The 115,544-nt window shown below is 31.7% G+C and overlaps 7 protein-coding genes across 12 annotated transcripts; 3 read left to right on the top strand and 4 right to left on the bottom strand.

The window, feature by feature from the left end:
- Positions 1-4,506: 4,506 nt before the first annotated feature.
- On the bottom strand, positions 4,507-23,407 carry LOC139524767 (uncharacterized protein YfbL-like). Of its 2 annotated transcripts, XM_071319831.1 has the most exons (8): positions 23,256-23,407; positions 21,728-21,921; positions 20,213-20,321; positions 15,942-16,073; positions 14,424-14,632; positions 10,153-10,462; positions 9,460-9,609; positions 4,507-5,329 (listed from the first exon to the last, which is right to left on the bottom strand). In XM_071319831.1, the coding sequence occupies exons 1-8, from the start codon at positions 23,302-23,304 to the stop codon at positions 5,145-5,147; spliced, it is 1,338 nt and encodes a 445-aa protein (XP_071175932.1). In that variant the 5' UTR covers positions 23,305-23,407; the 3' UTR covers positions 4,507-5,144. The 2 variants fall into 2 exon arrangements, with proteins under 2 accessions (XP_071175932.1, XP_071175933.1); XM_071319832.1 differs by lacking the exons at positions 21,728-21,921; positions 23,256-23,407 and adding an exon at positions 21,696-21,716.
- Positions 23,408-29,591: 6,184 nt separating this feature from the next.
- On the bottom strand, positions 29,592-44,157 carry LOC139524766 (uncharacterized protein YfbL-like). Its single transcript, XM_071319830.1, has 8 exons — positions 44,043-44,157; positions 39,888-40,081; positions 38,420-38,528; positions 36,558-36,689; positions 35,926-36,128; positions 35,097-35,391; positions 31,415-31,564; positions 29,592-30,688 (listed from the first exon to the last, which is right to left on the bottom strand). The coding sequence occupies exons 1-8, from the start codon at positions 44,089-44,091 to the stop codon at positions 30,537-30,539; spliced, it is 1,284 nt and encodes a 427-aa protein (XP_071175931.1). The 5' UTR covers positions 44,092-44,157; the 3' UTR covers positions 29,592-30,536.
- Positions 44,158-47,650: 3,493 nt separating this feature from the next.
- On the bottom strand, positions 47,651-61,193 carry LOC139524765 (uncharacterized protein YfbL-like). Its single transcript, XM_071319829.1, has 8 exons — positions 61,047-61,193; positions 60,116-60,309; positions 57,413-57,518; positions 54,841-54,972; positions 53,561-53,766; positions 51,034-51,331; positions 50,569-50,718; positions 47,651-48,822 (listed from the first exon to the last, which is right to left on the bottom strand). Exons 1-8 carry the CDS (start codon positions 61,153-61,155, stop codon positions 48,734-48,736), a joined length of 1,284 nt encoding a protein of 427 aa, XP_071175930.1. The 5' UTR covers positions 61,156-61,193; the 3' UTR covers positions 47,651-48,733.
- A 2,781-nt stretch (positions 61,194-63,974) lies between these two features.
- On the top strand, positions 63,975-76,019 carry LOC139524764 (uncharacterized protein YfbL-like). The gene is made up of 8 exons (XM_071319828.1): positions 63,975-64,140; positions 66,159-66,349; positions 70,945-71,053; positions 71,560-71,688; positions 72,209-72,381; positions 73,341-73,623; positions 74,770-74,916; positions 75,719-76,019. The coding sequence occupies exons 1-8, from the start codon at positions 64,092-64,094 to the stop codon at positions 75,805-75,807; spliced, it is 1,170 nt and encodes a 389-aa protein (XP_071175929.1). The 5' UTR covers positions 63,975-64,091; the 3' UTR covers positions 75,808-76,019.
- A 4,654-nt stretch (positions 76,020-80,673) lies between these two features.
- On the top strand, positions 80,674-84,555 carry LOC139525307 (uncharacterized). The gene has a single exon (XM_071320509.1). The coding sequence runs from the start codon at positions 80,674-80,676 to the stop codon at positions 84,553-84,555; it is 3,882 nt and encodes a 1,293-aa protein (XP_071176610.1).
- Positions 84,556-85,211: 656 nt separating this feature from the next.
- LOC139525306 (uncharacterized protein F54H12.2-like) lies at positions 85,212-86,351 on the bottom strand. The gene has a single exon (XM_071320508.1). The coding sequence runs from the start codon at positions 86,349-86,351 to the stop codon at positions 85,212-85,214; it is 1,140 nt and encodes a 379-aa protein (XP_071176609.1).
- Positions 86,352-99,235: 12,884 nt separating this feature from the next.
- On the top strand, positions 99,236-112,205 carry LOC139524763 (intraflagellar transport protein 46 homolog). Of its 5 annotated transcripts, XM_071319822.1 has the most exons (14): positions 99,236-99,341; positions 101,686-101,791; positions 102,221-102,253; positions 102,854-102,877; positions 105,589-105,686; positions 106,152-106,381; positions 106,712-106,786; positions 107,451-107,544; positions 108,523-108,657; positions 109,536-109,648; positions 110,430-110,496; positions 111,042-111,102; positions 111,391-111,494; positions 112,016-112,205. In XM_071319822.1, exons 1-14 carry the CDS (start codon positions 99,309-99,311, stop codon positions 112,115-112,117), a joined length of 1,275 nt encoding a protein of 424 aa, XP_071175923.1. In that variant the 5' UTR covers positions 99,236-99,308; the 3' UTR covers positions 112,118-112,205. The 5 variants fall into 5 exon arrangements, with proteins under 5 accessions (XP_071175923.1, XP_071175924.1, XP_071175926.1 ...); XM_071319823.1 differs by lacking the exon at positions 102,221-102,253; XM_071319827.1 differs by lacking the exon at positions 102,221-102,253 and having other exon boundaries at positions 99,284-99,372.
- The last annotated feature ends 3,339 nt before the right edge of the window (positions 112,206-115,544 follow it).

The raw sequence follows: 115,544 nt of genomic DNA, 5'->3' as shown, positions 1-115,544 counted from the left end.
AGTAATTTTTGGGGCCTTTTGTATCTTGCTGTTCGATGAAAGCCAAGGCTCCGTGTTGAAGGCCGTCTCTTGGCCTATAATTGTTACTTTTAAAAATTGTTACTTGGATTGAGAGTTGTCTCATTGGCACTCATACCACATCTTCCTATATCTATTGACACATCTGTTTCATATCTGCTATCGTTCACTAAAATATCGTCATTTCAGCTTTATGGACCAGCAACAGGTTGTAATTTAGGTCGGATTGTTCGGTCCGACATCTCTACTTGATCAAGATTCGTTACTATCAGAGCTCCATTTGCCTCTACATCAACCCTAACACCACGCCCACCTGTTCTAGTAGATTTTGGTGGCTTGATTGTATTTTTGTCGAGAAATCTACGTATTAATTAGAAATAGAACTGAAGGAATGATACCGTATTGATATGGAACATGATGTTGACGTTATTGCTGAGGGCGTAGTAAGATCGCGGTTTGAACGTAGTGTAATCGTGGTAAGAACGTGATATAATCGCAGTAGAAGCGTGGTAAGATCGTGTTGCAATCGGATAACTCGTGGTATGGTCGTAGTGAGAACGTGATGAGCGTAGAAAGATCTTGATAAGCGTAGTAAGGTCGCAGAATAAGCGCGGTGAGAACGTGTTATAATCGTAGCGGGATCGTTGTAGAAGCGTAATGAGGACGTAGTAGCATCGTGAAAGCAACGAAAATTTACATTTTCATGCCGCTCATACCGCGACCTCACCACGATCTGAATTTAATTTAGATCGCGATGAGCGTGGTGCGATCGTGGTCTAGTGGGACTGGGGCTTAAAGGGGTCAACTGACCATTTCGGTCATGTTGACTTATTTGTAAATCTTACTTTGCTGAACATTATTGCTTTTTACAGTTTATCTCTATCTATAATAATATTCAAGATAATAACCAAAAACAGTAAAATTTCCATAAAATTACCAATTCAGGGGCAGCAACCAAACAACGGGTTGTCCGATATATCTGACAATTTAAGGGCAGATTGATCTTGACCTGATGAACAATTTTACCTATGTTAGATTTGCTCTAAATGCTTTGGTTTTTGAGTTATAAGCCAAAAACTGCATTTTACCCCTATATTCTATTTTTAGCCATGACGGCCATCTTGGTTGGTTGACCTGGTCACCGGACACATTTTTCAAACTACATACCCTAATGATGATTGTGGCCAAGTTTGGGTTAATTTGGCCCAGTAGTTTCAGAGGAGAAGATTTTTGTAAAAGATTACTAAAATTTACGAAAAATGGTTAAAAATTGACTATAAAGGGCAATAACTCCTAAAGGGGTCAACTGACCATTTCGGTCATGTTGACTAATTTGTAAATCTTACTTTGCTGAACATTATTGCTTTTTACAGTTTATCTCTATCTATAATAATATTCAAGATAATAACGCAAAACAGTAAAATTTCCATAAAATTACCAATTCAGGGGCAGCAACCAAACAACGGGTTGTCCGATATATCTGAAAATTTAAGGGCAGATTGATCTTGACCTGATGAACAATTTTACCTATGTTAGATTTGCTCTAAATGCTTTGGTTTTTGAGTTATAAGCCAAAAACTGCATTTTACCTCTATGTTCTAATTTTAGCCATGACGGCCATCTTGGTTGGTTGACCTGGTCACCGGACACATTTTTCAAACTACATACCCCAATGATGATTGTGGCCAAGTTTGGATTAATTTGGCCCAGTAGTTTCAGAGGAGAAGATTTTTGTAAAAGATTACTAAAATTTACGAAAAATGGTTAAAAATTGACTATAAAGGGCAATAACTCCTAAAGGGGTCAACGGACCATTTCGGTCATGTTGACTTATTTGTAAATTTTACTTTGCTGAACATTATTGCTGTTTACAGTTTATCTCTATCTATAATAATATTCAAGATAATAAACCAAAACAGTAAAATTTCCATAAAATTACCAATTCAGGGGCAGCAACCCAACAACGGGTTGTCCGATTCATCTGAAAATTTTAGGGCAGATAGATCTTGACCTGATGAACAATTTAACCCTGGTGTACTCTAAATGCTTTGGTTTTTGAGTTATAAGCCAAAAACCGCATTTTACCCCTATGTTCTATTTATAGCCATGGCCTCCATCTTGGTTGGTTGACTGGGTCACCGGACACATTTTTTAAACTAGATTCCCCAATGATGATTGTGGCTAAGTTTGGTATAATTTGGCCTGGTAGTTTCAGAGGAGAAGATTTTTGTAAAAGTTAACGACGGACGCAGGACGACGACGGACGACGGATCTGGACGCCAAGTGATGGGAAAAGCTCACTTGGCCCTTTGGGCCAGGTGAGCTTAAAATAAACTGACAACGCAATGGCAAAAAAAGAAAAAGACAAACCGAAAAACAACAGTACACAAGACACAACATATAAAACTAAAGACTAAGCAATACGAACCCCACAATAATCTGGGGGTGATCTCATGTACTTAACTGAAACGATTCAGACAGTGCTTAAACATAATGATTTCCCACGTATATTTCCGATTTCAGGCTTATTTGATGATACACATTTCATTTAAATTACTTTGAACAATGTTACTTTCGTGCTATATAGATAAAGGTATGAGTGCCAATTTGACAATCTCCATCCAAGTCAAAATTTATAAATATAAACCATTATAGGTCAAGGTACGGTCTTCAACAGGGAGCATTGGAGCATTGGCTCACACCGAACAGCAAGATATAAAGGGCCCCAAAACATTACTAGTGTAAAACGTTCATACGGGAAAACCAACGATCTAATATATATATATAAACGAGAAACGAGAAACGAGAAACACTTAATTAAGAACCCCATAAACAAACGACAACTACTGAACATCTGATTCCTATAGACAATATAGTATAGTTTTAACTAGTAAACCAATTTTGAATTGAAATGGTCTTTTTGTTGTAAACTACTCTAAGCACACTGAATTACCTTATCCTTTTAAGTTTTTCAGTCGAGTGTTAGACTTAACCACAGCAATAGATTCAGTACCTTTCAGACAATATCCTTACAGGCAATCAAGATATATGTTAGTTTTTATTCAGCTTAAATGAAAACAGAACTATATAAATTTCATGCTTTTGAATTGCTATTTTGAAATTACATTCATCACAAACAGTAACATACATAATTCTCTAAACAGCTTCTTAATAGTACTGGATTGCCTGCAAGCCATATGTCTAAAAAGTACGGAATTTATAAACGAAAAAGTATCTAAAAATTCACCTAAACTCATAATAGACTCAAAGTTTTTGGTCCAGTCTCTTCTGCTGTTGTTAAGGTCATAATGACAGTTTAACATCTAAATCTGTTTACTAATTTTGATTAACAGATACATATATATATATATATGTATTAGTCTAATCTAGCTTAGAATATCTGTAATTGCAATTTGAATCTACATTTGTTCGAAGATATGCTGATACTTTGGTCTAGCTTGATGTTTGCTGACGTATACTTGGGTTTTCTTTGGTTCCATTAATAATTGATGAGGTAAAGAGATTTTTTGAAATACCAGTAAACATTTGAAATTCGTATCAAGTTTGAATATTTAGGTCGTTTGATAAAATTTTCTTTGTTCTATTGTTTATAAACTTATGTTGCTGATCTTTATACATTTAAAAAAGTTTAGCTCAAAACAAATAAATAAACTCAAAGATACCAGGATTTAAATTTTGTATTTGAGCCAGACGTGCGTTTCGTCTACCAAAGACTCATCAGTAAACTTGCAGAAGATACATAACCTTTCGGTGTACCTGTTTCTCCAGTCATGAAACCTTACACAGTATTTAGAGTACAACATTTCTGCTAGAAAGACCAAATTCAGTGTTTTGATTAGTTGATTTCTGAGTGATTTCGACAATGGCACTCGAAATGTTGAAGACTGTAAGGCCTAGTCTCACTTCCGGTTTTACGTAGTTCATTTTGTACGAGCTTTTTTGTTTTATTGCTTGTTAACTACCCGAGAGATAAAACTATTCATTAGAAAAGGTGCATACGTAACAACTATACTAATGACCAGTTTTAATCGCTGTTACGTGACAGTTTAGATCGATTCTCTTACATACTCCACCATAACAAGGACAATATTTGGGTGCATATGTATTTTTTTATTATAATGGTTTTTGTTATTGCTTGACCTTTTTTGGTTTAATTTTGCAGATTAAAGTATTATATAAGTGTAAAAAAAAAATCTTTGCAAATATCAAAGTTGAAACTTTATGAAGTAACATAAGTGTTAATCAAAACTTAAATCCAGCAACATTGACAAAAAGTTTGTCATTATTTCAAGTTACATATTGTTTTAATTGTTTACTTGCGAATGTTGCGCATTGCAAAATAACTATGAGTTAAGACATGATTGTCTTGTTGTTTTCCTTAACAATATTTTCTAATGATGAAATCCAGAAATCTTATGCCAAATATTCCACGTAGTATGCATATTTCAAAGAACCCAAGAATACGAATAACAGTTGATTGCACACACGCGCATAATCTTTTATTAGAAGTCAAAACTAATTTGCATAGTTTGTTTTATAATATACCAAGACACAATATTGAACACACACACACAATAACACAAGCAAGTTGAAATTGTTTCAAAAAGCAAAGAACCTTTATCTTTCTTTCATGACTCTCAATAATATGCTGTCGTTTTAAAAAAAAGTAAATCACAGATTAAACAAACTACTGTGAATTAATTTTTTTTTTCGTGAGTACCAGTTTTCGTAGATGGAGGAATAATCTTTTTTTCCGTTTATTTTTTTTTCGTGGTTTTGTGAAAGTCTGTACCTTTGCCTATAGAAGATGAATATTGAAATACGTGGTTAATCTTTACCAACGAAATCATCGAAAGTTGGTGTCCCACGAATAATATTTAATCCACAGTATTGCTCTCACATATAAAGGTAGTACAAACTTGTCCTCGGTAAAATGCATTATACACTTTATAGGATAAATCAATTATACCACACCTTGCCTTTCTGTAAACATAGATTTAGGGAGTTTGATATATGTTAAAAGTTAGTTAATAGGAACACTTTATCGTTGACAGCATTGTTAAGCAAAACAAAGCTATGCCCGGACACACGTTCCCCTAACTGTCTTATTGATTGTTTCCATAAGATGGGTTTTCAAATTCATTTGATCTCTTCTGTTCATTATTTGACTTATTTCTTCTCCACATTATGCATGCCACAATTAAAGGAATCTGTAGTACTATAACTGCTATTATTATTCCAAAAATGCCGCCTGCACTGATACTGTTATGGGAAGAATCATCTTTTATTCCTAAAAGTATATTTGAACATTTAACAATAGCAGCACGAATTAGACAATTCAACGAATTATTGTATATATTTCAATGGTTAGATTTAGAATATAATTTGCAAAGAACGTCTCGTCCTTTTAAATAAAAAAAAGTTCATCGGAAGGTATGCAAAGAACGTCTAGTCATTTTCTTAAAAAGTTCATCGGAACATACCAAGACCTTTTTGATAAATATTCCGTATCAATTTCACAAATAACACACGATGGTCTTGAAGTATAAATTCTAGTACTGAAGTTGTTTATCATCTTAATGGCGTGTTATAGTATTCTTTTTTTTTTTTATCTTTTGGAATATTACTCTTACAGTTTAGTCTATTTTTCGTGATATTCATTTGTCGTGGCTCGATACTTTGACATCCCGTGATTTTGTTATGGTGCTATGGTCAATTTTTGTATTCTTGTCTTTTATTTTAGTTTATGTGATTTTTCTATATGCCTTTTGAGTTTCTTTATTACATATTTTTATTTAGAGAAATTAAGAATATAACACAGTTTTGATTGTCGTCCCCTAGTTTGACATTATTTTTACCTACTACGTCTGTTTGTTTTGTTCAAACATCGTTGTCAATATAATGAAATAGTATACGAATAGCTTACAAGTGCGAGGTTAAGATAGCTATTAAAGCTAGTTTCATCAATCATTTTCTACATAAGAACATGCCTGTATTATGTCAGGAATATGACAGTTGCTATCTATTCGTTTGATGTGTTTGAGCTTTTGATTTTGCCATTTGATAAGCGAGTTTTATTTTCCTCTGAGTTCGGTATTTTTGTGATTTAACTTGTTCGAGTATCAATGATTTTGATTCATTTTGGAAAACATCTAAATCATTTGATTTGTTGATGTCAATTAGATATAAAAAAAAAAACATGTTTCTTTTTCAAGCGTTATTCATATTTCGTATCATTATACCAATTCTCTGTAAGGACCATACTATTTAAATAGGGGCTTGAAAATGCATGTTTTAGAATTCAGTCATACTTTGTCAAATGACTCATCTCATCATATAAGATCATATAACACTATTGAAAGAAAACAAATTCGAAAAAATTGGTGCGTTACCATGGTAACGAGAACCATTCAATTTCGGCTCTGTTTTCGGCCTTTTTTTTAAGTGAAAAAGAGGATTTTTCAGTCTCAAATAAAAACCAAAACAACTAAATATTGAAGGAAATAAAATTGAGAATGGAAATGGGGAATGTGTCGAAGAGACAACAACCCGACCAAATAAAAAACAACAGCAGAGGGTCACCAACAGGTCTTCAATGTAGCGAGAAATTCCCGCACCCGGAGGCGTCCTTCAGCTGGCCCCTAAACAAATATATACTAGTCCAGTGATAATGAACGCCATACTAATTTCCAAATTGTACACAAGAAACTAAAATTAAAATAACACAAGACTAACAAAGGCCAGAGGCTCCTGACTTGGGACAGGCGCAAAAATGCGGCGGGGTTAAACATGTTTGTGAGATCTCAACCCTCCCCCTATACCTCTAACCAATGTAGAAAAGTAAACGCATAACAATAGGCACATTAAAATTCAGTTCAAGAGAAGTCCGAGTCTGATGTCAGAAGATGTAACCAAAGAAAATAAACACAATGACAATAATACATAAATAACAACAGACTACTAGCAGTTAACTGACATGCCAGCTCCAGACTTCAATTAAACTGACTAAAAGATTATGATTTCATCATATGAACATCAGGCACAATCCTTCCCGTTAGGGGTATAGTATCATACCATCATAACATATATGAGAAGAACATAACCCGTGTCATGCCAACAACTGTTTTTAGAATAAATGTGTTTAGTTCCGATGCAAAGACCTTATCAGTGACTCAATATTAACGCCAAAATATGCAATCTTTAATGACTTGACAACAGTATCGTAATTATATCCCTTCTTAATAAGTCTATTCAAAGGTTTTGTAAGTTTCTGAGGTGAATACTGACACCTTTGTGCTTTATAAAGAATATTTCCATAAAAAATTGGATGTGAAATACCTGAACGTATTAGAAGTCTGCATGTTGAGCTATATTTACGAATGATGTCTTTATACCGATGATAAAATTTAGTAAATGTTTTGACTAGGAACTAATCATGCATTATACACTTTATTCGTTTTCGTGTTACTTATTCTTTAGGTTTCTATGTTGTGTCATGTGTACTATTGCTTGTCCTGTTCATTTTTAGCCATAGCGTTGTCAGTTTATTTTCGATTTATGAGTTTGACTGATCCTCTGGTATCTTTCGTGCCATTTTTTATTGGTAACATTATTACTTCATCTCAATCTTTCCAGTTTAACACATTCTCAAGAAAAAAATCGCACGAACATGTGCTAATTTCAGAAGTTTGCATTTTTTTCCATAATTTAATATAATTCTACTAAAACTAATCAACACAAGTTGGAATTGATCTTTCGTTCACCAAGTAGGTATATCATGAATAAATTCAGAAAAAAATCAAATAAGTGGGGTCTCGATGAATGACCCATTAAAAATCATGCTAAAATATATAAAGGTCAAATTGAGCCAATACAACCAACATTTTTATTTTTAATATTTTTTTCATAATTGCTCATATAATTGATCAGTAGTTATATGGATCGCTCTGAGGTATTCAAATTATAAAACAATAACAAATATATGTTCCGAAGTATTTGCACATCATTTGCCTTCGAATTTCCGGGCTTGAGAGTTTCAGATCAAGATGAATCCAAAACATTGCATCAAACAGACCAAAAAAGTTGTTCAAATGATGCTATGAGGACGACTAATTTGCGAAATTATGTGTGACGCAACGCAAATCTATATTTGTCATAACAATTGTATCAATGAAACTTTATCTACTTATAGTGAAAGCAGAGTTCTTTAAATCCAGTTTTCCATTTTGTTGGGTATTACTAACTTACTTATATGTAATTTTCATGTACTTTATGTATCTTTTCATAAAATTTCATTGTGGATTTCGTAATTCCCTTCTTTGTAACTGTGGAAAGGAGATCTATCACTTTTTTAAGATGTATTTTATCATTGCTGATTTTTCCTAATGTATGTTTTGTATCTGTATTGCTATGATCCCAATTGGTTTTTGGTTGTTGTACAATAACGGATTAATTTGATATAAAGATCATTGATGTATGGCTCAAATGACATTAAAAATAGTTAAATTTTTCATGGTAAACTGGCACATTTAACGATGTAGGTTGTGTTTATCTAAATACGACACAAAACATTCGTAATTCCTACTGATAAGCAGTTCCATATCTAAAAAGGCCCACGGATCATGTGTAAACGCGAAACTCAATAACAAAGTATAATACAATTTCAGATTTTATGAATTAGAATGAAATTATTTTCTTCTGAATTGTCTGCCCATAGATGGCGTTTAGGTTAAGTATTTTGTGTGATTTGGCGGTTAAATCATTCGTCACGACAGGGTCAACTCGATAGGTCACGTTAATTTTTACATCCATGCTATTTGATATTTTGTATCATGCATTAAGAGATTAATTGATTTACAAATGATTGTGTTTATTGAAATACTAGTATATATATGATGACATTTCGATCTGATTCGTAATTTGTATACGATCAATATTATTAAATGGTTGTTATTAAACCAGCCCTCGGCTCTGTCGTGTGGTATTGCACTTTACTCTTTTTTGTTATTTATTAGTATAATTATTATCAGCGGTTGTGATATATGGGTGTTGACGGAAGGAAAAGTAAATTTACAAACCAGATCCCGATGGTAACTTTTTAACATTTATCTACTTATTGCTTAGTTTTTCTTTGTTTTGTGTCTGTATTGCTATGATCAAAATTGGTTTTTGGTTGTTGTACAATTAAGAATTAATTTAAAATAAAAATCATTGATGTATGGCTCAAATGACATTACAAATAGTATAGATTTTTCATGATAAACTGGCACATTTAACGATGTAGATTGTGTTTATCTAAATACGGTATAAAACATTCTTAATTTCTACTAATAAGCAGTTCAAAATCCAAAAAGGCCCAAGTGATACACGGATCATGTGTAAACGCGAAACTCAATAATAAAGTATAGTAAATTTACAAACCGGATCCCGATGGTTCTGAAAGTTTATGCATCGTCGTAACGATAGCATCAGCAGTTTTCCCAAGGAAATTGATATTCTCATCGGTCAGCATAACTTGTAGATTGTCACATTCATGATGGTAACATTTTATCATATCACCCCGAAAATTTGCTACAAAAACAAATGAAACGGCAGTTAAAATTTTACATTATCATTTGTTTTTTGTTAACACAACTTTTCAACGTTTAATATCTACACTATAAGTCAAAAATAACGTCTCAAAATTTCTTAAGTTGACTTGATTGATAATTTGATATCTTAAAACATTACAATTGTCGAGTTGACTTGATTGATAATTTGATATCTTAAAACATTACAATTGTCGAGTTGACTTGATTGATAATTTGATATCTTAAAACATTACAATTGTCGAGTTGACTTGATTGATAATTTGATATCTTAAAACATTACAATTGTCGAGTTGACTTGATTGATGATTTGATATCTTAAAACATTACAATTGTTGAACTTTTTGTTCTTTATTCTATACATCATTGTGTATCTTGCACATTATGTGGATAACTAATAGGTGCCATAATTAAAACTTTATCAATAAAATAACAAAAATACCGGACTTCGTGGAAATTTGACATAGAACATATGTCTACAGCTGTAATGAAATAATTTTAAGATTTTAAAACATTTGAACATTACCTGAGTCCGTCAACCAGATGGCTGGTAAACCTTGCACATTTAAATCACTTTCCCAAAAATTACCATGATCACTACGCATGAAGTTAATCAGGACACTTTGTTCATCTGATGATTTTTCGCTAAATTTTATTAAATTTAGAGGAAGAGATTCAATTTCATATTTCGCTTTCCCCAGCTTTTTCCAAGACGTAAGAAATTCTGCAGCTAAGTATGCATCGTTTGTTGGTTTTCGATATATCAAATTAAGAAAGTCTCCCCGGAAGTTGTCAGAAGCTATACTTGCATAGGCATCTGGAAATGCTGTCTGAAACTGAAAAAAACCCAAACATTTACATTAATGAAGACTTTACACGATTGAACTTTTATTGTCATGGAAACAACAAAACCAGTCATATTTTGTTTTCGTTAATTGAATGATTATGTAGTTAGTTTTCTCGTTTGAAAGAAGAATGGCGGAAGATGCCAAAAAGACATTCAAACTCCTAAGTTAAAAATAATCTGACAACGCTATTGCTGACAAAGAAAAACCCCAGCAGAAAAACAATAATCTATAAAACACAACATAGAGAACTTTAAAAGAAGTTGTTTCAAATTTTTACTTATGTAGGGACCTTTTATGAGGGGGGGCAAGGGGGGTCCCAATAACAGCAAAACAGCAAATTGATTTGGCTTATAACAGATAACAAGGAATTGAAATGGACAAAAACAGATAACAGTAAATGAAATATTAAAATAAGACGAGTCCTTGACAAATCCAGTATTTCTTATTACGGGTATAATCCTTTGTAATGAATTCCATTTTCTATGAACATGGTTTTTAGAATTATGTATCTAGATATGTATTTGGTATATTTTTGTCCGTCTGTCGTTAACATGTCGGACATTAACTCAAACAATCTTTAAACAATTTACATAAAACTTTGGTAAATTGTTTATATCTATTGACGTGAGCTCCCTATCGTTTTTTATAAATTTTAGATTTTAAGTTTCTGAGTAATGGGGTTTTATTCAATAAAAATGGTGTTTTTTTTCAGTTTTCTGATAATATCTCAAAAATCCTTTCACAAAATTGCAAGGAATTTTGGTGAATTGTTTATATCTATTGACATGAGCTCTCTTTCAATTTTTATAAATTTTAGATTTTACGTTTCCGAGTTAAGGGGTTTTATTAATTAAAAAGGGGGGGATTTTTATAGTTTTCAGACATTAACACAAAAACGTTTCAGCAGTTCTCATGAAACTTTGCTGAATTGTTTATATCTATTTTTGTAAGCAACCTTTCAATTTTTTTTTTCGATTTTATGTTATTCCGTTAAGGGGTTGATTCATTAAAACAGTTGGTATTTTCCAGTTTTCGGACAATAACTCAAAAATGTTTTCAGCAGTTCTCATGAAACTTTGGTGTATTGTTTATATACATGATATATATTGACTGATTTTTATAAATATCTGATATGACATTGAGAAGTAATTGAATATTTCAAAAAGGTGACGGGCGTATCATGTGCTCATGGCGTGGCTATTTATTTGGTATAGTATACTTTTTTTCAGCATTTTCTTTTGTACAATTATAGAAACTCACACATTATAATTTAAATTGTGAGTAATAAAATTGAGAATGAATATGAGGAATATGTCAAAGAGACAAAAATGATATCTAGTAAAAATTCAAGGGCAGTTATGGTATCAAAGTAGGTTCAATTGACATAGTTCTTGTGTTTGTTGCTACTAAAAAATGACCTAAAAGAGTTTTAATATATATATTCGCATTCTGCCTTTTTTAAATGCCCATTTAATGAGGTGTGTGATTTTTTCTGAATAAGACTAATAGGCAAAGTTGTATATAGGGTAGAAAAATCAAAAGCCCCAATTATAAACATGCAATTTATCAAGTACCTCGAACCAATTTTGACACTCCAAAAGTAATTTATTCCACTATTTTCATAGGCCTTATTTTAACAATTTTGTATCAGGTTTTTGATTGTACAAAGTCTACTAATAAGTAGAATACAAAGTTTAGTAGGGGAACGATGGCTTGAAGACGAAATAAATCTTTGTTTGTAATGAGTTATGTGCAGCTTCGGCCTTGGACCAGTACATGGTGGGAACTTTCATTGTACAATGTATTTGGTTCTGCTATGAAAAGAGCTGAGTCTATGTACCATATAATACAAAAGGTTAACTGGTTGCAAGGACCTAGTCCTTAATTGAGATCCTTGTCAGATATTCCTGGCCATATGTTTTCCTTTTTGTCATATTAAGAATTGTTCTAATTTTATATGTTCGTTCGTGGCTGTCAAAAAAATGCTAACATTCCAATTTTCGATAACAGTTAACAGCAAATACATTATCACAATAACAGATAACAAAAAAAACCTAAAAGCCCAATAACAGCTAACAAAGAATAAGACAATAACAGCTAACAGCAAATATATTTTCAGAATAACAGATAACAAAGAATCAAAATGCCCCATAACAGCATAACAGCTAAACCCCTTGCCCCCTCTTTTATAGCTGACAATGCGAGATTTGTCTTATGATTGAAGGTCGTACGATGACTTATAATTGATAAAATCCACGTCATTTGAATTTTTGTTGAGAGTTGTTTCATTTTCCACATCATCTTATTTTATTATGCTACTATAAACGAATCAAATACTCGAAATAAAATACTGTTACAACTGGGTCATAATGGTACAACCTATGAAACTAGTACATTGAAGTATTGTTGATAAACAGCTTTTCTTAATTTCATTGCCAAATGATTTTGACACAGCTAGATACACTTTTATATAATCTACTTAGTATTAATATCAATAGATATATAAAAGCATAAAATATTCTAAAAGTTTTCAATTATAAATCTGTAGTTGATTGTCGGTATATCAACGCTTTGGGCATCACCATAACATTAAAGTCTAAATCTTCTTTTTGTCCTAAAATTTAATAACAGGTCTTTAACAATTTATGAAAGACGTCTCCATGTTTTGATAGGTTTTTGATAATAGAACTTTAACCTGCATGACAAATATGTTACTGTCCCCGCAGATAAAGACACAACTAGTATATAGTTTACATTACATGTGTATGATTGACTTAACAAACTAGATAGGTATCAGAATCTCTCGTTGAAACAAAAGATACACGCTTACTATCAGGTTCAATCCACCATTTTTTCTTAAAATGTCCTGTACCAAGTCCAGAATATGGCAGTTGTTATCTGATAGTTCGTTTATATGTATATTGCATTGTCTTTTGTTTTTGGTTGCACTTCAGTATTTCTGTTGTTTCGTTGTTTTCCTCTGATAGTTGATGTGTTCCGCTAGGTTTCAGTTTGTAACCCGCATTTGTTTTGTCTCTATCGATTTGTGACTTCTGAACAAAGGCATACTACTGTGGACCTTAATTACCACAGAGGAAATCATGGACAATTTAAGCATGAATGTTTGGTTTATTTTCCTGTTGCAAGTCAACAAAACATGACAAAATAAATCAGCCCTCAATTAACTGTACACCTACATACCTCATATTTCATAAAACAAACAAACATGTATTGCAAGATCTGCCAAGCGCTAAAAGAAACCACTTTCCGTTATTCACGAATAGCTGGATAAATCAGGCTTTTTAAAGACAAACCAAAAACACCTCGACTGAACAAAAAGTGTTCTGATTGTAGACAGTAAAATCAACTCCAAGGAAAATTCAAAACTGAAGACCCTAATCAAATGGCAAAATCAAAAGCTCAAACGCATCACACGAATGGATAAAAACTGTCATATTCCTGACTTAGTAAAGGCATTCTCATATGTAGAAAAGAGTGGATTAGACCCGATGTTCATAGCTAGCTAAACCTCTCACTTGTATGGCTGTCGCATAAATTTTTCCGTCCGTGTCACTTTTTTACATCCCGTTATTGAAATTAAGACCTCAGTACAAACACGTCATATCGAACCAAATATATAATCTGCTGTTAATAGGTAAAAAATAAAAAAAAAAACAACACTTCAACTGCTACTTGTAAATACTTGACAAGCAACAACGAAAGACACATGGTTCAGACAACCTGATCTGGTACAAGCACACCATGTGTTAACTTACAAGTCTTCAGATCATGTGTCAACGTGTCAGTTCATGTTTCTTTTTTGGAGCATTGGACGGACAAACAAATGAACAATAGTAATGGTAAATACTAAAAAGGTATCTCAAATTTTGAATGCTTGGAGCAATTAAATCGGATTTTATTTCCTATGTGAGTAATTAATATAGCATACCGCTGGTAATATTTGTGGTGGAATCATCTGAGACCTTGCCGAGGTATTATATTCCATCATTGTGTCCAATATAATTACACCATGCATCTCTGGTGGTATGGCATTGCCATAATTTATACTTAACCATACAGGTAGCCATTCCTTTAGAAAATGTCGACTTCCAGCCAGTGGGACATTAGGGAGCTTACAATCCCAAGTTTCGCGGCAGGCTATAGTAAAAAAAGAAAGGCAATTTGAATCAATCAATTACACAAAGCATTGCAGCAGATATATGTCATTTCGTTTTTTTACAAGATCAATTATCTGTATTTCTGCCTTTACAAACCACACGAAAGGGATATGTAAATATTAGACTTGCTTTTCTCAATGTAATAGCTTGCTATAGGCTGCACTTTACACAAACCACGCCTTTTGTTGGGAAATATGCAATACTCATAAACAGTTTGTTTTGTTTACGAAGGTATTTGTGTACTGTCGATAAAACTAAAGTAAGCCGTTACACCTAAATATATTTCTTTTTGTGACAGTGGCATAAAAAAGAAAGCTCGATTTACAGAAGTACATCAATAGAACTAAAATCAGTGTGTTAAATCCTGAATATGTGCTTACGATTCCATAATCATCAATCATAATCATATTCACAGAAACAGCAGAGTTAATTAGCACACTTGGATACTTTAACTTATAAAGGCTATGGTTTTATTATTATAAAGGTCTTATGTTTAAAAAAAAACTCAAATAGGTGTGCTTGAAAGTTATGCAAGTTATTTAATACATACTGATTTTTTCAACTATGGCTCTTTTCAAACACTCATCGATCATATATTAGGTAAATTATGACAGATATACGGTTAGAGATGATATTGTTGTAATACGATTTTTTAAATTGAACATCTGAACTTTACATTTATAGTATTCTGAAATGCTTTCAATTGGTTGTCAGAATAGTTTTAAACAGGTTCTATACATTTCATGATAGAAAACATGCACATAGAAGAAGCTAACAATAATTAAAGTCTTGTTTTCTAATCCTTTAAAAATTGAATCAGTAGTTGGCGGAGGGGTATAAAATTAACTGTAAAAAAATAGAGAATTTACAAAGATTTCTTTTGAGCTATCATTCTGATAAATAAGGATTGTGTTGAGAAATAGTGTTTAAAAAAAAAATATTTGAATTAATGTAAGTATAGGTTGAACTTTTAAATACAACTGTTTCACAAACCATGCCTCTTTTGAGGAGATATTTTGTTTTGTTTTGTTTACATACTTGTTCCCAGATATGATCTCTTTGTTTCATCTCAAAGAGACATAACTTGGGATTTTTACTAATATAAAATTATGCTGCACAACCCTATGTTTCGACCCTTGATAGTCTTGTGCATATGCACTTACCATTCAATAGTGAAAGTTGCACAGTTTTAAATTGTCCTGCTGAAGAATCAGGGAAATAACTCTTTGTGATTAGAAAGCTGACGCGGGTTTAAGTTTACATGGACTTAAAACAGAAAATAAACATACATCCATATTCTTCCAAATCAAATGCTACAAAAATCATTGTATTTTTCCTTTTGACACCATTTTTATTCCTATCAGTCAATTGTCTAACAACTTCTAACATGGCTGCAACTCCTGCTCCATTATCATCAACTCCTGTGAAAATATAATAGTAAAACATGATTTTGATTATTTGAATATTTGGTCGTTTGCCAAGTCGTCGTTTCAACTGTAAGCGTTTATTATCAGCGCACGAGATTATTGACTTGAATAGGAACTCCAAAGATAGAAGCCTGTAATTCAGTGGTTGACGTTTGTTGCTGTGTTTCAGATTTGTTTTTCTTTCAATTTTTGGGTACATACCTGAGACCGTTTGTTTTTTCGTTTGAATTGTTTTACATTTGTCATTTCGGGGCCTTTTATAGCTGACTATGCGGTATGGTTTTTGTTCATTGTTAAAGGTCTTACGTCAAGCTATAGTTGTTAGTTTCTGTGTCATTCGGTCTCTTGTGGTAGAGTTGGCTCATTGGCATTCATACCAGCTCTTCATGTTTATATTTACTTTCAAACATCGTTGTTAAACATTTTTTACGTGTTAATACAATCGGTGTAATCTTTATTTAAGAGAATAAAGAGGAAGGGCCACTTTCCCTTGAATTCATTTCACACCATTAAGAAACTGCAATTTTTGAAGGTTAACACAAATTTTAAGTATTATTGGTAGAACATTCTTTAGGGGAAATTAACTGTCAAATGCATTTCCACATCTGATTTATAACATACTAAAACATATATCCAAACAATAAAAACTCTGAAATAAAGATAAAAAATTACAACGCATGATATTAATCAAAATTGTATGTGTGTTTAAGTTTCGAGGCCATCTTAATAAATAACGAGGTCACCTATGAAGACCGCCGATTGTCATTTAACCCGATATCAAAATAAATATAGATATAAATAGATAGTGAACTCGTGCGATTTGAATTTTCTAAGTCTGTTTGATTTCATATTATATGTTAAATAAAGAAAACAGTGGTATACTTCTGTTCAATAGTTATAAATCGATTTGACTGAAACAAACCAGTGTCACAAATCAAAACCGAGGGGGAAAAAACAGCAGCAAAAACAATATATACGGCAATGCTAAGAATACAGCTAATACAATAAAATTACGTGACAGGAATACAGTACAAACAAGTGAAACTGCGAGCTACTGCTATCTGGTGATACCCCACCCAAATACGTGATTGTTATTAGGAAGTTGTTGAATAATGAATCTCAAAACGCACTGATATAAACCCTGAAACCAATTTTCACAAATCCTTGAAATTTAGTCACCGAAGAAAATGTAACGACAATTTTCAACTTGGATGTCACGTGTAACATGATGTCAGTGTTCGGCAAACAGGAAGTTGTTGAGTGATGAATCTGAAAACTTATCACACGGTATACCTGACTCTTATAAACCATAAAACCAAATTTCACAAATCCCTGTTATGTTGTTCCTGAGAACGATGATACGAAAAATATTCATTGGACGGACGGACGGAATAAAGGATGTATTGACGTATGAACTGACGGATTGACGGTTGGACGGATGGACTGACAGACAGAGGTAAAACAGTATCCCCCTTTGTTTGTTTTAAAGCGGGGATAAAATAATTGCAAGTTTTTTTGTTTATTGCTACTAAAAAATGACCTAAAAGAGTTTGAACATATATATTCACATTCTGACTTTTTAAATGCCCATTTAATTAGGTATGTGATTTTTTTCTTCATGAGAATGTGAAACAATGTGGTATATAGGGTAGAAAAATCTAAACTTTGAACAGATTCAAAATCACCAATATAAGCATGCAATTTATCAAGTACTTCCAACGAGTTTTTGGCCCTCCAAAAGTATTAATTCCACTATTTACGAAGGCCTTATTTGAACAATTTATTATCAGGTTTTTGATTGTACCACGTGTACTGGTAATAAGAATAGATAATTTAGTAATGGAACAATGGCTTGAAGACGAAACAAATCTATATTTGTAAGGTGTTTTGTGTAGCTTCGGAAGCCAATATATAGTTTGGACTTTCATTGTTTTTGGTTCTGCTTGTAAAGCGGTAGCTAAAAGTTTATGTTTGTTACAGATGTCGTTTTCTGAAAATGGAGTAAGTTGGAATGTTGGTGAATTGGCGATTTCTTTTTGTAGAACCTCAATGTAAAATGTACGTCAAACAATTATAATATTATTAGCAGCTTTATCGGCCGGGACAAAAACAAATTCCTTGGCTAGTTCTTTTAATTTATGTTTGATACGCGAAATAGGTTTATTGTGGTTATTGTTAAGAGTAAAATGTTCTTTAAAATGTTGAATACGTATATCAACTATGTTCATCACTGAATTAAAAAAAGAGTCCAAAGATTTTTTGTCAGCTTTTCCCGTTTTATCCATTTCAAACAGTAAGTACTGAGTGAGTCGTTGATGATATTACGACACTCATTCCAATTAATAATTGACGGGGGACGGTATTTAGGTCCTTTACTGAGGAATGATTTTAACTCTCGGTCTAGGACGATGTTAATATCTCCTGTTATAACATGGGAAATGGGTCCATAAATGTATTCGGAATTACTGCAATTACTTGAAGTAGGTGTATTTCACTGATATTAACATCTTTGGCTATAATTAAACACAAATTTCCGGGTAGATTTCTTGTGAATATAACAAATAAGATGGAGCTCAGTGTTATCAAACTATCTAGGTATTTGTTCTTAACAGAATGGTCGTTAAAAATACAGGCAATATTTACAAAATCAAAACCTTTATTGACATACTTTATTTTAATAAAATGTTTTTTATGATCTTCAGGGCGATCAATTTAGGGAAACAGTTTAGAATAACAATATGCCATTATAATTTGAACGATTTCATACTTAGGACTTCTATATGAAATTGTAATGCAATCCTCTATTAAAATTTTATTTAACTTATTAATCGGTAATGAACAGAGCTTTGTTAACAGATAATGTCTGCCGTTGTTTTTTGAAATAGAAATTAGGTCCGAAATATTGGTATGATTGGTCCGAAATTTTCTTTGATTGCGATTTTGTCTACGACCATTCGAACGTTTTTTTCGAACAGTTTTAGAAAATCTATCCAAAATGTTAACAGAATCGGCTCTTGATATATTGCATGTTTCAATGTACTTAAATATATGATGATTAAATGCCTATATACTTAAATATAGTTTACATTTAGTAATTAACACTGTAAACATACATTTACTGGTGTGCTCAAAAGTAGCATGTATGTTCCACTACTTTAGATATTTTTTAAATACAGTTGTTAATAATTGATTTTTACCTTGTAGATGTAACATGGAGAGAGCTTTTACAGGCTGTGCCTGTTGCTCAATCCTTTTCATATCTTAATGAATAAAATATGTTTAAAATCGGATACTGTTGGTCATTTAGGATAGCATATTTCGGTATTAATATTGATTCTCTCATAGGGGCTTTGGATTGGAAATCAACAAATTTATTCTAAAATCAGTTGTTGGCATGATACTGGTTATGTTCCTCTAGTATTCTTTATGGTGGTATGACACAAAACCCTTAATGGATGGGATTGTACTTGATTTTCATATGATGAAGACATACTATTTCTTTATGCCTGTAATTGAGGTCTGGAGCTGACATGTAAGTAACTGCTAGTAGTCCTTTGTTAATTTATGTATCATTGTCTATTTTCTTAGTTTCTTTTGTTACATATCCTGACATCGGACTAGGACTTTTTTAAACTGTGTTTCACTGTACGTATTGCTGTGTGTTTCGTTATTCTACATTAGCTAGATGTATAGGAAAGGGGGTGATATCTCACAAGACATGTTTAACCCCACTGCATGTTTGCGCCTGTCCCAAGTCTTGAGCCTCTAGTCTTTGCTTGTCATGTATGTTTTTTTTTATTTTAGTTCAGTTATATGTTTTGGAGTTTGATGTTTTTAGTGTGACGTCCAGTTTCACTGAACTAGTACACAGTTTCATTTATGGGCCAATTGAGAAAAGCTTCCGGACCGTTTTTTCTCATTGCGCTGAAGATTCTTTAGTTACTTTCGGCTACTGTCTGCTCTTTGGTCGGGTCGTTGACTCTTTGACATATTCCCCATATCCATTCTAAATCTTATAAACATAGGGATACCAAACGTGTAAGCTAAAATATGGATTGATGAAAAAGATCTAAGACATTGTCTGAAAAAATATGTATCGCGCTAATCACTTTTTGTCATTAAACAAATGTAACCTTTTGTTTCTTTAACTGTATCATAATGTGCACCTAGTCCAATTATCCGGTCATTTGCTGTTCCAAAGTTAGTGCCTCTTGCTATACCAATTACTGATTGGAAATAATCCTAGAAAGATATACATCTATTTTACTAATAGTCATACTCAGAAATTAAAATTTTAAATTAATTTACAATTTTTAGAGAGTAAAAACATCCAATAAATGCAAATACTTACTCTTAGATCTATACTTTCTGTCGTTTTTTGTTTTTGTGAGTTTTCTGTTTGCTTTATTTCGATCCAACGAATTAAGGCCTTTTCAACTGATTTTTATATTTTTTCTCATGTTCTACCCTTTCAGCTATGTTTTAGGTTAAGGGGTGTGTTTGGCCCTTTATTTATTTTTTAAACAAGTCACATTCTGCATATGTCTGTTCAAGTCAGGAGCCTGTAAATTAGTGTTTGTCGGTTGGTAATGAAGATCATCTTTGTTTTTGTTTATTGTTTTGGTTGTAGATAAGTGGGATCGCTAGATTTCTTGTATGAATGTTTCTACATTTGTCATTGTGGAGCCTTTTATAGTTGACTGTGGGCTATGGGCTTTGCTCATTGTGAAAGTACGTACAGTGACATAAAGATGTTAATTTTTATGTCATCTTGTCTCTGGTGAAGAGTTGTCCCAATTTTCAATGATACTGCATCGTCATATTATTATCCGATCTTGTACGAGTGTCACCCTTTCAATATATTTCAATCTTGTGATTATTTTTTTGGCGTTTTATCTGTATTTCCTTTATTTTTGTTTTTAGTGGCGTTAGACATGATAGATAGATTACTTTACCTTCCTTCTTAAAGTTTTGTTTAAATTTTTGTTTGAAATCTTATAATCTAGTCCTAACCTAATTTAAACATATACAGATATTAGAATAATTGACTACACATATATATTGTATTTATCTATCCTTTACCTGCCAATGTTTAGTGATAATTACTTAATAAAAAGGCATTGCCATTTCGGTCACAAAAGACACACAGTTTTGATTGTGCTGAAGAATACACGCGTGTAAGAGATTTAAATTCTAGTGTGAATTCATTTCCATATGAAATAAAAGATTCTGGTATATTGACTTGGTTTTAAAAACCATGCTATTGTGTATTGAGCAACATATTCCTAAACCGATTGATATAATATCATATCATATGTTTCAAAGGCATTTTCATACTTCAATTTGAAACAACGTTTTGGTAAACAATAGTACGAATAAATGCAATAAATCTCATTGACACTCATACTTCAACTTCTTATATATCTTTAACACTCGACATATAGAATAAATGGACACAGGTACTTTCCTGTTATTGTTTGTTGAATCATTGGTATAGTTCCTTATATGTATGCGATATATTCAAGTAAAGAGTTGCCATATTTAAACATGTAGTAGAGAAACGATAATCTATAATACAGACGTCACTGTTTTTTTTTCTGCAACAAAGATACGAACCTCCATCTTCAAACTGTTATATTATAACTTACAGTACTTGATACAGATGTTTCCTGAAATGTATGATATTCAGTTCTTAGTCCATATCTGAAGAATTCTCCATAAATATATTCTTTGGCGGCATATTTATAGTCTTTGTATTCGGGTTCGTGATGTCTGGTATTAGAAAAATAATTCCGGATCGATGTCTTCATATACTGTGTATCAGCAGATTTTACACAATGAACTGTAATATAATATTTATATCAGAGTTATGAATAATTGTAAGAATGTAGAAGAACAGATGATAAATTTTATTCAATCAACTTTACATATAAGTTTCATATAGTTATTAATTTTACTTGCATTTCAAGCAGTTGTATGAAATCGTGGTTAAAATCAAATACACTCAGGAAATACAACGACTAGTCAACAATTCCTCATAACTAAATAAATATTATTGTCTTTGACTTACTTTGCATTGTCAAAATTTCACGGATAAAAAAAAACAACACCTAAACGCCAATATATTTATTATATTTCATTTAACAATGTTTAACATTTTGTTTTTTTTGTACAAAACAAATCTAAAACATTGTCAGGGTAGTATTTAAAAGGAAAGTGAACCTTAATCCTGTCAACATCAGACATGAATAGTATCCAAATGGTTAGCATTCAGCGTTTTTGAAGACGGTAAATCCAGATGCAAGCAATTCCAAATAGTTTATTTTATAGAAGTTACGGTTATTTTGGTATTATTGTTAAATTGCATATTATTTTCCGCTCTCCGTATCTCTCACTTAACATTTCTATAGAAAGCATGTTTAAAACGTTATTTTTCTCCCGCTTTATTGACAGAGATTTGTAATCAGAGTACACATATAATTTATAGACTAGAGATATGATTTTAGTAGTGGGATTATTCGTGGACAACGAGAACGTTAAAACTATTGTTATTTGAAGAGGTCACTTATCTCTTTTTTTATTCATATTATCTGTTTTAAACTTGATTGTTTAATCTTGCATTGTGTAATACTATATTGTATTGCTTGTGACGGTCTATTTAAATATCAACTAACAATCGTTTATTTTAGCGTCTGCCAAATATTTAGAAAATATGCCCGTTTTAGCTTTTTCGTAGTAGTTAACGTGAAATCTTCTATATTGAGACAACAAATAGTTAATATGTACACAACATATAAATTCTAGACGGTTAATGGCATTATTATAAAGCTGAATAAGTAAGGCAGTGAAAAATCAGCCTTCAAAGACTACACATTGTTTTTTTTAAATAATGATAAGACGAAAATAGCAGGAAGGTTTCTCAATTTTTTCTCTCATATTTAAAAGCATATGATATGCTGACCGATACGTAATCATATTTAATGCATATTTTACCTCTCCAAAAATTATAAATAGTTTTTATTGATAACGTTATATATCATGCACACATTCAACTATAACGTAATGATATAAACAAAAAATGTATTTGAATGCAAAAAAAACCCAAATAAATCAATTTTAGTTTAAGAATTATTTTTGTGAAAAAGACTCTTTTTACATTAAATAGATAATACTTACAGCTTAACAAGAAACTAATTACATAATAGAGAAATACTGAAGTCACCATTCTAAGGGTATTTAGAACAAGGCACACATGTGTCTAAGCGTGTCCAAACCATTTAAAAATAGGTTTCAAAATCATTATTTGTCCTTGTAGATATCAATGTCAGATTTTCAGAAAACCGAATTAAATTGCGGTTTGATTTAAATGTATTGCGCATAAAAGGAAAGTGGTATATATTTGAATGAGACAGGAGCTAAACAATGGCACAGTCGACAAGTATATATATATATATATATATATATATATATATATATATATATATATATATATATATATATATAATATACATATAGTATATGCCAAGCTTTTGATTTGACCGTTTTGCAACATTTGTTTTAATTTCCGTTGGTTTCCTTTTATAGTTGATATTTTCCCCTTCGGTTTTAGTTAGTAACCTGGATTTGTTTTCTCTCAATAGATATACGACTTTAAAACAGCGGTATACTACTGTTGCCTTTATTTTTTCAACTCCCCCCCAAAAAAAACACAAAAAAGGAGATGTGAAAGGAGTCCTAGCCAAATAAAAGGATTACAGACTCGTTGCAAAAAAACGAAGACTAACATAAAAAAAAAATATCCAGTCAACAAGACATGCAACTCGAAATAAACGGTATTGACGAGTATTTTGCAGACCAAAACTGCGTTTGACGTTCTGAATTATAAGAATTGTATATATGTTGATTTTTTTTAAAGCTTGAATTGAAAAATTACTTTATGGTAATGGTTGATCACAGGATTTAAGTGATAGAGAAATAATAAAAATATACAATACAAAAGAGGTAGAAAATATGAGCATTAGTGGAATGATGAACTTAAAGCAAAATATAAATATCCATAAACTATAGGGATAATAGCACCGTATTGAAAAGCTGAAAACTTCCACTTAACGGGGGCAAAACTGTATTTTAGACTAAGAGTCGAGCCAGATAAAGATATATTTGCGATCGATACATCCACATTACCAAACGGTTTTGTAAAATAGAGCTAATGTAATATGTTACTGGGATGGAAAATCCTTAGTCTTTTTGAAAATTCAAAGTTTTGTAAACTTTCTTTTTTATATTGATACCGATATCAATAATAATTCAGGTCAACACAGAAGTGCTGACATAAACAGATTTGAAAGTATAATCTTCCTACTAAGAAGAACTGACATATGTAAACACATTTGAAGGCATATTCTTCCTCCTACGATGTTGATTAGATAATTTTTCGGATTAATATCTTGTACGTCAGATATGCGTTTCGTCTACAAAAAACCCACATCAGTGTTGATTGCACTAAAAATTTGAAAAGGTTAACAAATTTACAAAATCTAAGAGCATAAGGCGCAAATATTACGAAACGTTATTCATGATTTTCTTGATAGAGGTTTGTTGCTCACAAGGAAGCTTTTAAATCAGGAGTTCCAAATGGTGAAGTTGAAATTATTTCTTCGTAAATTTACGGAGGCCATCACGAGTTGGTTGACCGTTATGGAATAACCGTTTCACAAATGATATCGTCGTAACTACAATCCCCTTCCCTTTCATAAATGTGACCTTCCGAATTAGACTATTTACAGGATTTGTTATCTCATAAGCAACACGACGGGTGCCACATGTGGAGCAGGATTTGTTTACCCTTCCGGAGCACATGAGATCACCCCTAGTTTTTGGTGGAGTTCGTGTTGTTTATTCTTTAGTTTTCTATGCTGTGTCATGTGTACTATTGTTTGTCTGTTTGTCCTTTTCATTTTTAGCCATGGCGTTGTCAGTTTATTTTCGATTTATGAGTTTGACTGTCCCTCTGGTATCTTTCGTCCCTCTTTTATTCAAATCCAAAAGTAATCTATTACTGATGTAGCAAATCCTTATTTTTTTTTTCGAAAATTCAACTGTTTATTTATAATTATGACCATGATGCAGATCAAAATGACTGTTTCAAACAAATATTCATTTACTATTTTTTTTAAATTTTATTTACATGTTCTTAAAGACGACATAGTATCATAAAAGTTTAAAGTGCAAACATGAAGTAATGATGTAGTGAATTTTAGTTACGTTTGAGAGATTTTCTGAAAATAGTCCCAAATGTAAAATATAAATATAGGTAAGATTGGCACTATCTGGTACTTCACCGATATTGCTACTTTCAATATCAAATGAACATTCAACATTTACAGAAAACATAAGTAGATATTTATATTTGTTTACAGTCTTCTCAGACCTGTTTGTTAAGTTTAATAGTTGATTTATTACATTTTACATATAGGTACAATGCATAAGATAGTGAAAATGAAACAAAATCAATATGATATTAATCAAATAACAAAAATGTCACCTCACAATTATTTTTGTTATTCTTCTTTGATTCGGCTTCATAAACTAATTGACAAAGGTTGTTATAATAGTTATCAAAGGTACCAGGATTATAATTTAGTACGCCAGACGCGCGTTTCGTCTACATAAGACTCATCAGTGACGCTCATATCAAAATATTTATAAATCTTTTCATCTTGACTTTTTGATGTAACATTTGAAATTTAAACATGCGTGATAGCGTATTTATTACTATATTTGAATGCTATTATGAGTAAACGTTGTTGCTACATTATTGTGTTTTCATCTTGTCTTTTTATTATAATCAATATAAGATTACTAATTTCAAGGTTTCTGCATGACTGATTAGTTTTATGAAAACGATTGTTTTAAGCATTATAGTTTTCTTGTTGATGTCTGTTTCATTTTTTCCATTTAGCAATACAACAAGGTTTTATCCACAATTTTCTACATAGAGAAAATGCCTGTACCAAGTCAGGAATATATCAGTTGTTGTACATTCTATTGGTGTGTTATAGCTTTAGTTTTAGTTATATGAGTGTGACGTTTTGAATTTTCTTTGGAGTTCGGAATTTTTGTTATTTTACTTTTTTATGAAGAAATTAGGTGCAATACATTTGATTCGATTAAAGAGTTTTGATTCAATTCATCGAATCAGCTCGAGAATGCATGTCTCATAAGTAACTACACTAATTATCAGGTCGTCAATTTAACTGTTATAGCTTGATACTTTTTAAATCCATGGACTGTTAAATACTTTTCAGACATAATCACGATATTGTTAAATACTTTTCCGATATAATCACGATACTTTATTATAATAATTGCCTTCCCAAATAATAAGAAGATATATATCAAACCGCTTCAATATGGAATAGGATCCCAGTTACGGTAACCAGTCCGGTACCCACGAATGTAGTTCTTAAAAAAAACCTATAACTTTTCTCTAAAATGGTGTAGTGTTATTATTACACAAGTTCTGTAACTGAATGTAGATTTATTTGAAAGGGTAGGCTTTCTAGTTTGAATTTCTGTAAAAAAAATTGATTGATTTAAATAAAATCTGGCGTCAGTGCATGAAGTAAATTGTCTAAATTCTAGCCTTTATTCTTCACCGGAAGTAGACTGAGTGACCCTGTTGTCAATCAAAACAAAATTTTGCAACGGAATGCCGGTCATGAGGCACTGAGATTGCACCCAGAAACTTGGAACCTAATGCCTAACATGAAACAGAAGTCCCAAGGTGGCTATCAAAATTATTTAACGAACAGCACCCCATTTATTTACTATGAATTTCAATGCGTTTCAATGGGGCAAATAACTGGGTCCCCGTTCCATATGTTCACCTCACTAGTTCTCATTTTCTGCCCCATTTCACTGGTACCGATTTCCGACATAATCACGATACTGTTTTATAATATTTGTCTTCCAAAATAAGAATAAGATATATATTAAACTGCTACAATAAGTTCACATCACTGGTATCAATTTTTTCTGCCCCACGTACGCATTTCGTCAGTAGAAGTCTCTTTAGTGATGATCCGGGCCAAAACATTTACAATTCAAACCTTATTACAAAATTTATTGACTCATAAACCAATCGAATAAACAGTTTGACAAAAAACGGCTAATAAGCAGAGCTTTGCATGAGGGCTATTCCTGATTTTAAACAGCTAATCTAAAATAACATACTATCCCGTAAGTACTAACACAACGTTATGTCGAGAAATGAAACCACAGTCATCTTACCAGAAAGATAGCTAAACGATTGAATTTAGAAATTTATTCCGAGAAGATTGTTCAAATCATATTAGTCTGCTTTATGTGTTGTGTTTAATGTTTTCAGGAAATAAAGAGGCTTATGACATTATAATTGTGTGTGTGTGTGTTTTTTTTCATATTATTAATAGTATATCTTTTTTAGTTACTTTTAACTAACGAAAACACAAGAGAAGACTGATATAACATCACATTTTTGTTGACGAAAATAGAGTTATTTCATTCTTAATTTTCTATTTTGGGAAATTTATCAAAAACTATTTCATTCTTAATTTTCTATTTTGGGAAATTTATCAAAAACTATTTCATTCTTAATTTTCTATTTTGGGAAATTTATCAAAAACTATTTCATTCTTAATTTTCTATTTCGGGAAATTTATCAAAAACTATTTCATTCTTAATTTTCTATTTTGGGAAATTTATCAAAAACGATTTCATTCTTAATTTTCTATTTTGGGAAATTTATCAAAAACTATTTCATTCTTAATTTTCTATTTTGGGAAATTTATCAAAAACTATTTCATTCTTAATTTTCTATTTTGGGAAATTTATCAAAAACTATTTCATTCTTAATTTTCTATTTTGGGAAATTTATCAAAAACTATGTACTTAGATTAGTAAACGGTCATTTTTGCTATAATAGATTAATTGATATGAATAAAATCAATATAATTAAATCAAAAGTTATAGCAATTGATAAGTGTTATTTTTTTGTATACATGTACATTTGTACATTTCTACATGACAGACATGAGTTACATAGAATTCACAGCTGGTTTACAACGGTATATTACTGTTGCCTTTATTTACAACTGGTTTGCCTCACAATAGCTGTTTCAAACTCGTAAAAGTCACTTTTTTAATGGATATCCACTCATAATGGTCACTGTATATTCTTCATCATAAACACTGCCGGTCATCCTCAGTAATAAGACAAAATTTGGTTATTATGCTGATTTGATATCGATCCATCTCCGCTTATTATTGGGACTTGTTTCGTTTCATAGTTTTGTCTTTTTTATATTCTCATAGTATTCGTATTTAATGGCGTATCCGAATTTCATATAGAGAAAACTTTGTCTATGCTTCGCGATGCTTAAAATTCAGCATTACAATGACACTTTTTCGGAGATTGAAAGTTTGTGTGCCTGTGTTTATGTTTGTATGTTTGTGTGTCCTCCGGATTCTGATCTCTGTAATATAACTTTAGGTACCGCCTTTTATTATAATTTTGTATAGAAGAAGGTGTAAGATATTTGTCAATGAGAATCAATCGACATAACAACTAAAACACATTTATAAGGCAACATAGGGTCATCAACAACATACAAGTGTCAATACAATATGTAATGATATAAATAGTCCGATGTTATAAAATATGTAATCAAATTTAACAGAAACAATAAAAAAAAATCTGCCAATTGTTATCTATACCTTCATATAACGTAATTAAAGTTTTTTTTTTAAAGTAAAAACAGTTTAAGGTAGATACATGGTATACCGCCATCTTGGATTGTACAATCACAGTAAAAAATCGGTCAAGTTATTTGCCTAAATTTTCAAATTTGGAGACAGATTTGCAATTTAAAGGATAGACTGTTAAATAATATTAAGAAAACTTGGTAATCTACTGTATAATACAATTATATATAAACAAAAAAATGAGTCATTTAAGGGAAGATAACTCTTTTAGTAAAAAAATTATACTGGACTGATTGGGAAATTTTTTCTTTTTACTTGTAGCAAGAAAACAAGTTCGGTGACACCATTTTTTCTTTTCATTTTCTTTAAATATATAACAAAACCTATCTTTTCACAATTGATTTCAAAATTCTATCTCATAGATTTTTTTTATGCACACAAATGTGTTTTTCCATGAACAATCTAACCAAATTTAGGCAATTTTCAACGACTCATAAGTTAAAAAATAGTGACCCATACTTTTTATCATATTTTTGAAAAGAGCATAGTAAAATCTTCATTTTGGCTAAGTATAAGAAAATTCTGTCCCAAAAAATATTTACTTATGATCTACCTTAAGCTGCCATCAACAAATATGGTAATGATTTTTACCGTTTAGAAATCTTCACGAATAACCCTTTTTTATACCCTTAATTTCCGTTTTTCTATTCATTTTTTCATCCATAAGTATATGTCAATCTCGTTTTTTAATAAAACAAAATTATACAATCAAGTTCAAATTCCTTTATTGGTAACTTTCAGAAAACAAATATACTGAAAAGAGAAGATCATATAGTTTAATTCACCTCGAAGAATTAACTTTGTCATTACGATTGATACTGTTGACATTTAACATCCAATTTATAAATGGAAAAATAACTAAGAAAAATGTAAACTTTCATTTCTCCTTTCTGTTTTCTGAACAGAAATTATTTATAATATGAAAAATAAAAAGAACATTAGATATAAAAACGGTCTCATTAGCCTTAAATAAATGATAAAACTTATTTAACAGTTTTATATTATTAAGGTAGTATGGGTGTCTTTCGCCATTTGGGATTGTAAATAACAGAAAACCTAAGGTCTAGATCTTCAAACAAATTAGCAAAATTTGATTTACAAAAATGCAAATAACTAATGTGAATTTTCATTCAAAAAAACTAATTTACAAGATTTTAACTTAAAGGTATTAATATTTTCACATGCGAAGATTACTTTTTGCCTGAATTTTAAATTGGCATTTTAAGGAAAGGTAACTCTGAAATAGTGCTTCTTAAGGTATCTACATGAAATTTTGCTATTTTATATTTTAGCTGGACAAAAAACGAAAGTTGACATTTTCTCAAAGTTATGATCTCCTATTTTATTTTACAATTCTATCGTTTAGTTTAACTTCTTAACGAAAAATGATGTTTTTTCCTGTATAATCCATACAAAATTTGTCTTTTTAATAGTCACAACCTGAACTTTCAGAAAATACTTGGTAACCTATCATTTTTATTATATGTTTGAACATATCAAAATACAAACTACGTGTTGGCAAAATATGAACGAATCAAATCTTTTTAATTTAGACTCCCATACCTCCTTAAATGAATATTTTTTTATTTTTATTTTCGATAAGAAGGAAATAATTTGACGTGCAATATGCTATCCTTTTCCGTTTGTGGGATTTTAATCTACATTCTGCTGATATGGAACTGATCTATTTCTCCTCCATAGTATATATGCCACAATGAAGGGTAGCTGTAAAACGATTACCGCTATAATGATTCCAATAATGCCTCCTGTAGTCAAAGCTGCTGAATTGGTGTCTTCATTTGTACCTATAAATTAGAATTACAAAAATGGAGTATTTTGATATGTGAGCAGCATTAATTTTGTGCGTGCGAAACTCTTATCATGATTTAACTTCACCAGGAATGCTCAAAATAAAATAAAAAATGAGATCATTGGCTGTATTAGACCTTGAAAACCTATATGACAAACAAAAATAAAAACCAAACAACAAAACCCAGTTTAGGTCAACTTTTCCTGTTAAGTGTAAAATGTCCAGTGTTAATTGACCTGTAGGAGACTTATGTTATGAAAAATTGTTCTTTCGAATTTTTGTAGATTAAATGCAAAGATACTAATGCGAATAACCTCGTTTTCGGTTAGGCGTAAGCTCATGTCTAATTTTGCCTAAATTTAGCGTAAAATTGCTATTTTTAATTCTAAAATGTTAATTTTGACAAGCTTATTTTATGACAACACTGTGATTTCACAAGTGATATGTCAGGACTAAAATATACAACTGACGCATAATTGAAAATGTTGAAAGGCTTGACGAATTTGTACAATGCAGGACTCGTACTATAATTTAAAGTCAAAATGTATCATTTGAAGGATGCAAATACACAGCAGTGACTGCACAGGAATAGATATTCCACAATTAAAGGTATAGACTACGTAGTTGTAAATCACATATAATCGTCGTGCGCCCGCCATGTGCTTCTTGGATATACTAAGCTAACCTTCATCAGGTACGCTGTTATGCTAAATATACATACCAGACCCAGAAGGTTCTGACAGTTTATGGATCGTTTTTACAAGTGCATCTGCAGTTTTACCAAGGAAATTAATGTTTTCATCTGTCAGCATCACTTCCAGATTATCACATTCAGCGTGGTAGCACTGTATCATGTCACCACGAAAATCGGCTAAAAAAGTTCAAAGTTCATCATACGTGTTGTATCTATAAACACGCTCGGTTCAATTTTAAGTTCAACTATGTACTACACATGATCTTTAAAAAATATTCCAATTTTCAGTTACAATTGAATAACTGAATCACGTGACATAAATATTTTGTTGAGAATGACGTATTCTGTGGACTTGAAATCATTTTGATAATCACATAACAAAACTAAACAGCTGAATGTCTAACAAACGCGTATTTTAAATAGAAAAGTATTACACAATAATCTTTAGTCTTTTAAATTTATTCTCTGTATTATGGAATAAATAAGTTTTTTTTATTAAATGATATTTTGTTATTTGATTTTGCTATGTGATTATGGACTTTCCGATTGGATTTTCCACTGAGTTCAGTATTTTCAGTCTATGGAAGAAGCGAATTGATAAAAACGTTTCTTATTTCAACTTGCGATTTTTTCTCATATTAACGAGTTGCATTGTGGGAAATTTCAGACGAATGTTAACATTTGTATGAAGATAGGAAGATTACTCGATATAAAGCAATGACTCTTTTCTTAAAATAGGGTGACATTTAACACGACATACGTATGCTGTTTAATTTCCATGAATTGTGTAACATAATTACAAGCAAGGTGTATTCATACGAGAAAATAAAATTGTTGATTAAATGAAACATAAATTCACAATTTATCATTTGTAGATTTACACATTCAATAAATATCATGTAGCAAATCCAGAAGAATGCAAATGAGATGAATTTAATTGTTTGATAAGCCAAAATCACCAGTAAGTCAAAGATACTGCTATATGTTATTATATCAACGCGATATTTGTCTTATATAGTAGCGATGTGTTTTTAATATCAAAAATGTATGAATGCGATATTTTCCTAATATAACTGCTACAGTTTTCTCATATAAAATAAATACGATAACGCGTCACAATGCAAGTCAAGAAAACCGCAAACACAATTCACAAACTTAGTTCCTGACCGGTTTGAGGCCTAATATCACTAAAATGCAGTACCTGTAACAAAATTAACGCTTTCATGAACTAATCATTTCGAAAATGTTGTTTGACCATATTAATAGATGACAGTGTTAACAACCTGCTTAGTCCACTGTTTCGATCATATGGTTTTACTGACTCATTCTATTCTGTAAATAGTCTACCGAGTCTACCGACCTATTAGATTCTATTATAGGTCACACTGCTATAGTCTAATCAAATGGGAAATTCGAAATTGACCAACAAATATCATTACTTAAACGGAAAAAAACATTCATTCAAACAATCCAATCCAATACGGTTCCCAATTACACATGACAATGAATATTCATAATATTCAAATGGTAAAATAAATATTCCAAACAAATAAAAATGTACAAATGCTGATGTCCCGAACTTTGAAGATACCAATTGAGCAGCCTCAGAATATAAATTAAAAAACTTCAGATACCACGAAAATGAAAAATCTTGTCAAACAGAAGATGCATTTATGCCTTTATATGTCATTTATTCACCATTTACGCTCGAGTTGTCTCAGTAAAAATATATCTCGGTACATTATTCTCACTTTCAGGTAATATATGGTTATTTGCTGAGACAAGTGCTTATGACCCTCCACAAGAACTTGCGGTCATCCGGTGTTCAGTACTTCAGGACTTCAATTTTCAGAAGCCTTGCCAATAAACTTCTTCCTTTGGCCCGAAAACATGCACAGTTATTTCTTAAAAGTTGCATTTCTTTTAGACAAATATATTCAAATTTAAAAAATCGCACCTGCTCTATCTCAAAAAGATTTTTTACAGTGTAGTGTTTTAGTAGTGGGACAAATACCAAACAAATTGCAGTAAAGTGTACTGCTAGTGGATCAAAATTATAAAATTCAGTTTGACAGCTTCAGACGTAATACAATTTGTGGACCAAATCACTACTTAACATAAAGATTCAGCATACAAATGACGGTTTGGGAGCACTGGAAAGCAGTTATTTAAGGGGAAATTTTAAAGATTTATAGATATAATAAGATGGTGTATGAGTTCGAATGAGACAACTTTCCACCAAAGTAGTAATTTGGTTAAAGTAAACCATTATATATAAAAGTACAGCCTTAAACACGGAGCCATGACTCACACCGAACACAACGCTATATAGGACCCACACACTTATTAGTGTTCAACTATTCAAATAGGAAAACCAACGGTGTAATTTGTATCAAAGCGAGATAAAAAAGTACAGGTAAGATTTTGTCGAGTGAATCTGAACGAGGACATTATGATTTATCCCTGGCACAAGTTAGTTCCATTGTTACCAATAAAGTAAGCATTCCATGCGTGCGTTGGGGGACTATCCCTCAGTTTTAGTTTGTAACCCGGATTTGTTTTTTTCTATCGATTTATGAGTTCCGGACAGCGGTATACTACTGTTGCCTTTATATATATTGTTTCGATGCGTTCATTAAAAAAACTGATAGATGTTATGTATGTGGACAATTATTTTGATACTTAGCTATTTTATTACGACATTGTTTATAAATCCCATTTTTGATTAGACTTGCTTCCAAAACCAATTAAGAAATTTGAAAGATGTTACCAAAAACAATTTGAATTTAAGCAATGGCCTAAAAACTGCTCATAAACATACAATACTACTAAGAAGTATTTACAAAAATACTAAACTCCGAGGAAAATCCAAAACGGAAAGTCCCTCATCAAATAACAAAATCAAATGATAAAACACACCAAACGAATGGACAACAACTGTCATATTTCTGACTTGGTATTGGCATTTTCAAATTTTGAAAATGGTGGATTGAACCTGGTATTGTAGCGCTAAACCTCTCATTTGTATGACAGTCTCATCAAGTTCCATTATATTTACAACGATGCGTGAACAAAACAGACATATTAGAAAAAATTGTCAAAATATGGGTACAACAGTCTAATATAAATACTAATATTAATATAACAAAAACACAGCTATGATATTTTAAAAGTGTGGCATTGATATTAGAATTTATAGCATCTGTTTATTTGTGTACATAAGAAAACACAGCACTTTGAATTTTACACGCACATAAACTTTTGCTTTTAACTAACTTCTGAATGTATATTTAGACATAATTGTTGTTTATATTTGATTTTCTTAATATTTCGTTGCCGAAAACAACATTTTCCGCATGGAATGTCTGCATATTTACAATTGATATTAGACAATATCGCTATGTGATATAAGAAAAGTTTTTATCGATTCGCTTCTTCCAAAGACTGATTTTTAATACACAATCGAAAATATATGCATATAAGTTTAAATTGAATATTTTGAAATATAACATAAAAATATGCTATCAATATTGATAATCAAGGAACTGAATACTGATTGTGTTCAATCATAATTTTCTTTTAAAGATGATATTTGAATTTCTTTTTATAAAACAAATGTTATTTTGTCATTGGTAATGTGTTATGAAATATAGCAACCGCAAACCGTGTTTTCATGAATAATATCTAGCTACTCAAATACTTAGCTCACCTGAATCGGTTAACCAGATAGCAGGGAATCCATTTTCCCAGAAATTGGCGTGATCACTGCGTAAAAAGTTACTTAAGACTTCCAATTGACTCTGGTCTACTCCATCAACACTCACGAAAGGAAGAGGAAAGGACTCAATTTGATATTCTGGTCGTCCTGACTCTGTCCATGCCGAATGAAAAGCTTCAGCTAGATAGGAGTCGTTAGTTGTTTTACGATAAATCATATTCAAGAAGTCTCCTCTAAAGTTGTCGGATGCAATACTATTATAGGCATCAGTAAATAATGCTTGAAACTGAAAATAACATGACATAAATGTACAGTCCACAGTTATAGTCTATGTTTAAAATGAACATCAAATTTCACAAGATGCGAGCTAGTACATAACATTTCGCTATCGTGATATAAAAATGCATTTCACATATAATCACAGAATTAGCTATTAAGTTTAAATGTGTTCTATGTTAGATGTTAGAAACGATTTCAAACTGGTGATTAGTCAAAATGAATTACAAGTTTGTGTTTAAAGATCTCCTCTTTGGTGTATAGTTCCTCAACGATTTCCATCACTATACATTCTTGGCTTTCATATATTTGGCTGTAAGCGTTCCCGATGAAGGTCGGTCCGGAAAAGCGTGTCGGACGCATACAATGTATAACATGTTGTTTTCATTTTTAGCAGATTGTAAGATTTCATTTTATCCCCCAAAAAGTGCCCACATAACAATATTTTGTCTTTTGTTCCTAAATATTTTCACTGAGAGAAATTTTGCTGTTTTAAATTTCCCGAACATACTTAATCGGGGAAAATAATAAGATAATATCTTACTGCAGACTCGTATCCTTCTGGAATTTTCTGAGATTTACTTGAAGTATTATATTCCATCATAGTGTCCATGATTATAACTCCGTGCATTACTGGTGGCAAGCCTTTATCATAATTTATGGATAGCCATGCCGGGAGCCATGATTTTACAAAATTACGACTTCCAGCCCAAGCAGCGAAATCTCGAAGACTACACGACTGGCATGCTAAAAAGCAAAAGAAAAAAAAAGGAAATTGCTGAAAACTTCCTTAATTCATGTCTTGGACTTTGTATACTAACTTAGGTAAGCCATAATATGAATCATTCAGACCATCGCCGATAGAGGTATCGTAGAGCATCGAAATTAAACGACTGAATTATTCTGTTAAGGTACTGACAGAGTAATTCAAAGATGCAAATGAAAACAACATTGCTTCAACATCATTATGTATTTGTATATACTGGTCATAAACTACATGATGGTCATACTAGAAACAGTTTAAAAAACGACCTGTCTTTATTTTAATCGACATTTAGTAGATCATTTTGAACAATTTACACAACACCAATATTCACTTTGGTTAACCGTGTTTCTGTATGACCCCGATAAAAGTTTTTGTAGTCACACATAGGAAAGTATTAAACAAAATCTTACATCCATATTCTTCAAGGTCAAATCCTGCAAATACAATGGTGTTTTTCCTTATGATGCCATTCTTGTTCATGTAACCTAGCTGTCTTACAACTTCCAACATGGCTGCAACTCCTGCTCCATTATCGTCAACTCCTGAAAAAAAAACCAGTTTTTCATTAAAAATGTATTTTAAAATTTATAAAATTTACAGAAGTTAATATTGAAAAAAATTAGTTTATAGAAACGTTGTAGATTTACTTTTTTTATTCCCTTTTTATTACAATGACAAAAATGCAATGCACCTACTTAGAGTTCAGATTAGGCAATTTGCAAACTCATCCTTTAAATATTGTAAAGATTCAATATTCTTTGTTCATAGACATCTTGAGTTAATGAAGAATTGTTTTGCAAAATACAAAGACGCTAGCTTGTTAACTGTAATCACAGTTTGACAGTCAAACATTCAACTATTTAAGAGAAATTTCAATATGATCAAATGAATTCATCAATTTGTAATTTTGTTAAAACTATAAGAAAATCAAATATCCTGTCCAAATATACATTATTCTGATACCCGTTCCTCAATTTATATAGTTCGTTTGATTATATTATTAATCTGTTTTTGTGTTCCTGGCCTAGGAGGATTATTCATCTTTAAACCTTATAAGACCTTGTAACAACTTTTTAAAAATAACGTATCATCGTTACATTGTCCCTTTCTAACACGTATCTCGAACTGAATTGCAAGGTCATCCCCGAACTTGAGAACATTTAAGAAAACGTCATCTTGGAAACAATTCGTGGTTAACCACAGAATGAGTGAAATTTATTACATTGTATTTGATGCCTTTATGCGTGATATACTGAAAATTTCACCTTTATAATTCCAGCTAAATTTTCGCGTTCTAAGGACTGGGCTATTATCTACATTTGACATTCATACATTATAACATTAATTCAACACATTGTAAAATTTATTTTGATTAGAATTTTCAGCTTTTTACCATTTGTTAGAATGACTCTTGCTTAAAGTATCATCTCTGATAGTTGTTCTGCTTGAGCCCAATCGTTTGTTAAACTTAATGGTCAACCCATTACATACATCATTATATATATGTACAAGACCCCCTTAAAAACTGGTGAAGTGTTCAAAAGCCCTAATTAGTGCCCTTTTAATAAGATTCCCGTTAAAACAAAAATTTCTCCTTTTTCATCTATTAATTACAACAATTAAAAATTTTGCTTAAAATAGAAAAAAATCTTAATTCAGCGCAAGAACACATTTTACTAACATTTTTATTGACTGAAAGACGAGCACAGGGACTTTCTTCGTTGCGATGCACGATTTTAAATAAGAGAATGGAAAAAGTTGAATCACAAAAATACTGAACTCCGAGGAAAATTAAAAAAAAGAAAGTCTCTAATGAAATGGCAAAATCAAAAGCTCAATCAGATGAAACAAAAGGATAACAAATATCATGTTCCTGACTTGGTACAGGCATCGGACGATCGAAATTACTTTTATACAACCTTATATAAGGGAATTATTTGTCTCAACAACAACCTGACTATATCTAACTACAATTTTTTTTAATTTGTTTCATTAGAAAAATAGTGGAGATTAATATCTGATTTTGTAGAGTACCTTGAATTCAATGGTTGTTTGTATTGTCAGAATTCTATTTTTCAAGATAAATCTTTCGACAAATATGACAAATGACAGAAGCATGTACTGGCTGTCAATACTTCTAGACTTGAGCCCTAAATCAAATCAAGAATACATTAACAGCTTGCAATCATACCACATCTACTTATTTTTATAATGATATCGAGATGAAATCAACGTATCTATTCAAAAAAATCTGATGTTTCTTTCGAGTTACCTTTGGTGGTATTAAACGTGTCATAGTGTGCTCCTAGTCCTATGATCCGGTCGTTTACTGTTCCAAAGTTTGTACCCCTTAGTATACCAATAACATTTTGGAAATAATCCTGAAATAGAACAGCTGCAATGATTAAACTTAATTTCAAATTTCCAATTGCATTGCTTACCTTGTTCGATAAAATTCTTCTAAGCTTTATATTCATATCTTAAATTTCATTTTGCTTTTTTTTTTAATCAAATTATGATCTCGTGCTCAGGTTAATTTATTTCTACTCGCTGGATGTTGAAAATGTAAACTATAAGCAACAACTATAATATTGATTTCTGTACCGCAATATTTGTATCTGATCAGCCTTCAAAGGTTAACCGAAGATTAATATTAAAAGTTTGAGACAGTCTAGGAGGTCAAGTTAATGTTGAAAAGCGATTAAACAAAAACTAGGTTTCAATTGACGCCGATTGGAGTCTTTTTTTTTTGTTAAATGTTTTGTTCATAAATTTATTTCAGGCGCCGTTGACGATTAAGTTGGCAACACATATACATGATAGAAAAGTTTAATCGAGAAATAGTTCTCTGTGTTTTTTTTACTAAACTTTGATTTAAAATCTTGAACCGGTTCATGATTTTGTATGATTCCTTCTTTACCATGTTGCACGTTTCATTGTTCTGATGCCGTGGTTTTAATCTTAACTGGTCGAAATGATTTTTTGATATATACAATCAATGATAAAGAGAGTCGTTCGTTTGACTGCGCGTGACATATGGTTACGCCCCCACGTCCAAGTGGAATGATGACATCAAATCCGATGCTTCTTGTAGAGAGAGAGCTCTCTGCACATTCAAAAATCAGTTTTGACAATTCGTCCTACGATTCGTAGGTTGATTGTTGCAAGGCAAAAGTATGTTCCTAACAAACAATATGTTATAAAGTATTTGAATATAAGAGCCTTTTACACAATTTATATCGTTTCGTATTCAAATGTACAAAAAAATCAAACTACAAACTCAGTTCCGCTGAAGAGATAAATGTTTTTATTTTTTGCTTAAAATGTTAGTAACAGTACCAGTAAGGCTAGCTCGAAATAATGATAGATCCTATTTATATCCTGGACAAGCCCAAAACATTTAAGTTTTGAAATAAGTTATGCTCGTGAGCGAATAGTGCCTATATATTTTTGGAAATGATTTTGAATAAATATATTTGTCTGAATATTGTCGAAAGATTGTAGAATCATTCGATTTAAGACATTTTACCTTTTCAGGGAAATTTCTTGACTAGGAACGACAATAGCATCGTTATAGATAACTCAGCACAAGAGTTATACATAATGGGCTAATTTACATTACAACTTACAGTGTTTGTTAATGAGAGTTTCATTTTTTGTTTCATGTCCGCTTGAACACAGCACATATAATTTATCAATTTGTTATATACCAAAACAGATATTTACATATATAAACTTACTGCAGGAGAAACAGATGTCTCCTGAAATGTATGGTATTCAGTTCTTAGTCCAAACTTGAGAAATTCGTTGTAAATATATTCTTTTGCAGCATACTTATACGCTCTGAATTTTGGATCGTGGTGTCGGGTATCAGAAAAATAATTCTTTATCGAAGCTTTCATATACTGTGTGTTAGCTGAATCTACACAATAACCTGATAAAATGGAAAACTAATGTATTACAATGAAATGCAGAAGTATAGAAGGATAAAACTCACTTCGACTAATGCGTGTATTCACTCGACAAATAATGTAGAATAAATACAAACATGTGGAATTTAAAAAAAAAGCAACGCATGATTTATCCATTTGTTACTATTCACAGACATTTGACAAGTCTTCTGTTAAACAATGGTTTCACATTGGTTGAATTAGTATTGAAAGAGACTTTTTTTTAAAGTAATTGAAGCCCCTTAAATCCAAGAAATGAATCAGTAGTTGCACTGAAAGACTCAAAATAAGTGCAATGAAAGTAAGTATGTATGGAGTACTCAGTTCTTATATTTCTTGGGTAAATGTTGACCAAAAATTTGAATGTTTAACAAGATTGGTTTTTTTTAAACATAAGGTGGTAAATAAAGGCAACAATAGTATACCGCTGTTCGAAATTCATAAATCGATAGAGAAAAAATAACCAACAAATCCAGGTTACAAACTAAAACTCAGGAAAACGTATCAAATATAAAAGAACTACGACACAATAGAAACACAATATTAAAATGTAACACACACAGAAACGAACTATAATATAAAAATGGCTTTTTTCCTGACTTGGTACAGGGCATTTTAAAAAGAAAACAAATGGTGGGTTATACCTGGTTTTGTGGCATGCCAATCGTCCCGCTTTAATGGCAATGCTAATTATAACATTAAAATGACAGCATTACATGACAGGACTACAATACAAATAAATTGGAGAAAATAAAGGACAGAGAAACAAACGAATAATAGCCAACAAAAGGTACCAGGTTAAAAATTTAATACTCCAGACGCGCGACACGTCCACACAAGACTAACCAGCGACACTCAGATGAAAAAAGTTTGAAAGCCAAAACAAGTACAAAGTTGAAGATTAAAATGAAGTGGTGACTAGCTACAGAATAAAAACGGATACATTACAAAAAAACACAGCCGTGTTAGCCAAAGCCAATTCAACGCTAAAAGTACAAAGTGACGTCACATTAGATTTTCTAAAACGAGTTCCCAAAATTAAGAAAGAATTTGGTAAATAACACAACAGGGAGATAACTCTTTAAAATCAGCTGAACTTTTTTATCACGTTGTAATATGAAAAAATGTGAAGCTTCTTAATGATCAAAATAAGTGTTTGTCAAACTGCTATATATCCAACCATTTGTTTTCAGATAATGTGTCTGGTTCAAGTTTTAGGAAATTTTTATATTTTTGTGAAAGGGTCAAAGTAAATATTTTGTCAAAATCTTATAAAAAATAAACGAACTGAATTAATTGTATTCAAAGCGTAAGGTACCACCTTAAACAGAATTATCCAAATCTCGAAAGGAAGAGTCAATATTCTGAAAAAAAAAATGGAATTATAATGTATTGCAACGAATTTGTACTAAGTATAGAAGGTTAAAGCTAACTTCGACTAAACATTTTTTTTAATGAATGTTTTATAGTAAGATAAGGCAGTTCTAATGCATTTATGAACTCTACAAATAATACAGAATAAAAACAGTTATGTAAAATTTAAAATATGCAATGCATGATTTATCCACTTATTTACTATTCACAGAAATTTTACAAGTCTCCTTTCAAATATTGGTTTCATTTTGGTTAACTTGATATTTAAGTGCAATGAACTAAATATTATTACGGATTGTAAGCATGTATGAGTACTCAATTCTTATATTTCTTGGGTAAATGTTGACCAAAACATGTAGCAAAAGTTTTGTTTTCTTTAAACCTGTAAACAGAATGATAAAAACCACGAAAGGGAGAGTCTACGAACACAAACTAAATTAACATTTTCTACACTGAAATTTTTAACTTATTTCAACATTTATGGTTTTATTCAATAATTATCTTAAATGTTTAATAAGTGTCTTTCATATCATCAAACACTTTGTTTTAAATTACACTATCTCAAGTAAAACATTGCTGATACGTTTTTGAACTTGTCGCAAATGTTCTAAATATGGGACTTACAATCAGTTGTTCAAATAGGTGGCTTATACGGCAGCCAAGAAGGATAAAATCATGATTCAATACTAGTATTTGAAGTTTCGAGAGTTTTGCAGTACAGTGAATTTTTACAGTAAAACCCTTAGGTACTCTAATTGAAATATTGTACGCCAAATACGCGTTACGTCGTCAAAGGACATAGATTTGACGCTCAATTAAGGTAGATTCATGGTATACCGCCATCTTAGATTGTACAATCTCAGTACAAAATCAGTCTACTTATCTGCCAAAATCAGCAAATTTGGAAACAGATTTTCAATTCAATGATTAGACTGTTTATTTATATAAAGAAAACTTGTTAATTTATTGTATTATTCTAAATATTTTTTTTCTTCAAATAAGCCCTTTTAAGAGGAGATAACCCTTTTTAGTACAAAATTTATACTGGGCTAATAGGGATTTTTTTAAATTTTTACTTGTGTCAAGAAAACAAGTTCGGTGACACCATGTTTTCTTTTTATTTTCTTAAAACATATTATGAAACCTATCTTCTTACAATTTATTTCAAAATTCTATCTCATAGAATTTTTTTTATGTACTCCTATGTGTTTTTTCATGAACAAACTAACCAAATTTAGGCAATTTTCAACGACTCATAGCTTGAAAAATAGCACGGTGACCCATACTTTTTATTATATTTTTGAAAAAAAGCATAGTAAAATCTTCATTTTGGCAAATTATCAGAAAATTCTGTCTCAAAAAACATTTACTTATGATCTACCTTAAATAACTTTAAAAGTCAAAACAAAGTACGAAGTTGAAAGCTTCGAGGGTTAAAACATTCTGAAAAATAATGTTAAATACAAGGTGAGGAAATCTATTTCTGGGAAAGAAACCAAAAGATATATTTTTGTTATGGTGGTTGATTTTTTATTGTCCTGCCGAATACGACTTATTATTTTGGTTATTTTTACTTGTAGTGAGCAACACGATGAGTTCTGATTCAACAGAGTGGCAAACATAAAGTACTGAAAATAAAACAACATCAAAATAGAACCTACGGATCTTCTATACATAAGTTAGTTTTCATTTGAATCCAAACTTATAAATATGGATAATATATGATACAAAATATAAGACGATAGCCATATCATGCATATCCAATAGATAAACTTATCATAATGATACCAGGATTAAAATTTTGAACGCAGCATTGACGTTCGAATCAAACAAGGTTTATGAGATAAGATTAAGTACGAAGCTGGAAAGTTCTTTAAATATCTTACTAAATATAGATAAAGTACGAGGTTGGAAAGTTATTTAAATATCTTTCTGTTCAGATACACGTCGTAGAATATAGAAATACAATTATATAGAAATTTTAAATAGACCTTTTATCAAATATACAGTCAATTTGGGGTTTATGGATTGTATAGGAATGTTAAATACCCGCAGGTAAAACAAACTAGTGTCTGTTTTCTATTTGTTATCAATTGGTATATATATATATAAAAAAAGATTGGTTATTTCTACGTGGCGTTACTTCATCAAACATTAAAGAATGAAATTATATGTATAGTTATTTATACATCCAGTAATTGTGTTTGCTGAAATGTATGGAATTTCATTTACTAGTATTGCCTTCTCGACAATCTGTTCTTGTCATATATGTTTGTACTGCTTAGCGTTCTAATTGGAAATACAAAACTGCATTAATCATTAATGAACAATCTGATCATAGTATTGTGTAATTGTAAAACATTTGCACATACATGTACAAAAAAAATTAACGAATATATATTCATCTTATTTTCCACTTGAAAATTAGAATAATAAAGATAAAGAAATAGTTGTTTTGTTTTGGTCCTGTGATTAGTCTTGACTTTATAATTATAAGACAACCGAACTATAATACTGTATATACCGGTATACATGAAAGTTATATGATATACATATAATAAGAATACTCACAACTGAACAATGAATTAAGCACATAATAAATAAGATATAAAGACGCCATTTTTTTTTAGCATATCCTTCGGTGATTTAAATGCATCGAAAGGTACGAGATTTTCCGGAAATAGGCCAGCAAAATGATATCACTTTTTTGTTGAATTGTACTTTAATCAATTGAATCTTTCTAACAGTTTAATGTGATATGTTTAGTAATGATTAATTTGCGGGTATAGGTCACAATTATTGGTTAAATAAAAATATCTATGTAATTTGACTAACGAGAATTATGTTTTTTTTTTTATAAAACCTAGATGGTCGAGTTGTTTAGTGCAGACGGATTTGACACTATTTCACAGAGCTTCCAGTTACAAATCCTGGTACAAGAGGGAAGGACATTACTTTCTTAAAGTTTGCAGATCTAACAAAAAAATTACAAAAATACCAACTCCAATCGGAATTCAGAAACAGAAAGTCCTTTATCAAAAATCAACAGCTCAAACAAATCTATTAAATGTAAATAAACTCTTCATTAATACAAGGATTAAATTTTGTATTTACGCCAGACTCGCGTTTCGTCTAAAAAAGACTCATCAGTGACGCTCGAATCCAAAAATGCTAAAAAGGCCAAATAAAGTAAGAAGTTAAAGAGCATTGAGGACAATATAACAACTGTCATATTCCTGACTTGAAACAGATATTTTCTTATGTAGGAAATGGTGAATTTCACCTTGTTTTAAAGCTAGCTTAACCTCTCACAAAAACTGGGCTCAGACGAAGTAAATTTGAATGTATATGTCTTCATTACGCTAAAGAGAATGTTAGTCAGAAATACATAAAAATACATTCATATTATATATCTATTACAACGAATCAAACATCTATAGTTATTAAATTATTTTAAGGGCTGTTACATCATTGTTGCAGGTTTAGCAAATGATTGAGCGCTAATATTACTGCCCTTAATATAGCCTGTAGCCCAATTGTTGCCGTTGGTTGCTTGTGTTGTCATTTTTTGTTGTTCTCTTAATCGAATAATCTCAAACTAAATCCTTGCATTCAAACCGTTCCAATGTTTTCAAACCTTTTAGGATGTACACCTCTGAGGAGCCAAACATTTCAAGAATTAAACTTTTTTTTCTTAACCTGATTTTTGGGTTTATAAGACTGTAACAAAATAATTGGTGAAGAAAAAATCATATGGAGGTGCACTAATTTTTTTGCTGCGGCCGGAAAATGCCCAATTTTGATGATTTTCCCATTTTTCATCAATATTTACTTATTTTTTTGCTATTATCGTGAAAAATATCACAGTTCCACAATTAAACTTTTTTTCATACTTACTATAAAGATGAAGTGGACCAATCTGAATAAATTTTACTTACAAAAAACTATAGGTAGGTGTTAATATAAGAAAGTTTTATCATATTTTGACGCTTTTTTGTGTAAAATTTACCATGCTGTCAATTTTGTATTTTTGTAATTTTTCTCAGTTTTAAGAACAAAATGCATACTATTTCAACTTTTTTATTATAAATGATTGTAAAAATACATATCTAAGAAATTTGAAAAGACCAAAATGATATGGGATGAACATGATTCTTGTAAAATCATTGTTTGTATCCCTCACCCATTTTCTCAAAATTTTGGCTAAAAATACAGACTTGATTGGTCGTAAAATTTGAAAACTTGATTACTCAGAAACCATTCATTGTAAAAACACAATTTTTTCACAGAGTTATGTTTGATTATAATATTTTTAAAATTCATTGATATTTTCCACTTGTATCACAGGTTTTGAGAATAATTCACGAACGAGATTTCAACGAGACTGAACAAGACTGAAAAGTCAGAAGAATACATCCTTAAGTCTAATCTGACTTACCTCTATTCTTTACCTTTGTTTGAACATGGATTCTCCAGGATTGACAATTTGATCGTATTTATATGTTAGTATGCAAATATATAATGAATACAGTTTAATTCCGGTTTATCAGAGCTCTGCATGACTGGTTCCTTATATTTTGTATGCTCTCAAAAAGGGATTTGTGTGCCTTCGTATAGGTTCTAGATTTATTATAAGTACACTAATACCAAGCAATGAATATTCTTTTGTTAAATGGAATGGTAGGAAAATGCCTGTATATAAAAATTTACCTCACAAGTAACAGTACCCTAGATACCAAGGAATGTCTTTACTCCATTATCATTACGAGTGTAATTATAGAATATATAATCAAAACATATATTGTTATTTTGGTCTCTTGTGGAGAGTTGTCTCATTAGCAATTATACCACATCTTCTTTTTTATATTTGTTAAAGTCCTTGAATTATCCAAAACTTGATTTCTAGATTTTTTCCTCTTGACTTTCCATTTTAACACCCAGAATGTTTCAATTTTTTTTTTTATCAGTTTATTGTTTACCACTTCATTAGAAGATCACGTCATGAATGCTGTACAATTGTTTATACTAACTTTTCTATTACTTTTATATTTAATCACGGAAAATACAAATCATGTGTATCTCAAAAAGTAAAATCACAAAAATACTGAACTCCGTGGAAAATTCAAAACGGAAAGTGCGTAATCAAAGGGCAAAATCGAAAACTCAAAAACATGAAACGAATGGATAACAGCTTTCATGTTCTCCTGACTTGGTACAGACATTTTTGTATGTAGAAAATGGTGGATTAAACCTTGTTTTATAGCTAACTAAACCTCTCACTTGTATGACAGTCGGATATATTCCATTTTATTGACAACTATGTGTGAACAAAACAAACAGAAATAAAAAAAATGTCAAAAATAGGGCTACAGCAGTCAACATTATGTTATTATCTAAATCACTATAATATCAAACAAATATGTAAACAAACTTTGGCATAATTACTCAATGAAGAGATGTAGAAGTACAGAGCCACGTCATATGTATCATAGAAACACAAAAAGGCATACAGACAAACCATATTAGCAAAAATGAAATCTAAAATATACAAAAATTAGTATAACAATAACACAATGACGTGATGGTTAAGTACAGAGCCACGTCATGTGGAAAAAAGAAATACAAAAGGCATATAGACAAAGCATATAAGAAAAATTGAAAGACAAAAATACAAAAATTATCATGTAACAATTACACAGTGACGGGATGTTTAAGTACAGAAAAAAAGAAAATCACAAATATACTGAACTCCGAGCAAAATTCAAAAAGGAAAGTCCCTAACCAAATGGCAAAATGAAACGCTCAAACACATCAAACGTATGGATAAGAACTGCCATTTTCCTGACTTTGTACAGGCATTTTCTTTCGTATAGTGTATTAACCCTCGTTTTAAAGCTAGCTAAACCTCTCACTTGTATGACAGATTCATCAAATTCTATTATATTGACAAAGAAGCACAAAAAGGCATATAGACAAAGCACATTAGCAAAAATGAAAGACAATAATACGAAAGAGTTTTACAAAAACATGATAACGGGTTGTATATGTAAAAGCCACGTCATATGTATCAGAGAAACACAGAAAAGCATATAGACAAAGCACACTAGCTAAAATGAAAGACAGCAATTCGAGAATTATCATAGAACAATAAGACAATGACGGGATGTATAAGTTCAAAGTAACGTAAAATGGATTTTAATAAACAGACTTAACAGTAAAAGTTATGTTCATAAAGACAAATAAAATAATATTATAACACGTTATTAATATAATAAAAAAAACGTCAGTACCCAGAATATATACTACAAGACCACTGGTTCATCAACTTTCTGCTCAGACACTGGTATTTAATGTATTTATTTAAACATTTCAGAATGGCTCAGAAAAGATATAAACACAACAGAATTACACATTCAACTGTATATTCAATGATCTCACCTTGACTAGAGTTCGTTAAAATCACCAATATTATAGTACGGTAAACCGGGAAATTTTCATGTCGTCTTTGTTTCGCGTTTTATGAACACAATCTTAATTCGCGCCGTTTTGAATTCGTGATTTACCTTTGGCCTATATAATTTTGTTCATGTGGGATATAGAAAGTGAACAGCTTTACACGTAAATCAAGTGATAAAATTAATCAGAAATCTTTTGTTTTCGGACAATTAATGTTAAAAGAGATTAAAACTTGTGTCTTGTAAAAATACGTACGCAATAACAGAAAAGATGATAGCATCTTGACTAGATTTTGTTAAAATCATTACTATTATAGTAACTGAATACATATGAAAAAAATATTTTTCAATAACAAAAACCTTTCAAGTCTTTGAAATTTCAAAATATATTTTCAAACACATTCTGTCACGAAGTGTAGTTGTCTTGGCGATATCTTTTAAAATTGCTATAAAAGATGTGTGGCTATACATAAAACCAGGTTCACCCACCACTTTTAAAAAAAATATCCTGTACCAAATCAGGAATATGACAGTTGATATAAAAATGTCCGTTTCTGTTTAGATGTATAGTCAGTTAAGTCTGTTGGTTGTATTTAATTTTATAATTAAACACTTTTACCGAATTATTGAATTATATACAGTGATTTTATTATAAACATTTTATAACATTTTGTATATCTTATAAAGTAAAAATGACGTTTTATATTTATAAAACTATGATTTCGGAAGTATATTGAAGATAGTGTTGAATCTGTTGAATAGCCATTTTTGTTTTTTTCTGTTTCTACTACATGACATCACTCTGTTCTAAAATAACTGCATCATTTTCGTATATATAATATAAGTAAGTATGGTCAGTACAGTCTGTTTGTTGCATCGACTTGCATCACTTGTCCCTGAAATAACATTTACATGATATGAGTAAAAGACAGTTTAAATTGTAACACTTTCATCTTATTAATAGTTGCAGTGACTCTAGCGAAATATTTACTCTGTCACAAATCTGTAAGACTCTCTGTTGTGATAATGTCTTGTAATCTAAAAGATCTAGTTTTTTTAAAAAGCAACTGCTTACTGCACATACGTTCACCCTTAGGGTTTTGTTTCCTCATTTTGGAATTTCCTATGTAGTGTTTTGTAGATTTGTATGTAATTTCGTGGTCTTTCTCTTTTTGTTATGTCGTTGTCATTTTAAGTTCTCCTAATTATATTGAAATGTAACCTTGCTATCATACGCCCCTTTTTTTAATCTTCATTAATAAAACCCGTTATGAATCCAAGTTGGTTGTCGTTTGTTGATGTGTTATATATTTGTTTTTCGTTTATTTATGTACATATATTAGGCCGTTAGTTTATTTGTTTGATTTGTTTCACATTTGTCATTTGGGAACCTTTTATAGCTGACTATGCGGTATGGGCTTTGCTTATTGTTGAAGGCCGTACTGTAACCTATTGTTGTTAATATCTGTGTCATTTGGTCATTTGTTGAGAGTTTTCTTATTGGCAAACATACCACATCTTCTTTTTTATTCAACACACATATTTTCCTACTAATGTTGTGTTTATAAGTAGATCATTATAAAATGATTGAACAATTTTCATTGCTTCAATTATTGGTGTCCCTTTTGCTCAAAAGACCAAATCAATCATATTCAACAATGTATAGAAATAATGATTCTGGAAAATATGTAGATAGTTATCAAAGGTACCAGGATTGTCACTTAATACGTCAGACGCGCGTTTCATCTACATACGACTCATCAGTTACGCTCAGATCAAAATAGTTGTAAAGCCAAACAAATACAAAGTTGAAATGCACTGAGGACCCAAAATTCCAAAAAGTTGTGCCAAATACGAATAAGGTAATCTATTCCCGGGATAACAAAATCCTTAGTTGTTCGAAAAATTTTAAAGTTTTGACAACAGGAAATTTATTAAAATGACCATATAATTGATATTCATGTCAACACCGAAGCGCTGGTGATACCCTCGGAACGATATTTAATTCGTCAATGACAACTTATTCTTTCAGAGGCATACAAGTTAATTCTCTATACGGAATTAACATCCTTATATCGTTATATTAATATAGAAAACATTTCATTGGTCAAATATACGTATGGCATTTTATCGTTAATGTCATTATAATCCGACTAAACAAACGATATGTCCATAAGCGGATTTGTGTAAAGGGGATTAACCTCCTTATTTGTATATATACTAAGTAATTCTGGTCTTTCATCGGTTGAAATATGACACAACAAAATGCAAACGTTTGCCTCATAATCCGATTAAGTAATCAACATGTCCTTAAAAGTAATTTACGGTGTCATGACCTTATATGGGAGTACTTATACTTCTATGATTGGAGTTTTGGTCTATTTTTTTAGATTGGTGAATTCCCTGTTGACCGCCATATAGCTGCCTTGCCGCCTCACGTTTATAGTGTATACTAAAATGTCATCCACCTTACTACTTAGTACCTCAGAAGCAGCATACTGCAGTAAATGTCGTCTAGAAACCTCAAGTTGTTAAAACACAGGAATAATTTAATAAACAATAAATTAACAAATTAACAAAGAGATACATGGATTATGAATAAATACGAAATTCAATAATGAAGAAATAGTAAAATTACAAACCAGATCCCGATGGTTCTGAAAGTTTATGTATCGTCGTAACGATAGCATCAGCAGTTTTTCCAAGGAAATTAATATTCTCATCGGTCAGCATAACTTGTAGATTATCACATTCCTGATGATAACATTGTATCATATCACCCCGAAAATCGGCTGCAAAAACAAATGAAATGGCAGGTTTTACAGTTTACATTTTACATTCTCTACACACAACCTCTCAACGTTAGATATTTTCAATATAAGTCAAAATTAACATCTTCAAACTTTCTTAATATTACTCAAATGCTAGTTTGACATCTTCGAGAAACAAAGTTGCTGAACTTTATATTTTGTATTTCATACATGTTATATTCATAGTGTACGGTGTCCATTCTGAGAACAAATACCATAACACATTGAAGGTGATAGATAAAAATATGAATGTAGCTGTATAATATATTTTTAATTAATTCTAAAATAGCACATTACCTGAATCCGTCAACCAGATGGCTGGTAAATCACTTTCCCAGAAATTTCCATGATCACTACGCATGAAGTCACTAAGGGCGTATTTTTTGGCAGCTGATGGTATTTCGCTATATTTAATAAACGCCAGTGGAAAAGATTCGATTTCATATTTTGGTGTCCCCAGCTCTCTCCAAGACGAAAGAAATTCTGCAGCTAAGTATGTATCGTTAGTTGGTTTTCGGTATATCAAATTAAGAAAGTCTCCTTGGAAATTGTCAGAAGCTACACTGGCATAGGCTTCTGGAAATGCTGTTTGAAACTGAAATAAAATAAAGAAATTGTTTCACATTTTTATTTCAATGGGGCCTTTGATAGCTCACAATACGAGATGGATTTTTTTCATGGTTGAAGGCCATACGGCGACCTATAATTACTAATATCCACGTCATTTGAATTCTTGTGGAGAGTTGTTTTATTATCTGTAGTTGATTGTCGGTATATCAGCGCGTAAGACATCACCTGAAAGTTAAGGTCCAAAGCTTCTATCTTTGAATTTTGTAACGATAATTATTTGATGAACGAAGTATCCATGTTGAGAGGTTTTAAATACTAGTTCTCTCAATTTAGAATTATAGAATAAATCATGTCTCATGCATCTCCAAGGACATACCTATCGTTATACATCTGTATCACCTTTATGACAAATATAATTGTCCCCGGTGATGAAGACACAAGCAGTAAATTTTGTACATGGAATTCACACAACATATATCTAAATTGAATGATAAACGAGATAGGTGTCGAAAAGTCTAATTAAAACACAACATACATGCTATTTACAAAGGAAATCATGGACAATCGAAGGTTTGGTTTATTTTCATTGGTAATTTCAACAAACATGACAAAATAAATCTGCCTCAACTTATATATATACCTAAATACTGCATTTAAAGAGTATATACTAGTGTTGTCAACGGTTAACCGGTTTAACGGTTAATCGGTCGAACGACCGAATACCGAATACCAAAAACGTTAACCGGTTAACCGGACTTTTTTGTCATTTTTGACAGATTTGATATAAATTTGTATTGAAATCATTAAATAGTTAGGTTTTATTTAAAAATTGTCGTCTTGGTAATTAATTTGACAGATCAATTGTCCAGTAAATTGATTGCTATTGTTAATCCTATAAACATAAAATTAATTAGAACTTGTCTCTCAGCTCGGGGCATTGCTTCATTATTTCATTTCTGATCTAATATTGTGTAAACCTTCACCTAAATGTACAACCTCCGTCGCGCAAGGTTTAGTCTTACTTTAAACGAAATGCTTACAAAAAATTGTGAAATGCAAACCAATGTGAATGTACTCAATGTATACGTGATAGTACGAGTAACATGCAAACAAAGTAACGAAACGGTGAACTATAGTGGTGAATTTCTGTGTCATTTTGATCTCTTGTGGAGAATTGTCTAATTGGCAATCATCTTCTTTTTTATAATCAATCATTTAAATTGAAATACTCCACAACATTTTTGGAGTCAACAAGTGATTTTTCAATCTGAAGTTGGTACAAACGCTATAGTTGATACGGTGTAGTTGATTATTTAAAGCCAAACTTCGCCAGGAATCCTCACAGATAAGCCTTATAACAAAGAGGACAAACTTCAATTCTAAAAGCGTAAATTTATGACTTGGATGAAAGGTTGTCAAATTGACACTCATACCCCATATGTTATATCTATGTGTGGTACTATTGATAAGGCTTTCAAGCACCAACTCAAACTACCGGTTATATATAACCAGTTAATCGGTCGAACGATTATCCGAGTAACCGGTTAGGCAAAAGTGTACGATTTGACAACACTAGTATATACTATACAATAATATATAAAGTATATTACAATTATTGTATGGCGTTATAAACTAGATATTATGGAGCGTAAATGTTTTTTAATATCTGTACTACAACAGCTGGGGTGTAAAAAAATTATCCATTTGATTTGGTGTTAGTGTGAACTCACACTCTGGCCGCCGGCCAGCGGGATAACCTTACACTGACACACCGCTTCCTTATGGGATAACTATAACTGACTTGGTACAGTCATTTACTTATGTAGAAACAATTGGATTATATCTGGTTTTATAGCTAGCTTAACCTCTCACTTGTATAATAGTCACATAAATTGTTCCGTGTCACCTTTTTATATCCCTTCGTTGAAATTGAGACCTCAGTGCAAACAAGCGTCATATCGAACCAAATACATAATCCGCTGTAAAAAATGGAAACCAACACTTTAACTGTTACTTGTAAATGCTTGACAATCAACCACAAAAGACATATGGTTTAGACAACCTGATGTGGCACACGTACACAATGTCTTGCATTAACTTGCATGTTTTCAGATCATATGTCAATTTGTTCATTATACGGACAAACAGAAGAATGATAATTTAAAAGGCAGTAATGTAATTTTTCTCAATCTTCCAATGTTTGGAGCAATAAAATGGGGTTTTCTTTCCTATATGAGTGATTGATATAGCATACCGCGTCTTCTATTTGTGGTGGAATCGTCTGAGATCTAGCTGTGGTATTATAGTTCATCATAGTGTCCAATATAATAACACCTTGTATCACTGATGGTAGGGCATTACCATAATTTAATATTAACCACGGAGGTAGCCATTCCTGAAGTAAATGTCGGCTTCCAAGTGGAACATTAGGGAGTTTGCAATCTGACGTTCCAACGCACGCTGTGGTAAAAAAACAAAGACAATTTGATTCTATCATGACATAAAGCTTTGAGGCAAATACATGTACTTGGTTTTGTTTCAACTACACCTATAACTGTTATTTCTGTCTACCTACTGAAATCCTTTATATTATAACATAATTCGTTTCGAGTCCTCCCGAGATAAAACTTCGTAAACTTAAGTCTGGGATTTCATAATTTATTGATTGAGGTCTTTGACCAGTATGAAGATCGATATTTTATTTCTGTTAGTCTTACTTAGTGTCAGAGTTAGTCGTTCTCTTTTGAACAAATTTTTACAGTTCATTCCCATTATGTGCTGTCACACCACCGTCAAGGGTTAGTGAAGGACTCAACGCTGATAATTGAAAACAAGGGTGGGGGTGTAAAATGCACTTTACAAGAAAAGTAAGAGGATTTGCAATGATTTCTTTTAAGCTATCTTTCTGAAAAATATGTATTGTGTTGAGAAAAGGTTTTTTTTTCTTCAAATATTAATATCTAAATAAATGTCAGTATATGTTGCACTTTGTAAATACGCCTCTTTCGGGGAAAAATGTAATATTTATAGATATTTTGTTTTGTTTACGAACTGGTTCCCAGATATGATATCTATGTTTTATCTCAAAGAGACATAACTTAGGAATTGTACCAATATAAAACACCTGGATAGCGTTGATATTGAATTTGGAGGAAGATCCAAAGCCAAAGGAAGAGAAGTACAGAATTTTGGTGTATACAGTTTGATCTCTTAGAAGAACGGGGCCTAGCCATGTTGAAAATATGCCGCACAAAACTATGTTTTAACTTTCCATTCATAGTTAAATTGACACAGTTTTAACTGTTAAAGGTGTTTATACAGGCATTGGCACTCACACCACATCTTCTCCTATATCAGTTTACAGAAGTTCAACATTAGCGGAACTAGTTAGTCAGGTTGGTAATGATATCTGTGTCTTTCGTGTGAGGTAAATTGTCCTGCCTAAGAATTAAGGAGATAAATGTTTGAAATAAAAAAAAAACTATATAACACGGGTTTATGTTTACATGAACTGAGAACAGAAAATAAACATACATCCATATTCTTCCAAATCAAATGCTACAAAAATCATTGTATTTTTCCTTTTGACACCATTTTTATTCCTATCAGTCAATTGTCTAACAACTTCTAACATGGCTGCAACTCCTGCTCCATTATCATCAACTCCTGTGAAAATATAAATAGTTTATCATAATTTTGACTGTTTGAATATTTGGGATTTTTCAAGTCGCTGTTTCAGCTGTATGCGTGTATTCTCAGAGCATAATATTTGCGTTACCAAAACATTTACTGGAACAGGACTTACTTTTAAACATCGTTGTTAAACAATTTTAACAAGTATTTGATGCAATCGCATTTAATCTTTATTCAAAGAAAAGAAATCAAAGACATAGGACCACCTAAAGTTTACTTCACACCTTAAGGAAACTGCAATTTTAACAGGTTCAAAGAAATTTTAAGTATTTATTCAAAATATTATTAGAAAAACCTTCTTGTAGGGACATTAACTGCCAAATTCATGTTCACATTTGATTTATAACATACTAACTAACACATATATCAAATAATAAAAAGTCTGAAATAAGGAAATAAACAATTTACAATGCATAACATGTATCAGCATTTTATGTGTGTTAAAGTCAAAACGCCATCGTATTAAATACCAAGTTGACCTCCGAAGACTGCTGACGTTCATTCAACCCGATCTAAAAATAGATATAGAAATAAATATAAAGTGAACTCTTGCGATTTAATTTTTCTAGGTACGCTTGCTTTAATATAATAATAGGTTTAATCAAGACAAAAGTAGTATCTCGTTGTTCAGTAGTCATTAATCGATTTAACTAAAATAATTCAGTTTCACAAACCAAAACTGAGGGAAACACATCAATTATAAGATGATCCCTTCCCCCAACAAAACCCAACCCAAAACAACAGAAATACTGAACTGCTACAAAATCAAACGCCAATATACATAGAGACTATTTGATAAAACTGTCATAATCCTTACTGGGTACATAACATTTTAATACAATACAAAAAAAAAATGCTCAGGGCAGAAAAATACATTAATACATAGTGTAATAGGGCATTTCAACATGCAAACCACAGAATTACAACGAACAACTTAATTATTTTACGACAGTTCACAAATATAGCGCAAAAGAATTATAAAATGTGCGTCACACGAAAGTATCAATCCCACACAAAGTGACGTCACAGATAAAAATGTCTGAAAATAGAATATCGTATTGTTATTCAGTTTATAACGGTGTAATTTGATGGTTTTTTTTTTAACAATTACAAATATTTTTTAATCCTCGTTTTTTTCACGGTATATGAATGAGTTTTCGTTGATCAAATCAGTCATTCAAATGCTTTATGCAGGTTTTACTTTCAATGTTGTATTTCTTGTGCTTTTAATAACTGAACATGCCAAATAAATATATTATTTCACTATTTCGTTTTCATTAATGATCGAAAATTGCAAATCATATTTTATTAAATTTAGTATCTCGTAGCTAATGCCTCTTTAAAAAAAACATAATGCCCCTGTAAAACATTATTTTTTCCTTTTGGTAGACCTTACAATATTTTAGTAAGAAACGTAATTCGAGGGAAAATTCAACAAAATCTTTAATTCAATAATTTGTTTTAAAGATTCAACTTATCGTTTTACATATGCAGCAAATGAATAATTTCTGCTATTGCAATCTATTAAGTTCAATTTATTATATATATTTTTTTTCACACAAATAAAATATGTTTATTGGAATTATGCTTACCGTGCGTAGCAGCTAACAGAAAGCTAAAACAGCTGACATAAATGACTTTAAGTACCTATAATACTTGCCGAGTCAAGTTTTAACATAGCGTTTAGCTCTTTCTAAAACAAAAACTACTAGTATGTGAAAAGAATCAAAAGGAATATGTATATGATAAGTATTTATATTCATAGGGATAAGTTAGCACATGTAACGTGTTAGCTAACATGTTGATTGATAAGTAATGTCAAATACACTGTTTAAAAAAATAGGTATCGAGCTAATCACTTGTGGAAGTATGCTTTTTTGTCATTAATGTGTATAAATGAAGTGTGTATCGTGCTTTTTTTTCAAAAATATAATAAAAAGTATGGATTACAAAACTTTTTTTCACGCTACAGGTTGCGGAATATTATCTGATTTTGTATCGATTATGCATCGAAAATCAAGTTTTGTGTGTTAAACAGAAAACTACACTAACGAATATTAATATAAAACGTGAGAAAATAGCTCTTTCAACATTCTTTCAGATAAGAAAAAGTATATGGGGTGACCGGAATTTTTTTCTTGCTACTCATTAAAATAGGTAAATTCACAACACTTTCTATTATAAAATTATTTTATCGGAGTTATTTCCAAACATTTGGTTTTTTTTCAAATACAGCATTGAATATGATAAAACACATACTTTTCTGTATTAGCATTAGAAGTCTTACCCATGAAGTACATGCTAGTCCACAAATGTGAACATTGCATTAAAGATCTTGATCAATTGTTTGTTATCTGCTACTTCAAAATCCAAGATAGAGGAAGAGGGCCGGGCCGCCTTAAACAAATTTTACCTTTTGTTTCTCTTACTGTATCGTAATGTGCACCTAGTCCAATGATCCGGTCATTTGCTGTTCCAAAGTTAGTGCCTTTTGCTATACCAATTACTGACTGAAAACTCTAGAAAAATGTACGTTCAATTAATTAATATTCATACTCAGAAATATAAATATTAAATAATTTACAGCTTTTCTTTACTTGACGCGATATAGAGGGTAAAACATTGATTATATGCGACTGCTCTACATTTGTTTGTTTTGTCAGTTTTCTGTTTGCTTTGTATCGGTCCAATGAATTAATCCCCTTTTCGACTAATTTTTATAGTTTTCTTATGTTTTACTCTTTCAGCTTTGTTCTAGGTCAACGGAAGGGTTTGGCTCTTTCAAACATGTTTAGACCCTCCACATTCTTCATATGTCTGTCAAAGTTAGGAGCCTGTAATTCAGTGGTTGTCAGTTAATACTGAAGATCATCTTTGTTTTTCCTCCATTGTTTTGTAGATAAATCAGGTCAGTAGGTCACTTGTATGTATCGTTCTACATTTGACATTGCGGGGCCTTTTATGGTTCAATGTGGGATATGGGCTTTGCTCATTGTGAAAGGACGCGCAGTGACATAAAGATGTTAATTTGTATGTCATCTTGTCTCTGGTGAAGAGTTGTCCCAATTTGCAATTATACTGCATCGTCATATTTTTATCCGATCTTGTACGAGTGTCAACCTTTGTATATCTTGTGATAATTTGTTTGTCGTTTGATTAATTGGGATTTTATCTGTATCACTGTTTACTAATAAGACATAATATTGCATTTTGTCGCCTTAGATATGTTAGATAGATTACATTCTCTCTTTTTGAAAATGTTTTGTTTAATTTTTTTTTTTAGAAATCTTATGATCTAACTTAATTTAAACATATAAAGATTTAAGAGTAATCGTCTAAATATGCATATAGTATTTAGCTATCATATTGTATTTATGTGACCTTCACATTCCAATGTTCAACGACAGTTATCTTATAGCCATAACCTTTTCGTTCACAAAAGACTCACAGTTTTAATTGCGCTGAAGAATATACGCGTGTAAGAGATTTAAATTATAGTGTGTATTTATTTCCATATGTATAAAAGATTTTGGTATATTGACTAAGTTTGATAAAGCATGTTATTGTGTTTTGAGCAACATATTCCTTAACTGATTATTACCATATCATATCATTATGTTTTCAAAGTCATTTACATACCTTAATTTAGTAACAACCTTAACGACGGTTTGGTAAATAATAGTACGGATAGATTCAATAGATATGTAGTACTCTAAAGTGCGATGATATTCTCAAGTGGGATGGTGTCAAACGCTAAAGTACGATAGTATTATACGCGGAATTGCGATTGTGAAGCATTATAAAGTATGTTGGTGTAACGGGAAGGGGGTCCATGCAATGTGTTTTACACTTGTCATTGATAGACCCTATATAGTTTGCTATGCGGCGACGACCAAGGTTCCACGTCATTACTTCAGGTCGTAAGGTTTCTGTCTAGTTGACGTGTAGTCATATCTTTAACAGAAATGAGGAAGCATATGGTTAAAAATATATGAAGGAATGCTGTAATAAGAAAGTACAAAAATAGACATAATTTCACAATGTTCAAGTGAGCCATTCAAACTTTTTCCTCTTAAATTAAACGTAATTTTGCAACCTTAACATAAATTGTAGAAATGCTAAAATTGTTTCATTAACAATAATCAAATGGTCATGCATATGTGATATTTGCTACTGTACGTTCAACAAGCAACAATTAGTTTACACTATTTGAATTTATTAATCTATTTTACCGAACTACTGTAAAATATAACGTTCAAAGTGTTTTTTACACAGCGGCTGTTTTACTGTAATGCGCTTGATCATTCTTGTTGCTTTCCACTGTTATCGGGAATACGCACTTTGGTATTGAAGCATCGGACTTAAGCGTGATCCATTAAATAGCACAGACCATCGCTTTTTAGCGTATCAAACCATCGTTCTTTAGAGTAGACGTTCGCACTTTAGCGTGACCATGGCGTTTAAGCGTCTCCATCGCACTTTACAGATGTAAAGAATATGGGGACACAAATACTCTCCTGTTATTGTTTGTTGAATCATTGATATATATCCTTAAATGCATGCCATTTATTCGAGTAGAGAATAACCACATTTAAACATGTATAGCAGAGAAACGATAATCTATAATATAGACGTTACTTCCTTTTTCTGCAATCATAGTACGTCTCATCCGGTTGCATACGAGAATAGGTCGAAAAAAATATTCCCTTGCATTTGACAGTTGTTTAAGGAATTGATCCTACATTTTATAGCAGTAAAACATTTCTGAGTCATAAAAATATATCTGGGGTATTTCAAATTACCATTATTTTTTTAAATTTGGGGTTTCTATAGAATATTTTGGAAACTTGAGATTACATGGTTACTAAAGCTAGTACACAGGTTAAAAGAAAGGGAAATTTGATTGGTTAACTTTCAGTGTAGCTATTTTCTATGCAATGCAATGTTATATGATATTTTTTCTATAGTACTAGAAAGGATAACACTTTATTAACGCCAAGTATATCTTTATTTGAAACAAAGATAAATTGTGCACAATTTTTTGAAAAAGTGCAAATTTAACAAGACTTATAGGGGAAAATAAATGGTGATATTGCACCTTTATATTATAACTTACAGTATTTGATACAGATGGTTCCTGAAATGTATGGTATTCAGTAGTTAGTCCATGTCTCAAGAATTCTCCATGAATATACTCTTTTGCGGCATATTTATATTCTTTGTATTCAGGATCGTGGTGCCTGGTATTAGAAAAACAATTCCGGATCGAGGTCTCCATATACACTGTATCAGCAGACTCTACGCAATGCACTGTAATATAATATTTATGTCATGGTTATGTGCTAAATGTAAGAATATAGAGGAACAGATGATAATTTTATTCAATATTCAATACCAATAAGTTGTCTCATATAGTGTTTTAAATTTTACTAAATTTTATTATCTTGAATACTATTATAGAAAGAGATAACCTGTAAAAAGCAATAATGTTCAGCAAAGTAAGATTTACAAATAAGTCAACATGACTGAAATGGTCAATTGACCCCCTAAGGAGTTAATGTCCTTTATAGTCATTTTTTAACAATTTTAATTGGGCCAAGTTCATTATAGATAGAGATAATTGTAAGCAGCAAGAATGTTCAGTAAAGTAAGATGTAAAAACACATCACCATCACCAAAACACAATTTTGTCATGAATCCATCTGTTTCTTTTGTTTAATATTCACATATACCAAGGTGAGCGACACAGGCTCTTTAGAGCCTCTAGTTTATATAGACCACTAATTTTGGAATAATGCTTTGAAACATACAACTCCAAGATAATCAATGCTATAATGTAAACTGTGTTTTCAAATCTTAAGAAAACTCAAGTTCGTGTCAATTTTAAAGTCTCAGATAAAGGCGACAACAATTCAGAAGACATGCCTGTGCTTCTCAAATTAGCTCTGAATTAAAAACAAATATGCATTAATCTATTTTCTACGCGACAATAAGTGTTTTCTTTTAATTTTTTTTACCCTTAAATTAAAACAATTTAAAATACTCACATGAACACAGACAGTATATGATAAAACGCCTTCCATCAAAAGAAACCATTTTAAAACATTGAAGGCAATTTGATGCAAAATACGACATGAAAACATTATCAAAGGACATGTTATAAAACCACTTGTAAACACTTCAGAGTTCAAGAATATAATTAGTGAACGGAAAAATAAGTACCATGATACATTCTTAAGCGATAATATTTTTTTACTTAATTTCTTCGTTTACATTTTTTAGATCTCTGGGTGCATTTTGGAAAATGATATTCCTACGGCCGTTCCTTTTGATGTTTATATTTCCTAAATCGGTCACTGCAAAGCTGGTAAATTTTTAAGATGGTGATTTCATAACCATAAATGAATTAAAAACTATAGGAAATAAATTCTTTCACCGTCAAGCAATTTGTTTTCAAGTTTTTATTAAAAAGGTGTTTACGTTTATAAAGCCTGTAAATTTAGAATCGTTCATCGCAAACTTATGAATGCCATGCCTGACGTGCATTTTCTCAACATTGACGAAAAGCAGTCAAAAACGTTAACCTTCATTATCTGCATTAAACCAAATATTTGCGTCATGTATTTAAAACTTGTATCTCTTTGAAGTGACAATAGCGACACTATTTGACAGTATTGATTGATAAAAGGTTACTTGTCTTCAGCTATTTGCCAAATAAAACGAACTAAAAATTACTACCTTATTTGCATTATTTTTGATAAATTTTGTCAAAATAAGCTCAATAATTATCATCATCTTTCAAGACATTAATTCGATGTCATTTTGACCTGTATTATTATCCCACACAACATTGGTAAACTTTTCTATTCATATGAAGTATACTAAAATCCCTTCAGGCCAAGAACCGCAATTCTTACATCAGTTCAAAATGGCGAAAGGATTACAATTATTTCGTTTTAAAGATCCAGTATACCATGTTGTATCTTACACACTATCCGAAAATTTTGTATTTTGCCACTTTCTCTCCATCTTCCTGAACATGCATGACATATTTGCCAATGGACGTTTTAGTAACCAACAACCAATCAATCTCCCCCAGGATATGTACTTCTGAATTTTACCCATATTTGAATGAATTCAATCAACATATCTGTGTTACCTATTTTTCTTAAATAATATTAATACAAAGGTATGATTAAATATAATTTATTATTAGTTAGACAACCAGCAAAGTTTAAAACAATCTTTTTTGGTATCTATAGGTTTATTGCTAAATCAGATCTAGAATGAAAATTATAAAGTCTATTCATGATAATTCATTAATCCAATTTGTATAATATTACTTCAGTTGCAATATCCAAGCTCTGTATAAAGGCATCATTATTTTATACAGCTATTTTTCTAAAAATAGTTCTCTATTCCAACATGGTTTTTATGCACAATAGTGTTCCTTTTGTTTTATGCTACACTTTGTTTTGTCAATATTTTTGGCTCCGTATTATGTTAAATCCTTTATCCTGTTTAGCATATCCCTATTTCACTGCCTCTGTAATAAATAGTTTTCACAGGTACCAGGATTATATTTTAGTATGCCAGAAGCGCGTTTCGTCTTCATAAGACTTATCAGTGACGCTCATATCAAAATATTTATAAAGCCAAACAAGTACAAAGTTGAAGAGCATTGATGATTTAAAATTCCAAAATCGAAAAAAAAAAATGACAACGCCATGGCTACAAATGAAAAAGACAAACAGACAAACAATAGTTCACATGACACAACATAGAAAACTAAAGAATAAGCAACACGAACCCTACAAAAAACTAGGCTGATCTAAGGTGCTCCGGAAGGGTAATCAGCTCCTGCTCCATATGTGGCACCTGTCGTCCATTGGCAAATATGTCATGCATGTTCAGGAAGATGGAGAGAAAGTGGCAAAATACAAAATTTTCGGATAGTGTGTAAGATACAACATGGTATACTGGATCTGTAAAACGAAATAATTGTAATACTTTCGCCATCATGAACTGATGTGAGAATTGCAGTCATTGCCCTGAACGGATTTAGTATCCTTCATATGAATAGAAGTTTACAGATTGAACCACAACAGATTGCCAACGTTTTTTAACAGTTTGTATTACTACGTTTGCCCAAACGTTTGTTCAGCATCGGTAAGTATTTTTCCATCATTCCAGCCAATATATTGTATAATTACAACGCTGTGCTCATGTTTAGTTATCACGATGGGCCAACATAGGGCCGCTTTGCACCAATATATTTGGCCAACGTTTAACAACAACGTTGGGCCTATGCATGTTGATACGTTGGGCTAACGTTGTGCCAACGAACCAATGTTGTCTGGGATAATAATACAGATGAAAATGACATCGAAGTAATGTCTTGAAAAACGATGATAATTATTGAGCTTATTTTGACAAAATTTATCAAAAAAATGCAAATAAGGTAGTAATTAGACAAATAACCTTTTATCAATCAATACTGTCTAGTAGTGTCGCTATTGTTACTTCAAAGAGATGCAAGTTTCAAATACATGAAGCAAACATTTGGTTTAATGATGATACATTCTGCAGATAATGAAGGTTATCGTTTTTGACTGTTTTTCGTCATTGTTAAAAAAAAATGCACGTTATTCATGGTATTCATAAGTTTACGAGGAACGATTCTTAATTTACAGGCTTTATTAACGTAAACACCTTTTTCATAAAAACTTAATAACAAATTGCTTGAACGGTGAAAGAATTTATTTACTAAAGGTTTTAATACATTGATGGTTATGAAATCACCTTAAAAATTTACCAGCTTTGCAGTGAAAGATTTAGGAAATATAAACATCAAACGGAACGGCCGTAGAAATATCATTTTCCAAAATGCACCCAGAGACCTAAAAAATTTAAACGAAGAGATTAATTAAAAAAATTATTATCGGTTAAGAATGTACCATGGTACTTACTTTTCCGTTCACTAATTATATTCTTGAACTCTGAAGTGTTAACAAGTGGTTTTATAACATGTCCTTTGATAATGATATCATGTCGTATTTTGCATCAAATTATACAGCCTTCATTGTTTTAAAATGGTTTCTTTTGGTGGAAGGCATGTTATCCTATACTGTCTGTGTTCATGTGAGTATTTTAAATTGTTTTAATTTAAGGGTAAAAAGAATTAAAAGAAAACACTTATTTTCGATTAGAAAATAGATTTATGCATATTTGTTTTTAAATTCAGAGGTGATTTGAGCGCTCAGGCATGTCTTCTGAATTGTTTTGGCCTTTATCTGGGGCTTTAAAATTGAATTGATATTAAGCTCCAAATCTATTTTAAAATTGTTTTCCATTTTCTAAATCAGGGTATGTTCTATATGGCACTGCAAACCATACTAAAAGAACACAATACTGTTTTGCAGTTTATTCCGTCGGGTAACACATAGAACTATTTCCTAAATTAGAATCTAAGCATATGTCAGTGACTGTCTGGATATGAATTGAACGCAACCACAACAGCATGATCTTTTCTTACCTTATGTGATTTGACATTACTGATGTACCATGGGTTAAAATGCTGTTGTTTTATAGTTATATGGGTAGATAATACTGTTACATTAAGGAGAACCAGCTCTGCTGTTTTGTGAGTAATATCACTACTTTACTGTGGGTATTTATCACTGCTACACTATAGTTAGATATCACTAGTGTATTGTGAGTAGACATCAATAGTGTCCTGTGGGAATTTGTTAGATACCTCTAATGTTATGTGGATGTCATGATTTCCTTTATAGAGGATTGCTACTCACAAGGAAGCTATTAAACCAAGAGTTCCAAATGGTGAAGTTGAAATCATCCCTTCGTAAATTTTACGGACGCTATCACGAGTTGGTTGACCGTTATGGAACAGCCGTTTGACAGATGATATCGGATATTTCTTATGTCGTAACTACAATACCCTTCCCTTTTCACGAATGCTACCTACCGAATTAGACTATTTACCGAAGTTTTAATAACATAAGCAACACGACGGGTGCCACACGTGACGCAGGATCTGCTTACCCTTCCGGAGCACCTGAGATCACCCCTAGTTTTTGGTGCGATTCGTGTTGCTAAGTCTTTAGTTTTCTATGTTGTGTTTAAGTACAATTGATTGTCTGTTTGACTTTTTATTTTTTTGCCATTGCGTTGTCAGTTTATTTTCAATCTATGAGTTTGAATCTCCCTCTGGTATCTTTCGTCCCTCTTTTAAGCTACTGTTCTTTATGGTATTTCCTATCATGATTTCCTTGATAGAGGGTTGCTGCTCACAAGGGAGCTATTACACTAAGAGTTCCAAATGGTGTAGTTAAAAGCATACCTTCTCAAGTTTTATGGACGCCATCACTAGTTTGGTCGACCGTTATTGAATATTAGTTTCACAGATAATCACGGATATGATCAATATGTAATATCTAAAATCCCGTTCCCTTTACACGAACTTGACCTTCGGAATAAGACTTATTTGCGGGTTTGTACTTAAATAAGCAACAAGACGGGTACTACATGTGGAGTAGGATCTACTTACCCTTTCGGAGCACTTTAGATTATCCGCATTTTATTTTTATTTATTTTTTTAAGGGGGGAGTCGTCTTGCTTTGTCTTTTATGTTGTCTTTTTGTCTTTTTTTAGCCATGGAGTTAATGAGTTGGAATGTCCCCCTGGTATATTTTGCCCCTCTTTTAATGAACTTGATTGATATGTTCATGATTATAAATTAACTGTTAACAAAACTTTGAATTTTTGAAATACTAAGGCTTTTGTACCTCAGGAATAGATTACCTTAGCTTTAGCTGTATTAGGCAGAAACGCGCGTCTGGCCAAAATAAAAATTTCAATTCTGCTACCTATGATGAGATTTTTTAGGTAATGTAAACAATACATATGTCATCAAAGAAGAATAGAATATCATGAAAATATGGTCATTAGGACAGACCACACCAACTACAAGTGTATCAACAACTGATTCCTTCGAGAATCAAGAAAAAAGAAAAACAACACATGCATCGTTACTTCTCAACAGCTCTGAATGTTTCTGTCGAATTTTAATTGAGAAATGGCCTTGGAACGCAGCAAAAACGGCGTTTTACTAAAATGTAATGATTCTTCTTTTTTCGAAGGGATATCTGTGGAAGCTGCAGACTTGGATTATATCGAGTCATCAATAAAAAAATATTTCTCTGATACCCGTCATCATGCTATAAACAACCGTTACAAAATGGCCGCCAGAGATTATGTTTACAAAGAATTTTCGTCCTTCGGATTGGTTGCCGAGTACTTTGAATTTAGCTTACCTCCTGTATCTACAAAGGTTAGTGGTGTGGTTGAATAATTCAACTATTTTATATGAATAGTAGAAATTAATGTAATAACTGGACTATAAGTTGTTGTTAGCCTTAATTTTTTATTTATACAGCATCCAGTGCGAACAAAAATATGATGGATGCTTAAGATAGATGTCGCTATTTCTAAACTAAGGGGAGTACTGCAACATTATATGTCTATTTGGAATAGACTAAAGTCACGTAGGGCATAACATTTTCATCCCTCACGAAAGGTCTTCTATCGCATACTCTGTTTCTATGTGTTTCTCTCATAAGAATAGATTACTTTTCCTTTATTTAGTAAAATCTTTCGGAATTTTGGGACATGTTCTTCATGATCGTACATTATTCGACCTTTCTTCGTTTTTTTCTCTATACGAGCGTCACTAATGAGTTGTTTGTAGATTACGCGTCTAACGTACACTATTTTAATCATATGGTATCTTTGTTAAGTTCATCATAGCTTATGAACTAAATCATTGTCGGGATTTTTAGAGACTTTCATTATGCGAATCTAAAGTCATATGAAACGTGTGTCATATTTGAGCTTGAATCGGATCGTTTTTAATGACTAAATCTGTTAAAATCTTTCACATAAACTAATTAATTCAAATAAAATAGACATTTAAATGTTTAAAAAGTGGTCAAAATCTTTCGTCAGAAATTTGAGGCCAAAATCGGTCCTTCCCGGACCTACTCCTTTATTGAGTTTGGAGGATTTATATTTCAACAAACAGTCGGTATTCCAATGGGTACTAATAGTGCACTCCTACTGGTCGATTTGTTTTTGTACTCGTATGAAGCAGAATTCGTTCAGAACCTTCTTAAAGACAAAAAGAAAAAGCACCTTGCCAAATTCTTTAATTTTACTTTCAGATATATTGATGATGTCCTATCATTAAATAACAAATATTTCAGTCAAAACTTACATCTCATATATCCCTGTGAACTTGAAATTAAGGATACTACTAATACTAGAAGGACTGCTGTATACCTTGATCTTTTCCTCAATATCGACACAGATGGACGACTTCACACAAAAATCTATGATAAACGGGACGATTTCAACTTCCCAATTATCAGTTTCCCATTTCTCAGCAGTAACATACCCTCTGCACCTTCGTATGATGTTTACATATCTCAATTCATACGCTATGTTCATGCATGTTTACACTATACGGACTTCATATACATGAGTGGGTCCTAACGCAGAAACTGCTCCAACAAAGTTATGAGGAGGACAGATTAAAAATGATAATTTTACGGACACCATCACGAATTTGTTGATCCATACGATGTGTCTTTGTCCAAACTAAATACGGACATTTGCACATGTTAGATTGTGGTTTGTCATTTCGACGTCTGATCTTTTAGTTGTCGAACGTGAGTTATTCCCGATTGTGACTGTTTTGCTGAGTGTGAATTCGCAATGCCATAAGACGTGTCACAGTACTTGTCTATCCAAAATGCATGTACTAGTATTTAGTTCTGATGTTATATTTGTTATTCTCATCGGATTTTGTCAATTTTCGTATTGTTTGTAGTTGTAAATCTTATTTTTTTCTGTTGTATTCGTGTGTTATGGTAAAGATAATTAACCACCCAGTTCACATTGTGCGTTTATCGCTTTGGCTAACTCGGCTGGGAATTTTTATGTACTGGCTTAGGATGTTTTATTATCCGTTTTCCCTCCGTAGTTAGTCAACACCGGTTTTATCATGTATATCTATCATATAGTCATTTTATAAAAAATTTCTGTTTGCAAAAGTATGAATTATTCAAATAGTAAGGGTGTTCGTATTCTATGCAGAAAACCCTAGCCGTATTAGGCACAACTCTTTGGAACTTTTGATCCTCAATGCTCTTCAATTTTGTACTTGTTTTGGTTTTCGAGCTTTTTTTTATTTGAGCGTCAATGGTTAGTCTTAGTCTCGTCTGGTGTGTTAAATTTTAAAATTGGTACTTTTTGTCAACTATTATTCGTGTGTTTCTCTGTCCTATGTGTTCTCCCTTTTATTTGTACAGTAGTCCTGTCATGTAATGTTGTCAATTTAATGTTATGTTTAACATTGCTATAAAAGCGGGAGGTTTGGTTTGCCACAAAACCAGGTTCAACCCACCATATTTTTCTTAAAATGTCCTGTACCAAGTCAGGAAAATGGCCATTGATATATTATAGTTCGTTTCTGTGTGTGTTTCATTTGAATGTTGTGTTTCTGATGTGTCGTAGCTCTCCTCTTATATTTGATGTGTTTCCCTCAGTTTTAGTTTGAAAGCCGGATTTTTTTTCTCAATCGATTTATGAATTTCGAACAGTGGTATACTACTGTTGCCTTTATATAGCATGTACAATAAGAAATAGTTTATTTTGATGACGGAGCGGTTTTTACGTTTGTTGACTCTCTCTTCCACGTTTGTTTTCCCCTTTGCACTTGCGTATTGCGATCACCGGATTTTTACGAGAAAGTTCACGCTGAGGTTTCTGCAAACGGAAAACATATCGGCGAATTGTTTTCCGAGGAGGCCAACAATTAAAAAAAGGTTTTTTTTCTAAATTATTACAAATTAAAGAATTTCATTTGAAAAAAATATATATGTAAATAAGTTTTATAACAGAAACTAACCTTTTAGTTATGAAAAATATATCCATCATTCTTTATAAATTTGAAATTTCATTTGACTTTAATCTTTAGTTATAAAAAACATATCCATCATTCTTTTTAAATTTGAAATTTCATTTGACTTTAATCTTAATTGAATCCAAATATCTGTATTTAGTGTTGTTTGGCTAAACAGTTCAAAATAGAATGTATACGCCTTTGCATCGCCAATTTGGTTCCTGAAATATGATAACCTTGGTTGAGGACTTCTTTTTGATTTTAGTAAATATTCTTATTTGAAACTGATATCCTCAAAACGGTCACGCGGTGTGTTGAAAAGTCAAATACAATGTATTGTTCTTTTCGTTAGCAACGGATACTTTATCAGGTAATGGCGTTAATGTTTTGGTTATTATCGTAAATTTAGTAGCAACTTTTATACAGGCTGGAGATGATGTGTCGTATAGTTATTTGTGTCATTTATTGTCCGGTTAACGTATAAGCGCCAACTACTTTTATTCATTATTGAATGTTGTCCTTTTCGTTAAAGTTAATAAGTTGATTATTACTCTTTCATACAAAAATAAGATACATGTTTACCCATTCTTCTTAGCTTGTTTCTTATCATCAATATATTTATGTAAAAAAAAGCCACTGAAGTAAAAATAAGAAAATAAAAAATTACAGGAAAGAAAGAGTAAGATGGTTATAATGAACAAATAGACAGACAGTACTTTATCAACTAGATGGAAAGGAATTCGATAATAAGAATTTAGAATAAGTGCTATAGTAGGGCTAATAAGGACGTCATTTTGACATGTATCTAAAACTAAATATCAATCGGTTTTTTGTTGTCTCTGTACCCTTTTGAACCAAAAAACTGTTTTCATTCGAAAAATTTGTCATTTAGCAGTTTAAATGATTGAATTCTTCTCTTATACGCATGAAAATAACAAAAAATGTTATGCTTTATCTCATTTTTACCATAAAATACGATGTTAGCCATTTTTCCTTGCTATACTAATATATACATATGATGTCATGTTGTTTCCATGGCAACCAGACTATACAGATTTTTTTTATTGATTTTCTTTTAATTTGACTGTTAGTTTGGACCATTTCAACTTCAAAAAAAGTAATCGAAAAAAAATAATCTGGCCAAAATTTTTCATATTTGGTCCATTATTACAGAGAATTGATGTTAAGGCTTCGCATATTATTTTTTTTTACAAAAATACTAAACTCTGAGGAAAATTCAAAATGAAAAGTCTCTAATCAAATGGCATTAGCAAATGATAAAGAACATCAAACGAATGGACAACAACTGTCTTATTCCTGACTATGAACAGGCATGTTCAAATGTAGAAAATGGTGGACTGATCCTGTTTTGATAGTGCTAAACCTCCCACTTGTAAGACAGTTGCATTAAATTCCATTATATTGATACCAATGTGTGATAAAAATGTCAAAAATAGGGGCACAACAACAACACAAACCCCACCAAAACTGGGGTTGATATCATGTGCTTCGGAAGGGTAAGCATAATGTCAAAATCAAAACCTCGAACATATCAAACGGATGGATAACATATTCCTGATTTGGTACAGGTGTTTCCTGGTATAGTTATTATTTATGTGTGATTCTGCATTAGAAATACATCGGCAATAGCTAAATTATAAAAGGGTGATGCTAGGGGCGTCTTAATGTTGTATTTGCCTTCGAGCACTTCGGGTCAACGTTGTAGACCTTCTTGAGGTTAATTGTTCTTAAGCTTCGAATATCATTTAGCCTTTCAACTAAAAGACAACGCGCGATTACTGTACTAAATTATAAGCCTGATAACTTTAAAAGTTTAAACTGCTGTTTATTTGATATATTGTTTTGCGCATATTTCATTAAAGTTTTTTTATTTGTTTTATATGTCCATCCATACCATTTCTTTCGAATGAATGCTAAATCTCTAATATTAAATATTATTTTAGTCAAATTTTACAACGGTTATTGGTATGCTAAAAGGTAGCCATTTCGGTACGGCTTATGACAAGATGATAGCCATTGGTGCTCATTATGATACAGTTAACACTACAAAAGGTATGTCATATTTTATCATTTCAACTTTTATATCTTTTTTGTGAAAGAGAGGCGTAAAATATCAGAGGGACAGTCAAGTAATATGAATTTAAGTGATAGCTGAAGAAAGGTGATGCCACTAAAAGGTACAAACAAAACAATTGAACTCCAAGGTATTTTCAAAAAAGGAGGGAAATCCACAAAAACAGAATCAAATATTGAACTCAATGGAAGATTGTATAAAGAAATGTCTTATTCCGTCTACTACAATATGAAAATAATGTAAATTAACAAAAAGGACAAACTCCGAGGAAAATTCAAAACCGAATGTCCTTAATCAACTTGCAAATTCAAAGGCTCAAACACATCGAGCAAGTTGATAACAAAGTCATATTCCCGACTTGCTACAAAAATATTTTGAAATCTACATATCAATCTAGTGTTTGTCTGTAATTTGGTCAACTAAGGAAATAACGAACAATGATGATTTCTTATACGACTCTAACTTTACTTCTTTTTACCGAAAGGTGTGGATGACAACGGCTCAGGTGTAGTTGCCATGTTGGAAGTTGCCCGGCAAATAACAACAATGAACAGGAAGGGGACAAAAAGGAAAAATACAATCATGTTTGCTGCTTTTGACCTGAAAGAAGAAAGTATGACTAATGTTATTAGTTTACTCTTGTTTTCTCTGATTTAACATATCTGAATACATGGTATAATACAAATTTAATGCAAAACTCTGTTGTAAATTGTAAACTCTATTGTAAATTGTAAACTCTGTTGTAAATTGGATTTTACTACAACCAAGGATGTTCTCCTGATTTGGAAAAAAGCACGAAGGAGTTATTTATTTTTTCAGATTATAAACTGGTTATTCCACAGTAAACTTTTTGCCCCCAGTTTATCAACCACATATCTCATGCTTTACTAATTACATAAACAATCTTGATTTGATCAACACAGACAAGTTATAGGTAAATGAAATGCCTGTTTGACGTTCAAAATTGTAAGCCAGGTATCTTTGATATATTTTTCGTTATTATAAATCCCTTATAATAAATATTTTATCTATTGATATTTTTTTCTCTAGACTATTTTTTAATGTAGCATCGCATTCTAAAAAGTTACGAATGTTGAAACTTTCATAAACTCAAAACTTCATTTTTCTTTAAGATTGCAAAGGCAGTGAATTATTACTCGACTCATGGCTAGAACCTTGGTTATTTAAGAACTATGGACAAGCAGCTGAATTACTGGAATCGCATGGTGTTTTTATTTTGGACTCAGTAATGAATTATAACGCTTCCATCAAATCGCAGACCAGTCTACCAAATATGAAAAGTTTAGTAAGTATTCTAAAATTCAAACCAAACAAACTTCACTTACACCATTGGAAACACATCTAGTTTCGAAGATTATATTATGTATGGTTATAAAAAGTAACATCACAAAAATACTGAATTCCAGGGAAAAGTCCCTAATCACATGGCAAAATCAAATGACAAAACACATCAAACGAATGGACAACAACTGTCATATTCCTGACTTGGTACAGGCATTGTCAAATGTAGAAAATGGTGGATTGAACCTGGTTATATAGCGATAAACCTCTCACTTGTACAACAGTCGCATCAAGCTTAATAACATCGATAATGGTGCGTGAACAAAACAAACAGACACAATAGGTAACAATGTCATAAATAAAGGTAAAAAGTATAATTCGGTAGGTCACATTCGTGGAAAGGGGAAGGGATTGTAGTTACGACATAAGGAACATATCCGACATCATCTATATAACAGATATTCCACAACTGTGAACCAACTCGTGAAGGCGTCCGTAAACTTTACGATGTGAGGATTTCAGCTTCCCAATGCTTCACTCTTTTGTCGTAAAGTTTTGTTTTCAACCGACCCGCATAGTCAATTTCTAGATATAAATCCTAATCAAGTGGCAAAATCAAGAGCTCAAACACATCAAACCAATCTTTTTATTTCGTGCAAATGAAACATAGCTATCTTTGAAATTTATAATGACACAAATCTAATTATTGTGTTATACTTCAAATGCTTGTAAATATTTTCAAATCTTGTATCTCATTTCAATCCATTTACATTATGAACTGTTTTAATAGGCTTCTTGTAAGTTGTGAGTTTTGTAGTCAAATATCATCAAGTAAACCGTCAAGAAAAAGTGTCTTAAATCTTGTTTTTCCTTTTCCTTTGAATTATCTTGTATTTATTGGGAATTCGAGATCATGAAATTGCCACTAATGAAATGTTTATAACTTTGAACTATATCATTTAGTTTCCAGAAACATTTTCCAGTGTATCGGAAGACAATTACAAAGGAGACTTCTTAGCTATGGTTTATAGAAATCCAACTTCAGATTTGGTACTGGCAAACATGTTTAAAGCAAAGTGGAAAGAGGCAAACAGAGAACAGTTTGAACTGGAAACTTTCCCTCTGCCGTTTGAGGAATACAGCGAATTACCAGAGAAACAGCAGTTGAATTATCGATATTTTATGAAAAGTGATCATGCGAGTTTCTGGGATTACGAAGTACCAGCTATATATCTGACAGATACTTGTAAGTTGTTTAGTTTTACTCTATGGTTTTTTATTCGTGGATATTCGATTTTTTTGTGGGAGGGGACGGTAGGGATATCTAATACACCTTATCGCTATTTCGAAAATCTGTTCTGCTTGAACCTTTGACGTCATACAACAATCACTTTTCTATTATAACGTCAGATATTTTCTATTATGACGTCAACATTTTACGGGAACTTTTGTGAAGTCCAGTAATAGCGGACAAATAGCGATAAGGTGTATTGACTCTATGTTTGAAATAACAATATATTTAAAGATAAGTATATTATAGACGACTAAAAAAAGCAACAGTAGTATACCGCTGTTCGAAAGCTATTAATCGATTGAGAGATAAAAAAAATCCGGTTCACAAACCTTAACTGAAGGAAACACATCAAGTATAAGAGGAAGACAAAGAAACAACAGTAACAATAAAGTGCAACAAAAAAGACGACAATGCAACACACACAGAAACGAACTATAAGATAACAACTGCCATTCTCCCGACTTGGTACAGAATATTTTAAGAAAAATGGTAGGTTGATCCTAGAATTATGGCTAGCCAAACCTCCCGTTTTATGGCAATGTTAAATATAACACTAAAATGACAATATTACATGACAGGACTACAATACAAATAAGAATTGAAGACCAGTCAGAACAAACATAAGACTTATCAGTGACGCTCAGGTTTAAATAGTGAAAAAAGCCAAACAAACAAATAGCATTGATGACCCAAAATTCCAAAAAGTTGTGCCAAATACGCCTGAGTTTGTCTGCCTGGGATAAGAAAATCCTTAGTATTTAAACATTTTACAAACAGTTAATTTATAGAATTAACCATATAATTGATATACATGTCAACACCGAAGTGGTGACTTACTACAGAATAAAAACTGATCTAAAATGCTTATCATACGTGGATTTAGTTCTTGAAAATAAGTAACAAAATAGTTTCTAATTTTTTTGTCAACTGGGAAATATCTGTAACAAACTTGCTAGTGACGCCAACAAGAAAGTAAACACGTTAATATTACAAAAAAAAAATTTCGCTCATGTATGACACTAAAAATAAGAGATCAATGTAGTAAATATCATCAACACGAACGAGTTGATAAGAAAATTCTATGATTGTCAACTTCAGATAATTACCGAGGTGTAATGGCAGCGTGCTATCACAGCCCATGCGACGATGCATCGATGATTCTTTCTGACGACAATCTTAAATTCCTTGGTAAAACTGCTGACGTTCTTACTATGACAATAAACCAGTTGTCAGATCCTTATCAAGGTAAGTGAAATAATGATACAAACGTAAGAAAATGTTTTTACCAAGTCAAGAATATGTTATCCATTCATTTGATGTGCTTGAGCGTTTGATTTTGCCGTTTGCTTAAGGACTTTCTTTACGTATAGAGTTTATACCTCGGAGTTCGTTATTTTTGTTATTTTACTTTAAACTGACGCAATGATAATCAAATTCGTTAGTAGAAGAAATATGTTTGTCTTGCATTCATAGCTGCATGTAAAAAAATATTTAAATACGCGGACGATACCAAGGGAAAATTAAAATCTAAAAAGATGAAAGAAAATGACAACGCTAAGACAAAATTCGAAAGCCACGAAAAGATAAACACGTCTCAACAAATCATGTAAGAAAACTGAAAACTAAGCAAAAGGCACATGGGGTGAACTCAAGTGCAGTTAGCAGTTCCTGTTCAAAATCTACGTACTCTTTAGGTATTTAGTTGAAACTAAACGTTCGGTCTTGCGTGTACTTGATGGAGATTATTGCAAGAAAAACGTGTCTAGCACACTATTATCAGCGGCATGCGATTATTGTATAAACATGCTATGCAACATGTTTGAACATTATTCTCTCCTGTAGATTGATTGATTTATCATAGTTATAGAGACCGTATGGCATGAAATTTGGGGAAATTTAAATTGCATTTAGAAAATAAGAGTATTTTTGAAAGAGACAGACATTTTGCCTTGCAACAGGACACCTACCGTACCCTCAGGTTTGTTTTTCTTTTGCACTCTCTGTACGTACAATGCCTCGTTTTAACGTTTTGTAAATATTATTTCAGGGACAAATGAAGCAAGTCGATGTAACCAACAGACTTTACTGATCACACTCATGTATTTGATATATACGAATATAATACAGTGTCTTTAAAGCAGAGTGATGGAATATGGCAGAAACAGACAAATAATGGATATGACCTATGTAACAGTTTCAAAATTATCTTCAACTCGTCGTTACACTTTCAAAATTATCTTCAATATGTTTTGGAAATCAAATTAAAAAAAAAATATATAACTCCATTGTGACAGTATAAAATCTAATAAAATGCTTAAAATAAAATCACAGTATAAAATGCAGCAAAATTGTATATTCATTGTATCCGATTTACACAGTTAAATATGTCCTTACTATTAACAGTGAAGATCATCAAATGTAAAAACACATTACAGCTACAAATCTCTACAATGTATTACATGAATTTCATAGCGCAATCTACATTCGGTATGCTCGAGACAAACCCATTTGGAAACTATTTTTTAGAATGTTGATATATATATCGATGCGATTATATGTTAAAATCAATGAAGCTTTTGCGGACAAGATAACAATAAGGGCAACTTTACTTGAAGGAGTTGTAACCTTCGTTTCAACATCATTCTGTATTGAAATCGTCAATCTTCTCCCAACATGATGTCTTGCTCCTAAATCAGTTTTAACTTATTTTTTTATTATCATTTTGAGAATTGAATTAGTCGGACAAAATTCGATTCAACAAAAATGATCATCAAGCATTAAGACAAGCTTAATGTAAAAACACCAGTCTAAAAGAGGGGCAAAAGATACAAGAGGGACAGTCAAACTTATAGATCGAAAGTAAACTGACAACGCCATGTCTAAATAAGACAAAGACAAACAGACATATAGATGATAGTACATCAAACACAATATATAAAAATAAGACTAAGCAACACGAACCCCATAAAAAACTGGGGGTGATCTCAGGTGCACCGGAAGGGTAAGCAGATCCTGCTCCACATGTGGCATCCTTCGTGTTGCTCATGATATTACAAGATAACATGAGAAACACGAAGGATGCCACATGTGGAGCAGGTTATGTGTTACCAGGTAAATAGTATAATTTGGTAGGCCACATTCGTGAAAAGGGAAGGGGATTGTAGTTTTAAAGACATAAGAAACATATCCGATATCATCTGTGAAACAGTAATTCAATAACGGTCAACCAACTCGTAATGGCGTCCGTAAAAATTACGAAGGGATGATTTAAACTTCACCATTTGGAACTCTTGCTTTAATAGCTTCCTTGTGAGCAGCAATCCTCTATCAAGGAAATCATGAAAGGAAATACAAGCCTGGGAATAGCGTATCAATTGGGAGATATATATCCCGAACGCAAGCGCTGTTGGAATGTTGCTACATAGAAATGGAAAGTTCACAATTGGGAAGCTAAAATCATCTCTTTTACCATAAAGTTTTTTTTTCAACCGACCCTCATTATCAATTTCTAGAGGAAAGTCAAGATATGAAGCAGACTTAGCTGTATCCTTTATCTCTTGTTCGATAGGATAGATGCATTCAACATAATCACCATATTTTGAACTATTTAATGAGAGAACATCATCTATATAGCGGAAAGTACACACTAGTGTATCAAAGGTACATGGCTTTTATAACTTGATACGCCACACGCGCGTTTCTTCTACATAAGACAAAACAGTGACGCTCATATCAAAATAGTTAGAAAGCCAAGCAAGTATAAAGTTGAAGAGCATTGAGGACAAAATTTCCAAAAAAAATTGTGCCAAATCCGAAAAGTTTTCAAACGGGACATTAGGAATCGCCGTTAACATTGGAAGTGCATTTATCGCCTCATTGTATGATCCGAAGGGAAAGTTCAGGTATCTTCATGATGATCTAAACAAGCTACGGTGGAGTTTACCGCCACAAAGGATGCAAGTCTTGTGAAAATTCCCCCATTTGAAAACACGTTTTTACAGCACATCCCACGGAAGTTTGGTTAAACTCTCATATTGCTAAACCAGTGATCATACTTCATTTACTTTCCAAAGACTCTGGTTGGTAGGAGGGTCAAAAAGGTTTGCTCTCGGGTTTCCTTTAGGAACCTATGTCAGTAGATTTCCTTCCAGACCTTGTTTGTACGTATACGGACAAGGGAAAACAGCTTGCAATAACAACCGTGTATGCAACTGACAGAAATCCGCGTATACTAATATTTGTTCATGTGAAGGGTCTGATGGTTGTAGAAATTATTTAAATCACCGAGCAATATTGGAAGAAGACGACGATGAAAACGATGACTGATCGGTCAGGTTTTCGAAAGTTTTCATGCCCTTTGTTAAAAAAAACACCCATACAACCACTCTTTCTAAGGTGTCCATGTGTGCTTTATGTAAGGCAAAAGCACATAAAACCTAAAAAGTTCATAGAGCTAGAATGAACGCTGTAACTTTAGTCCTTCAATAAACTCATTTGTTCTAATTGCCTTGTTAAATATTTGTGACTGGCAAAGCAAAATCCAAATTGACTTCGATTCTTTTTATAAATGCAATAAAATTCAGAAATATATCTTTAGAAGTTCATGCGATGTAAAAAAAAAATGAATTGAGATTCGAGTAATCTTCCATTTTGTTGCTAGTCTTAATTCCCTTTAAAATGTGCATTTGGTCGTTTCGTTATTTTCATATTAAGCTGAAATGAAGTGTCACAGTTCAATTCATTATGAATTTCTTGTTTAGTAACAGTTTAAATATTTTTTGGAGACTTTTTAGAACGCCATCTTAAATAAATTGACACTATGAAAAACTCAATCACTAACCTTTGACTTTATTAAAAAAAAAATGCACCATATTTCAATTCTACGACCAGGCAAAAATTAAATAATAAGCATTTCTCTTTCCAAAAAGTCATAATTTAGCCTGCAGGTAGGGTAGTCCATTAAAGTTGAAAAATTGTTGGCTTGGTCACTCTAATACACGATCCAAACGTCCCAAATATTTTGTAATAAAAAAAAATCAAGCATCTTGGTAATATCGATTTCAGAGAATTTTTTATTTGATTCAGAGTTATTCTTTATAGTGGAGTGACAAATCAGGAAAAGTCGCTTAGTTAAGGAGTTTAATGCACCGAAATACCTCACGGCTGAAAATGCACATGAAGATAGAGTTAACATTATACTTTCATTTTAGCCCTGTCGTAGAGTTTTCCCGAGGTGCAGTTTTTTGTAAAATTGCGATAAAGTGTGACTTTCCGATTTTTTTCTTTTTCATTTTCAAAAACGGGAATGTTTATAACTAATTCCCGAATGAAGATATCATCACAAAAGTTGTTATCAGATGAAAGAGTAATGTATCAGCTTTAATTTGATATCAAACTTTCTTATCATATGAACATATAAATTAAGTGAATTGGACGATTTTCAAATATTTATGTCATTTTTTTTCAATGTTACCGTCTGACAAAGTATATAACATTTCTAATATATATCATCAGTGGTACATTTTGACAAAAAACAATATAATAATCAATATGCAAGAAGTTTTAATGCATACAATTTCGAAAAAGCATGCAAATTAAGTTTTTCGGGCCGTTTTATAATACTTATCATTTAGCAGTTTTACTATTTGATTTTCACCTCATTAAGTCTTGTTGCTTTCCCTTTTCATATTTTCCCCTGACTTATGATTTGCTGTTTTTTCCTCAGAGAATAAAACTGTGTATTTTCTTTAATTTCATCTATAGTAAGACATATTCATATCAATGTCAATGTATAGTTTTTGACTGAGTATACAGATTTTATGTGTTAGTGTTTTTTAGTTGTTTTATTTCTTGTTGATTTTGTTGAATAAACTAATTTTAAACCAAATTGGTACACCCCCGAAATAACCCGGAAAATAATGGACACGAGTCCTGTTAAGTTTGCTCACTCAGTTCCAAAAAGGATTAGGCTTAATAGTAATTGGGAATTATGCGTTATTTGCCAAATATCTACTTATGAAAATTTGTCAAATGCAACAGAAAAGGGGAAGACTACTCTTTTAGACGCAATAGATGTCAGACAGGGTATTGTTTATCACCGCCTTTATAATGAATTTGAGTCAACGAAAGTGATTCCATTAGAACAAATAAAATATCATAGGTCGTGTTATAAAGCATATACAAGTAAAAAAAACTTGGAAACATTTCAAATAGGGAAAGAAGTATGCTCAACATCGAGTGCAAACCATTCTGTGTTTGAACCAACTTGTGTTAAAACACGCTCAACGGTATTACAATCAGACTGGTCTAAATGTTTGTTCTGTAAACAAAAGTCCTACAAGCGAGATAAGCAATTAAGGCGAGTCGAGTCTGTTGAACGTGCTGATAATATATTAAATGCAGCAAAAGACAAGTTTGACTATCAAATGGTAAGTTTACTATCTATGGAGAACTTCAAGGACAAGGCACTGTATCATTCAACATGCATTGCTAACTAAGTAGTATGAAATGGGGTCAGTCACCCACCAAAAACCCACCGGAAGCCACGTCACAGCTAATCCTCTTAACTATGACGTTAAATCCGGTCTATAATCTCTTAATCCTCTTAACTGCTACTTAACATCCGGGTTATAATCCTCTTAACTGAAGTGGGTTAATCTCTTAATCCTCTTAACTGCTACTTAACATCCTGGTTATAATCCTCTTAACTGAAGTGGATTAATCTCCTAATCCTCTTAACTGCTACCTAACATCCTGGTTATAATCCTCTTAACTGAAGTGGATTAATCTCTTAATCTTCTTAACTTGTACTTAACATCCTGGTTAAAATCCGGTGGGGGAAAAAATTAACGGACATGTTTTTTAATCCCCCCCTACCCTCCTACGTAAGATCTTGTAAACGTGGCATACACGTTGATACATCCACGTTTAAACCCCTTAGTATATAATTCAATGTGAACTAGTTTCAATCATTCATTCAAGTTGGAAAATTTTAACCAACATATGATTGACCAACTGGTAAAAGATATTCCACATGATGTGTTACAGAAGTTACAGCAACTGTCAGCGCAGGACTTTAATACAGTCTTACAATCAGTTAAGCAGCAAAATCCAACTGAAAAACAATTTGATCAAACTACTACGGGAAAATATGACAGTGTTCCAGATGAAGATAATGTATCAAATTTTGAGTGTCAAACATGCGGTATGAGGTATGCAAGAAAAGCTTATTTGATTCGACACCAACAGAACCATTCGAATATAAACTATGAATGTGAACATTGTGGTTTCACCACGAAAAGAAAAGATGTTTTAACTAAACATATGAAGAGAAAACATGATGTAAAGAAAAACGTACAGAAGGAAGACGACGTACAACCCCCCCGTAAACGTCAGAGGACAGAAGATGTTGACCAACTTCCCGAGGAACGAGTACGCAATGCAAGAGAGAAAAGATCGTTAACAGCAACAGCTCTGAACGATGGTGTGGAAAATATTCAATTACAACCCAGCAACAATGAAGAAAGATATGACTTGATGTTATTTTTCAAAGAAAAACAAGTGGATATTGCGCAAATATTAGAGGACAGACTACTTAAAAACAATATAAAGTTTTATATGAGTGTACATGTAAGAATGATTAAATATTCACCAGATGGCAAATACGACGAAGCTGAACCGCATTTCAATACTAAAGTGAGTACCATTTTACAATCTGGTGCTAGTGAAATACCTCACGAGTTGAATAAAGGATTTCAAAAAATATTCATTTCTTTCGAAGAATTCATCAAGAATGGGAGTGGATGGCAACTTGAAGAGGTTTTACAACTTGATCTGTGCGTCACAAAGTACAAACCATTAAAAGGAGGTAGTTATTTAGAACTACCAACATCACTCAAAAGATCGAACTGTATACTCAACATTCAGAACTTGGACAACAAATGTTTTTTATGGACTGTTCTTTCCAGTATGCATAACTTTCAACAAAATCCAGAAAATGTAGAGAATTATGTTCCATTTGTTAACTCAGTTAACATGACTGGTATCGAGTATCCCACTCCGTTATCTCAAATATCACAATTCGAAAAACAGAATACCACTATTTCAGTTAACATTTTTGGATACGAAGAAGGAGAAATCTACCCGTTATACATCACAAAGAAAACCTTCTGTCATCATGTGAATATATTATATTTAAAAGAAAACAACAAAAGTCATTATGTACTGATAAACAACTTTAACAGGTTTTTATCGAGGACAAAGAAACATCGTGAGGAACATTTTTTTTGTTATCTTTGCTTGCAAGGATTTACTGATAAATGCAAACTAGAGAGGCATAAAGCAGACTGTGGAAAATTTGATTTTCAGAAAATTACACTTCCCAAGGAGGGAGAAGTTCTGGAATTCAAAGAATATGCGAAAACCGCCCGAATTCCGTTTGTAATCTATGCTGATTTTGAGTGTTTAACAAGGAAAGTCGATACTTGTCATCCGAATCCAAACATGTCAAGTACAACTACATACCAACAAATGGAACCGTACAGTTTTGGATATCAAAGAGTGTCAATTGATAAGCGATACGACAAACCACCCGTCATATACCGTGGACCTGATGTTGTGGAGAACTTTATCCGTCATCTTCTTGAAGAGGAGAAAGAAATTAGAGACATACTTAGCCGCATCGAGCCAATGATAATAACTGAGTATGATAAATTAGACTACAAATATGCCAAAAAATGTTATGTATGTAAAAAAGCTTTCAGCAGCAAAAATTACAAAGTCAAGGAACACGATCACGTGACTGGGTTCATTCGTGGCATTTCTTGTAATAATTACAATTTACAGATCAAAATACCGAAATTTATACCTGTTGTTATTCATAATTTGAAAGGATTTGATGCAAATCTCATCATGAGTAAAATAGGAAAGTTTAAGGAACAAGACATCACTGTTATTCCACACAACAAAGAAAAATATATGTCATTTTCTATAGGAAATCTCCGCTTTATCGATTCTTTGCAATTTTTAAACAGTTCACTGGCAACTTTAACAAAAAATCTGGCTGACGAAGGAGAAAAACATTTCAATTACTTATCTAAAACGTTTCCGGATCCAGATGTATTTTCTCTATTGCTACGAAAAGGAGTATTCCCCTATGATTATGTCGATACCGAGCAGAAATTGGAAAAACCTTGTTTACCATCCAAAGAAGATTTTTTTAACAAATTAGGAGACACTCACATATCTGATGAAGATTATCAATTTGCGCAAACAGTGTGGGACAAACTGAAAGTAAAAACATTGGGGGAATACTCCGATGTGTATCTTAAAATGGATGTAGCTCTTTTGGCAGATGTTTTTGAAAAATTTAGAGACATTTCTTTACACGACTATGATTTGGATCCTTGTCATTATTTCACCACCCCCGGATTTAGTTGGAGTGCCATGCTGAAGAAAACTGGAATTGTACTCGATTTAATCACTGATATAGATATGATGCTGTTTGTAGAGAAGGGAATACGAGGCGGTGTATCTAGTATTTTTCATCGATATGCTAAAGCAAACAATCCATACTTATTCGATACGTATGAACCAACTGAACCTACTTCCTATTTATCTTATTTAGACGCAAATAATTTATATGGTTGGAGCATGTCTCAATGTCTTCCGTATGGTCATTTCAACTGGCTTACCGAGGAGGAGAAAATAAAATTAGATATCACAAAATTAAAAGCTGACGGTTCAGACGGATACATTTTCGAAGTTGACCTTGAATATCCTTCGTCACTTCATTCTTCTCATTCGGATTTTCCCTTAGCTCCAGAAAGAAAGCATATTCAAGTAGAACATTTATCTCCGTATTCAAAGGAATTATTGCAAAATTTAACTGGAAAACAATGTTTAACAAAGATTGAAAAACTCGTTCCTAACCTATACGACAAGGAAAAGTACATAGTGCATTATAGAAACTTACAACTATACGTAGAGTTAGGATTGAAGATCAAAAAGATACATAGAGTACTCAAGTTTAAACAATGTCCCTGGTTGAAGAAGTATATAGACTTTAACACAGAAAAAAGGAAAAATGCAAAGAATGAATTTGAAAAATGTTTATATAAGCTGATGAATAATTCAATTTTTGGTCGAACTCTCCTCAATACACGCAAGCATAAAGATGTAAAACTTTGTCACACGGAAGAGAAACTTAATAAAGAAACAGCGAAACCATCCTACGCATCTTGCAAAATATTTAACGAAAATTTGGTGGCAGTAGCGAAAAAACGTGTGAATGTTTTAATGAAACAACCAATATATGTAGGTTTTTGCATTTTAGACTTATCCAAGTTTTTGATGTACGATTTTCATTATAACCATATGAAATCTCTGTATGGTGATAAAATTCGTGTGTGTTTTTCTGATACTGATAGCTTTTTATATCACGTTGAAACGGAAGATGTGTATGAAGATATGCATCAATATCAAGATATGTATGATACGAGTGATTATCCACCAGAACATTTTTTACATGATATCGAAAATAAAAAAGTAATAGGTAAATTCAAGGATGAAACAAGTGGAACCCCAATAAGTGAATTTGTTGGACTGAGATCGAAGATGTATTCATTTTCTTTTGAAGGTGGAGAAAAGCATACTGCAAAAGGAGTAACAAAAACTGCATCCAGAAAACTTAAACATGAAATGTATAAAAATTGTCTTTTCGATAAAACTGTTACACGTTCTGAAATGAATATTATAAGAAGCGAAAGCCATGTTTTATATTCCAAAACTATTAATAAAAAATCATTAGTTCCTTTTGATGATAAAAGATGGATTTTAGATGATGGTGTGACAACGAGAGCCTTTGGACATAAAGATAACATATAAACATTCATCATGTAAAACGTTTAAAGACATTTCAATTCTTATTTGTTATAACTATTTCGTATTTGTGATATTATTTTGTTGAATTTTTTTTTCTAAATCAAGATTTGTGGTGATTTAAATACTAATTTAACATATAGTGAGGGATGTTATTATTTGTTCATTTGAGGGTTATTGTTTATATGTATTTAATTATAAATTTAAATATTCATTAATTTTTTTGGGGGTTTTGTTTGTTTTGTTTTGTTTTGTTTTGTTTTTTCTTTTTGTATTTATAACAAGAGAACGAAGTGGGGATTTTTTTTGTATATCAAAATTTGTGGTGATTTAAATATGATTTTTACATATAGTGAGGGAGATTGTAGATGCATCATATTTTTTATTAAAACTTATTGTATATAGTTTTCGTTAGTATGTTTGAGGGTAATTGGGTTACTTTTTTCATGTATTGTATTTTTACATATATATTTTCTTTATTCCTGTTTTTTTTTTTGCATCCTGTCTGATTGAAATAAAACATAATGTATCAATGAACGCAGTTGTTTGTTTTCGTTTATTTGAATATATTTATTAGTAAAGCACACATTATAATTTTTTTTAGATCTACACAATAATAACAAACAGTTATAGTCATGATAAATTCAATTTACATTGAAATGTTAGTGTTCAATCTTTATTTGTCGATTCTCAGTTATTTCAAAGTATCCATAATTTTCAGCTAAAATCAGTAAGGCAGCTGTTTCTGTTAATGGCGTACCGAACTGACATTCCAAGCGTATTTTTCCCTGCTTCAGTAGTGAAAGATATTTGGTATCCGAAAAGAATGGTTCTAAGTTGAAGCATAGAAGCGTATATCCATTGTTGAATTCAGCCCTTGTTATTTCATTCCCCGTATCCAACAACCACTTTCCTCGTGTTTCGAACATTTTTACATAAGGAGAAACGTTCGTTGCACCACTATTCTCGTTGAAATCAAGTTTGAGTGGTATGCCATCAACTGGTATTCCGTCACAAAACAGAGTCACTTGTTTTAAATCATAATTCATAAAGTTGAATGGGTTTTTTGTATATGCTCCAGACATAGCAGTTGAAGAAACCAATCCAAGCACAATACTTTTTGGTTTCACATCTTGGAAAACATTTTCTACGATTAAAGAGGTGCTTCCTTGCATGATTGTAAAATTTTTCATCATGGTTTTTGTGAAAGGATACTTAGCATTTGTTGTCTTTAAAGCTTCTGAATGAGCGACAATTATAGCTGGGTTAGGTCTGATCTTGCAAAGCTTGATCACGACATCTTCCAAAGAAATATGATAGTTGGTATCAATTTCTCCAGACATCAAACAAAAACTTGCATCGTTGCGGTATAGTTTTAGTTTAAGGAATAACATATTTAGCAGGTATCTATCCATCTCAAATATATCGGAAAAAATTGGTCCCTCTATTTCTAATGTTTTCGAATTAGAAATAAATTTTCTGCGTTCATACAGTCCAGTGTTAGTCGATATTTCATCCATGTGTCCATATCTATCTTTTAAGTATAGACTAGAAGATAATTGTGTACTCTTTGCGTCCTGGCCATACTGCAGTAACGTTTTCATCATACATTTATACGGGTAATACGTATTACTAGACGTTACCATTTGTCCTTGTATATACACATCCAATTGCGACCAAAGCGACTGTAAAAATAAGTTCACAGGTCCTACCGTATCGCCATCTTGTAAATCCTCACCATTTGCTTTTTTCACTTTTAATTTCACGTATAGTTTTGATCTTTTAAGATCAATATAGTCCATACCATTGTTTGCACATAGATCGAATTCTATAGGATTGTAAGCAGTTATTTGACTAACAGGTCTGCATTCCTCGTATGTTATACTTTCAACACCTACTTGGTATGGGGGTATCTCAAAAACTCTGACGGTTGTGCTTCAATAAAATTCTCTTTTGTTAACAAGGACATTATGTTGAAAATATATCCCTTTTATGTTTTTTAACAGTTATTTTCGATTTCTTCGGCTTCTTTTCACCTCCTCTGCTTTGTGGCGAATGATGATATTTTCTCTTTCTGTCCGTTTTATTTATACTCTCATCGTCAATTTTTATCTCTTCTTTTGCTTGATTTACAATTTGTTCACTAGGTGACACTAAACGCACAACAAAATTGTTTTCTTTTTCTACACGAATTGGATAAGATTTATTCGAAATTGGTATCATAAATGATCCCGATTGCGATCCTTTGTTATATCCAGATTTCATATGATTTACGTAAGCATTTGATTGACCACTAACTACATTCTGATAATATCTTGTCCATTGATTAACATTAGGAATGTACATTTTATCAGTATTTGTCATATCTGCGCTAAAATAAGCTTGGTATAAATTGTAGTGTAAACGACAAATTATTCTTCAAAAATGAAGCGTTTTCTCCGTGTTCGTCTTTTATAAGAAATTCTAAGACTTGAATTTCGTTTTTCTTTACTGGTAAATATATTGGAAAAGAAAAAATATAATTCCATGTACTCATATCCGTGGGAAATATTCTTCTCAAAAGTGAATATTGTATATTAGGGAAAACATTTACTCCACTGCATACATCACAAAACAAGTATAATTGATGATTGTTCTTTTTTGTAACTTTTTGATCAATGTAAAAATCTAATATTCCCAGTTTCCATTCACCTTGTAATTGTAAAACTTCATTTAAACACACTTTGAACTTGAACGGTGAATTATTAGGGTAATATGCATCTGATTGATCACTTCGAATGAAAATTATATGTTCCATTATGATAAAGATTGAATTTGTTCTGCTGGTATGTATTCGTCATACGAAGGAGGCCACCCTTGAAAACGAACCAAGTACTCAGTTTTTCCTCGTCTTTTTCTTTTCTTTATAATTTTTTCAATTATCCAAAGACTATTTTCATCTTTCTCTACTCTTTGGAGCTCACTATCATAAAAGGTCCCCCTTATAAATTCATCTCCTTTTATATTTGAAAGCCTGTAAAGATCAATATTTTGTTGTCTGAATCTTTGCACCACTTTGAATATCTCTTCCGTCCATCTTTGGCTGTAGGATCGATCAAAAATATGAGCAATATTTGACAGTCGAACTAAAGACCCAATTTTGTATTTGAATTGTTTTTTCCTCCGTTTCTTTTTGTTTGTTTGTACTTTTATTTCTTTTGGTTTCTTCTCTGTTTTACTTAAATACATTTTCCCCCAGATATCACTTTCGTTGACAGAATTAACATCTTTAGGTGCAATGTTTTGTAAACTTCTATGTGGAGTACCATTATAGCTTTTTGCAAAATTTTGCAAGTTGTTAATATATCTGTGAGTTCTATTCTTTGTGAAAAAGCGAAAAATTTTATTCTTTATAGTTTGTAGGACCCTTTCAGCATAATTTGCATGAAGTTCATTTTGAGCCGAAAAATGTCGGACACCGTTACTTTTAAATAACGATTGTGTCTTTTTTGCTAGAAATTCTTGTCCCTTATCTGTTCGAATTTTTTCTGGTTTTACCTCAGTGAAAATCTTTTTAAATGCAGAGGTGACTTCGTCTCCCGTTTTATTTTTCAATGGTTGTAACCAAAGATAGCGTGAAAAACAATCAACAACAACTAATACGTATTTGAAATTTTCATTTTCTTTTGAAAATTGTTTTAGGTCCATTAAATCAGCATCCCACAAATTATTCATCCCCGTTGTGTAAACTCTTATTCTTTTAAAAGAACGACGAGGTGTTTTTTGTAAACTGTAATTATCTTGTGAATTTAACCACCGTCTTATTTTATATCTTCCAACTCTTTTGCCCTCTGCATTTACAATGTGATATAGTTTTTCGGGGCAGAAGCATATGAAGCTGGTCCTCCAACGTCATAATAGTATTTACTCAGGAGAGAATCTAGTTCCTCATTCATACTCAGGTTATTTTGATAAGATGTTACTTCTAACAACTACAAGAGTCTTATTAAAAGTAATCATAAGAATAGTTTTTATAGGTTTTTTTTTATCAAATCAAAGTGTATAATATTGGGGTTGTACCTGAAAATGAAAAATAAATATATATTATGGTTTTTTTGTACATTGAAAGTATTTTTGTTGTTGTTTTTTTTTTATTGTTTTTTTCTGCTGTTTTTTTTATGATTTATTTTTTACATTAAAGTATATGGAACAACTCAAGTTAGTTTTTAGATTGTAACATGGAAATAAAATTAAAAGAAAAACCAAAAAACACTTTTTTATCCATCTTTATTTTGACATAGAAAATAACATATTTTATCAATTGTTCATTAGTTATGATGCTATAGTTTGAATCTTTTCCATTTTAGTTTAGGTTTTTCTTCAAACAGTCTCGAGAGTTCCCTCCTAACAAAAAGTTTATTAATCTTCCTCTTCTTATTTTTCTCTGGTTCACTTTCAGCTAATTGTTCATTTTCCTCTGTTGTTTGTATATCAGATTGAACCAGTTGTTTTCTCATTCTATTTGAAATTAGTCCCATAGGTATGTGAATATTTTTAAGAAAATCATAAAATATTTCATGTCCACTTGGTAGTTGTTTGCATCCATAAGGAATGACAACATCCCGCAATAAGTCAACAATATGAGAGTTTGGTACAGTTTCGTTGTTGATCTTAACTTTTCCATGTTTGTTCCAACTTATTGTAGACTGACTCTGAAGAAATTGCAATAGTGTTTTTGCCTTTTCTCTGTATTTCACTGGTATGGTCAGCTCGATCAAAGTGTTCAAATCATCTGAACTATCTTTTTCTGTTTTAATATCCTCCCGGGGTGAAATTTCTTCCTTAGCACTAGTTTGTTTATCGCTTTCATTGTTTTCTGTTCGTATTATACTTTCATATCTATGTTTTGGCAGAAGAATCATTTCTTTCGTCATTTTGAAATTGTATCAAGTATTGGTTTAACAATGATAGAAATAATGTTACGATATTTAAGTAACAATTTTTTTCTTAGAATACGTGTTGTCTCTCTATCTGTTATTTTCCGAATAATGTTTTTATATCTCATGAGTTTCTTTTTATCTGATTGACTAAGCTGAAATACCCCACATAACACATTTAAAAAACATTCAACTAAAAGTTGAAATTGTTTATCGTTCATGGTCTTCAACAATGCAATTTTCTGTTCTTCCTCACATGAAATTAAAAGTGATAAAAAATGTACATGGGCTAAAACTTGTTTACTCATTTCGGAACGAAAATTACTGGATCTTCTCCTTTGAAAATGTTTGTTCTCAATAAATATTTTTTATCTGTGTGTGTTGACAAATCAATAATAATATATCCATATATTAAAGAAACTGCCTTTTCATAAGCTGACATGAAATAGTCTAATTGACCTGGGAGAATCTGCCTTCCTAATACTGATAACTGGTGTTTGTCACGTTGGTTTTTAAGACAGATTATGTATGTCGCATTTAACGAAATAGTACGAATGCATTTTCCAGGAGGGAAAATATTTTGCATCAAAAACAAAACTGATATGTTACAATGATGAGATTTAACGGTAAAAAGGTTTAAAACATCACTAGAGTTTGCAGCTTGACACAATAAATCATCAAGACAAAGAATCATATGTTCTTTATTTTCTGACCATTTATCAATTTCCTCACTAGTTGGTAACCCTTCGTGAAAAGTTATGTTTTCAATTTTCCTCTCCATCTCTGAAAACAAATCCTGATATGCAGAGTAGCAATAAATGGTTTTCTTTGGTGTTTTTGTAAATAGGTATTTAGATTGAGCTAGTATTTTATATGTAAGCATGGTTTTTCCTGACTGAGTAGGTCCAACTATTTGTATACAACACGGTGACTGAAATGGTAAAAGCACTTTCTCCTGGTCTTCACACATTGTTTTTTTGTTTGTTTGTTTGTTGTCTACACCTTAATTGTCTTCATGTCGTTGTGTTTATTTTTCGAGATATGTGTTTGTTTTATACACTGATGTTTCTAATTATTTTGGTTTATTTTATTTGACAAATAAATATACCACCAGAGAGTGAAACAAGAATCAAAATAAATCACCATCAAGAAAAAAAAGAAACAAAATACATAACCAGAAAAAAGAAATGAAGTACACAATAAAATGCAACCAATGAAGTAAAATACGGAATCAACCCAATAATTCCGGAATGAAAAAGCAGATATCAACGAACGATTCCGGAAATGATCGGAAATTACTTTACATTCGGAAATAAACGAATGTTTCCGACTACTACCGGAAATAATTATACATTCGGAAATAAACGAATGTTTCCGAATACTACCGGAAATATATATACATACGGAAATATACGAATGAATACGAAAACTAATGAAATGATATAACATTTTGTATCTTTACCAGAAAATAAATACACAACAAAAAATTCCACATCAATATAAATTTATTCAATGAAATATACATATATTTACACAAAATACAATATTACTGTGTGAAACGTCCTTCAAGTTTTAATTTCCTTTCCATTAAATTATAAACACTCACTTTCATTTTTTCTGATCGGAGCGTGTCCATGAACAAAACATGAAGAATGAAAAAGTTTAAAACGACACTATTTTCCAAGGTCAATGTTCTCACATTCTCTCTGTATTTTCCTAGTATGTGACTGTATTTAAACTCGCAGAACGCCTGATCAAAATGTTTTTCGAGTTTATCTAGTTCACTATCCATCAAACATTCGTGTGTCTATGTTGTGATCCATGTTCCACTTTGCATCCCTGACAAAACTTCTTTGATAATTGTTGCACCATTTCATCCAATAATTCAGCAAAAGAAAACAGTAATATAGTTGAAAGAAGTCTTTTTTCCATACCAACTTTAATTGCCACCATTGTACTATCAGTGTTCGTCTATAAATGAATGAAAAAATAAGATGCTGTCCTTTAGATAACACAGTTTCGTCCAATTTTCTTTAGTGATCGGAATCTTTTCCCCTTTAACAACAAGCTGTATTCGAGTATGTTTTCTCTTTTCTTCACCACCACTTTTGTTGTTTCATCAATTAAACACTCGATCTGTTTCTTGAATAAATCAGTATGCAAGTGATCAAAGTCACAACCGTACACCTATTTGGATAAATCAACCTGTGCCTGTGCCATTGATATAACTGTGTGCTTTTATAGTTGTGGTAGCGGCTTAAATTGTTCATGATGATTCATTAAGAGATAAACGAAACGTATGGTGAACGTTTCGGTCACGTGGTTAGAAGGAGGGTTACTCGAATACTTTTTTTCCTCCCTTCTTTTTATGTGAATCTCATTTATATTTTATTTATAGAAGGGTTTGGTAAAATGTAACCAGTACAACCACTTAATAAACTAACCCATAGTTCTATACTCCCATTTTGTGTTGATAAATTAACAACTGCCGCAATAACAATTATGAAGACTATTATCATCTGACAAAAATACACGATCTCTGCTTTTGGTACATTCTGTCCGAAAAAACACCACTTTGTTTGAAGGTTTTCTGTGCTCATCCTCTCTGACATCTTAACTCGAAATATATTTTTTTTTAAATACACAAAATATATATATATGTCTATATTTTATAGTAGAATTTCATTAAGAAGATGTAATTTCCAATGTTCAATATGAAAACTTTTGTTATCATATTGTTGTTTTAGTTGAAATAATGTATGTTTATCAATTGAAAGTAATAAAATATACAATCTAGTTTTCTTTTCTTCGAAAATAAACAAGTTGTGAACCTTTTGTAGATATTTCATATTCGTCGGAGAAGAAAAACGAACTGATCATGTACAACAATAATAGACTCTTTTTGAATGATTTGTTGGTCCTTAAAAGGACCGTTGTACACATGTCAATGATATACATGGATTTTTTTCTTATTGGTAGTTGACAGGATCCATAAACTTGTAGTCTGCTAACACTGCATCAAAGTAACATCCACAAAAATATAGATCTTCAATAAACTCTGGGTGGTGTTCAAAGTTGTATAGAATACAAACAATGTAACCGTTTTTCAGAAGCCATGTTTCTACTGGACACCGAGATAGTTCTTCATGATGAAGTTTATCAACCCTGTTCCTTATCAAATTTGCAGTCTTTTTGGGACCTCTTCGTGATCGTCTGATCTTCCCTGTTAGTTCTCTTTCTCTTAAAAGTGTATACATATTAAAATTTTGGAGATTCATACTGTTTGTTCTTATGAAATTACTAATGATGTATGCTATATAGTAAACGTTTTTCTTAGTTTATAAACTTTTTACATTTAGATTATACGTTTACAAGATTAAACTTTAGGATGTTAACGTGCATGTCTCAACGTGTATGCCACGTTTACAAGATAATACGTAGGAGGGTAGGGGGGATTAAAAAACATGTCCGTTAATTTTTCCCCCCACCGGATTTTAACCAGGATGTTAAGTACAAGTTAAGAAGATTAAGAGATTAATCCACTTCAGTTAAGAGGATTATAACCAGGATGTTAAGTAGCAGTTAAGAGGATTAGGAGATTAATCCACTTCAGTTAAGAAGATTAGAACCAGGATGTTAAGTAGCAGTTAAGAGGATTAAGAGATTAACCCACTTCAGTTAAGAGGATTATAACCCGGATGTTAAGTAGCAGTTAAGAGGATTAAGAGATTATAGACCGGATTTAACGTCATAGTTAAGAGGATTAGCTGTGACGTGGCTTCCGGTGGGTTTTTGGTGGGTGACTGACCCCATTTCATACTACTTAACTATATGCTAAACTGGAAAAGGGAACCTTCTGATGATGTTTCAAATGAGTCGGAGCATGATATTGCTTTCAAGAACCTGACGGAAGTTCTACACGATGATCTGTTTTTTAATAAGAAAGCATTTTCTTTGTCGAATTTATTAGACACATATTGTTCCTTTCTTCCACAAGAAATTAGAAGTAGATATACAACTGATAAACTGCAACACAAACTGGAAAATCACTACGGTGATCGCATTGTTGTTCAGTCTCAAAGAGGACAGGGTAAATCAAATATGATTTTCAGTAGCTCTATCAGTGTTTCTGAGGCTATTCGCGCTTCCAGTAGTTTAAAAGCGGAATTAAAATTTTCTGAGATGAAAACCAGTTTTGTCAATGATTCCATACATCAAGAAGATCAGACCCTACATGATGCGGCAAAAATTTTGAGAAGCAGTTGACAATCCTTCAAAATTTCGGCTGAATTTTATCCATCTCCTTCTGAAGTTTCAATCCCTACGGCTTTACAATTCATACCTACCTCTTTGATAAACTTTCTTGCCAGATTAATAGATGATAACTATTTTCATATGGAGAATGATTTCAATTCACTCTCAGGTGATACGGTACGGAAATGTATTGCTTTAGCCGAGTGTGTGATATCTCTGCATAAAAAACAGTTCACCCCTTTTAGTTTATCATTGGCTCTTCAGTTGCATCATGAATATGGTTCTAAAAATCTTATTGAAACTTTACATTCACATGGCTTTTGTGCGTCTTACACTGAGGTTAGACAATTTCTGACTAGTTCAGCAAACCATGAAATTATAAGTTCCCAAAATGAAACATACATCCCCAATGGCATATGTCCTAAAATTTCAGGTGAAGACTTCATTCAAGAAGGGTCTGACAACGTTGATATCAATGCAGAAACTATTGATGGTAAAAACACATTCCATTCTATGGCTCGTGCAGTTTTTCAGGTTGATAATAATCCGACTTTTCAGACAGACTTAGCTAACGTGAAAATAAAACGCGGCCAAGAAAGATCCCTCGCTCTGGATGAAAACACTTCTAGTCTCATGTCATGTTTGCCTTTCTGTAAGCCTAAAGAAAGATTCGGCCCACCTAGATGTACCGAGCCATACGGTCAAATCGAATCATGTGCAACCAATAAATCTGACGTGTCTGATATGGCTTGGGTATTGCTCCGATCACTTACACGCGACATTGCTGAACTACCTTGGTTTCAAAATGATAAAAAACAAATAATACCTTTTTGGACAGGCTTCCATAAAAGACTTTCCGACCGAAAAAACATTCATGTCGTCGTTGCATATCCTCCAATCATAGACGCAAAACCTGCTGACATGGCGACAGTGTATACGACAATGGTGAAATGCCTAGAAATGTCAAAGGCCGCAGGTCAGAATAACCCAGTACAGACCTTCGACCAACAGCTTTATGCCATAGCTCAACAAGTAAAGTGGCCTATGCCTCAGATTTTTCACCCACACGTTGTTAGATTAGGTGGGTTTCACATGGTTTCGTGTTACCTTTCAGCAATAGGCAAAATATGGGCATTAGCTGGGCTTCGGGATTTATTGGTCGATTCGGGTGCATATGCAGGATGTACTGTAGATCAGATTCTTCAAGGCAAGCAGTTTAATCGCGGTGTTAGAGCTTACACATTAGCATATGAAACTGTGATGGCACTATGGTTCAAGAAATTTTTTCAATGGTGTTCAAACCAACGAAAAATTGCTAACATAGACGAAAAGTTCTGGCAAACAATGCTTTCTTGTCATAATGCATTCAGTGACCTTAATACAAAGGTATTAGATCTCTCTGAATTTTTAATTCTTTTCCGGGAACAGTTATCCCCGTTGATTTCGGAGTTCAGAGAGTTTTCTTATAGAGCATCTCCAACTTTTAAATTTTGGGAAATGTTTTTACGAGCCGTTGAAGTTATGCTAATGAATGTCAAAGCAGAACGTGATGGAGATTGGACTTTACACCTCCAATCCGTGTCTTCTATGTTGCCATATTTCTTCATTGCAAACAAGACAAATTATGCTAGGTGGACACCAACTTATTTAATTGACATGCTGAATCTCCCAGAAGAAACTTATTCAGCTTTCATGTCCGGAAAGTTTGCAGTCAGACAAAAGCCTGGTGTTTTCAATGGCATATGGAGTGATATGGCAACAGAGAAGACTATAATCAAAGATTCGAAGGGAAACGGCGGTATAGTCGGATTAACTACACATAAATCTGCTCTTCTTCGTTGGACTTTTACTAGGCACATTCTTGCAAGGTACGCTTCTGAAATGAGGAAAAGGTCTGAAATTGCTATTGGCTCTGACGAAAATTACGAAGAGAGTAGACCGACAGCGATGAAACGCGATGAGCAGCAAGTGAAGGATCTTATTGAGCATGTTCAAAATAATATGACAGATATTCGACATTGAAGAATGTCCCAAATCGCTAATAAACATTGCAACAGGTTTGCATGCCAGTAGAGAAGTTGAAGATTCGCTGCTGAATTCTGTAGATCGAGGACAAAAATCGATGAAATCTTTTGTAGATGGTTGTTTCAAAGACAACGAAACTCGCGACTTCTTTTCCCCAATTTCTAAATCTGCACTCAAAACCTTTGACGACATGGCAAAGCCATGCAATCTAAAATGTCGATCTGGCGATATTGTAAAAACTCATATTAATCCCGAGCTTGTCTTTCGAAGAGCTTTAGCCCTTGCAAATGTCCGAGACGAAGTTACCGTTGAAAAGGTTTTGGCTTACCCCATCGGTAGAATACCAACATCCATTTTCCATGACGATGGGTTGATGAGGAAATCATGCAAAGCAGATTTCATTCATCTATTGGAAAAAGAGGTGTGCACCTCTTTCACACTTCCACCGTATGATAAGAATCGATCAATCCTTATCAGAGATGGCATGGGTATTGTTCAAAGTCTTTTTGTAAAAAGGTACAACAGTTTTGGAGATTTGGCCAAGGACTACTTTAGAACTTTAATAGCAAGTTTTGAAAATTTCGGGTGTGTCGTAGACGTGTTTGATCGGTATGACGTAGAACATTCTACAAAATCAGCAGAAAGAATGAGGCGGTCTATTTCAAATGGTGGTAAGATTTTTCAGGTCATTGAAGGTAGGTCAATTACAGATTGGAAGAAATTTCTATGTGCATCGGAAAATAAACAAGCATTATTAAGATTTTTGGGTGACTATGCGCTCGCACACTTCAATGAATTCGATTTGAATGAGCAAGACGAACTATTCTTAGCTGGATGTTTTCAAAACCCAGAGACTGTTAAACAAATTTATGCCGGAACTGTTACTGATTGTATTCAGTTGTTCAGTACACAGGAAGAGGCAGATACAAGAATCATTCTACAGTCTCTGTTTGCTAATGAACAGCTAATAAAAAGCAATTCCAGAGGTCGCATTGTAATAAAATCATCGGACACTGATGTTTTACTTCTGTGTATAAGGTATTTTCCCAAAATGACAAACATTGATGAATTGTGGTTCCAGACAGGATGCGTTTCTTCAACCAAAGACGCCCGACGGTTTATACCTGTACACGATATATACAATGCCATTGGACCAGTGGTTTCTAGTACATTACCAGCTAATCACGCTCTAACGGGATGCGACACGACGTCTTCTTTCTTTGGAATAGGCAAAAAGACAGTATACAAGACATTAAAACAACACCCATTAAGATATCAAAGTTTGATCAATCTAGCTAGTTCTGATATCAAAACATCTGTAACAGTGGGAAGACAATTTATCGCTGATCTATATGACCCCAAAGTCAAGGCTCAATCTGTACATGGTGATCTAAATAAACTGCGAGTGAAGTCAGCGCTATCTAAGGATGCTTCCTTAGTGAGACTTCCTCCTTCAAAAGCATCTTTCAGACAACACATATTTAGAGTATCCCTACAAGTGTACGTCTGGATGAATGCCCATATTGCAAAACCACCACCTAGATCACCTCTTGAATATGGATGGACAATGGGGAATAGCTCGATAGTTCCACTATATTTTGAGGGGCCAATGTCTTCTGACTTTTTACAAGACCTTGTTTGCACATGCAAAGGCAAATCTATTTGTGGTAAATCATGTGTATGTTATGAACAACACTTGTCATGCACAAGCATTTGTGGTTGTCAGGGCAGTGATGATTGTAGAAACCAGCTTACTCATCAGACTGTTTTAGAAGATTGCAACGACGCGGATGATGATTAGTATGAACCCCAATGCCCAATATTTCATGTGTTAGATGCTAGAAGCCTTTTCGCTGTTGAAAATTGTTGAGAAAATAAAATTAAAAAAAAAAATAGAAAAATAAATAAATTAAAAAAAACTATAAAAAAAACCTGCCAGTGGTCTCCGACCTTGACGTGGTTGGTAGGCTTGTAAACCAACAGGAGACTTTATCGAATAATTTAAAAGTATAACATGTACTTTTTTGTGTTAGTTTTTCGTAACCACTTCAAATCATCGGACGTGCATAATAATGTCAAGTGTTATTGAAATATACAAAAATATCTTCATTTGTATCAAAATTTCTGTAAATCGTGTTTGTGTGATATATATAGTGCTTTAAAACGGTAAAAGTCAAAAGTCTACTCTTGATTTTTTGTTGTTTGAGTTGTTTTTTAAAAAAGGGGGATGCACATCGTCATGCATTTTCAAAATGATATTACTCTTGCACTGGTTGACCTATTGTCATCAATAAAACTTCATATACTATCGTGTTCATGCTGACATTTATGCATCAAGACTATTTTGATAATTTCAACATTATTTTTTTATTTAAAAAGGGAATAATGAATTTGATCATTTTTTCATTGAATCATGGACCGGGTGTAAACTTTACAGTTCTAACTTCTCCTTTATTCTTTATATTATCTTAACAAAACTTTCCCAAAAATATCTTTATATATTGTAATATATTATTGAAAAGCTGAATATTAAATATAAAAATTTTTTATCGATAATTTTTGTAAATAAAGATAATCTTTATCATTTTCTTCCATGTTGGCTTGGGTGGTGAACATCACTAATCTATGTCAATCTGGCATAAATATTAGAAGCTGCATTTGTACAGCCCCCCTAGAGCTTGCTTCCATTGAAATTTTTCTCAGTTATCATGAGCGAATACCGAGAAATTGTCCAAAATGTCCAAAAATGTAGATTTTTTAAAATCCCCCCTTTTTACCTTTAATCGTAATTATCAAAAATCTGCACCACTTTGGCATTCTACGACATGCCTTAATAGAAGGGTATTATATTTATCTTCAAAATAAGACCAAAATTAGCCGTGAGGTATTTCGGTGCATTAAATTTTTAAATTTACCTTAATTGTCACCGTACTATTACAAAGACAAGATACTTGTATCTATTACGTTGACCATAATATGGCATTCCGTTTTTTTTAAACAAAATATTACCAACTCTTTCGATTTGACTTTTAGGTTAGAATGGGGAATACTTGTGTAATTTGTAGAAAAAAAGTCTTTTTTTTAAAAATACTATTGCAAGATGGAAGAGTCTTAGAAATATAGATGCCACAACTGCAACAAGTGTATTACAATATTTCTTCACTCGAGACAATTAAATTACAGTGGTGGAATCTGTTTCTCTAATGATTGATATACTTGAGATTTCTGTTAGTCTTTTTGAGTTGAATGTTATGGTAGTTTGTAATTTGACATTTTGCTATATTTAACCATGTATGTAACGTTAGCATTATTATGTTTAGTGTGAATGTATTGAGTATAAAAATGTGTATACGTGTATATCTGATGTCCTCTTACACACCTATGAGGTTTATTAATAAAGTATTGTCTATTGTCTACTAGGGATACCCAAGTCGTAATTAATTAATCTAATTAAAAAGAAACTTTTCTGAAAGGTTCATATTTTGGTCTTTATTTAGATTACTCATTTGGTTGTTAGCTAGACCAGACCAGACGATCCCATAATGCACTTGCATTCCAAACTCGATGGAGGACGACTACGACGAAGAGCGTGAAAACGTAAAATAATTGAGCTATTTTCCAAATATTAGTGAGATTATATTAAAGCAATATATATGCTTTAGATGTTTATAACATTTCCTCTACCTTCTGATAGATTTCAGCACATAATTACATGTTTTTATTGAAAGAAATCATATGTTGCTAATGTAAACATCTTGCGCTTTATCAAATTTATATCATTCTCATATCATGATATTGTCAGCAGCGAACCATATCCACTTATTTCAATGAATTGCCAACAGCGTCATCTCGTTTTCCCATATTTGATATTGCAATTCATATATTCAAGGTCTCGCATTCATCATGTTCATACAATTTTCATTCATTTGACAAATTCATGATGATTTCTGAGGTACATTTCGCCCTGTGTCTGCTCGAGCAGAGTCTGTTACCCCTGTTTTTTTCTCTCCCTGTAATATCTTTTCACTAACAGATTTAGGGTGTTCTGGACCCCTCTCCCCCACTTGAAAATCTTTAAAAATAAATTTGTAAAAAGACAGCATGCAATCACTTCAGCATTTCTTGTTTTATGCATATGGTTATCTTTACTAAATATTGAATATCCAGTGAGCTCTTAATAGGAACAGGAACAAATTTTGGCTCACAGCTACACTCAGTTAAATAAAAACACGCCATAATTACATTTGCCTGGGGGATATTATTAGAGGATCAAAGGATTTAATTAGGACTATCAAAGGCAGCTCTCCCTATATTTTATTACTTTGTTGGTTTATTATAATCAAAACGATCTTTTCTGTTAGCTTGATTTGAATAAAAATACTTTCACACTCTATTATATCCATAAGAATTTTTTTATTATTTTGTTTTTAATTCTGCAACGTACTGCTGTCAGACTGAGAGACACCTGCTAAATCTAAGGATATTGCAAACTTCATTTTCACATCTGTACCTATTGCTCAAATGTATAGCATTTTAAATAAACACTTGAATCTAGCTAGTTCCTTTTCTTTTCCTAAACAAGAAATGATGCTTCAAATATGTGTGGCTGTTTATTCAACTTTACCATGTTTACCAGAAGGAATTTACTGCAAAATTTGTGTTTTGTTCGCCACTACCTGACAACCTTAAACATTTTGATAAGAAACATTTTCAGTAATGGGTAAAAGTATTCAAATGGTGAAAGCAAATCTCACGAAAAAAACAGAATACTACCAAACAGTCTTATTAAGAGCACAAGACTTTTTTTGCGATCAACCATTACAAGTGAGAGACTCAATGTCCTTGCTTTAATGCATATTCATATCAGCACTGAATTGTCAAAAGTGCAGTGATGGATCACTATGCTAGAGCCTATAACATCAGGATGAAATTATCAACAATACTATGTAGGATGAACATTAGGTTTGGTATAACAAACTTCTACAAGGGCCAAATAAAAATATATGTGTGGTTCCAGTAACCCTACCTTCCCTACTTTTTTGTCTTGAAATTAGCCTACCCTAAAGATTTTATTGTCATATTTTATTAAGCACTGTTAAAGTCAGAATGATGCTCCCATCTGCCCATAGGCTCAATGTAAAAAAAACCAACATAAAATTAAAAAAAATCCCTACCTACCTATCCTAACTTTTTTTCAGATGACGAGATGTAACTGGAACCACATATACTATTTTATTTGGCCTAATGTTCAAAAACAAGTCTCAAACGGAAGTTCGAAACTAACCTAGTGCTAACCCTAATACAAACCCTATGCTACCTTTAATTAAACTTACGTACTCCTTGCTATGCATGCCTACACTGAAGCCTTACCCTTAGGTCAGGTAGGTACTGGAACCCCTAGCTAATGAAAAAGACAGATATTCTTGGTTTATGAATATACATGTACATCTTGTCACTGTGTTATCATTATTAAAATACATGTACCAAAACATTGTAGATAAAAAGGGGGGGGGGGGTATATCCAGTTATTGTGTAGACATGTATTTAAAAATCCTGTATCATCCAAATGTAAAACAGTGCTTCAGTTGTAGGAGGACAATATTCACAGCTTGGTATATTACATACTTAAACAGTATGGCAAAGAAAAGAAGTACAAATGTGACACTGAGTTCTGACAGACTTCTTGATGGTACTATATTGTACCCAATTACAATGTACTTTGCAGGCCACACATAAGAGAAGTTCCAGTCGATACTTAGTTAAACATTTCAATAGTTTGTAATGTTGCTGCCTTATTTGATATGTCTCTTGGTTGGTCATACATAATGTTTAAGTTATCTAATCTATTAAATTAAAATGATTGTCGGTTTGGACCAATCACACAGCTGTCACAAATATTTTAATGTTCGAAACTAGAATTTATATATTTTTTGATTTTCAGGCCAAACATTTTCAGAATCAACCATACGACGAGGCATTGGAGGTTCCTGACGGTGAAGAAGTTGCAAGCACATACTCACCAACTCCACGAGTACACCACCCTTCTGGTATGATCTCTTTTAAAAACATTTAATAGATAATGACATATAATGTCTATGAAACAGCATACATGTACATCCATTCTCTTATCATTTTCACATAGAGGTTTACAAATGTTTGCTACTAGATATTTGAAGGTTTCCAACTTCTGTAAATTCAGAAATTATTGCATGCATTTAGTATTGCAATTTTGTCATTTTAGACATAAATGCAATTTTAATTTTTTAAGATTTTTTTTCAGGAAAATCTGTTTCATTCATATTATGAAATAGTTCAAAATGCAAGTTTAAATTATTACGTTTACAACTCTGTCACATTTTTCGCAACAATTAAAACTTCACGATAACTTCTGAATTTGCAGTATATATTCTGTATATTTCTGTATATTATTGTATATTTTTGATATTTTGAACATTCTCTCTCTAATGCTATCAAAGGAGGTAAACTACTAGGAATCCCTGGCATGCCTGGTATGTACACATATGTCAATGATTCATGTGTTGTGTGTTTGTCATTTTGAATATTTCTACCAAAAACAAATTAATTAGGTAGATGTCAGTACACCAGTATTATATGCATTCCCTAAATATAGTGTTACTTGAACATTTGAGAGAGAAAAACAATTGAAATGGGACAGTGTAATTTCCCAATACCATAACCAAGAAAGCAAGTCTCTCTTTTTTATGTTGTGGTTGACCATGTTGACATAATTATGTCCTCTTAATCTTAGTTATATTTTTAAAAAGTAACAGGATATAAAGATCCAAAAATATTGAATTAATTCAGACTACATTTATGTTTGGTTTTTTTTCTCACAAAAATTGAATTAGTTAAAAGTATTCTCTGCTTTAGAGTTTGTAAACTTGGACATTGAAAAAATACTAAAATATTAAAAAAATAGCAAATATTAGGTCAACTAATTCTGAAACCGTTTTCAAATCACTGCTTTGAATGGATTGTCATTATTCATTAAAGTTCAGATGACATTTGATAGCAACAATCATATTGTAGTGTACATGTGTATGTGTAAGAATTCAATGTAAAATACTCCTCTACATACATTTGTACAGGTATAGATCGCCTAGGACGACCAGGTAATATATTTACTAACTCAGGTAGTATTAGATATACATGTAGTATCATTTTTTTCACTGGTAATTCACTTGTGGCTTATGGTGTATTTTGACTATGTATTGTTGTGTCTTATGTTTAAATGTGAAAAAAATATTAATGTAAGTCAGTAGTCCATTTTATAAGTCTGTTTGTTTTCTTTTAAGTATATGGTTATTGTATTTTGTCTTTATCCTTTACACATAGTGTACACTAGTACACCAATGAAATCAGCACAGGAATATGTATTAAATAAATTTCATTGTAAAATTCACTACAAAATGTACATCATGTTTATAAAAAAATGCAAACATAAGTTTACTTTGTATCAGCCAGTCTTTTTCTTTAAGTAGATCAAAAGAAGGTATAAGAATAAGAATACTTTAATTATCCAATTATGGACTCTTGCAGGGTTAAATTTCATACATTGATTACAATGATTTGTGTTATAACAATGATCTAATAAGATAAAATACATCACAATAGAACACTGAACAGTTATTGCATGCACGAGATGGATGCATGGAAGAGAAAGTAATATGGGAGACAATAAATTTATGTAAGGATTATTCCCCTTTAAACATATATGATGTTTCGAGCTGATTAAAAATGAAATGCAGCCCTAACGGATTAGATCAGGATAGTTTTCTCCCATGTACACACATCAACCAATTACTAGATATTTATGTATATAATTTTTTTACAATTGCAAGAATATGATAAGAACCTTCAGAAATTTGACTGCAGTTTATATATACGTATCATTAGAGTTTTGGAAACATAAATGACATGAAATTGATACAATATCATGTACAAACCAGACTAGTATTAACAATTGTTATTCCTGGACTCTCCATTGTGAGGAACCAGTTATGTCTTGCTGCTAAGGGAAATAACTCATCTTAAATAACAGCTTCAAGTCATTTGAGAAATTATAGATCCATTGCATGCATAATTATAAACTAAACTAAGACTTGTATGCATGTTTTTTTTACATTTATTAGGAATCTATTATTTATTATCGACAAATAATATTTCATTCAGTGCTTGTTGATCACACGCTAGTCAACTTTAAGTTTGTTGATGAAGTTTCCTAGATTGACCTATCATTGAATTTCAACACAGAGCATGTGAAATATAATTGAATTGATAGAACCATGATCATTTTTTTTATTCCTACCCATTTGTTAACTAAACTTTTCCTCAACAGTTATTAAAGGATTTTTAAATGATTTGGTGTATTTAATTTGTTCTTTTATTCTTTTAGAATCATTTATAACTTCTTACCTTCAATGCACTTTTGATTACATTTTACATACTTTCATCACAGTTTCCCCCTGGCACTTGTGGTGTGCGGTGGCCAAATTACTAATGAGAAGTCTCATAGTTAAGGTCACTGTATACAGAAAAACATCAGAGAAATAGTGTAAGGGAAGACAATAATTGAATAGTAGTACATTTTTTATCGTTATTGAAGATTTTGAAAATATGAATGATTTGCTTTTGCTAGAAAGTTCACATATATATACACTTATTTTGAAGTCATACAGGTATATTAAACATTTTCATCTTCTTTATTTTAATTGCTTTTGTTTGTGTGCAATGGTTAGGCACATACTAGGTGAACAATGAATTAAAATGTTCATCAAAACACCATTTTTTTATGTGCTTGTATACAGAATTTGTCCAAAACATGGAATTGAGTATCCATGTGAATAGGTACCCACAACAATAGATCCTTAGTCATCAGTAATTATATTACATAGTAATAGTAATATTCACCCTATTGAATATCAACATCATTGTATTATAATGTAAATATAACACATTTTTTATAGAATACAATGTTTGTTTTCTTCAAAGTAAGTTTTTGTTTATATAATTTTGACTTGAACAATTGAAGAGGGATGTTTATGTTAAGGAGTGTGAGCCCTTTCATGTTAAACACATTACATGTATATTCACAATTTAATGAATATTTGTTTCTTAATGCAATATAGAAGTATATTTTTAGTATAGATAGATTGTGGAAACTAGTAACCTAGTTATATATTTTAATATATTTTTTAAATGTGTCAAAATTTCAAATATAATAGAATGTTGATTTTAAAAAATATTTGATAGTTTCACCAGTCTGGTTATTAGTCTTTAGATACTTACAAATAATGATACTCAAAATTTGTGATATTGCAAGGAAATAATTGTATTTTATCATTTTTATGCCTGATTGAGAAAATGATTTCATATTATATGCATACCTGTTGTTGCTTTATACAAGTTAAGAATCTGGGTTATAGATTTAAAAAAAATATTGATGATGCTTAAGTTTTCATTTTGTTAAGTTCCGCCAAAGTCACAGAAAAAAAATTAATGAAACAAAAATCAGACATTAAAAAATTCCAATTTGTTTGTATTTTGTTTTTCATTATGATCCATACAATTTGTTGTAGGTAAGAATGAACAGAACTTGTTTTATCCCTTGTTTGACTGATTCTGGCAACAGGAATTATATATTTTAGTTCATTACAAACATCGTTGCTCTTTTCCTTTCATCTTTTTGCACAGTCTGTCAAAATTAATCATGTAATGGACCAAATGGGTTGGTAAAATGAGATGAATAGAACTTATAGTTGGTATGTTGTGTGTAATGGTACATGTACATGAATTTAGTCGACCTTTGCTCTTTTTTATTTAGTTGACAAAATTAAAAGTGCTGGATCCACCCCACCAGAAGGCATGATAAGTGCAGAGAACTCCGAAGAGGATGAAGAATATGATGAACAGTTAGCACAGGTAAATATGAATATTGTGTAATTTTTTTTTTTTTTTTTATTTTTTTTTTTGTAATAATTGTGTAATTTATAACTTTCTTTGTAAAGCTAGCTAATGCTGTTTTAGTATTTGGTAATCAAAGCTCAAATGGTCAGTTATGTTTTTGCACTATCGGAATTGACATAATGATATTTGTAATATATTATACCTCTTTGTCCTTGCATTGTTTACAAAGGTATCCTTACTGAATTTATTTTTATTTGGTAAACTATGTGTTAAAGTACAACTGTATTAAAGTAACATAGAGATTTGGTTATACCTTTTTTTTTACTACATTAATTTTTACGATTATTTGTAATAATTTATGACCTCTTGTGACTATTCAAACATTTATGATGTCCATGTAGCCTGTATTTTATAATCCTTTTTTTAAGACAGTAATTCAATTCATTAATTGTCATAATTGTTTGTTCTTCATTTCTATAGCAACAGCACATGCAACAAGAAGCTCAACAGTTCCAACAGCAGCATCAACAGAGAATGCAACAACAACAACTACAGTCTTTGGACCAACCTCCCAGGGGTGGAAATATGATGCCGGTCAAGTCTGATGGACAGTTTAATTCAGAGGATGAGGAAACAGGATCTGAAACTACTGAGGAAGATGATGACGACGATGATGAGGATGATGATGATGAACATGTACCATTAGAAGGGTGAGATTTAGTGGTTGTCAAATTTATAATTATTCTGCAGTGTAAATAATTTGTATTAAACATTTACTGGTTTCAGATATTAAATAAAATGTACAAAGTTTCTTGTGTTATATAAAGCAATATCATAGCAGGAACTTTGTAATGTTCAGTACAGCTTTTAGTTCAGTCGTTCATCTACAATCTATTTCTTCACTAGAAATTGTGATCTCAGATCTTAGGGTTTCAGTAAAGTACTGACCAAAAGGCTACATTGTTGACTGCTTTGTTAGCTGATAAAACCACATTTTAAGATCATTTATCATTTTATTAAGTCTCACATTTGTTTTTCAGAGCTTATGATCCAGGGGACTATGAAAATTTACCTGTATCACCGGAGATCAAAGAATTATTCCAATATATCACAAGGTAAACTGGTTTTCTTCAAATTTCTTAAGAGACTCTTAAGATCTTTTATTCTTGGGTAAAGATTGCTTGAAATGCAATCAAAACCCTTTGGTACTGACTTGATTCATAAATCTTCTAAGTTTAATCAATTCTTTTGAGAAATATAGTGCATTCATCATAAACATTCTTAACCTCCTATCCATAAAGATTTACAGATATTTATTAATGTAAAGATATGCCCAGATATTAAAATCACAAAACCATGCTAGACCTGTCCAGAATATTACAAAACTTTTGCAAAGTGCAGGGATGTTATACCTGTTCTAAATCATTGTTAAAGTCATCGTTAAAAATCAGAGTTATCTCCCATTATCCAGAATTGTAGTTGAATCAGCTACTATCAATGCTTTATTGACAATGCAATATTTGATTTTACTTCCCACTGATAAAGTAATGCAATCTTTACCCTCCAGTGCTTACAATCACTTTGATTTCACAGAGTACCGGTATCTAACAAGGATTTATTTCTACTACATCTAACTATTTATTCATAATTGAACTTTTCTGCAAGGGATTACCTCTAGGTTGTATTGTGCAAAAATGCACTGGTTTATGTTTTATGAATGGTTGGAACTATTATTTTATTGAATCTATTTAACAGTTACTATATTTCTATCATTTACAGGTACACACCTCAGTCTATTGAATTAGAAAATAAGCTGAAGCCATTTATACCAGATTTTATACCTGCAGTTGGTGATATTGATGCATTTGTAAAAGTAAGTAGTGTTAGCTCATTTCAAACACAAAATAAGAAAAAGAAACTAACATATTAAAGCACATTAGGCCTTAAAAAAAATATGTGTTTCTGATAACCTGACCGACCCTAGTTTGTGCCCCTCAACCCTAAATTTTTTTGGCATCAGTGAAATTCTTTGAAAATATCTGGAATTTCAGTGTTTTCAGTTGCTGAATTGCATATTATTGTATTTTTAAAATCGCTCTCCAATGTGTAAAAAAAACCAAAAATACCTGCCGATCCTGATTTTGAAAAGGGTGTTACCAGAAACACCTAATGAATTGTAAGTCAAACTATATAATTCAATATAACGGTATGATTGTCTAGTGTGAGATTTATCTCATACAGTATCTTCACTGTTTGCCATGTCTTTCACTGATCTGAATTGAAGACCCTGACATCGGTCTAGACGCCAATTTGTTACATTTAGAGTATAATATATCACACAGAAAACTACAGTTTATATTTAAATTGAGAAAAAGTAACTTGTATAGATGTTCATGATAAATGTAGTGTAGACAGACATTTTCTGTCCATGGTTGTATGATATATCATAAAGGGTTAGATTCAGTGACTAGGTTTCAGTCTTTTGTGTTTGCCAACTTTTAAACAATCGTATGTGACCCAATGATTTAAATTAAACCACTCCTTGTCTGAATAATTCATTTTACATTCCTGTTTGAAATTATTTTAAACATTGACTTGGAATAAGTTTGTGTTATCTGCCAAGTTTGAGATACAGGTCCTGGCTTAGGCTTTATGAGTATTTAGAGAGAAAAAAAATGACTGGAGAGATTAAAAACCAGATGTTTAATACCATAAATGAGAATGAAAGATATTTGATATGAATATATGTATAATGATGAATATGATGAATTATTTATAAAGTATAAATTGCTAAATTTGAAGTAATAATAGTGTCCATTTTTTTGTATGTTTTTGTCATTTTATTGAACAGATCATTCGTCCAGACAGTAAACCAGACACATTAGGACTGACAGTTTTAGATGAACCCTGTGCTAAACAGTCCGACCCAACAGTGTTAGATCTACAACTAAGAGCTATATCAAAACAGAGCACAGATAGAAAAGTGGTTTGTAATTACTTACAATTCATCAAATTATGTTATGAAAAAATATTTACAAAGATTAAACAGATTTATCTAAATGAAAATCGATTGAAACCAACCAACTTCAAAATTGTTTGATTTTAATGTTTGTTTTGTCCAAAAATGACAAGGATACTGAAAGCCATAAATATAGCAGTAGGTATTATTACACTTTCCATTGGTCCTACATTTCCTTCAATGAACAACAGAGAAGTGTTGTCACTTCTATATCAATACAAAATTCCAAACTAGCATTTACTATTGCTGTTCAGGGGTAACATTGATGATCCTATTTTAGTTATATCAGACCTTAGCATTTTATCAATATAGATTTACACAGTGTATATATATAATTTAAAAATATGCGTTTCACACTTTATTTCTATGTTGCTTTCTTGAAATAACAAAAATTGAAAACAAAGAAAATAAAAATTCAATATAAGTGCTGTAAATTCAGAAATTATTGCATGCATTTTTTGTTTGCCAATTTTGAAGAATGGACAAAAATGTGAGATTAATTATTAATGCAATTTAAGGAAAATCTGCGTACATCTTCATATTTATCAAATGCCAGAATGCAAGTTATTATTGCAATGCTCACCCAGTCGCATTATTCACACTAATAAAACCTTGCAAAAATTTATAAATTTTCAGTATTCAGATTTAATGTGCATTTGTTTATTTGAAGTACTGAGCTCTTTTGAAATAAAACTAACTTTAAGAATTGATTTCAAGTTTAAATTACTGTTCTTCTTTATGTTTTAAAAAAAACTGACATATTTGAAAATAATCTATTGAGATATGAGTGAGAAGTCTGCAATATGTTAGTATGTCTATCATGTTGATTTTTATACCTTACATAGGTTGTTAAAAGTCTTGAGAGTGCAGAAAGGAATCCAAAAGCCATAGACAATTGGATAGAAAGTATAAGAGATTTACATAGAACAAAACCACCACCTAATGTTCACTATTCAAAGTAAGTATGTCAGTGCCTATATAGATATAATAGATACTGTTTTTAAAGGTTCAGCTATGTGTTTAATAGGGAAACAAAACCTAAATGTTTATTAGGTGACATTATAAATCCCAAAATTGACAATTGATCAGATTACAGGTTGTCTTTCTTTTTTTTATTAATTCTAAAAATCAATTATACTCATTTTTTTTTTGGATTTTAAACTTTAGGGAATTTTCTATGTAAATACAGAAATTAAATGTTATGCATTGATTAATATGAATATATGACAGGACCAACAGTACATTTTATATCTATAGATAATCTAATACATGTACTGAATCACATTGACTTATTTCCCCTTGGTAAAAGATTTGTTAACAGTATTGGTAATCATTGCATGCATCAAGTTCTAGGTTTACAGAATGTTTACTAGAAAAACAGTAGATATACTTGTTTTACCCAGATGCAAATAGCTCATGTTAGACATTGGATAATATTTTTATAATTCGCCCAATTTGTCATTCCCTTGGGAACTTTTCACCTTAATTTTAGTTTGATACAATTATTTATAGAACATGCAATTTTACTCTATTTTGTCCAAAGTTAAATGTTAAATGATAAAAAAAATGTTAAATATATTGCTTAATAGGTTACCTTATTGTGTTCATATAAAACCCTTTGAGTTTTTTTAACCAAAGGAAGAGTAAATTTGAATTCAAAACTATGTAAATTTGCTCCATGTTATTTAATTTTTACTTACAATGGATTGTAAATGATATATGTGATGATTTTTTTCCAGGAACATGCCTGACATAGACCTACTTATGCAGGAATGGCCTCCTGAGTTTGAAGAATTACTTAAAGAAGTGAGTGTATATTTTTAGTTCCTTAGTTACTGCCCTTTGAATACAATTAAAGATTCTTTAAACTGAATTTTAAGTAAAGAAGGTACTTGAATAAAAAAGATGTGGAATAAACATCAGTGAGACATTTACTCTTATTATAAAAAAATGTAGACCTGGTCTATTGAATTTAATGTATTGTTATCTTTTTAATCTATGATAAATATTAATGGCATGCCAAATTCAGTGTAATTTTATATGAAACATATGTAGTATCAAGCAAGTTCAAATTTTTAAAAATAACCAAGAAGAGTTAGCTAAAATATTTTATTGGAATTTATTGCTGTTCCCTGTCCCCTATAAAAAGGATGGAAAATTAACAGTTATGACAAAATTAAAATACAGTTCTAAAAAATACACACATTATTCATAAAAATTATCCTTGTATTCTTGGGTATTCACAGATAACACTCACTCTTGTTTTAAATAGCTATTTACTTAAGTCTGGCAACAAAATCCACACAACTTTTCTATAACTAGAAATTGAGATGTTTATTTGTTTATTTTAGGTTGGTTTACCTACTGCAGATTTAGACTGTGATTTGTCAGAATATGTGGAAATTGTCTGTTGTGAGTACAATTGTTTTGAGTTTAACAATTATTGTAATCTATCATGTTATAAGGACTCTTTTCACCTTTTAAAAGTCTTACACATACAAATTTTTAAAGCCAAGCCTTTTTTAAGTTAATATAAATTTTTCTGACTTGCAAGGTTTTTTCCTTAAGAAGAGATATTAAATATGCATTGAGATTAAAGATATTACTATCAATCATTATATTATTATTAAAATATGCTTTAACTCCTGTAAATTGATCTAAGTTTGAAATTACTGTAATACATTTTTCTTCATATTTCAGCAATATTAGATATACCAATATACAAAGGTTCATCTCAACACAATTCAAAGATTCAAGCTCTTCATGTTTTATTTACGCTGTATTCTGAATTTAAAAATTCACAGGTAAGTTTAAAAACAAGGATAGCGCAAATGTAAATACAATGAAAAATGTATGTTTATATATTGTATATGATGGCAAAATGATATATACTTGTTTTAATAGGTAGTAATTTTATCCATGTAAGTGATTACTGTGAAGTCCACAATAAATTTTTACAAATATGAACTTATCTTAAAAAAAGAAAATTTGATTATACGGTTTTAGTTCAGCTGTTTCTGAAAATGCCAAAAAATATTGTCAATAAGTGAGTTTTATTATATGTAACCATAGCCATTATTACAGTTATTAATTAAAATGGTATTTTAAGGACAAAGTTGCCATTTTAATAGTTAAGGCCTTTCCTGCTCATGAATTTGTTGGCTGTAATACAAATACTGAAAATTCACAATAATAGTAATGATTGAATCCTTGTTTTACAGCATTTTGGCCAATGAAAATAAATTGTGTTATGCTGAAGACAAATACAAAAAATGTTGAAATACTTAGATTCATAGTTTAATATGCATAAATTGTTCTTTTTCAGCATTTTCGAGCTTTGGCTGATGAGAATAAATTGGATAATGCGTTAAAAGATGATGATTATGGTGGAGGTGGTGGCATGGGCGGGGAACAACTTATTCTGTGATAAACAAACTGTTTTTGTAATTTATTTTTGTATATTATTATCTTATTGTACCAAATAAAACTTGACTGGAACATTCAGTAAAAGCTTGTATTACAGTAGTAATTTCATGTCAGATCTGAACTCACGTATAAAAGTTGACTGGAACATTCAGTAAAAGCTTGTATTACAGTAGTAATTTCATGTCAGATCTGAACTCACATATAAAAGTTGACTGGAACATTCAGTAAAAGCTTGTATTACAGTAGTAATTTCATGTCAGATCTGAACTCACATATAAAACTTGACTGGAACATTCAGTAAAAGCTTGTATTACAGTAGTAATTTCATGTCAGATCTGAACTCACATATAAAACTTGACTGGAACATTCAGTAAAAGCTTGTATTACAGTAGTAATTTCATGTCAGATCTGAACTCACATATAAAACTTGACTGGAACATTCAGTAAAAGCTTGTATTACAGTAGTAATTTCATGTCAGATCTGAACTCACATATAAAAGTTGACTGGAACATTCAGTAAAAGCTTGTATTACAGTAGTAATGTCATGTCAGATCTGAACTCACATATAAAACTTGACTGGAACATTCAGTAAAAGCTTGTATTACAGTAGTAATTTCATGTCAGATCTGAACTCGCATATAAAAGTTGACTGAAACATTCAGTAAAAGCTTGTATTACAGTAGTAATTTTATGTCAGATCTGAACTCGCATATAAAACTTGACTGGAACATTCAGTAAAAGCTTGTATTACAGTAGTAATTTCATGTCAGATCTGAACTCACATATAAAACTTGACTGGAACATTCAATAAAAGCTTGTATTACAGTAGTAATGTCATGTCAGATCTGAACTCACATATAAAAGTTGACTGGAACATTCAGTAAAAGCTTGTATTACAGTAGTAATGTCATGTCAGATCTGAACTCACATATAAAAGTTGACTGGAACATTCAGTAAAAGCTTGTATTACAGTAGTAATTTCATGTCAGATCTGAACTCACATATAAAAGTTGACTGGAACATTCAGTAAAAGCTTGTATTACAGTAGTAATTTCATGTCAGATCTGAACTCACATATAAAAGTTGACTGAAACATTCAGTAAAAGCTTGTATTACAGTAGTAATTTCATGTCAGATCTGAACTCACATATAAAAGTTGACTGAAACATTCAGTAAAAGCTTGTATTACAGTAGTAATTTTATGTCAGATCTGAACTCACATATAAAACTTGACTGGAACATTCAGTAAAAGCTTGTATTACAGTAGTAATGTCATGTCAGATCTGAACTCACATATAAAACTTGACTGGAACATTCAGTAAAAGCTTGTATTACAGTAGTAATGTCATGTCAGATCTGAACTCACATATAAAAGTTGACTGGAACATTCAGTAAAAGCTTGTATTACAGTAGTAATGTCATGTCAGATCTGAACTCACATATAAAACTTGACTGGAACATTCAGTAAAAGCTTGTATTACAGTAGTAATTTCATGTCAGATCTGAACTCACATATAAAAGTTGATTGGAACATTCAGTAAAAGCTTGTATTACAGTAGTAATTTCATGTCAGATCTGAACTCGCATATAAAACTTGACTGGAACATTCAGTAAAAGCTTGTATTACAGTAGTAATTTCATGTCAGATCTGAGCTCACATATAAAAGTTGACTGAAACATTCAGTAAAAGCTTGTATTACAGTAGTAATTTTATGTCAGATCTGAACCCACATATAAAACTTGACTGGAACATTCAGTTAAAGCTTGTATTACAGTAGTAATTTCATGTCAGATCTGAACTCACATATAAAACTTGACTGGAACATTCAGTAAAAGCTTGTATTACAGTAGTAATTTCATGTCAGATCTGAACTCACATATAAAACTTGACTGGAACATTCAGTAAAAGCTTGTATTACAGTAGTAATGTCATGTCAGATCTGAACTCACATATAAAAGTTGACTGGAACATTCAGTAAAAGCTTGTATTACAGTAGTAATGTCATGTCAGATCTGAACTAACATATAAAAGTTGACTGGAACATTCAGTAAAAGCTTGTATTACAGTAGTAATTTCATGTCAGATCTGAACTCACATATAAAAGTTGACTGAAACATTCAGTAAAAGCTTGTATTACAGTAGTAATTTTATGTCAGATCTGAACTCACATATAAAACTTGACTGGAACATTCAGTAAAAGCTTGTATTACAGTAGTAATGTCATGTCAGATCTGAACTCACATATAAAACTTGACTGGAACATTCAGTAAAAGCTTGTATTACAGTAGTAATGTCATGTCAGATCTGAACTCACATATAAAAGTTGACTGGAACATTCAGTAAAAGCTTGTATTACAGTAGTAATGTCATGTCAGATCTGAACTCACATATAAAACTTGACTGGAACATTCAGTAAAAGCTTGTATTACAGTAGTAATTTCATGTCAGATCTGAACTCACATATAAAAGTTGATTGGAACATTCAGTAAAAGCTTGTATTACAGTAGTAATGTCATGTCAGATCTGAACTCACATATAAAACTTGACTGGAACATTCAGTAAAAGCTTGTATTACAGTAGTAATTTCATGTCAGATCTGAGCTCACATATAAAAGTTGACTGAAACATTCAGTAAAAGCTTGTATTACAGTAGTAATTTTATGTCAGATCTGAACTCACATATAAAACTTGACTGGAACATTCAGTAAAAGCTTGTATTACAGTAGTAGTAATTTCATGTCAGATCTGAACTCACATATAAAAGTTGATTTATTTTGTTCTTGAAAGTTCAGAGTTCTTTTTGCATTTCTGGTAGCCTATACATAAAAAGTAACAATGACAGGTCACAAGGATTTTTGGAAAGACACGTTATAGCAGGGATAGAAAACAATCATATGAGGATCCTGTTTATTTTTGAACTGATTCTTTGATACAGTTTCAAGGAAGATGACCTGAATTTTCAATGTCCTGATTTTACTAGCTGTGTTTTTGATGAAGATTGCATGATCCGATCTAAAAAGTTAATAATTATGCAAAATTGCTCATCTTTTTATCATGTAATATCAAATGTTTTCTTATACAGTAATAGTGTTTTCAACAATTTTTCTTTTAAATCAAATTTCTGGAAGTTTGTTCAATCCACAACAAAACTGAATTAAAGTCATATGAAACGAGTGACTGGTGAAAAATAATGTTTATCCAATTCTTGAATCAATGCATGTATATCATTAACTTTGTCTTCTGTGCACGATTTTATCATTTAGTAAAGCCAAAGTTTTATCGATTGTCACCTTGTAGCAAACAATCAACAAAGAAGCATGGATATAGAGCCTTTGTTTGATATTTACAATCAGATAAAAGTTTATTTCATTGGCAGATCCATGCGTATTGCGATCACTGGATTTTTACTAGGAGGGTGACGCTAGG

The sequence above is a fragment of the Mytilus edulis genome, chromosome 5 (genome assembly GCF_963676685.1).
Source record: "Mytilus edulis chromosome 5, xbMytEdul2.2, whole genome shotgun sequence".
NCBI lineage: Eukaryota > Metazoa > Mollusca > Bivalvia > Mytilida > Mytilidae > Mytilus > Mytilus edulis.
Note: the sequence above shows the minus strand (reverse complement) of the source record. Positions and strands in the feature narration are given on the sequence as shown.

Coding starts and splice junctions, on each gene's coding strand:
- LOC139524765 (XM_071319829.1), bottom strand. CDS start 61,155: ATGTCCTTTGATAATGTTTTCATGTCGTATTTTGCATCAAATTGCCTT. Junction 60,310..61,046: donor CATATACTGTCTGTGTTCAT/GTGAGTATTTTA, acceptor ATTATATTACAG/TGCATTGCGTAGAGTCTGCT. Junction 53,767..54,840: donor TGATTTGGAAGAATATGGAT/GTATGTTTATTT, acceptor TTTTTACCACAG/CGTGCGTTGGAACGTCAGAT.
- LOC139524766 (XM_071319830.1), bottom strand. CDS start 44,091: ATGGCGTCTTTATATCTTATTTATTATGTGCTTAATTCATTGTTCAGT. Junction 36,690..38,419: donor CACGTTTAATACCACCAAAG/GTAACTCGAAAG, acceptor TTTTTTTTTCAG/GAGTTGACGATAATGGAGCA. Junction 35,392..35,925: donor CAGAAGGATACGAGTCTGCA/GTAAGATATTAT, acceptor TGTTATTTTCAG/TTTCAAGCATTATTTACTGA.
- LOC139525307 (XM_071320509.1), top strand. CDS start 80,674: ATGATTGACCAACTGGTAAAAGATATTCCACATGATGTGTTACAGAAG.
- LOC139524767 (XM_071319831.1), bottom strand. CDS start 23,304: ATGGTGACTTCAGTATTTCTCTATTATGTAATTAGTTTCTTGTTAAGC. Junction 20,322..21,727: donor AAACATCTGTATCAAGTACT/GTAAGTTATAAT, acceptor ATATCTTTCTAG/GATTATTTCCAATCAGTAAT. Junction 10,463..14,423: donor CACCACAAATATTACCAGCG/GTATGCTATATT, acceptor GGTTTTTTTCAG/TTTCAGACAGCATTTCCAGA.
- LOC139524764 (XM_071319828.1), top strand. CDS start 64,092: ATGGTTTCTTTTGGTGGAAGGCATGTTATCCTATACTGTCTGTGTTCA. Junction 64,141..66,158: donor CCTATACTGTCTGTGTTCAT/GTGAGTATTTTA, acceptor CTTTTTTCGAAG/GGATATCTGTGGAAGCTGCA. Junction 71,689..72,208: donor TTTTGACCTGAAAGAAGAAA/GTATGACTAATG, acceptor TTTTTCTTTAAG/ATTGCAAAGGCAGTGAATTA.
- LOC139525306 (XM_071320508.1), bottom strand. CDS start 86,351: ATGGACTATATTGATCTTAAAAGATCAAAACTATACGTGAAATTAAAA.
- LOC139524763 (XM_071319822.1), top strand. CDS start 99,309: ATGGAGGACGACTACGACGAAGAGCGTGAAAAC. Junction 102,254..102,853: donor AGGAATCCCTGGCATGCCTG/GTATGTACACAT, acceptor ACATTTGTACAG/GTATAGATCGCCTAGGACGA. Junction 109,649..110,429: donor CCTAATGTTCACTATTCAAA/GTAAGTATGTCA, acceptor ATTTTTTTCCAG/GAACATGCCTGACATAGACC.